The sequence below is a fragment of the Felis catus genome, chromosome C1 (genome assembly GCF_018350175.1).
Source record: "Felis catus isolate Fca126 chromosome C1, F.catus_Fca126_mat1.0, whole genome shotgun sequence".
Taxonomy (NCBI): Eukaryota; Metazoa; Chordata; class Mammalia; order Carnivora; family Felidae; genus Felis; species Felis catus.
Window position 1 is genome coordinate 45,016,286 of NC_058375.1, and position 133,603 is coordinate 45,149,888.

Here is a 133,603-nt window from a genome sequence, read left to right on the forward strand (position 1 = left end):
CTTGCGTTTTAAAATATAAACAAAGGGGGCACCTGGGTGGCGCAGTCGGTTAAGCGTCCGACTTCAGCCAGGTCACGATCTCGCGGTCCGGGAGTTCGAGCCCCGGGTCGGGCTCTGGGCTGATGGCTCAGAGCCTGGAGCCTGTTTCCGATTCTGTGTCTCCCTCTTTCTCTGCCCCTCCCCCGTTCATGCTCTGTCTCTCTCTGTCCCAAAAATAAATAAACGTTGAAAAAAAAAAATTAGAAAAAAAAAATATAAACAAAGATGATGGGAAATGCAAGTCCTTCAACAACAACAACAACAAAACAGGGCTTCCCATTGTGTGAAGCTCCATTTGACTAGTCTGTTCATTCTGGAAAGCTGCCCACTGACGGGAGGAATTCAAGTCATCTTTGTTCACTGCTGCGACACCTGTACGTGGCTTCCCAGTTTCTCGGCTTTCCAAATGGAAAGGCAGACAGGGAAGGACAGTGGGTGGTGAGGCAGTGGGTGGGGGCTCAGGCAGGAACGGTGGGCCTAGGAACAATTTCACTCCGGCTACTTCTCCAGGTATTGGTGACATGACATTAGAAAGACACAGGGCAAGAAGGGAACTCAATTACCAGAGAGTCCAGCTGGGACACTTCACGGTGGAGAACTGGAGGCTCAGAGAAGGAAAGTGGCTTGCCCAAGGTTGCCTAGCAAGTTAGCAACAGGACTGGGGCCAGAAGCCAGGACAGCTGCCTAATAGCGATGTCTCTTTGTACTGTGACAGTCCGTGACATGGTGCTAGATGAAGGCTGAAGGAGAGCCATAGGCCTGGTTTTTGTGGTTCTCCTTGTACATTTTCTTCACCTGTTTCATCTTCTTTTCTACCATCAATGATCTGACCTACGGTTGGCCTTTATTCAGACACAACAGATATTTCTAGAACTCTCCACTGGTATATTTCCATTCAGCTTGAGAGCTGGGTGGGCCACATTGGTGAAAGCAGGCTGGCCTCTGTATTAAAAGACTGGAGGCCAGAGCCAGGTTCTGCGACTCACTCGCTGTGTGACCTTGGGCTCTTGGTTTCCTCATTTAGAGAAGGGGTATAATAACACATGCCTCTCAAGCTGCCTCTTGTAAAAGGTGAACTAGAAATATGTGTAATGGGGCGCCTGGGTGGCTCAGTGGGTTGAGCGTCCAACTTCGGCTCAGGTCATGATCTCACGGTCCGTGAGTTCGAGCCCTGCGTTGGGCTCTGTGCTGACAGCTCAGAGCCTGAAGCCCACTTCAGATTCTGTGTCTTCCTCTCTCTCTCTGCCCCTCCCCTGCTCCTGCTCTGTCTCTGTCTCAAAAATAAATAAAAACAGTTTTTAAAAATGTGTGTAATTACCCAGCACTGAAATTGATAATTCAATTATCAAGTGGTCGCACTTCTACTGAAGTGTTTGCTCACTGCAAGATACCAGGACCAGGAAAACTTTCCAGGGTCAGCCAGCAAGCACCAGCCACAGGGAGCCCCCTGATAACATGTTGGTCTTCTCCACCCACTGATCAATGGGGCAAAGAAGTAAGGTAAGGAAGGAAGGATCAATTCTTTCTAGACAGTCAGAGGAGACCCTCCCGAGGAGGGGATACTGGAGAGTAAATTTTCAAAGATGAGACAGAACTCTCTACGTGAGAAATTTGGATAAAATTATTTGGGAAGACTGAATCCATGGGACTTGGTCAAAACAAACAAAAAAATTAAGATGAGGATAGGAGAGAAAGGAACTCAACTGAAGGTTTTTTGAGGGTAGACTGTCTCGCGATGAGTGTCCCTGGGGTCCTGCCTCGCGCCTGATGTGACACAGAGCCCAGGACTTCTGGAGTACATAAATAAGCGGGTAAAGGATTTCAGAAGGTTCTCGGGTTTCCAGCTTAAAAGGAGGCATAGAGCAGGTATCCAGCATCTCTTCGTTGAATGTGAGCAGCGCATTTCCAATAATAATGAAGTTTTGGCTCCTGGTGGAAACTAAACACCAATCCCTCAAGATCCAGATAGCCCGTGGAAGCCCACTGAAGGAACTCGGCGGGCCTATGAGAAGCATAAATTAGAGGTGCTTGTTAAGGGGGATGTTGTTTGACATTTCCCTCAGGAGGCCTAAGACCACGAAAGTTCGCACACTGAGTTCTTTCGCTTTTGGAGATAAAAGTTAGAAAATGTCCAACTCTGGTGTTGCCAAGACGCTGGGCGCCTTCTCCTTGCCTCGCCCTCTCATCGTTGAAGCAATAACAAAGATATAACCAACAAAATAAATAAGTGCTCTGTGGATTGAAGAGATAATACTTTCATTGGCCAAATATTAAAATATCAAAGGTCCAGGAAAGGATACAGTTATGGGCCTTTGATGTGCCATAAAGGCTCATTTCATGCACCAGTCGGGACTATTTCAGGGCAAAGATGGAATGATATTTTATGTCACCTCTGAGGCATAAAGGACACTTTATGAGTCAAAGGAAGCCAAGTTCTCAAACGGCCGGAGACTGGCAGGTTACTAGTTTAAAATCTAAACAGCAACCCAGATTCCAAAACAAAATTACTCCCAGCACCCCTTGCCCAGGAGAAGTTTGCTCAGGTTGTCAGAGGCAGCGGAGCGGGAGGTGTGTCCCCGGGCTGGGCGGATGGAATCCCAATTACTCCAGTCACCATGGGGACCAGGGCCCCAAAGCACAATATTAGCAGATGGGCCCATGCTCACTGAGCCCTGGGGGCCCGGAAAGGACCCTGGAAGATCGGGAAAAATAGATGAAGTATTAGATTCTCAGGAAATGCCTGTTGGGCAAACAATGAACAAAACAGCAAAAGTCTTTTTGTTTCATTCCCATCTGTACCCCTATGTTTCTTCCTCAGGAAGCCATCACACTGTCCTCTCGCGGGCTTTGATTTTTCTTCACAGATATGTACAAGTGACGCGTGCCATTTGGTTCTTCGTGGTCTCTTTCACTTTTCGATGGTAAGATCCATGTGGACACGCGCTGCGCATATGCAGCAATAGAACACTGTCTGACACAAAGAAGGGCCATGTCAGAGACTGGCCAATGAATGAATGAAGGCCTCTTCATTGTGCGGAGTCCCGTGCTAGGTGATGTAGATCGGGTCCCTCCCTTTCTCGTGCTCACGGTCTAGCGGGAGAGACAGCCACCATGTTGTTCTGAAACCCCTAGCATCGATGTAGAGGGATGTGCAGGATGCTCTGGTTCCAGGTAAACACCTAAGCAAGCTTGTTGGAGAAGGACAGGGAAACCACCGGGAAAGTGAGGTTTCAGCCAACATCCGAAGGATGCAGCCAGAAAGGGATGTAGGGAGAGTTTGTTTCTACAGCAAAAGCAATGACGGGTGCCAAGTCACGGCACAGCCCATGATGTGGCTGAGCAAAGATGTGTTGAATGAATCAATACATGCATGAAGTCTTTAAAATTTACCACAACTTATTTTTCTAATCATTCGTTCAAAGAGACGGTCAAAAAAAGTGCCTTCCACTAATGGGTCATTTTACCGAATTGTGCACTGGCCTACTTTGTTTTTCTCTAGGAAAATATAAACATTCCCAGGAGCATGAGCAGGTTGACATAGGAACTTGGAAAAAACAGAACAAAACAAAACCAAAAACAGACAATATATAACAGCTTCCTTCGGCAGACACAGAGGCTCTTACAAAAGGAAAGGACTTCAAGGATCACCTAGCGAGGTGTGTTGAAAAGGCCCCAGACTTTGAAATCGGAAGGATGGGATTCAAGCATCACATCAGTATTCTCCAGGCAAGTCATTGTGTGTCTGTCAGTTGTGATTTCTGAGCTGTGAGTACCAACTGAAAGTACTTTGTGCACCGAAGAGTTATGGGTAAATAAGCGTAATTTATTTGTATTCTTCCCACTCAATTTATTATTTGTTTGTTTCAACGACAGAGTCAAATGCCTTCTGTTTTTGATGTACAGTTCTAGGGATCTTTAACACATGCAGAAATTTATGCAACCGCCCCCCCATCGGGATACAGACTAGTTCTTATTACGCCCCCCAAACTCCCTCCTGCCGACGGTTTACAGTCACACCATCCCTGCACCCTGCACTCCTAGCAACCACTGATGTGTTCTGTGTCACTATAGTTCTGTGTTTTGTTTACGAAAACAACGGTAGATGGACTCCTACAGTACACAGCCTTTGAGACCGATTTCTCTCGCTCAGCAGAAAGCCTTGGAAACGTATCCAAGTTCTTGCGTGTATCAAAAAGTCATTCCTTTCTTTGCCAAGCACCGTTCCACGGTACGGATAGGCCACAGTGTGCCGATCCGTGCGCCCACCGAAGGACGTGCGGGTTGTTATACTTTCTGGTGATTATGGAGAGACCAACCAACGGCACATTTGTGCACAGGTGTTTGCGTGAAGGTCAGTTTTCAGTTTCCTAAAGAAAAAAACCCAGGAGTGGGATTGGGGAGTTACGGGCTAAGTACACGACGGACTTGATTACAGATGCTCAACGGTTCTCTAGAGTGGCTGTGCCACGTCGCGTCCCTGGAAGTGTGATTTCGTCTGAGAGAGAGGACATGGAGGTCCGGAGAAGTGACGGGACTCCCTTCTGATCACAAGGCAAATGAGGAACTGTGGGGAGGAGAGCTAGAGAATGGTCAGTTCCCAGTCCTGCGCACTTTCATTAAACAGATTTAATGCTGTTCATTTCAGATTCCTCCAGGCGACTGTTTGAGGGGAGAGGTCTATTTGTTGGCTTCTTTACTTATTTACTGGCCTCATTGTACAGGTGAAGAGACAGGTGGGAGGTGGGTGTAGGGAAGCAAATGACCTCCCCGGGGTCACACGGCTCACCCAAGATGGGTGGAGTTGGACTCCAAGGTCAGGTTCCACCCTTGTGCACAGTTCCCTCCGATTGCTGGAAGTCACAGCCAGAGGTCTATCTTGAATGAATCAACATTTCCACCCTCATGCTTATGCTCTGTTACAGAGAAAACCTTTCCATGCTTTCCTAGCACGAACTGTGTTCATCAACAACTGTTCCTCAATTGCTTCAATTTTCACATTATTAAAAAGCTAAAACCTGGCTCAACACTTGTCGCTTTCTTCTCTCTGCTTGCAATGGGTTTTTCTTTTTTGTAACTGGGGCTGGGACTGAAAAATGCAAGGAGGGTTTGGGTCTGGTGCCCACCTTGCCACCAGGCAACTCCCCGCTCCTTGGTCTCCTTCCTGTTGGCATCTCAGCAGCAGGTGGTCCCCAGCCTCAGCCTGGGTCGGGGACGACCGGAGACGACCAGAGACCCACTCCAGTGCCAGCTCACTTTCAGAATCGGCTTTTATGGGAGCCTCACGTATCTTCTAGGCTAGAGTCCCCGCTCGGGCCCTGAAGGCAAAGAGAAAACAGGAAGGAAGCAACGTAGGGAAGGAAGGAGGATCAAGAGAAAGAAAATAATGAAAGGTGAAAAGAAAGAACAAAGAAATGCAGAAAAGAGGGGAAAACCTGGAGAGAGAGAGAGAGAGAGAGAGAGAGAGAGAGAGAGAGAGAGAGAGAAGGAAAGATGGATAACACCAAGGAACAGGAAAAAAGACATGAAACAGGATGGTTTGTTTTTCTTTCTTGCTGTTTGTGATAGATTACCCTGGACTAGCTGGAAGGGAACGGAGTAATTGGACCAAGCTAATTAGATCTTCATTTGATTTTGTGTTTGTTTGTTTGACTACTTAGTTTATAACTTGGCAGGGAATTTTATCACATATACTCTGCTAACTGGTTTATCTAAACGGAGATTGAGCATGAACAGAATTGACATTGGATTTGCTGCTTCAGACCACACAGGAGAGGGGAGAAAACCTTTTCAAGCAAACGCGGACGTCTAGGTGCAGTAGCAGACCTAACAGGGGGACCTCAACAGCCTCTCGGAGTCCCAGGGACGGCAGAGTTGTTGGTAAGCAGGAGTCGGCTGAGCAAACACAGAGTGAGCAGTGTGGTACCCACTTACGAACTTGGAATTCACAGGCAGATCTGAGTTTAGTTCCTGGCTTGACTACTATCTTTTTTGTCCTCTCTGAGCCTCAGTGTTCCCGCCTGTGGAACGGGATACTAATGCTACCCAACTGGGCAGAGGCAAGGATTCAATAGCAGCAAGAAGTAGCAAATGGATTCTTTGCAGCAAGTACAGCTTTTAGGAAGGGCTTGGTTCTCTATTCCTCCTTGCTACATTGTTGACCAAGACGAACACCAAGGCTCTAGGCTACGCCCCAATCCTTTACAACCTGGTTCCCATTAGAACCAAATTCTGGGACCGCAGCAACATACCTTTTCGGTTTCCCAATTAGCAAATTATATTGGATTCCAGTTTCCCTATTGGCAAATTACAGTGGATTTCATTTTCCCCATTGGCAAATTATGTTGGATTTCAGTTTCCCTATTGGTAAATCCTGTTCCAAGCAATGACTTATAGGGCTGGGCATTTGCAGTCCCTGGAACGTACACTCTCTCACTTTTGGGTTTCCCTTGCACTTTGGCCTCTGTGACCATTCTTACAGGGCCCCTAACTTCAGGTCAGGCATCTTACTCTCTGGGTTTCTTCTTCCCTGGCTGAGCTCTGTGACTCTCCTTGGGGCTCACTTGGCAACGTCTCCTATCCTACTCAGAGACTGTGACGTGCTGTGTCGTCTATGTTGGTTTATGTGCCTGTCAGAATGCCTTGAATTTAGGAGTGTGCTTCTGTCTCTGATCTCCAGTTCCTAATGGGATACGTGGTTGTGGCCAGCTTTTCATTAAAAAGCTTCGGTCCTAGGGACACCTGGGTGGCTCAGTCGGTTGAGCATCCAACTTCGGCTGAGGTCATGATCTTGCTGTTTGTGAGTTCGAGCCCCGCGTCAGGCTTGCTGCTGTCAGCAGAGAGCCCACTTTGGATCCTCTGTCCCACCCCCCGCCCCTCCCCGACTTACGCTCTCCCCAAGTATTTTTAAAAAAAGACCTGTGTTCCTAGCAGTAAGAGATTATCCAAGGAATTTTGAACGAGGCCATGGTTGGTATTATGGGAGGGATCATTCTTTATTGATAAGACTGTCCCACATACTGGAGGGCATGGAGCTTTGCTGGCCTCTACCTGCTAAACGTCAATTGTGTCCTCAAGTCACTGTGACCGTCAAAAAATGCCTCTATACTTTTACAGATGCTCCTAAGGGGGCAGAGCTACCCCAGCCAGGAACCGCTGAAGTCACCCATTTGGTTTCAAGGAAAAGGATGTCAAGATTCAGACCAATAGTGCAAAGCCACGCCCCAAACACCACTTTTCTTGACTGTGGTTTGATTTCTGTCAGTGTTCTATTTCTCAGTGTTTTCTTTTTAAAAATTCTGTTGATTTTATTATTTCTACCCTATACTGAAACAAACCCACCCTTTGGCTTTGAAGATCCTGCTTTAATTTCCCAATGTGTAAACCATTATCTTGTACGGGGAGACGGTGGGGGGGGGGGGAAATGACCAATTATCCCACGGGCAGAAACCAGAGGGCCTCAGTGCTCTTGGCTGCATAGAGTTCTGAGTGAGGAGTCAGAATGCCCGATTTCCCCCACGGAGGCTGTGCCAACATACTTTCCTGAGACTTCCCAGACCAAGCAATTTGACTCCCGGATTCCAAGAATTCAGACAGGAAAGCCCTCGCTCTTCTTTCCCGGGCTGCATTTATGTGGTGATTCTGATGGAAGCAAATGGAGGAGCGGAGGAGTGTCTCCATCCGTGCAATCATTACCATAGCTCAGTGCTGAGAAACTCCTCGCAGATGCTCTGATAGGTAAGGAGGGGCCCCATGTGATCTGGTTCTTTGTCAGTCTGAGGATCGGCTGAGACCTACGATTTAGAGGGAAGACACTTGGATTTATGGCTGAAACCCGACCTGAGGTTTTCTGCCTCTGCAGCTCAAGTCTTTGTGACCTGGATCAAATGCAATTCTCCTTTCGGAGCTTCACCCTGGCAGGAGTGAACTCACATAGTTATTGGTGGTAATCTCATCAGATAATAATAATGAGAGAGCTGTTTGCCTTTTCCAGACAGCATACCATGGCAGAGAATGCCAGCACCCACCAGCGACCAAGGTTTCTTTCTTTATCCTGGATGCATGGCTGAACCTCATCTTAGCCCCCTTGCACTTGGAGAGGGGGAGCCAATGGAAGGTGGGGGTGTGGAGTATCTCCCTTGCAGGGCACTGCCCTCTCTCCTTCTGTGGCAGCCCTGGAGGTCCCATGTTGGAGATGGCAGTGCCACAAGATGGGAGGAGTCTTGGCCCTAAATCACTGTGAAGAAGGCTGCCCCCTGAACACTTGGTTAGACTTTGGAGTGGGCAAGAAGACGGTCTCAAACTCAGTGGCTTAGCAATAAAGCTGGACTTGTTACAGATGTGGGTGGTAGCCTACCCTGATGACACTGACCTTGCCTTCTCCTTGCCTCCCATTCCTTTGCTCTTAGCAGAGATTCTGAAGACAATGCTCAGAACTGATGTGCTCCGTTACCCAATATAGTTTGATTCCCAAATCCACCCCACCCCCATTGGAACACCATTGCTATTTGAGAGACGAACCTATGGTTGGGCTCTGTTTCTGGAACTTTCTGTGGCCTCAGGAAGGTCATGGTACAGCTGAGGAAACTGAACTCAGAGAAGGGAAGTGGGACTAACAGAACCAGGGGTAGTGGATTATTGTGGAGATCAAATGGGACCAGGGGTGGGAAGCATCTGGCACATAGAACGTGCTCAATAAAGGTCCATCACAACATTTTTCCATCTCGCTGAAGAGTGAAGAGCTTTATTTCTTGTCGAGGGAATCACAGAGCACAGGGAATAGTTAAGAAATTGTGGGAGAGGTATGTAGGCATTTCCTGATTCCCTCATCCCAATTCCCTCACCCCATTTAAGAACTCATCTTTTGGGGGTACCCTGGACTGGAAGAAGGGTTGTTGTTGTTTTAGTCTTGGTTCCTTGGACAAGTAACTGCTCTTCTCTGGACTTGAGTTTCTCTTTAGAATGGCGGGGTTGGACTAAATGACCTCCAAGAGCCCTCCAGCTCTGCCAGAGTGAAATTCCACGTTAATGTCAGAAGACTGAAGGACTGTGGAGAGAAAGGCATCAAGGATGGGGAGTAGGCTGGAACGGAGGCTTAGCGGTATCATATAACATGTCCCAAAGGACATAAGCCATGCTCCAAGGTCATACAGAAAAGATTTACAGTCTTGGAGTTCATAAATAATCCCTGGATAGTGGAGTCTTTTAAATATCCGATGACACTGGATGCCACAGTAGGGGAGAAAGCCCATTCTTCTTACAAACTCTAGTGTTATTGTGAACTTTTGCAAGAATGGATTCAGGCTTGCTTTCTTTTCCTTCTCTGGTCTTTTTCTTCTTCCCTCCTCTCTCCCCTCTTTCTCTCTAGGTTCCTCCCCACCCCCTTCTCCTCTCCCTGTCCTTCTTTGCTAGTGACAACTACTTTCCCATTTTTCAAGAACTTTTCTTCTTTCACCGGTCTTTGATGCATGCATTTTATTAGCTAGTTTTCAACCCAACTTATTTAACTCAGGTACATTTTTTTTTCTACCTCTTACTTAGACTTAGCCATTTCTCCAGATACTGTGGGGAGAGAATCAGGTCACTTTTTGATTAAACAATCTTGGTGACTTAATCACAACACTAATAACAGACTGACTCGTTTATACATTCAAGAGAGTGTCAGGCGCCATGATTTTAACTACTATTTCAGGCAGCTGAGATTGTTGCAGAAAGAGATTATGGTGGGGGGGGGGGAGGCAATTCTGGAAAAAAACAAGTTGAAGACAAATCGGCTCTTTCCAACACTGTTTATAGTCTGTAAGGATAATTGTGAATTCCAAGTTTTCGGGGACAAAATCATTAACTCTGACATTCCAATCAACCTTGAAATTAACTCCAATCTGAAACTTCAGCCACTGGGCAGGCATTTTTTGATGTGCAATCATGTGCTTTTTTTTTCTTTGGAGTAGAAAATTAAGAGCACAATTTGGAATCATAGAGACAGTGTTACCATAGCATTTTATTCCCAAGGTGGCCTTAATCACAATTACAGGGACACAATTGCAGGGAAATAGAGATTTCACCTGTATTAGGCCTCCTTCCTTCCCTTCGTCCTTAATACATACAGGTTGCATATTTTGACTAGAAACCACAACGTCCCCAATTCTTAGCACAGTGCCCAGGATTTGTCAAAATGTCAAATGATTTCATTTTCTCAGCCACCCTGCAACCGAAGTATCACTATCACCATTTAGAAATGAGATTGCGGTAACTTTTGGACTTCAAAGTGGTAGAACCAAGATTTGATTCCTAGTCTGATTCCAAAACTTCTCTTTCCACTTTTGTGCCCAGAAAGCCCTTCCAGTAAGACCTCAGTCAATTGAATGTAGTTGGGGAGAGAAGATTAAAACTGGGAACGAAACGTTAACGATGGAAGACAGGACCAAGGGACCAATGAGTATTTGGGCTCAAATGTCAAGGCCTCCGAGCTTTCCTCTTTTGTGATGGGAAATGTATGAAGGGGACCGTGCCGTTCCTGTTTGTCCTCCGTATCTACTCTCTTCTGATTCACTCCGTGCCCAGAGAGTCTATAACCTCTATGGAATTTATCACCCTGGCTCTTTTTCCTGTTTTCCAGTTGAGTCGGGCCATAAAGCACAGCAGGATAGTCAAGGGCAGAAAAGAGAGAGGGTGAGGACTTAGACTTTCTACTCCTTCTCTGTCTTGCCATGGGTAGGACAATGGCTGCATCCCTGTACAACAGCAACGCCTGTTGGGCAGTCCCTGTCTCCCAGCTTCCTGTATCACTGGGCTCCAGTAATGCTGGTCCCTTTCCTTGCCCTTTTAGCTGGTGGGGTAGCAGTAGCTTTTTGCAATCCTGAGTCTCTGGCTATGTTGCTATCCCACATTGGTTCCCTTCACGCTGTCCACACCTCTGTAAATAATCTCTTCTGTAAGTTTTCTTCAGTTAAACACATTGTTCTGTTCCTTGCCAGGACACTGATTGACACAGGGAATGTTGGGCTGTATAATTGCAGATTACGTGTTAACACGGGCTGGTCAAGCAAAGCCTCTCTCCTGAAGCCAGGGACACATCTGCTTAAGTGATGGGAAGTATGTGAACAGAGGCTAATAGTTTCGATAGCTCTATTTAGGCATTATAGCTATAATGCCTTCACTCTACCGTCCATTCATTTATGTTTGTTCAATAAGTCAATAATGTTTTGGGGGGTGGCCACTGTGTGCCAGGCAGTCTTCCAAGCTCTGAAATTTAGATCGGAAAGAAAACTGACAAACCAGCTGGGGGAGTGGAGTTTTCCTACCAGCTCAAGAAGAGTCATTCTCTCTCTTTTCTCAGATGGGGAAGTAGAAGAGGATAGAGAGTAGGGCTGTATGGCTGTATGTTTGCTTAAAAAATTAACCCCCCCCCCCAGCAAATATTTCCTACGAGTATTTGGGTCACCAAATCTCAACTCTTCTGAGGGTGAGGTATTTCTTGCTACTTGAAACCATATTGGTTCCTTAGTCTGCTGATACTAATCCCAACAAATTTAACCTGGGTCAAAGACTAATGATGTAGGCTTCTTTCCATGAGCAAAATAAACTTTCCATACGATCATGGACTGAATTTGACATGGGCTATTGCTCAGCTGAAGAGATGGACTCATTTTTATATTCACAATGTCAGATCCAGAAAACACCTAATGCATGGGAAGTTCCTGATACAGCATTTAGCACATAATACAGATCCAACAGGTATTGTTATTTAATCCTCATTATCAACCTACAAGTTAGGGGAGAATTATTATTTTCTAAAGAGTTTGTTAGATTCTTTCGTATTTGACATTTTTTTTTTTAATGGTTCTTTATTTTGAGAGAGAGAGAGCAAGTACGAGCTGGGGGTGGGGGAGGAGGGGCAGAGAGGGAGACACGGTGTCCGAAGCAGGCTCCAGGCTCTAAGCTGTCTGCACAGAGCCCCATGTGGGGCTTGAACTCACGATCTGTGAGCTCATGACCTGAGCCAAAGGCAGACGCTCAACCGACTGAGCCACCCAGGTGCCCCTGTATTTGACACATTTCTGAAAGCTATCATAAATGCTTTTAAAGTTCATTTTTTAATTGTATATTGAACTTGTGAATTTAGTGGTCTTATTAAATTCACATGTTAACTCTAACAGTTTGCTCATAGATTCTTTCAGATTTTCTACATATACCATTAATGTCATCTGGGTGTAATGTTATTCTTATTAATTCCTTTCCCACTCTTGTGGTCTTTTTATTTCCTCTCAACTTATTGCACTGGCTAAAACCTCCAGTGTTTTGCTGAATAGAAATGGTGATAGTGCAAACATCAGATTTCACTCCATTGGACCAGGGACACATGGTTTCCTCAGCTAAACCTTTCGGCTGAGAAATATGGCAGACGTAACGTATATGTAATTTCAGTTATATAAATGTAAATGTTATGCATTGATAAAAATTTGGCATCACACCTGTGCAAGGTATGCAACATACCTATTGTCACTTGAGAAGCACTCACTCGGTGTGTTTACCAATTAGCTTCTTTCTCATCCTCTTTACCAGTCAGTATGATTCTCAGGGATTAGAGGGGAGGCTTTCTAGTTGTCCAATCTTGATAATATTACATTCAAGGTTTAACGTTCTTGTCTGGCTAATCTATCTCACTTTCTCCACAATGTTCTCAAGAGACCTACACACTAACACGATGAGAAGCAAAGAATTTTCGTTATGAGTTGCCTAAGTATTCTACTCGCTAACATAGGACCACAAGGAGTCCTTCGTGAAACGGCTCGGATGAACTCAGCAGCGGAGGGACCTATAAGTTGAGCCTCATACTACTTATTACACGTGTGTTTTGTCACTATTTGTTCAGTGATATTCCCAGGAGCTGACAGACCAAAGATCACGCACGCCTTATCTGTTCATTGCTCTATCCTAAGATCCCAGCAAGTACCTGGCATAGATCTACTATTTGTTGACTTTTAACTAGTATGGGAGGTGTCAAAAATGTTACTCCACCTATGTGACACAAAGCCCCAGTTCATTCATTCATTGTTTAGTCATTCAATAACTATTTGAGGACATGCTATGTGCCAGGATCTATGTTACCCCTTTTCTATCCAATCTATCATTTAGTTCTCTCAACATCCCTTCAACGTAGACATTATTACCCCCATTTGATAGATGAGTAAACTGGGGCTCGGTTTTAACAGAGTTCGCATCCAAATCAACACGATTTGAATCGAGAAGCAATGTTTTGCAAAAGAAAAAAAATGCCAACCGACACAAATAAACAATATGGTGGGGTGAAGGTGTAGTAAGGCATGGTCACAGCTTTGGAGGATGTGAATGGGTGTGATGTGGCACCAGCAGGGACTATTATATTTGAAAGCCAGAGTGATACGTGTCAGTCAGAAGCTCTAGACTTGAAGAAAAAAAAAGAATTGTGGTGAGAAAAACGGTCCAACGGGAGAACGGTCAGCTTAGTGCCGCGAGCTCCCGCGTTGTCATTCTGGGACGGACCCTCTACTAAGGTATGAATCCCATGATGCCAACCTTGCCTTTCAGGGGCTCGTAGTCTTGATGTGGGAGCAGCACAAGTCATTTACTTGTTTACTGCTGGAGAGGGCAGCCCAAGGTACTATGGAGGCACAGACACAGGAGTGCATGACAACTCCTTCTCTACCAAGCCTTCCTTGAGAAATCTGGATGTAGTTAGAGAAAGGCCTTGTGAGAAAAGTAGGCGAGGTCTAGGTGAAGAAGAGAAAGGTATTCCAGGAAGAGGGGTTGGCACATGAAAGAGGCCCGATGCCTCAAGTGCCTGTAGAGTAGATCTGGAGAAAAATGCTAGTAACTCTGTTGGGTAAAAGCTTAGGATCACACGCTGGGGCAATGGCCTGGACAAACAAGCCTCAGATCTTGAAAGGCCTTGAAAGACCTCCCAAGGAGGTCGGATTTCTCCTTGTGACCCACAGGGCAGAGTTCTAAGCCGAGGCCTGCCCATAGCTGACAGCCCGTCTCCTCCATGCATCCCAGTGTCTCTTAGCTAGCCTTGCTTCTGGCCTCAGTGTGGAAAATGTGCTAATTAGTGATGAAAACCATTGTGTTCTCCAGGCCTGTAAAGGCTTCCTGGGAGCACTTTGCAGAAAGAAGTCCTGGCTGTTGCTGTCAACATTTCATGCGACTCCTGTAACAACAGTATCCTGGGTCCCCAGGCAGTTTTCTCTTCTCCTGGGTGTGCCTGCCTCAGTGTCACTCAGAGAATCACATCACTGTGGCCTGGTGCTCCAGTGTGCACAGATCCATTCAGGCCTGGAACCCGTCAGAGACACAGGGAATTAGATGTGTCAGGAAGAGAGGGGCAGGGCCATATAGCCCGGACAGTTTCCATACAGCTTTTTGGCTCCTCGTGGTGTTCGTGGAAAAAGAACATTTTTTGCTAAGGAGTGACGTGCTCTTTGCTACCACCATTTTTTTTTTTTGGCCCCCAGAGGTTGTTCTTGTATTTATCTGTTCATGACTTTGAAAATATGTAATAAACCCATTTGTATTTTAGCTGTAGTACCAACGAAATGATGCTAAGCTAGTGCCAATCCTCTTCTGGCAAACCTTTCTAAGCATTCAGCAACAGGCAACATTTGTTGGGTGGAAAGAAAAAAAGATCCAGACGTTGAGGGCGCATGTTGAGGGGTATGTGAAAACTCAAGTGTGATTCACTTGGAGAGGCATCTCAATCCCCATTTCACAGATGTGTAATTGGGCAAATCGCCTTAGCAGGGAACCTCGGGAGTTAGGACAAATTCCTCTCCCCTCCCCACCCACCATCGCCAACTAGTCTCCACTCGCATCTAACTGGTTACTGTGAAACCTATTCATCAATGCACCCTGCCTCTAGATCCATTTTTCACCCTTCTCTTACTTGCTATTGACCCAAGAAGGCTGACGTCTACAGATCACAGGACCCAGGCTCTCCTGACCTCTAGCTTCCAGTTGGCCTTGGCCAGTGAGAGGTGCTGGCTCAAGATCAAAGAGTGGAGGGATAGAGAGGCTGGGGATGCTATTCCCTACCCGGCCTCCCCCAGTTTAGCCATGTTCTGTAGAAGCGGTGTTCCCGGCACAGCTCCCTTTGGATCGGCCATCTTCCCTGGCTTCTGATATCTCTGGGCTCTTATAATACCATTCCCTTCCCTTGTCCCCTCAGGTCTGGGGGTGGCGATCCCTTCTTTCTCTTGGTTGGGCCTCATTCCCTTAGCCCTGCCCATACCACTCGGGATGAACTTATCATTAAGTAAAATCCTTCTGAGTGTGCCTGTGCCCTGCCAGACCCACAGTGACAAAGTCGCCAAGCCTCTTCCTTTTATTTCCCCAGGATCTCTCTCTTCTCTTCCCCACTAATGACTCTCTTCATTTCTGGGTTAGATTTATTAGACAGCGTCCTCCCCGTCTCCAGTCTGGCCGGCTCCTTGCATCTTCATGCCACAGTCAGATAGTTTCCTAGAGCACGCATGCAAGCATGCCATGTTCCAAATTAAGATCTTTCCATGGCTCTTCGCTTCTCTTCAGGTCAAAGCCAAACTCTGCCTGTCCACGAAGCCCTCCATGGCATGGCCTCAGCCAGCCTCTCCTTCCTGGCTGCTCCTCTTTAGGGGTTCCATGCTACAGCTAGGAGGAAGCACTAGCCGCCTTCCAGGCCCATCCAGCATGCGTATGCTCTCCCAAGAAAATGGCTGCACGACTGGTATTTATTGAGCACTTACTATGCACCAGGCACAAACACAGGAATTTTTTAATGGGCAATTCAATTTAATGCTCACATCAACCCAACATGGCATCTGATTTATGGTCTCCATTTTACAGATGGGGAATCTGGGGACAGCTCTGTGAGGGAAACTGCCATCATCATTCAGCTGAGAAGCAGTAGAGACAGGTTTTAAATCCAGGCATCCCAGCTCAGAGGGTCACAAACTGTAGTCAATGGGAGCTCAAAAACCAACTATTCTTTTAGATCCAGCTCAGAGCTCACCTCTACTGAGGCATTTCTCCTGAGGCCCTCCAATGGAAGAAGTCATTCCCTCATCTGGGTTTCTACACGTGTTTCCTCAACTCAAGCCAATGTATTGCGATCCGCAGTTTCCGTTCCTGTGGATGGAGTCCCACGAACTGAGAGAGAACTTCCTAAGGAAAGGCCATCAGCTTTCTGTGCAAGGCAGGCACCAGGTTAGGCTCTGAGCACACTGTAGGAGTTTAGGAATTGGGGACTGAATGGGTGGATGAGTACATTTGAAAACATGGCCACCTAGCTCAAGCCAGTATCTGTGTATATCAGAAAAGGGGAAGTCAGTTCCAAAGGCCCCAGAGACTTTATTCAAATATTAAAAGTCACTCAAATGTACTGAGAACCTAGCGAGTCCCAGGCATTGTGTTAGACCCAGGGTGAGAGCAATGGACAAGATAAAGGCATCTCCCTCACAGAGATGACATTTGTGTTAATCACTACGTTAATAAAGTGAATGAAGGAATGGAGTGAGGGAGGAAGGCATATCTTTTGCTGAGATGATATTTTGTAAGGGCTCTAAAGAGCCATAAAGCACCAGGACAGAGAGAAAATAGTGGAGGGGGGGGGGCTTTCCTAGAGAGGATATTTGAGCACAGGCTTAAGGAGGCAGAACAGAAAGTTCTAGGAGGATGTGGGGAGTGAAGCTCAGGCAGAGAAAAAGGCAGGTACAAAGGTCTTGAGCGGGAACAAGTCTGTCATGTCTAAGCAGGAGCAGGACCTTCAGTATGGCCAGGGCACGGGTGCTGAGAAGGACGTTTCAGAACATCAGATACTGGAGGGCATCAGAGGTGGTGATTTAAATTTACTCTGTGTGAGGGAAGATGTTGGTATTTTTGATTAGGACAAAGTCACGATCTGCCTTTCATAACAAAAGATACCTCCCTGGTACCTTTCTGGCTGCTCTGTGGAGAGAACAGGATTTCAGTTCTCAGTCTCTTGACCTCCCACTATGCTTAAGGTACATCCTTATAACTGACGAGTTAGTAGTAATAAAATAATGATAAAGTCATTGACCATCCTGAAAGCAATTAGATACTAATAATTTCAACTATGTCTTTTTTGTGTCAATATGATTTCAATTTCTAGTTGTTGAACATGTGCTATTACCAGGCGCTGATGTACTTAATATATTTAACTTGTAGGGATGTGAAGAGAATTTAAGTTAATGATCGCCATCCCCCCCCCCCCCGGAAAAAAAAAAAAAAAGACAATGAGACCTGGAGAGGCAGAATGATCACATTCAGATCATGTAGCCGGAAAGTAGAACTGAAATTCAAGACCCAGTCTGTCTGCCCGTCTGCCTGGGTTCCTCCCATTCAGCCCTGCCACTTTTCATGGTATAAAAACTAGCTTCTGGGTCTGCCTGTTATCTTTACCAACCTGTGGAGGCATCAGAGCAGAGCGACTGCTCATATTTGTTTCTTTAATGTTTATTAGTATTCTCACTTCTCTCAACAATCCTGGGAAAGGGGCACCGATAAAATGATCGATCCTCACTTTACAAACATGGGTACCGAGGCGTAGAGAGGCGAGCTGGTTTGCATGAACCAGAGGAAGGATTGGAACCCGGTTCTGTCGGACTCCAGAGCCCACACTCCCTTCTCTGTGTCCGTGTTGTCCAACAGAGTGTTCTACAACGATGGAAATGTGGAGCGATACAGCAGCCACCTGTGTGGCTACTGGGCGCTTGAAATGGGGCCAGCGCAACAAAGGAACTGAATTTTAAGTTTTGTGTAATTTTAATTCGCTTTAAATCATCGCATGTGGCCAGTAGCTACCACAGAAGATGGCTTACCTTATACCACACAAATTAAGGCAAGGACCAATGACCTCCTTCCCCACCTGTCTTTGTCCCTTCCCATCCCCGTCCCCTTTACTTTCACTGATGACGGAGGACTGAGCATACATAGGGCAGCGTGTGGATGGGGGTGGGTGGAGGAAGGACAATCAAACCCTGTGCCTGCTCTGGCTTCTGTTCAAGGTAGGGAGATTAGATGTGTGCATAAATAACCGAAATGCAAAGTTGAAGGTTTAATGTTCTAAGTGCCGTGAGAGTGGGGCTGATAAGAGGTGAGGGGGTATCGGGTCTCCAGGCCCACTCTCTTTCCTTATAGGGCAGTCCACAGCAGGGGGCGGGGGGGGGGCAGAGATAACTGGTGTGAATGTGCCTTAACAATAACGCGCTCCATAAATTGTCAGGCGCCCTGTAGATGGAGCCATCAGCGACGACACTGTCTCCACCTTGAGGGTTGATGATGGTAACATTCCAAAGACCTGCATTTTGTAATCTTATTTGCTCTTCGCAAGCTCACTGTGAGGCGTACGAGGTTTCATCCCCGCTCGGAGATGTGGCAAGAGGCACTCGGGGTAAGCACCTGCCCAGTGACAAACATCTGGTTGGGGCAGAACTTTGGGTGCAGCCCTGGGTTTCCCGACTCCAGAACCGGGAATCCCTGAGACCCTCTTGCCGCCCTTGGCCGATTTTATGAGTTACTGCTATCCACCCACCCTTATTCCTGGCACAGGCAGACCTCCTAGGGAAATAATTTCTGAGGTTTAGGCAATTCTACAGCAAGCTGGGATGTGGTACAGCTACACCCTTGACCCAGGGCAGGTCTTTTGGATGCACCAAGGTCTTTGTCATTAACAGAGGATGTGCCAGAGAATGAGGTCAGTGGTGAGGCCATCCTGATGTGGCCACAAACAGACCCAGATTCCACAGCCCTGAAGGTTGTCCAAGAGGGCAGGCTTTTTGAGGGACCCGTCAGCATTCCTGGCATCTATTCCCGAAGGATCTCACCCCAGGAGAATCATAAAACTTTGGTGATCTGAGAGGCCCAGAGAGGATTTCCCATCTTCCGCCCAGCTTCCTCTGTGTATAGAAGGAAAGATCGAGGCCCAGAAAAGGGGAGACAATGTGTACAGCCGAGGGCCAGTTTACTTCCACCGATGTTGTATTAACTCTGTATTTCTTGACCCCCCCCCCCCCAAACAGGTCTCCAGTCCTGTCACTTTCGGTCTTTCTTTGGGATTTGTGTAGAAATTCTAATACAAGAGCTCACCACATGCAAATGATCGCCTAACAGCATTTGTTGATGTATTTACGAGATGGCTGCCTGATGTCTGCTCAAGGACTTGAGTGTCAGAGACACGAGAGCCCATGGTGCTCATCTATCAAACCCCCTATCTTACAGACGGTTGACCAAAATTCAGCTCCTTTAGTGACTTGCTCAGTTCACATAGCAAGCTGGTGGCTTAACTAAGAGGTCCGTGTCAGTTTCTGGTGCCAGGAGCTCACAACTTCAAAAGCTTTGAGGGGAAGGCACATCTCACTGGCACAAGGTCTTGGCCTTGACGGTTCTGGGTCCTGGGGAGCCCAGCAGCTGACACACACAGATACCCACTGTCCCTAGCTCACCGCGAACGTGGAGTCCATCTCCGTGGTTCTGACGCAAACACAGCTCAGCGCCCTCCTCCGAGGCCCAGTTTCATCCACTGCCTCCAGGAAGATGCCCCTATATTTCCTAGTACGCCCCAGTTCCTCTCTTCATTTCCCTCTTTACATTTTTATTGTCTATCCCACTCCACTTTGACCTTCTGCTGGATATAGGACACCGAGGAAAGGGAATTCGCTGTTTTGAACGCCCACTCCAGGCCAGGATTTGCATGAGTATCTCATTTAAGCCTCTCAACAGCCCATGAAAAAGAGGACGTCATTATGCCTTTCTGGGAAGGTAGGGCGCTAAGTCTCAGAGAGGAGCACTAGCTTGCCCAAGGCCACACAGCACACACTTCATTAATCTAGTCTACCGCATTAATCTAGTCTACCGCAATGTTATTGCGCACCTGCTGCGTACCGGGCACTGCTTTAGGTGGAACAAAGCTCTTTATCTCACGGAAAGCTAATGCACTGATGGGAGAGGCAGAAGCAAGTCGACAAGTTTACTTCAAGCTCCGAGAGAGGACTGCTTACTGTCCCATAATTTCCCTAGTTTTGCTCCCACTGCTAATTCCATCGGGAAATCTCTTTTCCTCACTCTAGGTGTTCAAAGTCCACACACCCTCATGTCTCTTCTCCTCCAGGAACCTTCCTCCAGTCTCTCCAACTGGATCATAAAAGCTAACATATACTGAGCACTTACATGTGTCAGAGAGTAGTCTAAGCTTATCGCATGGTTTAACTCTTTTTATCCTTACAACAACTTCTCAAGGTCAGCACTCTTAATGTCCACATTTACCGACCCGGAGACTGGGGCTCAGGAAGCTGGCCCTGTCCCGTGTTGTCCCCTTACTAGCTGTGTCTAGTAAAGGGTAGAACTAGAATTAGAATGCGGGCAGGCTGTCTCCAAAGCCCACGCATTCAAGTATTATTCTGACTCTGGTGAAAACTTTCGTTCTGAGCCATGTTGAAGGATGCTGGATGAGGCAGCCTGGTGTCAGGGGGAGATCGTTGGAAGAGTAGACAGTGGTCCAAGCCTGAGCTCAAACTCAGGCAATTTTGGCGTCTCTTTGGACCTGGGGTGTTCAAGGCTTAGTGGGAGATTCAAATATTCCTCATACAGGATCATCTGTACATACATATCCTCTGGCATAGCCCCTGAGACTCAGAGTAGATGCTCAATGCATGCTTGCTGAAACTCAGTTTGGATAAAGCAGATGGGGGTGTCATTTTCTCACTGGCCTCACCCCAACTCTCCAACAAATTAGGTTCCCTTGGTAGTCTGTACTGAGACACGCTACCTTAGGAAAAGGTGGTACATTTTCCTTGTTCGTTATCTGATTCCTCTACATAGACTTCATGCTAGCTGGACCAGGTCTTAGTCACCACTGTGAACACTCTAACTCACACAAGCCGTGGGATAATTTCTTAACGGATGAAAAGATCCCAAGTGGAAAAGCCTTTTAAATGTGAACACTTGCCTTTCTGGTCACGTGGCCACAGCTGGTTGGCCTAATCTCAGGCAGGTGTCCACCCTGGTACAATCGATTTCTGCAAGGAGTTTGGAACTGGGACTTCAAGGTGGAGTTGGCTGGCTGGGGGAAAGAAGTCACTTCAGTGGTATACGATAACCGTCCATTATGCTCATCGATTCTGAGAGCCTGGGACTCTCATAGGGCACAGCGAGAACTATATCTAACCACCATGTCTGGGGTCTTAGAAGATTCAAAGGTTGGGGGCTGGAATCGTCTCAGGCTTCTTTCATTCCCACCTCTGACTGTTGTTCCTGGGGCTATCAGCTGGAGGCCTTGGTTTCTTTCCATGTTGTCTCACCACGTGGGCTAGTTTGGGCTCCCTCACAGCATGGTGACTAGGTTCCAAGAGTCACCAAGCATGACTAAAGGGAGAACCTAGGTGGAAGCCATATTGCCTTTATGACTTAGCCTTAGAGGTCACGCAATGTCAGTCATGATATGCATTCTCTTTACCAAGGCAGTCGTAAAGTCCTGCCCAGCTGCATCAGAGGGACCAACAGACTTCCTCTTGATGGGAAGTGGCAACTTTCTGGAAGGACATGTAGGACTGAAAATACTTGGGCAGTTAATTTGAAAAACATGGTCTGCCACAGGTGCTAAAACAGTCATTTGGGGTGCAGCCATGATGGGTTATGTGCACGAAGAAAAGTCAAACTTGGTTTTAGAGGGAAAGGGGCTGTTGAATAGAGCAGATAAACCAGGGATTGAAGAAAATACCATTTGGCCAGAGAGTCAGGGTGTTGCAGGTTGGGTTCTCCAAGGGAGATCCTTAGAGTTTGGGGTACAAGATGTTTATGAAGGAACAGCATCTGTGAAAGGAAGTAACGTGAGGAGAAGATGACCTGTGATAGGGGTCCAACCAAGCTTTAGCCAACACAATGGGTACTGTGTTTACCACTCAGTGTTGGCCTTGTCAGTCTGAGTGACTGGGCCTTTTTGTGCTGCCTAGCTTAGTCGTGGAATGCGGGCCACTGCAGCAAGGGCATGACCTTGGAGGAGGCTGACCTCTATAGCTATGGCAGACCCCCTGAGGAGTGGAGAGCTGGAAGCTGCCTGCTGATGGCACTCTCCTAGGTTATGTGGCAAGTTTTTTCTAGAAGGAAGGGGGGGATCTGTGCCCTGCATCTCTCTGTTTGCCACAAGGGGGAGGACTTTCCGGTTCTTGTGATCTGGTTTGTCTGTCCTACAAGTGGGTTTAATAAAACACCCTTCCATATTTATGATACACCACTCTTCATTGAGTTGAATTAATTTACACATCCTGCAACCCAATATACCAGCCTAAGGCTCTGGGTCTCGGTATCTCTACCTATAAAGCAAGGGGGTTGGATGGGTCTTCCTGTTTTGAAATCTGGTGATTCTTATCCACATGTCCACTGCCTTTTACAGGGCCAGCTCTGTAGCAAGTGGAACACAGCTCACTTGTTGAGAGCCTCTTATCAGATACAGACCCAGACAGACACAGTCTGGCTTAGCTGTTCATGTGATTTATTCACCCCATTCTGAAAAAAGCACCAGGTGATATCTGAGCTACGGCAACAGCCAGCTGGCTCCCAACACATTCCAGGTATAAAAATAGTTCATAAGGAGCACCAAGTTCCAATAATTTTGACTTCAGTCCTTAGAAACCCCATAATGGCCCGGAAAATGATGGCAAACCCAGGTTCTGCCATGAGCCTCCAGGGTCTCTCTTTGCAAGGTACAGCAACGCTACTTCAAGCAGATTGCTGAGGGCACTGAGGGCGCTGAGGACGTGGATTCTGGGCAGTTCCAGCAATCAGACACTTGGCCCTAATGCTCTTCTTCCAAAAAGCAGAGTAGCATAAATTTGGATGACACACAATACTGGGGTTATACAAATCTGGATTTCATTTCTGTATCTGCCACGTACTGACCATTAACTTTAGTCTCACTTTGTAGGTTTCCCTACCCTAAAAGTGTTTCCAAAATCTATCTCACAGGCTTATTTTGAACACCGAAAAGATAATATAAAGCATTTATCAACACCAGGCGTATCCTTAATGAATATGGTTGATGTCAAAGAACAACATAAACTTTCAATTATCAAGCCTCTGCTCTGCTCCAGGCGCTGTGATAACTTAACGAAACTATCAACGTGTATTTCTGACCTCAAGGAATTTTGGTATAGTGGGAAAAAAAATTACTGTTCTAATATAAACCTTCATACCGCAACTAAATGACCTTGGACAAGTAATTTCACTTTGTGGGTCTCCACTTCCTCTAAAGATAATTCCACTTAACTTACAGACTTACAGGGCACCTGGGTGGCTCAGTCGGTTAAGCGTCCGACTTTGGCTCAGGTCATGATCTCGTGGTCCGTGAGTTTGAGCCCGCGTTGGGCTCTGTGCTGACCGTTCAGAGCCTGGAGCCTGTTTCAGATTCTGTGTCTCCCTCTCTCTCTGACCCTCCCCCATTCATGCTCTGTCTCTCTCTGTCTCAAAAATAAATAAACGTTAAAAAAAATTAAAAAAAAAAAAAACTTATAGACTTGCGTTGAGGACTGGAGAGGATGATGTATGATAAAGTGTAGATGATGCCCATAGATGATGACATATGGTAAGGTGCCCAGTACATAATAAGAGATACACTATGACCGCCGATCTGGACTACTGACCTTCACCATTCCGTGGGCTGCTGCTCACCAAAGGTGATGCCCAAACACTCTGAAGGCTCAGGGAATTTGCTAGCCTCTTTCGCCATCTGACCTGCTTCAGACTTTACGGGACATATTAAGGCAGAAGTTTAAAATAATAGTGGCCCAGGAGCCAGGAAACTCCAGGCTCAAGACTGTGCTTTGCCACCGTGGGTTTCACCGTTCTGGTGTCCCCCATTTACCGGGAGGACAAGGAGATCTGGAGTTAGGCAGCTGACGCTTATGGTACTGGCTGTGCTCTTTCCGTGTGAAATCTGACAGATGAGCCTCAGTTGGAAGCCTCGGCTTCTTCATTTGGGTCAAGGATCTAGGCTCTCCCTCCTTGCTAGGGCGTTATTCTATTCAATGAGGTAGCGTATGTAACAGATTTAATTCCATGTCTAGCTCAGGGATTCATAAATGTTTCCTGTTACTATTAAATATTTTTATAACTCAACACTTAGGCAGCACGTCTTCAAGACAGAGCTAGGAGATGCAGAAATTAGCGCTCATAGAGTGAATTTACGCTGATGTTTTATGTTTGCAATCTCACTGCCTGACACATGGGAAACACTCCATATCTATTTGTACTATGCTCTTCCAGACAAATGTCACTTTCAATCCAGGTATCATTTGTGAAGAGCATTTCTGTTTTCACATTTTTTTAATCTTTTTTTTTTTTAATGCCAAGGAGCTGGAATCTTTTCCCTGCGGATGAAAATTATTTTTCCTGACCTGGAAACTTCAGGCAAGGCGTCCCCTGGGGAAAGTCATGAGGGAAGCGAGGCGCGCACTTATTTGCAGATATTGTTGATGGTTGAGTCAGGCCTGGGGTCCCCGGGCTCGTTGCTCACTTGGCATCATTCCTCCGGACTGCGCGTGACTTTGTGATCACCTTTGGTGATTCTCGTCGAAGGAACGAGTGAGTCCCCGGTGCGGACACACACACACATACATGCACATGTGCCAGTTGCTCATGACTCATGTCCTCTCCTAATGACAGCTGGTTTCCATGGAAAGCTGGATGGCTCCAGTACGTCTATCTCTCAGTTCCCAAACCGACTATATAGATGCAGTGACTCACTGCTCCAAATGCAGCAAGTGGGGAAGCCACGGTCAGCTTGGCTACTACGTAGGATCTTGGAAGCTATGAGCCTGAAGACAAATCACATTGCTGGACTTTTGAGAGAACTATGACACCCTCTAAATTTAGATTGGGCTCTCTTCTGGGATCAGTCAGCTCGGCAAGAGATAGGATTTCAGTTCAGGTTTTTATAACGAAATGACAAGAGCCCATCACGGCCTATGCATTCGTGTGCTCCTGGCCAACAGAGATCACCTGACAGAGGCCTCCAGTTCGGTTGTAGAATTATTTCCTAGCCCAGGCTCCTCCCAGTTGTCAACCTGCTTGAAATCATCCCCAGACATGCTTGGAAAGGTGCTAATAACTCCCAAGTGTCTCTCAGGACCTCTCTGGGCATTGTATACATTCTCTTAGTTAACCTCTTCCTCCTTTGCCTGAGACATTCATGGCGGACCCTGTGGTAGCAGAGCCAGAAACTGAACCCCAGTGCATCTGACTCCAGAATCTACACTCTTCCTACTACACCAGGGTGAGATGCTCCACTAACCTTGGTTTCTCATAACCAAACCCAGTTCTTTCCACACCGTGAGCACCCAAATACACCTCATTGAAATGAAAGGACATGGGGTGAGGCAATTGACATTGGGCAAAACTCAGGGTTTTTTTTTTTTACTCGTATGATGAGATTGGTTAGACAATCTCTTGGCTTTACTCTTACTTGAATGGTTTAGAACCCTCGTTTTCAACACAGGCTACCCATCCAAATCCCTTGGGGAGCTTTTCGAAAACACCAATATCCAGGCTTCTGTCTAGAGCTCTTGATTTAATTGGTCTGGAGAAGAGCCCTGACAGAATTATTTTCTAAAAGCTTTCTGGTGATTCTAATGGGCAGGCAGGAGTGAGGCCAACTACAGACCCCTGACCCTTCTACTGTTGCACCTTACTGATCCACATCATGGCTTGCACATGCCAGAAACTTGAGGGGTGACCCTTCGCTCTGCCCTACCACTCTCACACCTGATATACCAAGTCCCTGTACCTCCAACATTTGCTCCAATCTGCTCTGTGCTTTCTGCCCTGGCCTCCCCTGAGGAGAAGTCACTGTCACCTTTCTACACAAGGGGAGAAGCCACGGAGGTAGGCCTGCTGGTTATCCAACCACCCATATCCCTCTCTCCTTGTTCTTATCTGAAACTTGATTTTGTGTAAGCATTCATCTCTCTCCCACACAGCTCAGGGACATTGCTACCCTCTCCAGTTTAGAGGTTGGTCCTAATAGAGCTCGTCTGGGCATGAAACACCACCCGACATTAGAGCAGATTTCTTCTTCCCTGTTGGATGTGAGCAATCAAGCGTATAGACCAGATTGTCCCTGGCAGTCATTCTGTGCCTAAGAAGGGAAACAGCCTTGGGATGATATATATATATCTCAACGCCTGGATATATATGTCATCCTAAGACTGTTTCCCTTCATAGTATAAATTACTAGGTTATATTACATAGTATATGTTACTATGTTATATATCATATAGAGAGTATCTGGAACGCATTAGACATAACAGTGAGTATGTGATTATGAATGAGTGACCTCATTATCTGACTGGAATGAAGGCATCAGTGTACCCTAGAACAAAGATTGGCAAACTTTTTCTATAAACGGACAGTTGGAATATATTTGAGGCTTTCTGAACCACATGGTCTCGGTGGCAGAAACTCAGTTCTGTGGTTGTAGCACAAAGGCCGCTGTAGATAATAGGCAAATAAATGAGTAGAGCCGTGTTCCAATAAAACTTTATTTATAAACCCAGGCAGTGGGCCTAACCTGGCAGCATTTGGCTGATCTATGATGTGGGGGGGGGGGGGGGGGGGGGAGGAAAAGTTGGACAGGTAAGGAATGACAAATAGTTGGCCTCTCTCCAGAACCTCGGTCTCTCGTGACAGATGTCACCGGTCAATTATGACCCTCTTTCATGCTGAACCTTCACTTGCTCTCACGCTCAACCAAGCACTGTCAGTCAGTCAGTCAGAGTCTGTATGCTGAGCACAACCTCTTTGCGATCGCTGCCCAGACAGGGCTCTACGGTTCCTCATAGAAGCCCTCTGGTTGGGAGCTCACAGACCGGGGGTTTAGACCTGGGTTTTCCACTTGTGCTGCGTGTGATGGTATTCCAGACTTTTTCTCTCTCTGGGTCTCGGATATACCTAACGTTGGGAGTTTTGCTGACAGGAGCTTGGGAGATTAAGTAGGAAAAGATTTCCTTAAAAGAGAAAAAAAAAAAGAAAAAAAGAAAGCTGCCTGCTTTTGCTCTGTGTGTGCTATGTGGTCAATTAAGCAAGGAAAAATAATTTAAGCCAGTTGTGTTAACAGAGCACCAGAACCTGGGCTCCTACTTTTTTTTTTTTTTTCCTTTTCACCTTGCTGAGTTATTGAGGGCCGAGCGTGGCTGTAGTGGCCACGACGTCCCATTCCAGATGCCACCTCTCCTCCCATTGTGCCACTTGTCAAGTTTTCCAAATATGCCCCCTTCACCTTCCATTTCTGTGTTATTTTCATTCTGAGGCTCCTGACATGTTTAATTCCTCGGCTAAGCCCTCTCCCCGTCCAAACGTCGCCACCCTTGTCATACAATTTATTTTCCACACACATTGAAAATCAAGCTCCAACGTTTTTCTCTACGGCGAACTCTTGAGAAATAGCCTTTGGAGCAGCCATCCATCATGGTGGCAATACTACGGAGAGTAAATTCTTTTTTATTTGTGTAGCACTTCCCATTCTAGATCAGATTTCGTCAAGGGCAGCCTGTGTCAGCAGAAAAATGCCCTTTCGTGGGGTATGGATGTATCCTATCAATCAAGCAAAAGGGAAAAGGAAACCATCTGAAGCACCTACTATGTGCCAGCCACGGTGCTGAGTGGCTTGATATATCCAGTTAATCCTCAAAGTCATTTTGGGAGGGGGGAGGTGGTTAGTCCCCTTTATGCTGATGAGGCAAGGGACTCAGAGAAGTTATGTAAGAGAGAGCAGTTTGGAGTGTCTCCCCCGAATCCTGGTTGTGGGTCAGGTTTCCAGAGAATACAGAAGCGATAGCACAAGTGTGCACGTCTGTGGACGTATGTGTACGTGCATTCTCCTCTGTCATCCATCTTTCTATATATAGCTGAGAGATTAACTTTAAGGAACCGGCTCATTCATTACAGAAACTGGCAAGTCAAATCTGCAGGGCAGACTGGCAGCTGGGAAATTCAGGGAAGGCTTGATCTGCAGTCTTGAGTCTCAAATCCTTAGGGCAGGGCAACAGACTCAGGCAGGGTTTGTGTGTCACAGTCTTGAGGCAGAATTCTCCCTTCTCTGGGAAATTCAAGTTTTGCCCTCGAGGCCTTTAACTAACTCGTTGGATGAGGCCCACTCCCATTATGGAGGATAACCTGCTTTACTCAAAATCAACTGGCTCTAATTGTTAATCATTCCTACACAACGTCTTCATGGCAACATCTAGATTAGTATTGCACCCAACACTTGTGCAGCCTAGCCTAGCCCATTGCCACATAAAATTAACCACACTAGTCCATTACTGTGTCTATTTCTCCTACTTCCTCAGGCTTGGACAAGGGCTGAAAGAAATCTTTTTTAAGCTTTCTTACATTCTGTTGGCAATTTAGAGTGTGCACAGGGCCACTGTGGATCTGGAAATTGGGAGGCTCTCACTAAGTGAATGTGGCAGGTAGGTCCTCTACAGTGGACTTTTGGGTGAAATTTGCGGTCAGAACCTTGCTTTACTGGCTCTTTTGTGCTCTTAAGATCTGGATGTCCCAGGATGGCTTTTATGTCCCTCCACTGTGGAGTCTCTGCCTACTTCCGCACACTCAGTGCTCCAGCCACAGTGACCTGGCCTTTTACGTAACCAGTGCTCTGTTTACCTGTGCTTTCTCACACACCATCTGCTCTGACAAGAGCATACTCTTGCTTCCTCTACCTTCTGCCTGTTATCCTACGAGTAACTCTGAGACGATCCCTTAGAATCCAGCTTAATTACCATGTTCCTGGGAACCTTCCCAAGCCTGCAGTGGGGCTCTGATCCGCAAGGGGATGTAGCTGACCACAGTGCTTATCACACTGCCTGCCTGGTTGGCTATGAGCGTCACGTGGGCACAGTAGATGCCTCATTTCCCTGGACCTCCAGTGCTCAGAGGAACGTCTGACACATGGTGGACACTTCGTAAATATTTGTTCAATATCAAGTGAAAGAGGAGAATGCAATCTTTGATATTCTTGGTCGTCTTAGCGTTGGTGAGAGTTTTTTTTTTTCTTTCCCCTCAAATTACTGTCTGAATGTGAGTTCCTCCAAACACCCATCATTCTATCATAAATGTTCCTGATGAGCAACAATGAAAGCAGCCAAGAGGTGACCATCTCTTCTCAGTGGAATTCATGTCAGCCATACATTTTGCTCTCTTCTTAGAAGGAGCTGGTGAGCTGGCCTGGACCCAGGTCACGAAGGAGGAGCGTAGTGATCAGATGGAAACAGAGAGTCATTGCCCCGTGGACTGGTGCTGAGACCGCTCCAGAGAGAGTGACAGGATGACAGGTCCACAGGTCCAAAGTTCCTTTGAGGTGGTTTCAGTCCCATTTACTGTCCCCAGGAGCCTTCTCCTGAGTTTGATGCGGACACATTAGAAGCACGCATGGAGACAGTGATGTATATGTGTTTAGTCTGACTTTGTCCAGCATCACTGAGGAGTGCAGCCGCCTCGAAACTAGAAGAAAGATGGGGTGTTAATCACGATGGCAGGCCAGTCCTTCTTCCTTCAGTCTATCCGCCAGGGCTCCAGGGCTGGTTACCATGTTATTTCATTTTACTCTTCTCAAAAAAATGACACAGATGGCTTCTGCATTCAAAAACCTTAAGGAGTTCCATTCAACTCCATTTATTCCATTTCCAGGGTATTTGTTTTTAATTTATTTACAAATTATTTAAGGCGTGGAGCTCTGCACTGGGGATGCGATCTTGAGCAAAGGGATACAGGCCCTGCCCTCAGGGAGCTTACAGTCCAATAAGAGAGATACCTATGCTGTGCCCAATCTGTGCTCCGAGAATGCCCAAAAGGACACTGCCCTGCATGAACCCCAACAATGAGCGCAGTATGGACTCCACGCTTGGCGCTCTGCTTATATCTATCACCCGATTTCGTCTTCACAACAATCCTTTGATGATCCTTTGATTGTTCTGATCTCACAGATAAGGAAACAGCGTCAGAGTCCCTGGGAGACTTTGTAGAACAGCTTCAAGCCAGGAAACGGTGCACTAGATTCAAACTAAGGCCGACTGGCTGTGAAGCCAAGCCAGTCGCCCGTCAATAGCGCTTTAAGTGTTGTGCCAGAGGTGCACGCAAGACAGTGAGGGGGGCATTTGGGCCGGGCTTCCAAGACTTTGTAGGAATTCATCGTGAGGAACACGTGGGGAGGTGCCGCACCTGGAGGGTAGGATGCTGCTGGGGTCATGAGGTGGAGGGACGGGGGGAGGGGCAGGCAATGAGGCTGCTAAGCAGGAGTTAGAGCAGCAGTGGAGTCCTGACTGTGTCCTTAGGGGGAAGGAAGCCATTGGTTTTAAGCGATAGGGTGATATAACTAGAGGCCAGTAAGCAGGGACCATGGAGGCAGTACACAGCATCGGCCAGTAGGGGATGACAGAGAGTACACGGCCGGAAGATCATGTAAATCACGATGCTTTGTTGTGGGCCCATTGGATCAGTCTGACGTGTTCCGTTGAGAAGTTGCTGATCAGTGGTTACTTGCTGGCTGGTTAGGTAGAGATTTTCCCCATTTCTAATTACAGGCTCTTTAGCCAATATCAGAGTTTTTTCAGCCACATGAAGAAACAAAACAAATCCCTATATTTATGTAATAATGATGATGATGCCGGGGACACTGGGATACATGACCCAGACCTTGCCTCTACACTTAAGGAATTATTCCTCCAGCTGCTGGGAGGGCTGCCAGCAGACAGCCCTCAATTCTTACTCCCCTTTGAGGATTGCATCAGCTACCTCTCCTGAGATTCCCCGGTCTTCCTCAGGCATCCCACACATCCAGTGACCGAACTCTGGGGGTGGGGCATAAGTGCCTGACTTCCTTCCCCCCACCTGGGGGTAAATGAAAGGCCTTCCCCACTTTAGAGCTTTCTGTAATGGTGACTGAGACCTCTCTTGAGGCTGCACTGTGGCCCACGTCTTCCTCTGACCACTGCCACCCTCCCTTTTCTTTCGGGTGGCAGAGAACCCTGAGAGCATTCCCTGACAGTCTGTGCATGCACATCCCAAACTCCACCTGCTACTTGGGGGACCTGTCTAGTGTCAAGTCATCATTGCAGCTAATGTTTATTTGTGCCCAACAGCATGTGAAGGAGTTTGTGTACATATCTTGTTTCATTCTTACCATGACCATGGGTCATAGGTAGCCCATAATATTACAATAGTATTGCATCGCATTGCACCCAGTATTTTCCCATCTACGATCGTAGGTAAGCTTCAGTCCTTCTTAGGAGAGGGCAAGACGAGGATTCCTAACCCCTTTAGGCTTATTAGAAACTGAGGCCCACAGAAAAAGAATTTTCTCAAGATGACAAGTCTAGGAATGTTGAAGTTGTCTACTTTTCTGGTCCATTCTGTTGCATACGGATAGTCCCATTTCTGACCAGCTTTTTTTTTTTTTTAATTTTTTTTTTCAACGTTTATTTATTTTTGGGACAGAGAGAGACAGAGCATGAACGGGGCAGGGGCAGAGAGAGAGGGAGACACAGAATCAGAAACAGGCTCCAGGCTCTGAGCCATCAGCCCAGAGCCTGACACGGGGCTCGAACTCACGGACCGCGAGATCATGACCTGGCTGAAGTCGGACGCTTAACCGACTGCGCCACCCAGGCGCCCCGGACCAGCTTTTTAATATATTAATATTCCAGGCAGGCAGGGCCCCAGGACGTCTATCCCCTGGTTTGAAAGCTGGACGTTTATCAACCTGTCTTATAACGTCTACTGAAAATGGGTGGCCTAAGACAAAATGGAGAAGAATGGTTCTTCTGCACGATCAGTGCCAAGGAGGCCCTTAGCAGGTAACCCGGGGATGTCCCACTGCTTTCTCCAGAGCTGCCGCCTCAGGGGCTGCCCGCAGAAAAACACAGGGAAAGACAAAGAAGGCAAGAAAAGAGGATGGGGAATAGGGCCCTGACAAGGAAAGAAAGGAGGGCAAGAGAGAAGGAGGGAGGTGAGAGAGCGAGCGAGCGAGCCAGAGGCTGGCCGCTGCTCTAGGAAATAAACAACCACAACTTTGCTGCCCATGAGGCAGCCCTGTTATTTGGGGGCTTTGAACTCCTCAGGACAGTATGCTTTATCATCTGGAATAATAAACGCAGACCTGGTGGCCCCGAGGAGCAGGGAGGCAGCGGGCTGGGCAACAACAGGCAGCCTGCTGTCTGTGTCGGCACAAAGGAGCCCGGGAAGGCGTCCTCCGGGAGGCATGGGGGCCAAGAGGGCTCTCAGCTGGTGCTGAGTGAGCTTTTCAAAGTAAACAAGGGCTCCAGGGCCAGTGGGACCCTCCTGTTGGTGGTAACTCTGACACGATAAGGGCCCTGGAAGCTCGGTATTTTTAGCTCTCCAGTTGCTTTGAAAGCAAGAGGGAAAGACACAGAGCCACAGCGTGCAATTTATTATTTTTTAGGACATAATCGCTAACAGCTCCAAAAACATTCTGGATGTGCTCCACAGCTCATCGACAAGCACATCCCCGCAGAAGGAGGGAAGGATAAACACCACGTGTGTTGGCGTGATGGCTGGTGTGGTGCTAGGCGCCGGGGCAGCAGCTCAGTGCGCGCCCCTCCCCGCTGGGGCCTGGAAGGTCATTCACCTGTCGGCTCCTTGAGCCTAGAATGTAAAGCGTTCTGGTTTGAGGCGAGCTAAGTTCAAGTCCTAATCTCCCAGGCCGCTAAGAGGTCAGGGAGGTCCCGTGGGTTGGGAGTCGGTGCAAACACCTGACCTGACAACTCACCTCGCTGTGGCCTCGGGCGAGTCTCATGGTTACCTCGAGCCTCGGTGAATTCAAAACTCTCTTTAGAACTTGAACATTAAAGAAGCCTTCAAAGATAAAGTGAGGAGGGGTCCTGAGAGGCCAGTGTTCAGCGTCAAAGAAATATTTGTTGAACGCCTGGACAGAGGTAACTCAGTAGGGGGTGAGGGCTCACCTTAAGCCTCGAGGTAGAGGAAACAGTGCAGTCTCCTGGGACCGACTGCTCAGCTCCCCCAGGGGGGAAGGAAACTTTAATTTGGTGGTGGCAAACAAAGGCAGATAGGCCTAGGGCCAGGAGCAGGTGGCTGAGCAGAGAGGGTGGATAGCTGGGGGCTCGGAAAATGCAGGCCACAACGGCAGGGGTGTGTATGAGCCAGCGGAGCTCCCCCTGCGGGCCAAGAATGCAGACCCAGGAGACAGAAGCCCTAGGTTGTCCCCTACTTGCTGTGGGGACCCTGGGCAAAGTGAGGTCCTCCCAGAAGCAAGGCCCGCTCTGACCTTGACTGCCAGAGCCTCCCCTTACTTCCTGCCCTTTGTGGCCATGCCCCGCCATGTCCCGGGGCAGTCTCCATTCTCTCTCCCCAGGATGCTCCTTCCAGCCTCCTAACCGGTTTTGCTGCCCTCAGGCTTGCTCTGCTCGGGTCCACCCTCCACATTGCCTCCCCTCAAGTCCTCCCCTAACATGACGGTCAGGCGGGGCCACACTCTGGTATAGAGCTGTCCGTGGCTGCTCTGTCTCCAGGCTGACATCCAAGGATTCAAGGCCTCCCCGAGGTCTGGTCCCTTTCCCTGTGCACCCACGTCCGGCTTCAGCACCCAGATCTGCTCTCGTACACGCATCTCAGTTTCCAGCCACGTGAGTCCCGGAAGGCGCCGCACTTTCTCAGAGGCGTGTACCTCGCCCATGCTCTTTGTTGTGCACGTGCTATTCCAAAACTCATCTCAAGCCTCCATCTGGGGAACAGAGCTCGGGACGGCCTCACAGAGGAAATCCCTTCCTCTTGTGCAGAACCCTACTACAGCCTTGTGTTGCCAGGGACAGTATTTAAAGACCCAGGTGAAGAAAGAACCATTGGAGGAGCAGGTATGGTCACTGCTGCAGCCATGGCCTTCAGTTATTAATACTTGGTAGTTCTCGGGAGAGGATCACGTCCTGAGTGCATCTATAAAATAGAGGTAAAGATTCCTTCTTTGTCCACTTTTACAAGGCCACTGGGAGGATCCAGAGAAAGCAAAAACATTGGTAAAGATAAATGCTGTGTACCTTTGAGGGTTTGTCATTAGTTCGATCTCATTCTCGATCTCCGTCCCTGCCTCCCTTCCTTCCTGAGCGTTTGGCATGGCCCAAGGCCTAAAGAAATACGAAAGAATCGGACAGATAAGATCCCCCTGCCCCCATGAAGCGTATTTTCCATTAAAGAAACAGAGCGAATACATAGATAGGATGGTTTTTATTTTCTGAATGACAGATAAACAAGAAGCAGGTGCAGCAGGGTAGGGTGGGAAGAGAAGAGAAGGTCTTCAGAAACTGGAGCACGCTGCCTCCTATCAGGACAGGGTAGCTTTGAGCTGTGTGATTTAGAGCCTCAGGGCCACTTGGCACTATTCGAGCTCCCTCTCTGCCAAGGAGATGATACCCATCTCTATGGATACTGGTGAGGACTCAACAGGCCTGGCTCATGGCTTCCTAGGAACTGATTTTCTGGACGAAGAAGCTATTAAGGCCCCCTGCCCCTCAATGATAAAGGGGACTTCTGTGGTATCCTAAGGGGAAGGGACAAGCACGGAGGCCTTGTGTGGCAAAAGAGCAGAGTCTTCTCTCCCAGCGAAGGAGCCATACAGACCAAAGAAACACGTTTTCTTTGAAGCCCTCTGCACAGATCCCCAGACGTTTCCCAGTCCTTGCATCATGGCTTGCTCTGGTCAACTGTGTTCTCATCAGACATTGTCCATATAACTGGACCTGGGGCTAGTCGCGTCCCCTTTCTGGGCCTTTTTTTTTTCCATCTGTAAAAAGAGGGCATTGAACAAGAAAATCATTTTCTCGCGTCTTCCAGGGCAGGCGTCCCCTGATTTTTGTTTTGGGAAGAATTTTACAACACAAAGGCTTTGCACAACTACTGAGCTCCAATTAGTTTTACTGGTATCTATTAACTGAAGGTCCTAAGGCAAAGCAGTGTGGCCTTGCATGTCTATTTCCTTTCAGAGAAGACAGGGCACTCGTTACCCTCAAGGTTATGGAACCAAGGTGCGCCCACTGTAAGGGCTTGGCCGAGGTCAACTGCAGGCAGACAGACGTGGTTCAGGCACACCCACAGGTGGGTGTGTTCTATTTTGCAGCAAGCAGGGAGACTAATCAGATACAAGTGTGTCTATGCACATTTACCCCAGAATCTGGATGCAAGTTCAAAGCTTCAAACGACTCTTTGCTACCCCATCATTCCACTCCATGCCTTGCAGGGTTGAAAGTTTTATTGTTTTGCTCATTTTTCTTTTACCGCGTATCCACTAACTGCTTTTATGCACCCAAAACCGCATAGAAGTTCTCAGTAATCTTCATAACTACCTTAAGAAACGGGTAACCTTCTTCTAATTCTATATATTGAGGAAACTGATGTTCGGAAAGGTGAGGTACCCAGCTTAAGGTTGTAGAGCTGGGGGATGGTTGAGCTGTGACCCTAGCTCAGCTGGGTCTCATGCCAAGGTCCAGAGGCCTTTACTAGTGGCCTCCTCATACAGAATCGGATTCTCAAGAGTGAAGGAGTAGACTTATAGGAATTTATTCTCATTCGTTTATTCAGATCGCTAGGACATAGTTTCCAAATTTTAACTTTTCATATTTAGGATATAGGTGGGTCTAGAACTTCATGCTGGGAAGTGAAACACCCTTAGGCCTTGGAGAAGAGTTTAGTGCTTGAATCCCTAAAGTTATCCTTCCTGTCTCCCAGAGTACCCAACATCCAAATCCGTGAGGACACAGAAAATGAGATATTGTACTGATGCCTGGGCAAGCACTGAAATGCTGCACTGCAAAGCACTGGTAAGGCTGTGTTGGAGAAGGCAGCCCAGACCTAAGCATGTGCTGAACTCACACCCTCGACCTGGTCTGGTGTTATGGCCTCAGGTCTGCCGAGTGATATGTCTGGGTTGGTGAAGCCAACCACAAGATCGTTTACCCGAACCACCATCTGAACGAGGATTGCTTGGCTGACCTTCTCATCTTATTGCGAGTTACACACCGCAACAGTTGGCTGATGCCTACCGGGCAGACGCTTACCTCAGGCAGATAGGAGGCAGGCAACAGCGGGTAGGCATGAGCCCAGAGCCAGAGAGGGAGCAGAGCACTGTTCCTCATGCTTCAGGAAGAATAGGGTGCATTTACAACTAGGTGGTGCCTTTCCACTCACAGTTCAGGGTTCAGGACCGTCAGGGTGTACCCAACCATGTGGACAATCCCCCAAAGGTAGAAACTGTGAGTATGAGGAAGAAAGTAGCTGCTCCCTCTCTCTCATGGACCAGGACTTAAGGGTCTCTTTCATCAATACTACACGAACTGAGCACCAGCTCTGTACCGGATCCTCGACTAAACAAGGAGCCCCCCCCCCCCATCTCCTGCAGGAGGCATCATCCACTCCATCAGTATCTGAGGCCTGGATTTCACCAAGGTACAGGCTGGTGAACAAAACAGACACGGCCCTGTCCTCACAAAGACAGCCTTGCAGCTGGGGAGACTGCCAGCACCCCTACCAAGTAAGCAGAGATACAAAGACAATAGTGCTCAATTGTGATGGGGTTTACGAAGTAACCACCATGGGGCAAGACAGAGGATTTGGTGGAAGCGGCAGCTCTACGTGGGAGGATTGGGGAGAGAATCCCTGAAGAGGTGACCTGTAGACCAGCAATACATACATTACAAAACCCAAGTGATAATACGGTGTTGAAAATATGTTGGGAGCAGAGGGGAGGAAATGATGAACTCTCTGCCTGGGAAACTCAAGAGAATTGAAGTGTCTTGCCCAAGGTCATGAGGTGGGTCACAGGCAAGCCCCGACTAGAATCTGGGGCCAGAAATGTTTCTTTTACTCAAAGCCTTTATCTGACTCCTTTTATTCTTCTGTCTTGGATCTCTTCCTGTGGATTAGATCGCCTGGTGGGCGAGAGTGGTCTTCAAAGAAGTCCAGTCTTGAGGTCTTGAAAGCAGAATCAAAGGTCATCGAAAAGAAAATATGTGCCATGCTCAAAGTGCCTTTAAAAGAGACAATGAAAAATTTGCATTACGCCACGAGTTCAAGCTTCCTGCTCTTCAATGGGGTTATCTCCTTCACAGGCTTGCTGGAGACGGAGAACAGATGGGAAACGCTATCGAGTGGAAAACACTAGACACATGCTGGGAATGATCAGATCCTTGACACACATGGAGCGAAGACTTTGTCTCTTCTACCTCTAGAAAAATCGCTACAACCATCCCTTCTTTGCTGTGAGAATTAGAAACAAAAGTGGCTTAGTTCCGAAATGGCGAGCACTCCTACAGAATGCTGCCTTCTCGTCCTCCCTTTCATCTTTTCCAGGGACAGCCAGCTGCCAGAAATGTGTCACTTCAAGCAGGCCTTCACATCTTACTTGGCTGAAACTTAAATTATTACCACACCAGTCTGTGCACACTTTTTTCCCCTTCTCTTTTCCAAGAACGGTCGTAACCAAGCTTGACGAACTACTGATTTCTACCAAAGCGCTTTCAACGCCTTTGAAACATCAGAGACAAAAGGGAGGAGAAGGACTGAGAGCAATGAGGAAACTCAGAAGTTGTTCTTGATCCCAGACCCATGGCTCCCTCCAGGCAGTCCTCTAGGTTTGCTAGCAGCAAAGGAGGGTTTACTCAATACCCACCACCTGAGCAGCGGAATCATACTGCTCTTTTCTGCTTTGTCTCCTCAATGACAAGACTCCATTCTGGGTAATGGGGCTATAGTGATGAGCCCTGGGGCCCAACAAGCTTTCAAGGCATAGGAGATATCAACAAGGAATTAAGGAATAATAGCATATGGCAAAAAGCGGTGTGCAATGAAATGCAGGAGCACATCCTAAGTAGGGAGAGAAGACTTCCTGGCAGAGAGGAAGAAAGAACAGACCTTAACTTTGGATCTTGGAGGGAGTGATGTTTCAGCTGGTCCGTTAAAGACAGTAGGTTGCTGGGGCGCCTGGGTGGTGCAGTCGGTTAAGCGTCCGACTTCAGCCAGGTCACGATCTCGCGGTCCGTGAGTTCGAGCCCCGCGTCAGGCTCTGGGCTGATGGCTCAGAGCCTGGAGCCTGTTTCCGATTCTGTGTCTCCCTCTCTCTCTGCCCCTCCCCCGTTCATGCTCTGTCTCTCTCTGTCCCAAAAATAAATAAACGTTGGGGAAAAAAAAAAAAAAGACAGTAGGTTGGGGCACCTGGGTGGTTCAGGGGTTGAGCTTCCAATTCTTGATTTTGGCTCAAGTCATGATCCCAGGGTCATGGGAATGAGCCCCCACATCCGGCTCCACACTGGGCATGGGATCTGCTTAAGCTTCTTTCTCTCCCTCTGCCTTTCTCCCCCACTCACATGCTGTCTCTAAAAATAAAGATTAAAAAGCCTTTAAAAATGGTAGGGTTCTCACAGGTAGAATAGCAGGTGCAGGGGGAGACGGAGAAATGTCACATCACCAAAAAAGTGACTGCTGGCCCATTCCTTGTGGAGGGAAAGTAGGAAGGAAATATAAGGAAGAGTCTTCTGGGTGAGAAAAAGAGCCCAGTTTGCCTGCTGCATACAATGCGTGACAAGGGAATCCTGTAGTTATCAATACCCAAGATGACACTTGGACTTGATGAGAGCCTTAATGCAAATGGAGGTCCATGTTGCTCCATTTACTATGTCATCTTGAACACATCTCCTCACTTCTGAGGCTACTATTCCTGGTTATTAGGATAGTAATAGTCATTTGGAGTGGTGGCGATTTTTGCACTAATTTATATGAAGGTGCTTGCACCAAAACAGCTTCCTAGTTCATTGGAGAGCCTTGCTGGACTCACTCAGTAAAGAGCTAGAAGCAATCGAGGATCAGAACCTGAATGAGGCTGATCTTAGTGCCTTGGTATTAAAATTTGAGCAGAACACCGTATCATTTTTAGTGTGTGTTCTTGGGCATTTATCCTAATTTCTCTGAACCTCTGAACCTATTTCCCTGTCTGCATTTGGGGACTGTTGATCCAAAAGGGACCCTCTCTTCTACCCCCATTCCCACCTTGACCCACGGAGAAGAGAATGTGCATTCTATTCCCCTCTCAGTGCTGAGTGGAACCCCTATGGACTCTTCCACTCACATACCCCTTTCTCTCTGCCAAGGAGTGTCTAAGGAGTGTAGGTACTACTCCTTTGACCTACCAGTGTAGGCTAAACTCTTACCCCTGGCTAGTGGGTGGGGTCACTGCCTTGGACAAAAATCTCCATCTTCTGTTCTGTGTTCCCAATACTCTACCTGTAAGTGGGCTTATCTCAGAGAGTGTGTGCTTTCATATAGAAACCGAAACCATGCTAAAGGGGTAACCCATGGCTTTGAGTTAAAGGGTATGGTAGACAACAAAAAAGGGGCCACAAGGTTTGGAACCTTCTCCCTTTGAGAGATGGAGTCAGTTTCTCTACCTCTGTAGTTGGACTGGGTTCCAAGTGGAGAATTGATTACTAAGGCCTGGGTCTTGGCCTCAAGAGGTATTACCCGCTCCCCTTCACTCTCTTAAATCCCTGTGCCCTCCATGCATAGTCCAGGCTAACTTTCTGAATGAAGGGAGACAAATGGAGGGAAGTCCCAGTCATCTGAGCCAGCTTAGCCGAGGCCATCATAGACTAGCCATCCTCAAGAGACCCATTGGTTGATGTGTGTATATCAATAAGCTCAACCAAGATCAGCCAAGCCCAGATCAGAACTGGCCAGCTGACCTACAGATTTGTGAGTCATAACAAATGGTTGTCTTAAACCCTTGAAGTGTTGGGGTGACTCATTATGTAGCAAGAGCTGCTTGATACATATGGTCATCACACAAACTCATTTCCCATTTGGCTGGTAATCTTTGTGTGATGAGCCATTCATGCTCCAGATGAAAAGGGGCTGTTGAAGTCATATCCTGAACCACTACAAGAATAACAGCTTTCTCCTAAGGTTGTCATCAGTTGTAAGAGGGCCACAAGGAATGGCCACAAAAGTTACAAACAGCACTATTCCAGAAGTTCCGTGAGCATCCTGTAAATGTAACATATACTCAGCCTACTGATGACTCCTGTGCATATACAGTGCAGTGACCCTTAGAATAATCCAGGTGATGTACATAAGGTCTCTGGATATAGTTGATGCCAAATAAGCATCTATTTTTATAATAACTTCTTGGTATTGAAGTGTTTTACTGGGTTGGACTTTATGATTCTTAATACTTAATTATCAAATAAGCCTCCATTTTCCCATCAGAAAAGTGTCTGGGGAGTGATGATAATGGAGGCAGTAAACTAGATTATCTTTAAGGTTCTTTCCAGCATGGCTACTCTGTGATTCATGGGCTAACACAAATCTTCTCGTAAGAAGCCGCCAAAACACATGCCCTGAGTGGGCTCCTTTGGTGAAATTGGGGGCACAGCCCCAGCAGCATAGTGTGGCAGGCCATCCGTCAGGCGGCTGTGTCAGCAGCCTGAGAGGCAGCCCATAAAGCTGCCAAAGCCTCCCTTTGCTCTGCCCCAAAGAGGCAGAGGCCAGGCCTCTGTGCCAGGAAGGCTGCACTTGGCAGGAAAGAGGCTGTGTTCTGAGTAGGATGTGTGCGAGGAGCCCAAAGAGTTAAGGCACCATCGAAGCCACAAATAAATCCTTTGGTTCGTGATCAAAAGCAAGCAGCATAGGAACTGAAAAACTTATGAGATGGCCGTTCCCCTGTCTGCTGCCTGCTCTGCCTCCCCCTGCCCCCAGCTCCTGTTTATACCCTGGACTGAAAACTCCTAGGGATGGTTCTAGAGGCCGAGTCTCAGTCCTGGGTTTTCCACACACCAGCCAGGTCACCTTGTACTGATGTCCGAGTCTCACCCCAGAAACTGATTGGAACAGCCTAGGCTAATGGTCATCAGAATCGCGTAAGTTCCAACTGACTTCCCACAACAGCCAGGGTTGAGAACCATGGGTTTAAACATGTTAGGTGTTGGGTCCTTTATCTGTCACCTGGGGATGGGTAAGACCTACTCAGCAGTGTCCTTGTATAATACAGATGGACACTAGACGTGAAAGGACAGTGATTACCATCCAGCACAGTTCCTTGTCTGGAAGGATCCTATGCCTAGGGCCTTGAGCCAAGTACATGCCAGTCTCAAGAAACCCAATGTGTCCATTCTTTAGTCAGCCACATTCGGTATCAGATCTGTCTTGGCTCACAGGGTGTGGGCAGAACTGAGGAATGATGTGGCATGCATTCATGGTGTCCTGGTCCTAGGATATAGCACATCTCACAGTTACCCAGCCAACTGATTACGTTTCCTGTTTGAGTGGGAACCAAGTGGCACTTAAACGTAATGAATATCGTACGACCGACGAATGAATAAAGAAACCACTTTGCCCTATTTACCCAGCCAGCGTTAGGACCGGGAAGGGGGGACAGGGAAGGAGAGTAGGTGGGTGGGGCACACAGCTGCATCCTATTTCCTTTCATTCACCGATTTATTCAGACACCTCAGCCTGCAGTCACTCAAATGCTCCCACGGGATTGACTCTTGGCCGCATGCTAGAGAGAGAGAGGCCATTCAGATCCCATTCTTGCCCAGGGGCGGCGAATCTACAGTTGGTAGTGTTGTTAGAGGTCCAGTGAACAGGACTCATGTTAGCGGTAGGGTGTTCAGACAAGGGTGATGTGGGTGCAGATGGGAAAGCCTGGGGAAAGCCCTTTGGTAGAACTCAATCTAGAGCACTCACAAGGCCCTCCTTTGTGTCCTTTTAGCGTTTTAGCTGGGCACACACTTGAACCATTCCATTTCCCATCTCTTACTTTCCCATCCATTTTCCCCCAAAAGCACGGTTCTAATGAATGGTGTCAACCCCACTCAGAGACACTGTTGGTGGCCCCCCATTAGTTACCTGCTGAATACAAGCCAGACTCCTCTGGGGGGTACTTGTAGCCCTCCTGGGCCATCCCCTTCTCTAGCCATGGCTCCCTCTCCATTTCTTCTGGCACTTAGACTCACCCCACATGGAACCGTTTCTGATGCTCGGGTTCCCCTACACCTGAATGCCCTTGCAAAAGCCTGGAATGTTTTTCTTTCTCCACACCCTCAATCTCCTCGTTTTCTTGCTACACTGAACCACTTGCTGTCCACCCAAGAGTCTCTTTTATGTCTGTGCAGAAATTATTTCCTCTGCTGGAACACATTTCTGTCTTTTGTCTGAAAAAGGGCCTTTTCATCTTTCAAAAACTCATTCCAATGTGGTCTCCCGGGGAGCCCTCCGGTCCCACCGTTTGCACTTTGGGTATCCATCTCACCACAACACTGGTGTGTAACAAAACAGAAATGAGCAATGGGTCTTTGCCACCACGGAAGAATCCGGTATGTATTAGACATTGTTTTCCACTCCCTCATTTAGGTCCCTGTTAAGAGAAAGGAGGTATGTCGGCCAGTGTCTGGTAGTGTGGCTGGATTTATCTTCATATGGGTTTTGCCTTTCCCTGGATTTGGTGTCTAGCTTTCCTGGAATCAGATTGTATTTCCTGGCTAAGTCTGCAAAACGGAAAATCTATTACAAATATTTGCTTGACTTTGCTATGTTTTGTGCAATTTATGGGTTAAAAGTCTTACAGACCAAGGGATCAAACATGCATGAAATCGACCTGCAGAAGTCGGGGATAAGAGCCCAGGGCGACCCACGGTCAAGTCCTTGGACTCTGCAAATTTAGGTCAGAAAATTGGCTTTGAGTTTAATTATTCAGTCCCACTCCCAGGACAGTTTTCGGATTCTTTTCCCCCCACTTATGTCTATAACCAACAATGTCAACATTTGGAGAACTCGATTGTTCTTCTTTTAACTTTGAAATCTCCAAGTACCACAGACTGGAGTGGGCACTGTTTTCGTTTCTGCACAGAAGACTAGGAGTTCCACTCTGTAGGCTGGTCTCCTTAGCTGTAAAATCAGGAAATTACTGGGTCTCCAAGATGTCATGTAGCTTGAATATTGCCATTCATTCCTTAGCTGTGTGGGAGCCTGCAGCACTAGTCCGCGGATGATTCATTCCTCCCCCGACCAAACACCTACCACGAGCCTTGTGTTGTCTTCTCTATCTTCTACCAGTTAAAATCGTCCAGACTTGTTGACCCCACACAGTAAACTCTAGGCTCTTGGACATTCAAGATCTTCTGTAACCTGCCCCCCAACTGACATTTTCTAAGTGTTAGCTTTCTTCAATTCAAGGCCCAAACTACTATTTGCTATTCCGCTCAAATGCTGTGTACATCCAACATTTACATTGGGTGCACTCTGGTGTCCTTTCGGATGTCAGCTTTTGGCAAAATCCTATACGTGTTGTCCCCAGACACGGGACCATAGGGGTCCTTGTTGGAGATACCATAGAATTTCTGCATCAAGTTACCGGTTCTGCTCATCCTGCCCCTGCATTTGAATTCTGTTCATGTTTTTACAATTAGACTCAGGTCTTGTCCCCATACCATGTATTGGTAACTTTTTGGGAAATCCTATGAAATCCAAGCCTGGAACTCTTTGCTTGCTCCTTCCCTCAATCTTAAAAATGTAGCCTGAACTACTCCCCATCCCCATCCCTTTAACTCATCTCCCTCTAACTAATTGAGAGAATTTAGCTAAAGGTCTACTTGGGCTCCCTTTTCCTACTGCTGGACCCCTCAGAGGTGTTTCCTTCCTACTGGACTTTCTCTTCGTTCCACTTCCTGCACCCACCCTTTGCCATCTGTCCTTCCCTTCCAGTTCTGGAAATGGCCGATCCTAGAAAGAACACGTCTGACTGCTGTCACTACACCCACACCCACTGAGGCCTGTGACCATCTCACCTGATGAAATAATGAAGGAAATTCAGAGCTCTAAAGATTTTACAGAGCTGTACCCTCCAAGAGCAGTCTTGTATTAAGGGCCAGAGACTTGAAATGTCAAGTTCCTAGTATTTCTTGAGCCATCTTCTGTTTTAAAATTTTATAAACATTTTATATCCTTAAGAAATAAAGCTTTATACTATGTACATTCTTTAAAAATAAGTTTTGTGGTCCTACGTATATGACTCCAGATACTGGTGCCACATGCTTATTACCATGGGTACCATACTAGACCTCTCTGAGCACCAGTGTCCTCATTTATAAAACAGCCATGGTCTTCCCCCATCACTGGGACATCGTGAGCAATAAATAGGGCCAGTTATATACCAAAGTCTAGCACAAGGCCCCCTACACCCGGGCTCCTTTCTTTCAATAACAGAGCCTTTTCCTGGAACGAAGACACAAATTCCATTTTGAGAGAAGGCTTCTAAGTTTGAGGACTGCCTGTTGGTTAGTAGGAGCCAGACCCAAGTGCGTCCTTGCATGTCTATCAGAGGAACTCACATCATTGAAACTCCCGGTCCTTTCCTATGGCTCTTATAAGCCACAGATCCACCTTTAACATGCTCTCGCTGAAACTTTTAACCACAGGGGTCTTGGGAGACCTCTGCCTGAACTTTTGTGGGTCGAAAAGGGAGGCGGAGCTCAGGGAGAGGTTGTTTAGGATACTCTTGAAGTAGAATAGTCCATGGTAAGAAGATTCCCAAGTGATTTTATATACATTATCCCATCTAGTTTTTTTTTTTTTAGTTTTTTTTCAACGTTTATTTTGGGGACAGAGAGAGACAGAGCATGAACGGGGGAGGGGCAGAGAGAGAGAGAGACACAGAATCGGAAACAGGCTCCAGGCTCTGAGCCATCAGCCCAGAGCCTGACGCGGGGCTCGAACTCACGGACCGCGAGATCGTGACCTGGCTGAAGTCGGCCGCTTAACCGACTGCGCCACCCAGGCGCCCCCATCCCATCTAGTTTTTAATCGACTATGTAGGTAGTGTGTGTGTGTGGTTCCTGTGATTGCAGCTGCTGCTATTATTATATGATTATTACTGTTACTGCTACTACTATTTAATATTCAAGAGAGTTGAGAAGTGTCCCAACAAAGCAGTTAAGGTGATGACTATTGAAACCAGACTGCCTGCTTCCGAGTGGAACTCAGTTTTGCATTATGGAATTGGAATGAGGATATTAACAGCACCCACTACATGGTATGGTTCTGGAAATTAAATGCACTGATATACATGAAGAGCTCAGAGAAGAATTTGGACAGAGAAAACACTGTATAGGAGTTGTAGCCGCTGGTATTGCGCTCATAGTATTATTGTGCGCAGTCATGACTTAGCTTAGTATCAATTCCTTAGCCTGAGACCAGAGAATACACTAACCCTGCAAATGCCCAGGGCTGGTTACTATTTATAATTTATGATGATATGCGTATCATCCTAGCATAGTGTGAAATTTCCTACATTAGATTCTGAGTTCCTGAGGCACAGAACCATGCCAACGAGATAGCAGAAGTATGAAAAAAGCGTGAGAGGGACCATGGGTCCAAATCTGGGAATACTTACATGGAAGAGGCATGATGGCACGTCAGTGCTGTATATAAAGGGCTACAGGAAGTGCATTTGCATGTAAGAGCAAATTTAACAGGGAGCTGTAACTTAAGTAACATTAAAACATCCAGAAATATTATAGACTGGAAGGCCAAGTTGGTCTAATTCTTAGGGGAGCCATTAGTCCTTAAAGGACTCCTGCAGAGGAGGCTTTGGGCTCTGATCAGATGTCCCTGAGGGCCCTAGAGGTGCAAGAGACTGGAGGCAGGGGGACAAGTTTGGAGGCCTCCGTAGTCACCTGCGAGGAGACGATGGTGTCAGCTGATGGTAGAATACTCCTCACAAGGCATAGGTACAGGCTGGAGAGAGAAAGTAACCATGGCCATTTGGACCATTTCACGGAACTTCCTTGTGCCTTCAGGGCTTATTTGAGCCCAGTCTCGAATAAACCACTGCCATTGGATGATAGAGTGCTGCTGTCTGTGCCTAACTTTATGGCTTGGTCCTAGTCAACGTGAAACACATCCAGTTCATTATGAGCAGCTTGGGTTGCATGGTAACTCGGTTAAGTGTTCAGCCTCCACTAAGGCCCAGTAGCAGGCCAGGGAAGTGGCTATGGGGATAGAAAGAAGGAAAACAATAGGAGAACAAAGTAAAGGGAGGTAGGAATGGTACCCCAAGGTAGTAATAAGCCAATATGCTCCTGCCCTGAGACAGAGGATATCAAAAGTCATGGGGGCTGCTGGGGGCAGAGCATATAATATCGGGAATATACTTCAGAGCATAAAATATTGGGAAGGACGTGGTGGTTGAAACATAATTTGTGTTTTTCTTTTTATTTTTTTTTCCTGCTTAAAATATGCAGGGTAGAGCCACCTGGGTGGCTCAGTCAGTTAAGCAACTGATTTCAGCTCAGATCAGGATCTCGCATTCTCTGAGTTCAAGTCCTGTGCTAGGCTCTATGTTGACAGTTCAGAGCCTGGAGCCTGCTTCGGATTCTGGGTCTCCTCCACTCTCTGCCCCTCCCCTGATCGCTCTCTCTCTCTCTCAAAAATAAACATATAATAAATAAAATATGCTGGGCATGGAATGGGTAGTAGAGATGGAATGTTAGGAGTTCAGAAAAGGCAACAGTAACTATGCATTGAATATGGTAGAGAGGTGGGGAGTAGAGGCAGCATTTTAAGTCAATGGCACTTGGCCTGAGCCTCAAAGACTTGGTAGGACTTTGCAGGGAATCGAAGACCATTCCAGACAGGGAAAAGGCATCAAGCTTGAAGTCCTTACAATAATACAACTTGGCTCCTCACTTTGATTCACGGGGGAAGAATTCACCCAAGGCCATCAGCCAAGTGGAGGAGCTCAGAGGTCAAGGACTGTACATTTTTTTGGAGCAGTTCTCATTTGTTTGAGCTTAAATGAAGCTGAACCCTGCAGGGAAATGAGCACATGTTACACATCCCCAAAGCCAGGAGGCTTCGTGGCCAGGAAACTATGCTGGTCAGATAGTAACACAAATGAGTAATACTCCCTTTCTAGGTCTCATGTGGTTTGAGACCCTGGGAATCTGGGCCAGGCAGGAGACAAATAGGCCCGGCTCCAAGGAAGGGTGGTAAAGAGCATTGTTTTGGGAATTAGAAGAGGAGTTTTCAGTCCATTGGCCCTGAACAAGCCAGGTTCCTTCTCTGGACTTTATTTTCCTCATTCACATCTTGATCTGATACTCTAGAGGGTCATGAATTGCCAACAGGTGTACACACCTTCCATCAGGGCTGCATCCTAATGACAGATGCTAAAATCCAACCACACAGGGCCCAGACTTAGGGACAAGTCATTTCACACATATTCCTACTCATCCTTTAAGATTCAGTTCAATGCCTCTTCACTGGGAAGCTCCGACTCCCACGGAGAGAGCTGTCTGTGCTGTCCTGTGTTCCCACGGCACTTAGGAATACATCATCATCACAATCGGGACTGTGAAAGGCCATGTCCAAAGAGCCATCTCTCCTCTCTTTCCCCTGTGGGTATTTCAAATTTATTCAAGTCTTTCAACTAGGCTTTTTGGATCAGAATTCTCAGCCTCTAACACTCTGTGTGCCTGGCAAAGGTGAATAAATAAGACATTGAATTCTCAGAGATAGGAAATTTCTCCTAATGAAGGCCGAGAGACTTATCTGTTACTTGGTCTGTGCGAGTGGGCAACCTCTTCATCTGCATCAACCAAGGTGTGTTTATCATGAGGCTCGGATATTCCAGAACCTAACTAAATTGACTTTTCTTCCCCAGCCCTTACATTATAGGTGCAATATTAGAAAGAGCACAGGGCACAGAGTTAGACAGTCGTTGGTCAAACCCAAAGTCTACCACTTGCTTGCTATGCTTTCTTAGAAAGCCCACCTCCCTTCTGAGCCTTCATTTCTCCATCAACAAGATCCACTAGTATTAAATCCAAAGGGTTATTGTAAAGATTAACTAAAGCAGTATGCAAAAAAACTAGCACAGTTGAAGGTTTTAAAAAGATCCAAGTTGAAAACCTACTGCATGCCAGTCTGACACCAAAACATACTTGGGCTTCCCTGTAAGTTTGTTGCAAAGTCAGAGAAAGTAGAGTTTTCCTTCAGGCAGAGCCTGGAGGTCAATTTCCTTCCTTCCTAATCAGGCTGGAGCAGAAGAGGGTTGCCGATGGGTCGGCAAGGCTAGGCCTGCTTTGTGCCTGGCAAACACCCAGCCGGGCTTAGCTGGGTCCATCCTGATGCCAAAGAGGCTCAACCACGGAGCAAAGCTTCACCCCTTGGAAACCACAGGAGAGCTGCCCCCAGCAATGCTGGTCAAACGTGACTTGACCGAGATGAGCCATGTGCGTGACCTACACCTCCTGACTAGGTCCTCTCCTCCCGGTACTGATGGTGGCTCTTTGCAGAGCACGGCTCTCCATGCAATGGGGATTCAGGTGACAGTCACTGAACTCCCAAATCGGCACCAGGCTGTGTGATTGGTGTCTGCTCACAGGCTCTTCACCAGCCCAAGCAACAGCACCTTTTAACACGTGGGAAAACTGGAGTCAGCAAATCTGATACTAGAACTCTTTCGAGCTTTAAAAGCTAAATTTCTCTCTGTGATACCACAGAAGGGAAAGCAATCTGTAGGTCCTCTTCAGAGGAAGCAGTCAATAATTACAATAGTGAAATTCACAGTAATAGGACATTCATCAGATAGGTAGCAGACGTTATTGTGATATAGTTCTTAACGGGGAGTGATGTTGAGCCCCAGGGCCATTTGGGAACTCGAGAGCCCCACATCAAGACACCAGCAGATTTGGTGTCTGGTGAGGGGCCACTTCCTGGTTCAAAGATCTTATCTGCATGTCTTCATGTGGCAGGAGAGGCAAGGGAACTCTCTGGGGTCTCTTTCATAAGGGAACAAATCCCATTCATGAGGGCTCTGCCATCAGAACCCAAGCATTTCCCAAAGGCCTCAACTCCAAATACTATCACACTGGAGGTCAGGATTCCACATACACATTTCAGGGCTGAAACATTCAGTCTGTAGCATTCCTAGTGCCTAATAGATTCCCTGATGCTTATGGAGATGGAGGTGCCAGCCTGCGAGGAGATGGTCTGCAAGTTGCTCTGGCCGCAGATGAGCTGGTGTGGACTAAGAAATGGTTTCAGACTTCAGAGGGCTGGAAAGCGCCCAGAAGCAGCAGAGCATTCTGAAGGTCAAGGGAGTCCTAGGAGTCAGAGAGAAGTTCTCTGGAAAGGAATTCCGGACTAAAATCAGGCTTTTCCAAGGTCCCACATGCCAAGTGGATGGCAGGGCCTAGACTCTAAGCACCCTCTATACCCTTCAGCCAGGACCCTTGCCACGGTTACAGGACATTTACATTTGAGAGTGTCAATGTCAAATGCCTAAGGAAGACCGCTGATGTAGAAATGTGAGGGATGAATAGGTAACATGGGCTTTTTGTGAAAGGAGAATGCCCCAAAACCTTTAAAAATGCACGTATCTCCAGAACGTACCTAATAGAAGGGTTTTGGATGCAGGTGGTAGGGAGTCTTGCATGGGAACACCACACGCAAGTCACTATCTGCGGCTTCGTGCTCATGGTTGACTGCAAAACTGTGATCTCATTTAGTGGCCCTAATGCACTTGCTAACTGGTTTTCTACACTACTTTTTTTTAAATTTTCTTATTGGAATATTAATCAAGTTTGTTAAGTTGACAATTAGCACTTGATTTGACAATCCCTCTTAGTTTTCAGTTTATATTGCAATCGTCTCAGCCAAAGGGTCTCCCTTGTGTTTCTTACACCATGGCCCCTCACTTTCTGTACTTAAAATTCTCATGATTCTTTAGTAATAGACCTTGGAGGGACCTAGAAATTATTTGGTGAAACCCAAACATTTTATGGATGTGGTAATTGGGGTTCAGAGGAAAAGGAAATGACTCTGCTATTATAATAATCACAATCATAATAAGCAGGGATTACGATCATGATTAATATCTCTGCATATGTGTATAAAGATTAAGTTTATAAATCATTTTTACTCAACTGATGGTGCTTGAATACCATAGCAACATCATCAGGCAAACAGGACAGAGAGTATCCTCATGTGAATTGCTCAAAAATCACACTTAAGAGAATATATCCAAGTCTCTATACCAACAGCCAGGCCTCGTGGTAAGTTATTGTGTATCCTTGACATTATAGGTCTCTCCACATCGCTCCTTATGGAGTCAAGACAATCTCCTAGATTTGTTTATTGCTTTGAAGGACATAATGAGGCCAAGTTCAATGAGTCAGATTTGGATTCAAGTTCTGTTTCTACCCCAGAAGTATGGCCTTAGACAAGTTATTCAACTTGTCTGGACCACAGTACCTTCATTTGAGATATAGATTTCAATATAATTATAAATATTTATAAAATGATAGTTATTAGAGTCCTCTGACTCTTTGACCTCAGCTGGCCACGAGTGAGGTTACTATATGGTTATCTGCTGCTCTTGGAGACATAAGGGATCGTTCTTGCTTAGGTCTCATTCCTATGCCAAATAAAGGCCCATACTCCTCCCTGAATGGGTGACCTCCCAGTCATGGGCAATGAAAAGTAAAGTGTAAGTTAAGAAGGGTTACAGCAACTGGAGGCATCCATCATGATTAAAGGATAAACAAATCTTTGAAGCAAAGTAGAATGTTTCTTTACAACAATAAAAACAACCTTCTACAGTCACTTACAATGGTTGTTTTGAAGCTGTTTTCCCACTCTAAGGTCAGACAAAGGGCAAGACTTCATTCTTGCATCTGCAGAATTTACTTCTTTTGTAGCTTGGTAAGAGCCAACCATGCCCTGTGGCCACCAAGGAAGCGGATACTATACCAGGCTGCTTTACCGATGTGCAGCTTCCAGGGGTCTATCTCCCCTAGTCCCTTGCCTCTGTATTGGCTGTGGATTCCTTCAATCTCATTGAAAATGGCACTCACCGTCTTAGGCTCCCAAGGTCCCACATCCTGTTCCTCTGTGTTAGTCTTAGTTATACCAGCATCTCTTGTTAATTAAAGCTGAAATCTGTTTCGTTTCTTTACCATTTCAAGATAACTGCCAACCATATTCTTTTGGGTTTACCTTTGAGGCTTCTTCTAAATTCAGCCTGGTTTTTTTTTAAATTTGAGACAGAGCACAAGTGCAGGAGGGGCAGAGAGAGAGAGGGAGGGAGAGGGAGGGAGGGAGAGAATCCCAAACAGGCCCCACGTGGTTAGTATACAGAGCCCCACACCAGGCTTGAACCCACAAAACCCTGAGATCACGACCTGAGCTGAAATCTACAATCAGACATGTAACCAACTGAGCCACCCAGGCGATCCCCCAATCCCTGTTTTTAGTTTCTAATCCCATGTCCTCATTATGACCACTCTCCTTACCTACTTCAGTTGTTAAAAGAGCTTTCCCAACCTTCCTTCAAGGGGTCGCTATCCAATATTATTGGATAGTAATGGTGAGACACATCAGAGGTCCTATCATGAAGATCTTCAAATGCTATGCTAAGAAGTTTAGAATTCATTTGCTAAGTAATGGGGAGCCAAGTGATGGTATCAGATTTGCATTTTAGAAAAATTCTAGGAGTATAGATGATGAGTTAAAAGGTGTCAGAGTGAAGGACAGAGGCCAGGCTAAAGAGGTGATTGCAATCATCTAGCCGCAAGGTGACCAGAAACTTCAACGGAGCAGTGGCAATATAGATGGGTCAGAGGTGATGGTTGGAGAAATAGCAATGTAACAGAACTAAAGGAATTGGTACTTAATAGAGTCTAGGGGATGAGGGAGACCAGACTCTAGGGTGATGACAAGATGGTCTTGGGATGGATGGAAACATTTACAACGGAAAAGGGAAAACACAGTGAGAGAGGATCTTTCCTCAAATACCTCAAAAGCTGTCATGGTAAAAAGAAATTAAAAAACAAAGCAAGCCTTGGTTGATTCATGTTCTGAAGGTCTTCTGAAGGCAAACCAAAGGCTGAGGTTGGGAGAGACAGATTTGAGTTTTGCAAAAATAGGGCTTTCTAAATGGTTGCCCCCAAATGGGCTCTGATTAGGAGTTCATTGGTTCATAGATGGGTCCAGTCCAGTCCCCAGTTGTATAATATACGGCACATCACTGATGAACAAAAAGATTCCCTCAAACATGGTAATTCTAGGATTGAGCCCCAGAAAAATCACACTTATGAAGACACACAGCTATGCTGGGACTGACGACAATGTTCGCCTGACAATTTGGTGGCCAGCGTTCTGGTCCCACCTCTGTACCTTCCAAACTTACAGGTGACATTTAGTTGCTTTCCCCTAGGCTCTATTTTCCATCTACGTAAAAGATGAGGAGTTGGAGTAAATCATAAGACAAAAATAGAGAGCACCCCTTAACACTAGCTTCTCTTACTACACCCACACGTCATGTCCTGGATTTCATGTGTATTATGTTCCTTAATCCTCACAATCGCTCTGTAGTAATTTTTTATTTTATAGCTGAGTCTCTGGGGATCACAGAGATGTTGTCTGTCATTTTTACACTTTGTGATTCTACTGTTCTAATGCCAATGAGAGTTGGAGCTGAGTCTTGTTATTATAGCATCTGAGAGAAAAGTCCACAAACTGCTGCTGAGGTCCCTGCCTTTCTGTGGTTTGATTATCCTACCTTCCCTGGCTTCTGGAACAGACCACAAGATTCTGCTTGTTGCTCAAACTAGCCAGTATTTCAACTCAAAGGACAATAACAATACACTAGTTATCAAGGAACGTAAGGCCAAGTGAAGGATCTGATTATATACACGATATGCATGCAAGTGGGCACAAATGATTTGTCTGTCTCTCCCTCGAGGTCAGGTACCATGTCTGGCTCATTTTTGTTTACTCAGTTTAGCCCAGGGTCCAGCACCTCTTAGGCACTCTGCCAGTATTTGTTCAAGGCAAGTTTTAAAACACTTCATAATGATTTTGGAAATGTTATAATATTCATTAAAGTATCGGTACATTCCACATGTATGGGCACAGAACTAAGCTTTGAAAATGGGAAAGCAATAGATTTGTAAAAGAAAAAAATTTAAACTTCTGACATATTTGAGATGCCCACGAGCATCCAACTGGAGCTCTCCCACAGTCACATGGATATACCAAACGCAGCACAGAAGGGGCGGAGTGGTGTTGAACTTGGAAATTCCAAATTGATCATCTGGATAGGTGGCATTTAAGTCCATGGGACCAGATGAGAGCAGCCAAGGAGTCAAAGAGAAAATAGGAAGCAACCAAAGAAAGAATCCTGAAACACTTCAACATGGGTGAGAAAATGGGGGAGAAACCAGCAAAAGGGACTAAAAAAAAATGCGGCAAATGATACAGGAGAAAAACCAGAAGCCAGGAGAAGAAAACACTTGAAGAAGGAAGTGATGCATAAGGAGTTCCAGTGCTATTGAGAGTTAAATGAGAATTTAGCATAGTATTTGGCAAAGTCCAAGTCATGGGGAATACTGAGGAGAGCAGTTCTGAGGTGTAGGGGTGCACATCTGCCTAGAATCATGTGCGATCATTCGCCTTTTTGATCTTCCATTCCATCCCTTTTCCTCATTCTGTTCTGCATTGCGGAGGAATGCAGTTTCTAACATGCCTTGCCAACTGCCAAACTTCAGACCAGATTGAGTTTGTGAAAGATCTTGGCAGGAGACTGAAGGACAGAGGACAAGCCAGGTTATTTCTTCCACCTATTCTCTGCTTTGAGTAGCATCTCCAGCAGGGACTGTTATCTCCCCTGCGGTCCCACGTAGCAGTGGATAGTCATTTCTCTTTGCGATCCAAGCTTCCCAGTGGGCAGACCCATTGAGGTTTCAGCTTCCAGAGAGGTCTGGAAACAGTGTCTCCTACCTCTGTCTCCCCAGTCTACAGGCAGTCGAAGCTTCCTGAAACAGCTAATATCGGAGTTGCTTTGCCTCACCTTCCCCTTGCCACTCTTTCGTCTCCTCCTTAGGCATAGCCTACTCCTCGGGACGAGTTTGATCATATTCATCCATTTTTGGTCAGAATCTTGGGCCTTACGTTCCACACATTCTGGGCCACTATCCAGACATCCCTGTGGTTTCCAAGCACATTTTTGAGAAGGACATGGGGACCCAAGCCCCAAGAACAATAGTTCTTTGGGTGTTTCTGGAATGGTTCATGGGGGTGGCTGATAGCCTCTTTCTACTTAGCTGAGGTAAAAGCATTCTGCCCAAGGCATAAATCTTTCCTCGGATGTGGTGGGAGGGCTCATCTACAGGAAAGCTGTAGGCAAATAAACGTGCCACCAGTTCCCAAGGTCCCATCTGATCAAGGCTGAAATGGAGGCAACGCACAAAAATTAACTCAGCATGCTTGGCATAAATGAATGGGAAGCAATCACTGGGCCACAGAAACAGGAAGGAAGCCTCAATTTCACCCAATTTTTTTTCAGGTTAACAACGAGTTTCTATGTTTCACAGTTTGAAGATTCTGAGATTCTTAGATTTTGAGTTTCTCGGTGTAGTAGTTCTTGTGTCTCCAGGCTTCACCAGTTTATGGACATACACTGTGACCTCTTAATAATAATTACAATTTGCTGGCAGTGTTGCCCCATCTGTGGGCTTGTTAGCCTATCCCAAATATCTTACCTCTGGGCTGGCTCTTTTCTTGCCCCCACACACTTGTAAGATGGGGTCCCTTCCGTGGCTCTGGTTCTCACCAGGCTCTGACAACACTGTTGTCTTCTCTTCTCCTTTCAGACCCAGGGGTGGAAAAAGCTTCCCGCAGTTAAGTGGTTCCTGTCTCTGTAGTGTCCCTTTGTTAAGTTCTTAATCAGTTAAACTCTGCTGAGTTTGTGGTCTCTTTCTTGCCAAGGCCAAGATGATATACTCAGGTACTTCTTGGAGTCCCGGCAGCAGGGCTTAGGGGGGAACTTGAGCAAATTCAGGAAACTTTCCATCATGCTATTTAACATCGTGTGCCTGCTCTGGGCCAGGTCCAGGGCTTCCACTCTTATTCTAACTGCCTTCGCTGAGATGTGTAGCTTGGAAGCCACTGGAAGACCTTTCCCCACTGCTGAGTCCCACTGGACATGCCATGGTGCTGTCTAGCTCCTGATGCCCACAAGACTGCAGGCTCTCACTATGCCAATGTCTAGTCAGGGCTCCTGGAGTCTCCACCATGCTGAGGCCTTTCTGGTTCTGCTCAGAGTTGAGAACAAACCTCTCTCTTACCATGAGGTCACTGAGCCCAGGTGTCCCCAGTGCCTTACAGAATACCCTCCTTCCCCAGCAAAGTACTGCCATGTAACTTCTCCCTGGAGACCCCCCCATAGTCTCTGGCACAGGTTTGTGCAACTGGGCCAGGGGCTGTAATGGTATTCAGATGAAAGCTATTCTATGGCTATATCAGTCTGGGCAACACCGGATTGAAAAAGAGGGAGGCCCCCCACCCCCAACTATGCAGAGCCTTTAGCAGACTGTCAGTCTCCAAAAGGAGGACATAGATATCACATCTGTCCACGTTATTGGACCAGGGAATACTTCTATTAAGAAGTACTTGATGGACTGTACTTTTGGGAGTTGCCGGCCTACAGTGTTACTGCTTTTTAGTAACAGTGCATTACTTGGTATCTTTGTCAGTTCCTAATAAAAATGAAGCTTTTTTAGGTTTTTAAATTTTCACCCTATGCGGACAGAATGGACTCACCAATGAGAGGCTACTTTGAGGAGAGGAAGTCTATTGTCATGGAAACTAACTCTGGCTTGGGCTCCGCCAGACTAGAGACTGAATCCTGATTCAGTCACTGAGTAGCATTTGACAAATCACTTAACCTTTCTGGGCCTCAGTCTCCATATCAGTAAAATAGAACCAATAGAGTCTAGTAAATGTGATAATATGATAATGGTTAAGTATCTACCATTGTGTCTGGAATATAGACAGTATCCAGCAAATGATTTTCCCTTGCCTGGAAACAAATGCTCTAGCATATGGGCCAGACATTGCCCACCTCTTATAAGAAGGCTTGTTGCCTATTTCTTTCCAAATTCTTTCTTCTTCTGAACTTCTCCAGTATCTAAAAGATAAATAGGATCTGGAGAGGCAGGGAAATAGATCTCAGTGAATTAGAGAAAGTTAAATCAAGAGAGAAACAAACTGTCATTGCAATCCCAACTCATTAACAATGGCAGCGGCTGGAATAGCTTTGAATTCTTGGACCTGCATCTTGCTAATACCCTCTGAGGCAATATCCACAAGGATTTCTTAATTTCTCATTCCAGATCTGGAAAGAACTATTTTCCCCTCTGGTTACTATTTCTCTTAACACTGTTCCGTAATCCTTACTATGATAACTCACCAAAGCCTGCCACCCAAACACCTCAGATTTTGCCATCTTTGCTGGCGACTTTTGGTTTTTGCAATAGAATATGTTTGTGTACAATCACATTATGGATACAGAATTAAATGATATTCTAGGTTGATGCCTGGTCTTCACAATCATCACTAATCTTTACATGATGCTCAAAGATTATTATGAAGATTAAATTCAGTAATCTTTGAAGGGAAAAAAAAGTCTGTTCTGGTTATATGATTATGACCCCATTGTTGTCAATTTGTTTTGTTTCTAATCTCTTCACCAGGATATTTTGAGATTTTTTTTTTCCCCGTCTCTGTCCATGGCCCCTCACCTGAACTCAGGTCAACTGTTCTTATTCCTGACTAGAGGCAGCCTGGGATTGGGCTAAAAGCACAGCCTTCAGGAAAATTCTTCTCTTCCTGGCTTTTGTTTTCAAAGGCTTGAGGTGGGAGTGTGGGTAGAGGAGGGATGAAAGGAGAGAGCAACCAGGGCATCTGGAGAGAGGCCGAGTGCCTTGGAAAACAGAACAAGAACATGGTTCCTGCTCTCCTTGTTAGGGGGATGGTGGGGAACGTTATCTCCCACACACCCTGGGCTGAGGAAAAGTAGAAAGAGAGAACTACATGACCAAGAACATCAATAAAGCAGGAATCCAAGGTCTTCCTCCCTGACAGAAGAACTAGGAAGGTAGCAAGGTCCTACTATGAGGGTTTAGGCATCATGTGAGACTGTGGAGACACAGTTGGGAACTTTCTCAGGGATCCTTTTGCTCTACACAAGATGCAGAAGCAACAGAGAGGCAGAGCTCTGGGGTTATCCACAGCGGGTAATGGAACACCAACCTCATCCTAGTCCTAGGAATCTTCAGCATTATGGACAATCCTGGAACCCTACCATGACCCTGTATTCAAGAAAACCCCAATAGCAGAACTTCGACTTTCCAAGACTATTAAAGAAATGGGTTTTGGAATTGGAAATTAAGTTATAGAAAACTAGGATACCATTTGTACCCTGTGTAAGCAAGCTATATTTCATACCCATCCTTGAGTTATTTTCGGGGGGGGGGGTATTTTTTACAGATAAATTTCCTGAATAATTTCTGGATCAAGATACATAAATATTTTTCTATCTCATTTCATGGTTCCAGATTATTTTCCAAAAGAATTAGCTTAGTTTACTCTAATACCAAGAATGATCAAAGGTATTTTTACCACATAGTTACTTGCTTTAGTTACTTGTACTTTAAAAGATTGTTGCTAATTGAATCATGAAAGTGTTACTCAATTTAACAAGCACTTAAGTTAGTAGAGGGTTTGATTATTCCATATATTATTTGTGACTTGTATTTCTTGTCATACGTTAAGTTTTTGTTAGTATACAACAGCTTTGAAAGCAAAAATTTAATAGCTAACCCTCCTTGTGCATAGTGCCTCTCCCAGAATATATACGTCTTAAGTCTTCCCAATCCAGACCCAACCCCCAACCTCTGATCACTGAAAAATAGGTCTTTCATCAAGTGAGTTCAGACCTGACCGACCACCTAAAAGGCCAATTTTTCCCTTTCAGCTGAGATGGGCAGGCTCTAATTGAGCAGCATCATGATTATAAGGAAATGATTCACTTTTGAAATACAGAGGAAATGTGATAGGGAGTAAGGGAACCCATTGCATGATATCAAGACTTGCAGACACACGGGAGTTAAGACCTGCTACTATTGGCTGCACATTTTCTAAAGGAAAGGAAAGGAAATTACCCAGATGAGAAATGTGCCTTGGTTACAGACACAATATAAGCCTATGTAAGCAAACCCACGTTTTATTTGTAAAAATGAGTTTAGAAAACTAACAGCCCCACCAAATGTTACTCAGGAGCACTTTCTTCAATCCAGGTAAGTTTGAGAGGCCCCAGTCGTGAAATTGAGAACAGCACTGGATGGGGAATGCCCTATTTTTCTTCATCTACTTCTCTTGCCTGGAGAAATTCACTCATCCTTGATGTAGCTTAATGCAGGGGTTACCTTCTGCAGGTAGCTTTCCTTGACCAACAGATGGAATGATTGGCGATCCTGATCTGGGCCTTGGCAAACATGTTCTTCTGTCGTCTTTGACAGAATCTTCTGTGTCCTTCCCCTGTGTCATTAACTTTTCTCTCTCACCTGGACCCCTTCTGTCAATCATCAAGCAGGCCCCAGTCTCTTCCTATTTATAAAAGACTCTTGGAGCCCACATTCCCCTCCAGGTACTGCTATCTTTCTATCCATTGCCGAATTTCTTGAAAAGATTGCCTACATTCTGTCTTCACTTTATTTTTCCTTCTCTCTCCCATTCCAGTCTGGTTCTGCCCTATAATTCCACCAAATGGTTGTCACCAGAGTTACCTTCATGTTGCTGAATCCAGGCAACCACTTTGAATTCTCATCGTACTAGACTTAAGGGCACCATTTATCACTGCTGACCACCAACCCTCTATCTTGATTTACTCCTGCTTTGGCTCAGGGACACCCCATGTCACTTGACTTTCTTACAACCTTTCCAACTGCCCTCTCGACTATTCTTGATGGATACTCATCTTTGTCCTGATCCCTAAATGCTGGCACTCTTTCCATTTGTTCATTATCTCTACTTCCAGGGTTTCACTCCATCTAAATGTTTGAGTCTCACCTCTACTCATCACTTTTGCATTTTAGCTCTGTTTATCCAAACTACAACATGGCCTCTTTCACAGGCATTTTGAAATCAATGGGCTCCAAGTGAATTCATCACACTCTTTCCCAACTGCTCCTCTTCCAGTGTCCCTCCCTTTAGAACGTTCCCCTGAAAGTTTGGGGTTATATCTTATTTCCGCTTTGTTTTCTCATGAATTTCCTAATTGACCGGATCTAAGATTTATTTTTCTAATAACCAAGAAGAAAGCTTCACACTTCATTATCAGTTAAAAGCATTTCCTGTTTAATCAAGAGTGCCTCCTCAATTCACCTTTCCAATGTGATTCATCAGTATTGTCTATGATCTCATCAATTCTTTGAAAATTTTGAATGTTTTTAAAGATTTTATAGGATATGGATCCTTTAAAACCAGTAACTTTGAAACCACAGTTTACAGTGTTTCTCCAGCACCGATGGAACTAGATTTAAAGCAAATAAAGCAGAGTTCATTAAAAAAAAAAAAAAAAAAAAAGATCTGATGCTTTGAAAGGCTTCCAACTATGTGAAAAGCAATCACAAAAGGCCTATTCTATCCCCTTTGTGGCTATAGCGTGGAGCTGCCATGGAAGAGGCGACTCAGCTGGGACATATCTTAATCATGTTTGTAGCCAAACTCTTGCAAAAACACATCAGCTAAGAAGATCCTGAATAGTAATGACAATCCCTTACGTTTGCATAAGCAAACACAAGCCTAAGGGACTGCTTCACGATTTGCAAAGCACTTTACCATCACGATCTTGCAGCTGCTCTGCCCACTAGGCAGGACTTTTCATATTTCACAGATGAGGAAACTGAGGCCCAGAGAGAAGGAGGGTCATTCAGTTTGTAAAGCCCTGTGGTGTGCAAGTAAGCTGCATTGCAGGTGATTGTATTCAGGTCTCTACGTTTCAAGTCTAGAATTACACCACCCCGTTCCACCCGCCTGTTCCCCCCCCCCCGCCCCCCGCCCCAACTCTGCCCCTTGTTTTACTCAGACTATAGGAATCCCAGTGAGAAAGCTATGCTCCATCATCTCTTCCAGGGAGAAGGGCAGGTTGATTTTTAAAAGAGGGAAAACATGGGAAAGAGATCATTTAGCATACTATCATGGAGAAGCATACAATTAGCGTAGCCTGAAAATTAGGGTTCGAGTTAAAGAATAGCAGGAGAGAAGACTGGAAAAGGTGGATGGAATCGGGGCAAGAGAGCTTCAGACGTTAGGCTAAGTTGTTTCACAGAGCCTGTTCCCACCACTTGGAGTGGATCACATCCCTGAGATCAAGAGTCACAAGCTCTACTGACTGAGCTAACCAGGCACCCCAGGGTCAGCCTTCCTTTGGAATAACCAGATGAAGGACTGTTTTAAAAGGGGCCTCACCCAAGAGGGCTTCAGACTGAGGTTGGAGGAGGGGGGTTTTAAGAGACCAGCTGCCATGTCATGAAGACACTGAAGCTGCTCTAAAGAGAACTTCACAGAGCTAAGAACTGAGGCCTCAAACCAACAGCCATTTCTATTAGGCCATTTTGGAAACATCCAGCCCTAGTCAAGCCTTGAGTGACTTATTCCCTGGGCCCATGGCTCCACTGCAGCCTCCTGAGAAACCCCCAGCCAGCGGTACGCAGCTCAGCTGGTCATAGATTCCCAAACACAGGAACCATGTAAGGTAATGATTCTTGTTTTTAGCTAAGTTTCAGGGTATTTTATGTACACCTCTGTGCTGCTAGATTACAACTCTCTTAACAAGAAGTATTAGTTCTCAAATGTTCCCCAAAGGGGATCACTGAAGGATTCACAGAAGCAGCCCTTTAGAGGAGAAGGTCAGTTGTGGACATTTACCCGTCCCCCAGGACATCCATGGACGACCACCATCGTTCCAATCTAGGAAGGCTTTATCTTCTGGTTCCTCCCGCTGTGACCCCGCACACACCTGCCCATACCTGGGCTAGCCAGCTTGGGAGAGAAAGAGCAGCAAGAGACAGGCCCTAGAAAGACGCTAATCCCCTCCAATCTGTGAAAGATGTTTTGACTTACAATGAAATTTGGCATTTTTGACTATTACATGGAGTTGGGCTCCTTCCTTGCAGAGATGACAAGGAGCGGACAGAAGGGTCAGAGGCAATTGCCCTGGTTTTCACCCAATGAACAGCAAAGACCTCCAAACAGATGGACTCTGAATAGACTCAAGGGAAAAGATTGAAATTCTGTGTCCTGTGGAGGGGTCCTTCAACACCGTCCCTCCATTAGTGTTCAGAATCATCCACAGCTTAGGCTCCACCCGGATTTTCATTAGCTCTTCTTTCGAGAGTCAAAGTTTGACTAGTATTCATAGCATTGTATATTTTTTTAAATTGTTTTGAGAGCGCACGCACACACAGGGGAGGGGCAGAGAGGGAGGGGGAGAGAGAATCCCAAGCAGGTTCTGCCCTGTCAGCACGAAGCCCAATGCAGGCTTGAACTCAGAAGCCACGAGATCATGACCTGAGCTGCAACCAAAAGTCAGACGCTTCACCGATTGAGCCACCCAGGCGCCCCCATAGTATTTTCTAAGTATCATGTGTCCTAAGCAAAGTCTCTTGGATACCGTGTGAGAATTAACCTCTTCTCAGCCCATGCTCTACTGGCTCTCCATATTTGGTTGTCCCTTTCTTCTGCCCTTTGTACACACCTCCCTTGTGGAGGTTTTTTAAATGTACTTCCTCAAGGTAGGTTTACTGCTCTTGCTCTCATACTAGACAGCAAGCTCACTGAAGTTGGGTCCTATGTGATAAATGCTGTAATAGAGCTAAAAGCATTGCTAACGTACAGGTGGATGGTCCCCTTTGTATTTGAGTTACTACAGACCAAGTATGCCTGAAAGACAGCCCATACCTTCCAGACACTATTGAGGGAGGATCAAAGATTAATAAATTCCTCTGAGCCACCAGAGCCCAGAGCCTGTTCAAAGATGAAAACCTGGTATGCACTTGAGGTCAGAGGCTGGGGTCATGGGCAGGTCACCAGCAAGCATGCATAGAATCTACTGAGTAGACACTCTGAGGGGAAGCAAAGACAGGAAGTCCCAGAAGACACAGAATGGAGAGCCAATGCCTGAGAGGCAACAACAGGGTTGATAGGGACTCAAATTTATTCAGCAGGTCTCCATGAAGTGACAGGCAGACATTCTACAGTAGTTACCAAGAGCCAAAGCCATACCCCACCCATTGCTCCTTGGCTTAAAGGCATGGTACCCTGATTCCGGTCCAGATTTTCAAATAGGCGGGGTTTGAGACTGCGGTCTGGATCAAGAGGCAACACTCAAAGTACATTTGGAGAACTTTTTCAAAAAGATTAAGGCTGTGTTGATATTACATTTGACATTGAGGAGGGCCAAGGACTGACTGCCACAGGCATTGCTTATCGGACTGTCCCCAAAAGCTTTGCCAAAAAGAAAAAAAAAAAAAAAAAAGAGAGAGAAGGTGGCTGATGCAAGCCAAATGAGCTCAATTTAGTGCACAGGCTAACTTGGTGATCCCACAGCCTATCTGGACCCTAACTTCTCTCACTTAATGGGCCCATGAACAAAAAAGCCTCATCAAGACCCTCAGGGGTGACTCCATCTTATCTAAATAGGCTCCCTGTCACTGCATAGGGACGCTTCCACCTGACTGGGCCCCTGGGGATGGACACCAAAAAATACTAGTGCAGAGGAAAGGCAGCCTGTGCTCTGCTGACTTCCCTTTGGTCACCCCCACCGTGACACTGTAGGGCCTCGGCTTTGAAGGGGCTCCTCCGCTGCCCCTTTCCCCAGCCTCCCACCCACTCCCTTCCCAAAGTGGGGCGGGGGGGGGGGGTGTCTTGCCTTGAAAGCTCCAAACCCTGGCTTGTTAGCAGCCAGCTGCAACCCATCAACCCCGCTGATTAGGCATTTGAAAGGGTGGAGCATTTTAATGCCATGATTGACAATGGCTCCTATCACACACCTGCTGCTGTAAAATCCCCATAAAATGTCAACAGGGAGTGTAAGTGATATATGGCAGGGGTGCTGCCCAGGGTAGGAATGTTAAGTGCTAGGAGCTGGGAGTGTCAGAACCTCAGCTACCGAAAACAAAATAAAACCAGCACCCAGTTGAATCCATTTCCAAAGACAGCGCCACCGAGGCCTAATTCACCAAGCCCAGCTCTGCCTGCCAGTGCATGAGCCTTAGCACTGGCCATCACTGTTGAAAGCCCTACTGGGTGGGTACTGGGTGACCACCACCAGATTGTTCCTGCCCCATACAGGGGCCTGGCTCCTAGACTCCAGGCAGCTTCCATGTGGGTCAGCAACTTGCCCGTTTGGGCTCGATTGGAGTTTGATGGACTCCGTGTGTTTTCTTGGAGCCCTTACCGGCAGGAGCCGATCAGTCAAGTGGCTCTGAGTGATAGTTTCCTGGGAGGCAGGTTGCCAAATCCAGGTGGCCCAATGCTAAAACCTCACCCTAGAGCCAAAGCACTCTGCCTGGATGGCTGCAGGCAAAATGAGGATGAAAAAGATTCCAGGTGGATCTGAGATCAAGGGCTGAGGAATTAGACACAGAGGTGGGTCCCTCAAGGTGGAAGGTAACCTGAGTACAGTTTGCAAAGGTGGTCTTCAGTCGTGGGGTGAGTTCAGTGGGAGGGAGCCGGGAGCAGCAGACCTGGAATATTGCTCTAGAAGACAGTGGCAAGGGAAGCCCAGTTCATGTTTCCTATCTGGTATGCAGGGAAGGGGCTAATCCCGGGTGGTTACCAGTAAGAGCAGGTAGTGTGAATTGTACGCCGTGGGGTTATTAATGAATTAAGTTCTTTTACTTAATAAGTATCAGGTTCTTGGTTGACGCCTGGGGTTACCAGAGCCCACAGATCCTCTTCTTGCCCTCACTGAGCAAAGCGGGTATTATTAACGCACTTCTAGTCCAGCCTGATGAGTATCTGGTGGGATGGCGAGGTACGGGGGAACTCCGGGGATCCTGGATCTGAGGGAAAATGCAGGGAATCCTGGAAACAGCGGGAATCTCTTATTTTAATTCAACAAGCATTTATGAGCACCTCCTATATACCAAGTACTGACTATAAAGGGAATGGAAAATTCTATCTACTGTCAACAGCTTAAGGACTGAGTTTCCATTTCTTCTAGGTCCACAGAAGCAAGAGGTAGCAAGAGAGTATGTCCAGGTACAGGGCAGCAAAAGGGTACGGGTGATTATTACCGATTTAGGTTTTTCTTTTCATTATAAACTATTCCAAGGGAGCTAACAGTTGCCAAGGAATGTCCATCATGCTGACTGGACAGTCACCAAGCTGCAAAGCATTCTGTGTCTCTCAAGGATTATGTATAGGACTGCAGCCTGTTCCTCTCGGAGAGCAAAAGTCTCCTGAAGCTGCTAGGATTCCCAACATTGTTACAACTGTTACTTTATCTGCATGACAATTGTCCTCTCCCTGTGGAAGACTTGTCTTGCCACCTCAAGTACATTGGTTTTGTTCAGGTATGTTCATTTTTGATCCACTCATTAATCTCTTAGATTTGCTTTTCGTGGTTGGATACAGAAACACTTTCCCTCCCCTGCTGTCATTAGATATTTTGGTGTTGCTTTCTAATAGTTTCAGAGATTTGCTTTGCCTTTTATGGCTAACTCTTTTCCCATCTTGGCTTTTTCATAAATCACAGGCAGCCAATTATCCCAGTGTCATTTGGCAATTAGTCCTTCCTTTTCAACCAACTTTAAATGTCCTTTCTCAGGGCGCCTGGGTGGCGCAGTCGGTTAAGCGCCCGACTTCAGCCAGGTCACGATCTCGCGGTCTGTGAGTTCGAGCCCCGCGTCAGGCTCTGGGCTGATGGCTCAGAGCCTGGAGCCTGTTTCCGATTCTGTGTCTCCCTCTCTCTCTGCCCCTCCCCCGTTCATGCTCTGTCTCTCTCTGTCCCAAAAATAAATAAACGTTGAAAAAAAAATTAAAAAAAAAATAAATGTCCTTTCTCATATTCACGGTTTTCATATATGTGTAGACCATTTCTAAACACACTAATTTTTATGGTTTGTCCCTGTGTCAATACCATGCCATTTTAGGGATCATGCCTCTGTTGGGTTAAGGTTTTTTAAAAAAATTTATTGATTTTGAGGGTGATAGAGGGGAGGAGCAGAGGGCAACAGGGGTGGGTACCAGCGGGCGTGTGCAGGGGAAGGGGAGAGAGAGAGAGAGAGTGCAGGAGAGGGAGAATCCCAAGCAGGCTCCACACAGCGTGGAGCCTGGGGCAAGGCTCACACTCCCAAACCTGAGCAGAAATCAAGGGTCAGATGCTTAATCAACAGAGCCACCTGGGGACCCCTGGATAAATTATTCTTGACCCTTCACTTTTTTTTTTTTTTTGTAAAATTTTGGCATCAACATCTTGACCTGCATAAAAAAATCCGTTGTAGAACTTTAGAATTTGAATTATAGGGATTTGGGTATTAATTTAGGGAAAATATCAATATGACCATCTTCCCAAATTTGAATCCATTTAGATTTTTTTGTTCAGTCAAGTGTTATAATTTCCTCCATAAAGACGTTCGCAAATGCCAACATATGTTTTAAATGAATTATGCCTAAGTGCCCTCTATTTTGGTTGTTATAGTAAAAGGTATTTATAGTTTTTAAATTGCTATAGATTTACAGGTTTACAACTGGATTTTGCTTGATACAGCAAGTTGAAACTTTGGAACTTCATTTTTCTGCGGCTACTCTGCAATTTTTCGAGTAGACAATTTTATCTCTGCACATGATACTGATTTTTTATTCTCCCCAGTCTCGGTATTTTGTATGCTTTGACTTACTGTTATGGCTCGGAACTTCTGTACAATCTGTGTGCTGCATCTGGCATAATTTGTTAGAATTATGGTTTATTCTTCATTTTCATTTTTCTATTTTGTCTGTTATGTTTACAATCTCCTATTTCATTCTTTGATTGACTTGATTCACTTCCACATTGATCTTTCTTTCTATAGTGTCTTAGATTCAATTGTGCTAGGTCATTTGGCAATAACCTCGAACTCTTGGTGGCTTACGATTTAATGGTGTATGCTCAATGCCCTGAAAAAAAAAATTGGTAAAATGCTCCACACAGCCCCCCCACTATAAACGCACACTGATTGTACCATCAACGTCTTGTTTCTGCATCAACAGTAGCAGCCAACCATGGCAGGGGAAGAGAGCCTGTGTTAATGGACTGAATATCTGGGTCTCCCCCACATTCATATGTTAAAGCCCAACCCCCATTGTGATGGTATTTAGGGAACAGGGCCTTTGGGAGTAATAAGAGATGAGATCATGAATGGGGAGCCTGCACGATGGAATCTATGCCCTTATAAAAAGCAACACCAGAGAGGGGGCCATCTTTTTTTTTTTTTGCCACATGAGGGACACAGCAAGAAGGTAGCATTTAGCAAGTCAGGAAGCAGGTTCTGGCCAGTGAACTGCATCTGTCTGCCTACAGGACTTGAGCTTGGACTTTCCAGCCTCTAGAACTGTGAGCAAACACATTTACAAAATTTAACATGTTTTATTTATTATTTATTACATATTTATTATTTATTATTATTCATTTCTTAGGTGGTTTGTTTTCACGTATTTAACACCTTTACTCTTTCCAATTCTAAAACTGTATTTAATCGTCTCTAATTTGGAGGATGGGTTTTATTAACTCTTGTTAACTCTTCTTTTGTAATCATTTCTTGTTTTTACATTTTCTATTATAAGCTGATTTTTTGCTGTCTTCCCGACTTGAGGGAGCCCGTTAGTTCTCGTTTCTCAGAGTGTATTCCCAGAATATTTGTTCACTTCCTTTTGCCATACACTCCAGGTGTATTACTGGTCAAGGATCATTTTATCTGATTTGATTGGTGTAAGGGTTCCTAAGTCCCATGACTAGAATCAGACTCCAAATACCAGAGATCTAGATAGGCCTAGTGTTCCAAAATTTTCAGGGAGAGTATTTGCTAGTCAGAGTCCAGGTAGGGGAAACAAGCTTCCTTGGTCTCTTCCTATCCGGGTAGCCATACTACTTTTACAGCATTTTTTAACCAGTGTTGCATCTTTTGGAGCCTCTGTTTTATGCAGGTGTCTTAGTTTCAACTCTTTCGCCTCCCCCTCCCCCACACCACGGCAAACCCAAGCTCTTGGTGTTAAATGCCCCAAGTTGCATGATCAGTGCTGAGTTTTGTAATTTTCCCTCATTTCCTGACATCTGATTTTTCCCTTTTCTTATCAAACAAAACTTGTCATTCTTATTCCACAGTTTCTAAGAATTTCAGTGTGTGTATATATTCTTGTAGTTCTTCATGTTGCCACAATTAGAGCTTCTATAAAACGAACGAATTAAGCATTTAAGCCTTTATCAATTATCAAGCATCTCTTTATCAGGTGTTGTAGAAGGTTCTGGAAATCCATATATACATGGAATAATCTCTGCTCTTGAATTTGTCCTGGTCTTGTGTGAAGAAAATCAATGCAGTAAAAATGCTGTAATAAAGAAATGAGGTAAAAAAAAAAAATTTCTCAAAAAGATGGATAGAAGCCCAGTTCCTAGGTCTTAGAATGTAATTGAGATTTTTTTCCAACTAGTGATCTTCTCTTTGCATTGATTTTATGTAAATCATTTTTGTGAATTTTTTTTCTGATAAGTTGAGATTCTGAAGAAAAGGAACTAGCACATGTCTTAGGCCTCAAAGGAAGTGTGAGGTTCTTAAGATCACTATCAAGCTGGTAGCAGTTTCCTTGAATTGCAGAAAGGAGTTCAAATATGGAAGCATCGAAAATGTAGGTTGCTTCTAATAGTGGTCCTATGGCTGAAATTGCCCAAGCTGATTATCAGGCACAGGGATTTTATTTTTAATTCTATTTTAACCTTCAAGAATGTAAATAACTTCAAGGGGTCATAAAGTTTGCCATAAAAATTTCAATTATGAATCTTAATCCCTACCTATTTTTTTTAGTTATTCACAATCTAGTATTTCATTTAAAAACGTCCCCCTAACTGTACATGATGGGCATTTTCATTAAAAGTATAATTCAGAACATTTACTAGGTAAGTGCATTTTGTTCTATTTTGTTCCATTTTTATTTCCATAATGTCTGCATAAGCTAACAAATTGAAGTTTTGATCTTGAGTAATTTTTGCAAAATTGAAGATAGGTGCAGTTTGTATTATTCTCATTACTAAATTACTCATGATCAAGTTTTTTTTTTTTTTTTTTAACATTTCAAAGGAGCATTTCCTTTATATCCATTTTGAAAACTTTTCACAGCCATATATCCACTCTCTCGGATACTGAGCAAAGATTCTTGTACTCAATGTTCAGTCGAGTTTGGTGTTAGAAACTCATAGGCAACTTCTCTTTAGTCTTCTTTAGCAGAAACCATCTTTGAATGGACTAATTTATCCAAAAGAAGACATGCAATTTTTTTTCTTTTAGATCTGAATATTATGCCTTCATCCTCAGTGTAGTAAGTCAGTAATCATGAAATATTGGCATAGGTGATCTTATTTCACTCTCAGAAATTGGAGGTATTACTATTGTGCATTCAGAGAAAAGGAAACAGAGGAGGACTTTCAGTAATGGTGGCTGAAGATGTTGGGGTTTCCTTTCCACAACCAATGATGAAACTGGACAAAATTGTCAAAAGCAATCGTTTCAGGTCACAAGGACTGGACTACAGGCAGACAAAAAATTGAGAAGCACTTACTCTTGAAAAGCTATAGAACTTTGGGTAAGAAGGACCGGACTGTGGTCCTTTTGCCTGGGTCTGATCCTTGCTTTCTCCCTCCCTTCCTCTCACCAGATTAGCAGGAAGAACAGTAGCTTTGTCAGCCTCGGATTGACTGCAAAAACCAGCAGCTTTCCTGCCAGAAGCAATTAATTCAAGTAGGGACAGGAAGCAAAACCTTTTGGCTTTGCCAGCTAAAATGGCAGACTTAATTGGAAATGGATGGGGAAAACCCACAGCTGTTCAAGACCAAGGTTGCCATTCCAATTTGGAATGAGTGACAGGCCATTCAGAAACTTTATGGAGAGACTGTGGAACGGAGACAGTCATGTAAAGGTTGAGATAAGCTTTTCCACACTTTTCTTCTGCCTAGAAAACTACATATGCATAGGGGAGACCAAAGAGCCTGGTAAAAATTTAAAGCCAAGGTACACTTGAGAATTGCCTTAAACTTTAAATGCATTCCCCAACCCACATAGAACTGACAGTGGGTGAAGGAATCCAGATGTTAGATTTCCTCGATAAAAACTCCAAAGCAGCCATTATAAATATGTAAGCTATGTTTAATAAATTAAAGGAAAATGTCCTAACAATAAATCAACAAACAGGGAACCTACGAAATGGAAAATGTATTATAGAAAGAACCAAATGGAAATTCTTAACTAGCAAAGGAAAATAATTAAAATGAAACAACTCACCAGATGTGCTCAATAATCAATGAATTTGAAGATGGATATAAGTTATTCTAGTAGAATAACAGAGGGAAAAAACTTGAAGTCAGCATAGTGTCCGATGTTTGTAGAAAATTATGTGTTCCAACGTGTGTGTATGTGTGTATACATACACACACAATGGAGAGTTATGAGGTTAGAGACAGATAGAAAAATCTTTGAGGGGCACGTGGGTGGCTCACTCAATTAAGCATCAGCTTCACCTCAGTCATGGTCTCACAGTTTGTTAGTTCAAGCCCCGCATTGGACTCTGTGCTGACAGTTCAGAGCCTGGGGCCTGCTTCAGATTCTGTGTCTCCCTCTCTTTCTGCCCCTCCTCTGTGCACGTGTGCTCTCTCTCAAAAATAAATAAATATTTAAAAAATATTTGGAGATAATGGCCCATGTTTCTCAAATTTGATGAAAACCATTAACTTACAGATCCAAGGTCAATGAACCCCAAAAAGGAAACACACAAAGATTATCACACATAGACAAATTGCTAACAACCACCACCACCACCACCAAAGCCAAGAGAAATACTGGAAGAAAAACAACTCATCACGAACAGGCAAAAAATAAATAAAAAATCCAGCTGGCAGTGGAATGACCTATTCAAAGTGTTGAAAGAAAAAAAAACTATCAATCAAGAATTCTATACCTAGCAAAATCATCCTTCAAAAATCAAAGTGAAATGAAGACGTTTTCCAAATAAAAACTGAGGGAATACATCACCAGCATACTTTTGCCAAAAGAAATACTAAAAGTCCTTCAGGTTGAAAGGAGATGACACCATCTGTTAACTTGGACCCATAGTCAGGAATGGAGAGTACCAGAATATACACCAGTTTTGTTTTTCTTTCTTTAGATAAGGGATAATTAGGATTTATATTGGATCTATAGCCTATATAGCCATAATAGGGATGATATTACTAGCAACAAAACACTAGGAAGGAAATGGAGCTATATTGGTACAAAGCAACTATCTTGTGCAGGAATCAAGTCAGCATTAACTAGAGCTAGATTGTGATAAATTACAGATAGATATTGAAATTTCTAAACCAGCCTTAAAAATACCTCAAAATTATATTTAAACTATTGCAATAATTTAAATGGTACACTCAATATTTGTATCACACAAGAAAATAAGAGATAGACAAACAAGTCACAAATGAAAAATCTAGCAAACTGGCAAATTCCTATCAATAAGTACATTAAATGTAAATAAATATTTTAATCAAAGGCATATATCATCTGACTAGATAAAGCAAGATCCATCTTTAAATCTTGGATCTAAAGACACAAGTCGAATTTCTTAAAAAGTGCAAACCATATACACAGTAATCATAAGATCATCTATTTTGTTTAAGATTAATAAAAACTCCAACTAAGAAAAATATTAGGGGCAAAAACGGTAATTTCATAATGATAAAAGCATCAATTTGTCAGGAAAATATGTTATAAATGTACCTAAAAACAGAACCAAAAGGTACATTTTAAAATTGACTGAATTGGGGAGTCTGGTGGCTCAGTTAGGCATCTGACTCTTGATTTCAGTTCAGGTTATGATCTCCCCGTTTTCAGATCATGCCCCATGTTGGGCTCTGCACTAATAGAACAAAGCGTGCTTGGGATTCTAATAAACATTTTTAAATGTGGCACCTGGGTGGTTCAGTCGGTTAAGCATCTGATTGTGGCTCAGATCACGATCTCACGGTTCATGAGTTCAAGCCCCACGACAGGCTCTGTGCTGACAGCTCAGAGCCGCAAGCCTGCTTCACATTCTGTGTCTCCCTTTCTCTCTCTCTTTCTGCCCCTCGCCTGCTTGTTCTTTTAACAATGAACGTTAAAAAAAAAAAAAAGTTGAATGAAACAACAAATAGGCAATTGAACAATTATAGTTGGACATTACATTAGGGTCCTCCAGAGAAAGAGAATAGGATGTGTGTGTCTATATATGTGTGTGTGTGTGTGATTATAGATATATTCTTATAATAATGAAGTTTAAGTAGTTATACATTATAAGAAATTTATAAATAATTTATTATAATAAAGGCTTTTATTATAAAGAATTGTCTTGTATGATTATGGAGGCTGAGAAGTCTCAAGGTCTACAGCTGACAGGTTGGAGACTAGGAGAAATAGCTGTGTACTTCCAGCCCAAGTATGAAGGCTGAGAATCGGGAGAGCTAATGGTAGAAGTTGCATTCGTGTCCCAGTCGAATAGTCAGGGAGGCAAAGTTTTCTCTCAGGTTTTTTTGTTCTATTTAGGTCTTCAATTGATTACAAGAGCCCCGCTCGCAGTAGGGAGAGCAATCTACTCATGCTACCAACTCAAATGTTGACCTCATCCAAAAACACTCTTGCAGACACACCCATGACATCTGGCCAAATATCTGGGCACTCCATGGACCAGTCAAGTTCAAGTTCACACATAAAAGTAATCACTGCAGAGATTTCAATACAAATCTCTCAATAATCGGTTTAACAGACAATCAGTAAAGAGACTTTTTCAACAGTATGATCAACCTACTTGACATTTCCTTTTATTAGCTGCCACATGTGTTACATGAGAGGGTCAGTCTGGTCTAAACGTACATAGTGGAGATAAGTAGGGCTACCAGATAGGTTATCTTGTCAGTAACTTGTAGTGCAACCAGACTCAACAATGGGAGCATTAGGAGTGAGAGCTGGGCACAGGCCAGGGTAAGTGGCTTATTTTAGTCATCAGGTCAGATCTTGTGCACTAGCTCTGACTGGCATCAGCAGCTAGGCTGACTTGATACTGAATACCTCAATCACTTACAGTAGATGGTATCATTGTACCCAGTTATTTAGTCCTCTCCTTGTAAGGGATTTACATATCCACCTCAAAGGATTATATAGATCTGTTGCCATGGATATGCAATGCTTCTCTATGGGAGGAGTATAATTCCCTGCAACACAGATGTCCTGCTTGGCCCTGTGGTTTGATCTAGCCAATGGAATCCAAAAGCCAATGGAAAGTATGTCTTAACGGACATACTTAGGTCTGTGCAGCAACTTTAAAAGCTAGTCTGTGGTTCAACCTTTCAAGAGTGGCATGTCACAGACAGGGCCTGCTTCTTCAGCCTGAATTTCAGAATAAAAAAAGACACACTAAAGGAAAGTTTCAGCTGACCCATAACATGACCCAAAATGGAGCCATGGCCTATCTGAAGCTAGCATGTGATGTTAGTGAAAAATAAGCTTTGTATCACTGCGATGTTTGTTGTTGTAGGATAATCTATTAAAAGGTAACTGACACACCTTGATACTGACCATTTCAATTAATGCTACTACCCCAGTGTGGTAGACCTTTATTGGAATGTCTGCCCCACCAGTTTTCTCTACTACTCAAGAGGTTACAGATCCATAGGTTAGGGCCATGGAAGCCAGACTGATATTCTATCTCCTTATCACATTTGGCCACAGCTGGTCAATGTGCCAAATGCTCTCCTTTGAGAATTTTACCCAAGGCCTGGAGCCTAGAAACTGGGAGCCAATTCACATTCACTGAAGAGCTTCCAGAAAAGGTCTATGAAGTCCTGCTTGTCCCTGGAAAAATCCTTGTTCTTAGCCCATTCTGCTATTTTATTAATTTCTCTCAGATTCCATATGATATCCCATAATTCTTAAAAAAAGAAAGTTGCCTTTAAACCTAAGCCAGTGCTAGTTGGTTTGCAACCAAAAGAACCTTAATACCTCACTCACCTAAAACTACTCTGTTATTGCTCACATGTATTCTTTAAATGTTGGCTCAGCAAAAGCCAGTCCCTGCCAACCGGGGGCTGCTCCTCCAGTGGCAGGGGATGTTGAAGGAGCTGCGAGCTAAGGGAATTGGCCACCCCTTTAAGTCCAGCCAGGAACAAAGCAGAGTCTGGTGTTTCCAAATCCCATCCCTGCATCTCAATCTCCGCATCACGTATCCTTTTTTCTCCCTCACCTCCGTAAGTAACATCCAGCTTCCTAGCAGACCTGGTGCATCCTCTCCCTGGATCACTGGGACAGTGGGTGGACCAGAACACGCACAACGCAGAGCCTTCTTGCTGTGTGAATGGGTGGTCCCTGGCACAGTTGTTTTTGGCCAAGTGGGTGCTGTATATTTTCAACTACAGTTGCACATCATTGCCTACACTTTTGGGCAGTATTCCAACTTCATGCATTAAAATATAATTGCCTTTATCAAGAGAAAGAACAGACCTGCATTAGCACATGGTTTTGCCAAGTTAAGGACCGCTAACTAAGGAGTAAAAGCTTGTAAGAACAAGCCTTAGTACTTCTTTTATTGGCACTTTCACATGTTCTTCTCTTCTGGGCATCAGAGGAAAATATCCATCCAGCTACCAAATCTTCTTTAGGATGCCTGTCAGATTTCTGGATGAAAGGCTCTAAGGTTTAGCAGTTGATACAACAGAGGAGGGATTTCTCCTTCCCACACGGCTCTAGCCAGAGGCTCCTGGTCACCCCTATGAGCTTTAGATCCATGGCCCTAAGTATCTGCTGGATAGTTCCAATCTGTAGGTCAGTCCACCAGGTCTAAGCTGAGTTTGGTGCAAACAAAATTCACTCTCCCTCTCCCTCCCCAGAAGCTACATCTCTTTTCCCTCTCCACAGTTAATGTTGTTAACTATTCACCCATGCGAGCCAATTACAAGTTTCTCTATCATCCTGGACTCTACCCTTTCCATGACATGCTGAACCAATTATTCACAATCTTCTATTTGACTTTCCAAATCGTTTTTGAGTCTGTTACTCCAGTGCCTTAATAGAGATGAATAATGCTGAATCATTACAGTGACTTCATCATTAGTTTTCATATTAACCACTTACTGTATTACCTCTTCTCCAATTAGTTATTCCCATTGCTACCAAAGTGATCCTTCTAAAGGATAAATTGGGTGATGCTATTCGTGATGAAATCTTTGAATTCTATAGACAGATCTTTGATACTATAGGCAATACGGAAACACAAACAGTGTAGAAGGGCATTTAAGAACCTCCAATCATGAACCTTATCTACTTTTAAAGTATTAGTGTGTAAAAGTATAGAAAACTTTGGTTGATGCGATGAAAAAGCCAAAGTTCTGAGAATTCAGCTCTTCTAGTGTCACCCCTTCATCTCCTACTCAAGTAAAAAGAGAGGATCAGGGAAAACTTGAGTGCCTTCTTTGAATTTTAGATTTTCTTCAGCATTTCCTGTTTTCTGTCCCAGAAAGAGCCACTTATTGGGATGTTTGACCACTTTATGCCAGTATGTGTCCAGTTGGGGCCACAAGATAGATCACTCTTTTTGGAGGTGACGGGGTAGAGACCAAACATATAGGAATGTTTGTCCTCAAGGGAATAAAAACGTTCTATTTTCAAAGAGCAGTGTTCTCGGTCCATCCTTAAATCAGCCTATGGGATGCCTATAGCACAGTGTGTGCCCAGTATTATCACGTTGCAACCAGATCTTTGTTATGGACTTCCCAGCGCAGGATCAAGTGAAGGTCAGATGTGCACATCCTTGCTCTGGATCTCCCTTTTAAGAATCTGAGAACTGCTCAGACAATACCATGCATGCCAATTATTGATGGTTCTCATGTGTGTTCAGACCTGTCCTAAGAAAAAATGTCTCCACCCAACTCTTGATTTTGGGGGCACCAGCTGTGTGGTGCATTCTCTGCCTTTTCTCCAATCCCATTCTACATACCTGCTCTCCTCTGTGGAAATCCCACAAGCCTCAGTTCAAGGTCACTACAACAGACCCCCCAGCAGAATTAATTGCTGCCTTTTGCTTGCACTGCATTTCACATAATGCTCTAGTTAGCTTTTTCGTTTTGAGTAGTATTAAATCAAACCCCCCACCCCCTGGTCTAGGCAGTGCGAGAGTCCCATCTGGAAGATGCCATGTCTGGCTTCTCAGATTTGTCCCCATCAGAAATGCAGGCCTTTTTGAGAGAGGTCCATTCCTGTAGTGTAACTTTTTAACCTACAGGACAACAGAATTTGGGGAGACTGAATTGTTCACAGAATGGGCCAGATAATTTTATCCTATCCTTACCAGTAGTGACACCATTTATTATCCAAACTGGGATATTTTGAGTACAAGATAAAAAAAAAAATATGTGAATTTAGTTAAGTATTTATTGTTTGCCTAACAACCTATAATTATATCCACACATTTCTAAAACTAAGTTTCTAAAAAAAAAAAAAAAAAGGAGTAACATCTATTAATTGAAGTTCTTTGTATTACTCGTGAACATCAGAAAGTCAAGTAAGGCTATGTACCCACATTCTTTACTCAACTTCTTCGCAGTCCCCCTCTGTGGTACGACATCATTGACATTTTTATGCAGGAAATTTTCAAGGTCATGTTATTTCAGATTTTTTCCATACATTATCAGACATCTTCAAGTTGTATTTTCCGGTTAATGAATTCAACTTGTTTACGGTCATAGTATTTTTGAGAAAAACTAAGTACAGAGGTATCTGGTAAGCTCAGAGGAAATTCCGTTAAGGGGTTTACAGTTTTTGTTTTTGTGTGTATTAAAATGTGTGTAGCCCAAATATTTGTAGGGGTACTATCATTTGCCCTCACTTGGAAAATATTTGAAATCTATTTTTAGAAGGTAGTAGCGACCATATAGGTTCTCCCGAGGAGTCTTTTTACTAAATGTAGGTTTCAAAAGTGTAGGTACTCTCCATGTTATTTTTGGTTCCAATACAGAATACTTATCCAATTACAAATAGGAACTTCGAGCGATTTCTACTTGCAATAGCATACTGCTATCAAACTGTCATTAATTAGCTCTTTGCAAATTTTTTCTTCTGCTTAGGATTAGGTAAGCTCATCCAAGTGGGGTCCCCATGATAAGATTAGTGTCCTTCTTAGATTAGAGGTCTCTCTCCCACTACCACCCCCCACCCTGCTACCCCTGCCACACCCTCCCCCCCCCATAGGAAGACACAGCAAAAAAGGCAGCCATCTGTAAGCCAGGAAGTAGGTTCTCTCCAGGAACAAAATCTGCTAGCACCTTAGACTTCCCAGTCTCCAGAACTAGGAGAAATAAACATCTGTTGTTTGCCACTCTGTCTATAGTATTTGTCACAGCAGCCTGAGCAGGTTTAGACAGTGGCTATTATAAACCAGTTGAGAAAATGGAGGGACAGATCACCTAGAGTGAGACCCAATAACTTAGGCTACATGACCTTCAAACGCCAGACTCCATCACCTTTTGCCCAGTGGTGTGTTTGAAAGGCAATTCTATCACCAGATTGTCTGGGAAAAGACAAGCCATCTATGTGTAGCCATTTTCTTCTTCCACAATGTGGAAAATTTAAACCCTTTCGGCAGACAGCCTGCCTGCACTCTCCGGAGACACAAAGATCCTGGCAAGTTCTGTGCTCCAAAATCACCCTTCTCCAATTACACTCCCCCAGGTTCCTCAGTTAGCGGGGCCCCAGCAGCTCCTCTCCTCTGAGCCAGTTCTGGGGTTGGGGCCTAATGCATCACAGGTGGGTCCTGGCTCCAAACTCATTCCAGATGGCCTCACAGCCTAAGCTTCCCAGCAACCCATTCTATTTTGGCTATCCTGGGATCATTAATGATGCTGAAGGACCATGAGTTCCGGGGATGACAAAGACACATGCTCTGAAGTCAGGACTTTGAGAGACCTTGTATATTGCAGCACCCACCATAATAAATGCACTCACAGAGAGCAAGTGTGTGCTGACCTTGGCACTCAAAGGTCACTGTAAAGGGCCCATGAACTTGATATTGTGAATGGTCTGTCTGCTTGGCTCACAGCACAAGCATAAAGGAATCATCTGTGCTCTTACAGAAAATAACTCCACTGCCCCTAGGCTCTAGAGAGAGTAAGGATATATCCTTGAACCCTACTAATTGCTGTTCCAGTTATTCCTAGGGGGAGGGGGACATGCTGGGGCAATTGCAAGAAAAGTGTAATATTCTGTTAATTGCATCTTTACAGTACTAAATAGCCTTCTCTTCTACAGAAGAATTTCAACTCCCTTTCTAGCTGGAAAACTTCCCAAGGCAGATACTGAAAGTTTAGCAAATATTAGACTATTCAAGGGGCTTTTAAACTTATGATCTGTTTTTGAAATAGGGGAAAAAAATGTTTGGAATCCATGTTTTAGGGTCTTAAGAACTCAGCCAAAAAATCTTAAGAGTCAAGGGCATGACACTTAAAGCCAGGCACTCAGTCATTTTTGGATTTAAGTTTCAATCCCCTCATTTATAAACTTAGAGAATTTGTTGGAGAAAACTGTCCCTTCTCTCATGGTCATTTTCTGTGAAGTTAGGATAACCCCAACATGAAAGGGTATTTGCTGGTTTTGTTTACTTCCTGGCTCATTTTTTTTCCCACCCTCATTCATTTGTTTATTCCCCGAGTACCGGCTTGGCCCCACCCTTAGTGCTAGACAATAGAAGAAATCTAGTTCAGGAGACAAAATGGACCTTTAATTCAACAAATATTTGTTGAGCACTCACTACATGCCATTTGCTGCACTGCAGGGCAGAAAGTGGTGGAAAACAACATGTCAGTCCTCATGGGAGTTGGGAGTTAGTAGATCTTAAGTCAATTAGCCTTCAGTGGAATTACTGCTGCAACTGTGTGTGCCTGCACACTGGAATATGATGGGGTGGAGTAGCCTGTGCTTGTCTGGCTCACCACAGCTCTCTAAGGAGAGGACAGTCACTCTGGGTGGCAAGGAGGAAGTTTATGCAGTGGCTATTCTGGGAGAAGTCCCTATACATGAACACACACCTTCATTCCATAGACAAATTCCTAAAATTCTCCCAAAACTTTTTGTTACCATTCACCTGCTCACTACCAGACATAGCAAGTTTTAGCACACGATGTTTTTTACTCCTGAAAAATTACAAAACACTAAGCACTGTTGAGGAGGTTAAAGTTCCTTTCAACCACTGTGCTAGAAATGGCTAGTTGTTTATCCCGTTTTCCCTTCTACCGGCTGAGAACATGGCTTTCGTGCTAGCTTAAAGACTGCATTTGTTGGCCTCTTTCTGGTTGAGGCAGATGGTTGGCAATGAGGTGGTTATTTTGTTTTTAAGGTGGAAACTTAACATGGGTTAAACAACAGGTTTGGGCAGGGTGGGGGGTTAATGCAGTAGGGAGTTAAAAGGTTATCACTATAGACCATTGGACATAAACCTAGGTAAACGTAATATGACTCTACCATGAGCTTGGGTATGCCACAAGTGTTTGTGTGTGACTCTTTACATGTATTAAATGTTCACCTCCAAGCAAGCTGCTTCCTGTTTCTACCACTCACTCACCCAGGGCCACACAGTTCATTAGTAATGGGACTGACATTCCAACTTCCAACTCCTTCCTCTACAAACTGGGACTTCCAAGTTTAAGAACAGTAGGACTTGAGACAGTACGTCCAAGACACCTAGTGTTATCTTAGAGCAAAGCTGGTACTCAATCCGTGGCCCGTTTTCGCCCCTCCCTTCTCCACCTTTACTTCCTGTATCCTGGACTCCAGCAGGATCACAACAAACGTGTCGAAAACCAGTTTGAGTCTTTAGAATGTGTGTGCGTGTGGTGTGTATTCACACACGCACGGGTGAGGGAGAGAAGTTGTTGAGAGAACACTGTGCAGGCATCACGAAGATGCAGTCCAAGCGCTCGTATTTATTTGTATTGCAAAGGAGCACGTATCAGCATCTCATCGTCTGGACTGGAGACTGGACCCCTTGATTGGGGCCTAGTTTCAATACCCATTAAGAAATCTGGCCTGGCCTGTGAGCCAAGCCTATCTTTTTTCCACGTTCATCTTTGCAGCTCCTATAGCACACCCTCAGGATGTCTAGGCTTCTGTGCAATGTAAGAAACATGATCAAACAAAGGCCCAAGGGTCAGCTACTTTGGGGAGACTCAAGCCATGGATGTGTATGGTTCTCATAGATACGTGCACATGCGCAATAGAAAATTGTTCCCAATAGCAGCTAAAGGAAAGACAACCAGTAGCCAGAGACATTGGGGATCAGTGTTGTGAGAGTAAGTCATTTGGCAGCTGCTGGGTGCAGATCCTGACTCACCACACTTGCGTGCATTGCCTGCCTCCTAGTTTCTATGCACTCTGTCATTTTTCATCTTCCTGCTTGTATTCCTGCTATCCCCTCCTCCCGAGATGCCACGTAACTCCCTCCATCCTCCAAGACTTCGTTAAGGCCAGAAGAGCTCTCAGAGAATTCCCTTCTCTGCAAAATCACTGACTCCTGGATAAAAAGAGATTACATGCTTTAGTACTGTAATCCCCCACACCCAAATAAACTATGGGTATGTAAGGATTTTCTTTTATGGAATGAAAGGCTAGTGTAAACAGTATTTTGTAAGAATGGTCACAATGTACAATTTCAGAACAAATGAAACTACCTTTCAACTCCAGTACCATATTGGCCTTTGTGCAATACACAATGATAGGTAATAGACTTGAGTGATATGCAGTTTGTTCCGAAAATCCGACTTGTTTTTTAGTTTCTTATTTCTGGGTAACAAATGACTTAATACCTGGTGGCATAAAATACGTATTTATCATCTCAAAATTTGAGGATCAGAAACTCAGAAGTGGTTTGGCCACACAGTTTGGTCTCAGGGTTTCTCAGGAGGTTTCAATGAGAAAGTGAGTAGTCATTCTGCTTTCCATGGGATGGAGGGGTTTCCAGGGATGTAAGACTTCCAGGGCTAACTCCAGGAAAGTATCAGGAAAATGGGAAGGGCTGGTTATTCTACTCACTTCATGGCTGGCAAGTTGGCACTGGCTGTCCATGGGAATCTTCTGTTCCTTCACATGTGCATGTCCCCCATTCTGCCTGAGTAACTAAACTATGGGGTGAATGCTTTGTACCAAAGAATAGGTGATTAAAAAGACCGAGGTGGAAGCTGCAATGACCTCATCACCTAGCACGCAAGTCACACAGTCATCGCCATCATAGTCTATTGGTAATACCAATCAGCTCTGATGTAATGTGGATAGAGACCATACACGGGCATTGCTATCAGGACACAAGGATCATTATGGGTTATTTTAGAGACTGCCTACCACAACTTCTTTGGAGGAGGGCCAGAGTGGAGCAAGGAGACTGGTAGGAGACTCTTAAAATCGACTAGTATGGAAACATTAGTGGATTGGACCACAGCCCTGGCATAAGTAATGAAGAAAAGCAAAGACATGTGATGTAAGAGTCGGGTGTATAATTAATAAGACATTTTTATATGCCCAAGAATACATAGCCATACTTTTGCAGTCTTAGATCCAGGTGTCAATGGTTGATCACTGGGTTTTTGGAATAAGCTACCCATAGTAGGTAATAAGCACCTACTATGTGCCAAGTTCTGGACTAGTAGTTCAGGAAGTCACATTTGAGCTTCCCCTTTTGCAGATTGTTTATCAGTTAGGTAAGTTGCCTAAAAATCAATACCGAGTCAGAGTGTTGTAACTGAACTCAAACCCCCGGACTTATTACTACACCAAGTCCATGATCTTGATAGGTTTTCTTAAACAACTAAATATCCTATGGCATTTTTAAAGATCTGGGCTTTTGTTAGTTACCTAACCAGGAAAAGTCAAGCTACTTTCATATCTAAATAAAGTCTAATAATTCTCTTCACATGTTAAAAATATTTTCTCTAGCCTTATTTCAAAATTATCACAAATGTTTACCCATAGGCTTAACATGTATGGGATATCGTTTAATGCCACAACCCTAGATCAATTTTACAGATGAGGAAGCCGAGGATCTAAAATGTGTATGATGTGCCTATGAGCTCAGAGATACTTGGAGTCATTGACAAAAGCTTAGCCTGAGTAATCTCTGTATTATGTAAAAAGCCTTTCCCTTTGGTGGGTGGGGGGGGGGGGGAGGGCATGCAAAGGGCAGGAGGGAAAAGAGGAGACCCTTCTCCCCTCACAGGTAGGGAACAGAAGACATGACCGTGCTCTTCAGAACCAGATAGACTCCAGTCCAAAGTCCTACTTTACCAGTTACCAGCCCTGTGTCCTTGGAAACATTTTAGCTCTTGGAGCCCCTGTTTCCTTTAGCTCTTGGAGCCTCTGTTTCAGTAAAAGATAATTATCTTCAAGTTGTGTAATGTTTAGATGTGTTAGGTTATGTTTAGAAAAACTGACTCCGTGTCTACTTTAAGAATTAAGTTCTTCCTTTTGTCCCCTTGACCACCCCAATTTGAGGCAGATTTGTTTTGTTTCAGTGTTTCAGACATTCAAGGAAAGACCCTTTTTCTCTTGGTGAACCAGAGTTCTGGTCAAAGTGCCTCAGGAGGATTTTAAGATGTACACTTTTCTAGAACACACGACCCAGAACAACCAGGTAGAGCTCTTGAGCTTGGCAGTAAACACACAGCCCTGGGGCGGGAGTATCAGTCTTCACACGTTTTTGGACCACATTTTCCTAGTACACTTATTCCAACTTTTGGATATTGTTGCGTTTTTCCTTACAAGGTTAAGAAAAAACTTGGAATGGATAACTGCGTATGTCCTCAGACTATGAAATCTTCTATTACTTTTGTAGCATTTTTCAATTGACAAGGACTTTTCATACATGTTCCCTTGTTTCCTCTTGAAATACTGTGGGGAATAGGAAGAACATGAGTTAGTTCCATCTTACAGATGGGCTTGGGCCCAGAGAGGCATGAATAGGTCTTGAAGAGGAATCAGAGGTAAAGAAGGTACCGTGAGGGTTGGGGACAACAGAGGAAAGATGTCACAGGTAGAGATTTTACAAGACTATTTTTGCAAAACTTTGACAGAATAAAGGAAGATTGGGCACAGCTGCTGGTTGGGTGTGGGGTTGTGGGAAAGTGTAGATAAGCTAACTGGAGAGCAAATTTTATTATGATTTGTGGTGTGCTGTGAATAGGATCCTACTTGGCATTACTCAGGAGATTACACTGAAGATGTAAATTATCTTTTACATTCTTTTTGGATGTTTATCTGATTATTTTCTGATAATGATGCTATACCAAAGGGGACCACAGAATTTTATGCATCTATGTTCATCAGGCCTATTGGCCTGTAATTTTTTTTATCATGTCTTTGTCCTGCTTTGTTATCAGGGTAATGCTGGCCGTGTAAAGTAAGTTTGGGAGGTATACCATCCCCTAGATTTTAAAAGAGATAAATATTGGTATTAATGGTCCTTGAAATGTTTGGTAGAATTTACTGGTAAAGCCAGCTGATCCTGGACTTCCTTGTTTGGAGAGTTTTAGTTACTGATTCAATCTTCTTACTGGCAGTCTGTTCAGATCTTCTATTTTTATCATGATTCAGGTCTTGGAATGTTATAGGTTTCTCAAAATTCACCCATTTCTTGCAGGTTATGTAATTTATTAGCATGTAATTGTTCACAGTTGGGTGTTTTTTTTTTTTATGATCCTGAGTATGTGTGTCATTAATTCAAATGTTTCTTCTTTCATTTGATTCTGAGTCTTTTTTAGTCTAAAGGTTTGTTAATTTTGCTTATCTTTTCAAAAAGCCAGCTCTAGTTTCATTCTGATTTTTCAGTCTTTTATTTTTGCTCTTTTGTTATTTCCTTCAACTTCACTAGTCATTTGGGAAAGGTGTATCAAAGCTGCAATGAGACACCATCTCACAACCATGGAGGATGGCTGCTACCAAAAAAACAAACCAAACCAAACCATGAGTGTTGGCAAGGATGTGCCCAAGTCAGAATCCTCATGCTCTGTGAGAATGTAAATGTTGCAGCCACTATGGAAAATAGTATGGAGGTTGCTCAAAAGTTAGAAATTACCATACAAACTGGCAGGTCCAGTACTGGGTATGTACCCAAAAGAACTGAAATCTGTGTTTTGAATATGTATTTGTACACCCATGTTTGTAACAGCAGTACTGCCAAATAGCCAAAAGTTAGCAATCTAAGTGTCCATGGACAGATAAATGAAGAAAATATATTATATGCATACAATGGAACAGTCATCAGTCTTAGGAAGGAAAGAAATTCTGACACAGGCTACAACGTAGATAAATCTTGAAGACCATCTGCTAAGTGAAATAAGTCAGTCACCCAGAGATTAATACTGTAGGATTCCACTTACAGGTGTTACCTAAAAGGGTCAAAGACAGAGGGCAAAATGGTGAAAGGCTAGGGGCTGGAGGGAGAAAGGAACAGAGCATAATAGGTACCAAGTTCCTGCTTTGCAAGATGAAAAGAATTTTGTGGGTAGTTGGTTGTAATGGTACACAACCATATAAAGTACTTTGTTTTTCTAAGTAGGCTTCATGCCCAGCCCGGAGCCCAATGCAGAGCTTGAACTTATGATCCCAAGATCAAGAGTCAAATGTTTAACTGACTGAGCCACCCAGGCACCCCTGAATATATGTACTTGAAAATAGTCGACATGGCAAATTTTATGGTAGGTGTATTTCACCACAATTTTTTAAGTTACCTGAAAGGAGGTTCAGGACACTCATCTTACTAAAAAAGTTGTTTTGTGTGTGTACTTATTCACCTTGTCCCAGCATATAGAAAGTGGGAATGAAGCAGAATTTAGCGAGGGGACTCATCTCAGGGAATCTTCAGGATTACAAGAACTGGTGGGTATCATCCACGTACTGTTCTAAATCCACTTTTCACCCATCCCTTACTTGCCCTCATCCGGGTTGTCTCATGTGGACCATATCCATGATCTCCTTTGTCATTTGGCTCTAGTTGGGCTTGGCCAATGCCAAGTATCAGTCCATGATCTTTGCACATTTTTCTATTATGTTACAGGCCTTGGTCATGTTGATTTATAAGAGCTCTTTAGAAAAATAGCCTAGAGAAATACGTTTCTAAGTGTAGGACTTGAGAGGATAGACCAAAGTTGCTGTGGGAGAGGAATAAATATTTATCCTACAAGAAAAGTGCAGTTCCTTTACACTGGGACCCCTCAGTGGGCATCTCCCCTCTCCACACCTTCTAATCCAGATGGATGTACTTGAAACAAATCCCCACACATCCAACTTGGGAACGTTCCTGTGACACTTCATATTTAGAGGCAACATCGAACAGTAGAGGATTCACTTCTCTTTGGCATCAGGGGATTCTGGTTTGATTCGTCATCTTCTAACTGGGTCACATTCCTGTGTTCTCCAGTAAGATGGGCAACAATGCTTACCTTGTGTGATATAGGTAAAACATCTAGCAGAACACCTTGTACGTAGAAGAGACAATAGATGCTTACTAAAAGGCAGAAGAAGGATCAAAGAAGTTATCTAAGGCATACTCCTCTTGAGAATCAAAGAAATTGATCTCCCTTCCTCCAAAAGACTTAGCCAGCAGCTCCCTCTCATCTAGATGCAAGGGCAATAATTCAAAACTACCTTTAAACTTTTTTGGACATTACCTCACCAAATGTTGCCCGTATTAGTGCCATACTAGTTGTATTCTTCTGTGAATAGTGTTTTTCAGTTTGTCCAAACATTTTCAGAGCAAGCATCTCTTGCAAACCGCACATCTGCTCTTTCTGCCTCTCCCAATCGTCAAGGTACTTGGTGAGAACCCCCTTCCCCTCAGTTCTACTACAGTAGGAGTTTATGTTCTTGCCCCACTAGCCAGCTCTGCTGGCTTCCCAATCCCTCCACAGCCTCCAGGAGGAATGGTGCCCTCCTGGCATGGGAGCCCTTTTGCTACAAAAATCCCCATCTGCTGAAACCTTGTAGCCACTATCACTGCTGGGGAATAGGAGTCTTGCCTCATTTCTGCCTTTCAAATCTCACACCAATGCGTCTAATGTAGAATTCTGGCAGCAACAGTTTGAGAAATGTAGTTCCCAGGCTTCTAGCCCCTGTGAATCTACACACCTAGCTTTTTCCCAGGATGCATCCTGGTACATGCTCTTCTCCCCCCTTGAAGACCCTTTCTTCCTGCAAGTGGCCTGGCTAGCTCACTTTCCCTCTTCCTTTAGGCATTAGCTGACACATCCTTTTCTTGTGGAAGCCTTCCTGATTGCCCTTCCTGGTTGGGTGCATTCTGCCCATGCTTCCCCATCACCACACACTCTTGTCCTATTTTATACTCCTCTGTTTACTTGTCTATAGCACAGTGCTTTTTATGTAGTGCTCAATGGTCTACGAGAAAGGAGAAAGACCTTCAGCAAGTATTGACTGGGCACATGCCACAAGCCAAGCATTACCATGGTCTTATTCAAAGACCAAGTGGACAAGAGGAGAACCATTGCACTGTAAAGTCCTTACCTATTAAAAAATTCATCATGATCTTTTGTACCACTAATTACCTCTCCACTTCCAGTGAAGGAGTGGAAGAACCAGCTCTGGAACGATGTTTGTAGTAGTTGCTTCAATGTAATCTTCCTCTTCTAGCAGACAAAAGAGGATGGTTACCTGAGACCTCAGACTTCAGTCTCCTTACAGAGATATGCATTCATAAACCACTTCTGTTCTTAGCCTTGAGTAAGACTGGTAAAGCACGGGACACAACTCCCCTCAGACGGCTAAACTCTCAAGGACACCTCTTGCCTCTGTGAGCTCTTAGGACCTTGGGGTTTCTGACCCTGTCAATGGTCATCAGTGCTGCCAGGACAAATGAAGTCTGTAGTCCATCCTATGTGCAGACAGATGTTGTCAGTGGCAAGTGGGGCCATGGCTTAGAAACTGGTACAGTCTCATTATGGAGACTTTTCCCCCCTCCCCCCATGCTTCAAATCCATCAGTGGTCCTGGGATTGCTCATTAGGAGAGAAATGGCAGTGCATAAAATCTGATCTTTTAAAGATATAGATTGTAGGTTTACACCTGATGTTTAAAACCCCAAGGCATTTGTCTCCATGCCCTGGAGCAGGAGCAAGAGACATTTATTCAGGTACTCTCTACACATCAGCCTGTTTCAGCCCATTTCCTTGCTCTGGGAAGTAAAAAAGCTGATTCCTAACCTTTTGTCACACATTCCTTGGTAATCTAATGATTCCTTGGAAATCTAAGCTGCATATTCAAAGTCTGCAATTCATGTCCTAGTGACCTTAAAACTTAGTTCTTGTTCTCACTGTCCCTGTGTGGTGAAGTAAGAATATTTTTTTCCCCTTCAACCTACATGCAAACTCCAAGAGGTCCATGGTTTTTCTGTTCACTCTTCATATTCTTCTTCCAGTCACTTAGGTCAAAACACGAGTTTAATTCAGGAGCCAGAAGATCTAAAACAAGGTATTAACCCCAACCCCAAACTTGAGAGTCAAGTTTTCCCCTTCAGCTTCGGGCTGCTTTGGGGGTCAGTTCCTGACCTGAAAGTCGGTACCAAGAGAGGGCAGTGAGGGGATAACAAAGTTCTTACTGGAACTGGCCTTGCTGTCTCTGTTGGGGCAGATGTTTGGGGTAGACTTGTCTCTGGGCTCTTCAGTAGGGCTCTGGAGCTACCTGCTGGGCACCACCTTCGACTAGAATTCCCGTGATGTGGGCCAGGCTCATTTTCCTCAGCTGGCAGCTGCTCAGCTTCTCCCTCAGCTCTGGGTTTGGGATTCTTGCTCTTCAGTTCCCTAGACCTCTCCCAGAAGCGCTCTTGGGCAGCAGTCTCTTATTACTGGCCCCAGAAAACACTCCTGTATCTGTAGTCCCAATCAGTCTGGGGTGAAGACTGACCTGGAGGGAGCCCCTCCATCCTGGCACCAAGGCTGCTTTACCTTTCTCAAGTGTGAGGTGTGCCTCAGGCTTGTGCCTCTGAAACTCAGGCAATGCTTATCAAATTCTTCCAATGGTCCCATGCAAGCTTCCATGACATTAGGCTGGAAGTAAAGCAATTAGCCTCCTCATTACCCCTATTCTCCTCTTGGATGGAAGTAGATTCTCCCAGACAGTAAAAACTCCTCACAAAAAAAAAAAATTAAAAAAAAAAAATGGGGCGCCTGGGTGGCGCAGTCGGTTAAGCGTCCGACTTCAGCCAGGTCACGATCTCGCGGTCCGTGAGTTCGAGCCCCGCGTCGGGCTCTGGGCTGATGGCTCAGAGCCTGGAGCCTGTTTCTGATTCTGTGTCTCCCTCTCTCTCTGCCCCTCCCCCGTTCATGCTCTGTCTCTCTCTGTCCCAAAAATAAATAAAAAACGTTGAAAAAACAAAATTAAAAAAAAAACAAACTCACAAATCCTTTGCTTTCCCTACCTCTTTAGTTTTTTTTTTGTTTTTTTTTTTTTAGGCCCCATCTAAAAGTTCTGGAGTCCTGGAACTGGTTGTCTGTCATTTGGTATCATAAGGGTATGGAATCATGAAGAGTAGGAGACAAGCGATTGATAATTCAATAAAAGCGAGAGCAGCAAAATCCCAACATTCTAAGTAACGTATTCAAATGAATCGTTTTGCATATGGTTTCAGGGATTCAAGCCAATAAATGGAAGCCAGGAAAACTTGGGTTGGATTTGTTGATCCCGTTTTTATTAAGCTCTGGTTGGTTACAGGCTGGGCAACACCTATAGTAGTAGGGAGCCATAGGTATTCATCCCTATATCCCTATCTTTAATATGTAAACCAGTTAACAGAGTGTTCTGTGATAAATGCTATAATGGAGCAGAGCAATGGGGCTGGGGGCAGTCAAGCACCTGATTCATTCAAAGGACATGGGAAAGATCTCAGAAACAGGTGACACTTAGAAGGAGACACTTAAAAGGAGACCCAAGGTAGACCTACTGGGTGTAGAGGTGACTGAGGGCATCCGCCGGCAGAAGCAACATGAGCAGGGCTGGAGAATCATGACAGCATGTAGAAAACGGGGCTCACGGAGGCACCTGGAAGATGGGACTAGAAAAGGTAGGTAGGCACATGGGGCCTCGACTGCCTTGTTCAGGAGGTCCTTCGACCTTCTTCTAGCTCTCCATTTTGTTCATTAGGGTAAATCCTGGGTCGGAGATCCACACAGGGAATCCTTTAAGCATCTTGAGTAATTTAGGCATGAGGTTATGACAGACTGGAGGAAAGTACTGGCAGGGAGAGAAAAGCTAGAATGGTAAAAGGCAAGTGTATCTGGGGGAGAAGATGGAAAATCTAATACAACTAATAGGACATACACAGCTAACATCTAATATGTCCAATATGAAAAGAACAACACAGAAAAAGGAGCCAATTAAGGGAGGGTGGTAAACACGGAGGTTGAAGAACCTGTCAGGTTTGGGGCACGCTGATTTTGTAGTGCAGAGGTATAGGGGGCCAGAACATGTGGCTCCTGTAGAGGATAGGTAGATCTACAGGGCTCCAGTCACTGCCTGGTTGCAGCCAGCTGCTCTGGGCTAGTTTTCCCACAGCGCTCAGTATCATAGAGATCAATGAAGTGGAGATAGGTTTTAAGACCATGGGGAGACTTATAAACCAGGGGTAAGGAGGTCTTCGTTCTTTCATTTCACCTTCGTTTTCAGAAGACAAGGAGCTTGGGGGGCACCTGGGTGGCTCAGTAGGTTAAGCTTCCGACTTTGGCTCAGGTCATGACCTCATGGTTCCTGAGCTCAAGCCCCACACTGGGTTCTGTGCTGACAGTTTAGAGCCTGGAGCCTGCCTCAGATTCTAGGTCTCCCTCTCTCTTCCCCTCCCCTACTTATGCTCGCTCTCAAAAAAGAATACGAAAAAAGTTGTTTGTTTTTTTTCCAAAAGACAAGGAGCTGAAATTCACAACCCATTCCAGAAATGATTCCAAGGTGAATTCTCTCTGATGGTAGGTTAAATTCCTTGCTTAATGAAGGTGTACATATCTGGATTCAATCCCAGGTTGGATCAGGCAGTTCCACAAATTGGTCAAGTACAGGGCATGAGGCTACATGATCAGACCTGGGTCTGACTCATAGGAGCAGATGCAGGAGAGGTTACAGAAGTACAGTGGACAACTGCTTTTTGCCCACATGCCAACAACTTAATCTAAGGGGATTGCACAGTGTAGGTAAGAACAGAAGTTAGGATTATTTGTTGGGGCGGGGAGGGGGTGCCGTACCAAGCTTGAGCTTCAAAAAACAAGAACGTGAATTCAGTCAAGAGGTTAGAAACAAGGACTCGCTTTCCTCATTGCCTAAGGCTGGTGGTTTCCTTACCCATCCCACCAAGTTCGTCTCAGCTCCTTGTTTTGTTTGTGGCCCTTTATAAAGGTTTTTGTTTCCACATGTGTTCACTTGTGACTTCTCCTCCAAACTTCAGGGAAACAACTTCATCTTTTCTACTCAACCTCAGAATATGCCCAGGAGAGTGACTGGCATGGAGGAGACAGATGTTGAGACAACAGAATACATAGCAAATGGTTCTGGAGATCATACACCAGATGAAGCGGACTACCAACTCTTTATTAGAGAATCACTGTGTACAAGCAACATGTCAGCACAAGGACCTCGGCCAGACTAAGTCACTCTACGGTTTCTATGCCAGGCAAGTCCCTTCTGCTAACAGCCTTTACGTATTAGAACCAAAGACTTGCCATCTGCTACCTCTACTGGTGTCCAAATGTAATGTTTACATCGTCTCTAAGATATTCTGGCATTGACCGTCTATCCTGTTTGTACAACTAGTTCTAAGGGTAAAAACTTCTGGAGTGAGTTTCCGGAGCCCTTTGCTCTATAGGTAGCTTCGACAACTATGCTTTGTACTGTATTGGAAATAACTGGTATTTATTTTTACTTACCATTCACCGAACAGTACTTCCCTGAAGAAACGCAGCCTATGCTTGTTTTTATGTACACAGAGAAGAGGAACAGATAAACATCTGTAGCTGAGCCGGGAAACAAAGTTTCAAGAGGTATTTTTGATTACTCTTCACTTATTGGAATTGTGGGAAGTGAAAATGCTTGGCTTTTTTTCGGTCTTTCAAAGAAGCCGTGACCCAGTTACTCCATGATTAAAACCAAACAGTGCGGTAACTTCAGGGTGTAGAGAACAAGCCAGGATTTGGGATCAAAGAGGTGAATGAACTTCAAGTATTATCTGGGAGGCAAAATCAGTAGCTAAGGAGGTGAACCCAAGGCCAATTGCCAAGGGTCAGTAGTCTCAGATCATGTCCTAATCAGGAAGCATTAGGTCATAGTTGAAGGACAGACCTTAAAACAGTTACTGAGGTCTTGCTATCTGGCACCTTGGCCTTCAGTGACCTTAATAGTTGTAACATGGGTAGAGGTCAACTTAGGAAGGTTAATTGTGGGGAACTTCAGAGAAGTCTTGCTGTTGGTCAGTGAGGTATCTGACAAAATTTCTCCTCAAGCTCCAGAATCACCTATACAACTGCTGCTTGACTATCTCCCGTGAGTTTTCTCCAAACTGATTTGGCCAAAACCATGGTCCCAGGCATGGAATGAGGGAAGAATGCTGGTACATCAGTGGGGGACGGGGAGAGGGTCTGAGCTATCTGTTCTTTAGCTTGCTTGAACCTTCTGCCTCCATCGGGTCTTTAATGTACATTTTCCATCTTTCGATGGAGTGTGGCTGGGCCCATTTGATCTTATGGCCCAGTGAGCCTGCCCAATTCAGTTCATGACTGATAGCTGTGGGCACATGGTCACTTGGCATCAACATCCCCAAATTCTACCAGGACCCAGTACCATAACAGGAGTTGGTTTTAAAAATCATGCCCAAAACATAACATTTCCACTTTACCTTTTTTCCCAGAAATTTCTAATTGAAAATTCTGATCAGCAACAGATATACAAGGAATATGCCATATTTACTACTGGGTGAGGGTCAAGTACTTGGATGATAGAGTTAAAAAAGCAGAAATACCAAATACCTATTCTCTCTATCAAAAGGCATTTTCAATATATTGTTTTTCCCTTAAGTTTATGTTTATGTCATAAGTTTAAATATAAACTAATTTTTTCTAGGCTAAGAGCACAGCTTAAAGAATATAAAACCTGTAGATTTGATGTGGAAGTGATTTTCGTCATCATAGAGCAATAGAACATAGGACACAGGAATTGAAAATATGCCCCGACTTTCAAGAAGAAAAAAAAGGTAGAATTTTGGAAATTATAGATCAGTGAGTTTAAGGTCAACCTCGAAGGAATGCTAGAAGGGACTACTAAAGGAGTTGAGAAATAATCAAGTAGGTAATAACTACGAAGAACTATTAGGTTTAATACTTTACTATGTAAATACCCTTTAAAAAATGTTCTGAGTCTGTAAAATAAATATAAACATGCATAATTATCCATTGAAGAGGACACGTCCTTCTTTGCTTAAAAAAAAAAAAAAAAATGGCCAGAAGCTGGTGTTGTGATTGTCCCCCTGGGACTTGCCATGAATTCCACAGGCATCTTTTTCCAGTACTGACACTTCCAACATCATCGGGCCTACCAGATCATATGGCCCAAGTAGTCGGGCTGCTTGTAACACACACAAATCCGGCCTTTTAAAAACATACAGAGCCTCTCTGGGCAAGCTTGTTTGGAATTGAGAAGGTTAGCAGAGGTGACTTGAATCTATGTGGGAAGCAAAGACGAGGAGAAAGGAAATCCTGTTCTTGTCCCAGTCCTATAAAGAAAAACACTGGGCAAAGTGCTGAGCCAGCTTCTCTCTCAGAAAACCCTCCCAGACTCATTTCTGTACCACAGGGTATGGATTCATGGGGTCAAGTGTGTTTTGTGGTAGGTTATGTGGTTGCTTTTCCAGGTTGTATGAAGCCGAGCCACGTGAAATCGCCAACACCCTACACTCCGATCTGCTCACGATTTTCACTGTGATTCAACCTTATGACACATCCTCTCGAATTATGGGTGGCCAGGCGCACTAGTAGAGTCAACATGGTGCAAACTTAGAGATAGCCAAGGGCAAAAGGAAAGGGGTTGATTTTTGTTTGCTATTATTTAGGTCAGGAAATATGCCGGGTGCTTTTTACATTCAACACTCAACCCTCCTATGCAACCATCTCACTCAGTCATTAAGCTTGGTTAAACCTTCCACTTTACCTTGAATGTAAAATGAGTTTTAGTGATTTGCTTAAAGTCACACGCAAAGCCCAAAAGATGTACGGGGAGAGTTTGGCCCCAGTTCCTCTAGAACAGCAGCCCAAGTGTAAAAGTTGGTGCTAACATTTTGCTGACAAGCCAAATCCCAGGGAGGCAGCAGAGTTAAGGCAATTGTGCATTCTGAGCTACCACAACATGGCAACAAATCGTTTCCCCACTCTTTTGGGCATTTTCAGAGAGGCTGTATGAAGCGGCTAGATTTTCAAATGGTCTTTCTGGAATAAAGGATTTGTGTATCTACTCCCATCTCACACCCCTCAAAAGGATGGCCCCGTGGAGCATCAACTCTGGAACTACTAGGCTACTCGACTGAAGATGTCAGGAAGTTGGCCCCATGGCAGGTCAGCCACAACCCAAAAGCCCCAGGGCAGAAGGTGATAGGACAGTACTTGGGCTTGAGGCAGGCACCAGCAGGGCAAGCCCTCAAGGGACCCAAGTGACGAGGGGCAATTGCACATTCTCCTGATGGTCTCTGCAAGCCACCCCTTCCCTCCCATTTGCAGGAACAGCTGAAGCTTCAGAAATTCGAATCTAAGATCATGAGAACCAAGTAAGTCTCCTGTAGGTCCACACAGGTCAGAAGGCAAGATGAGGGCACACATCACGGCTGGTGTACAGTCTGAAGCCCCTAGGGATCGCGTGTGTGGACTTGCTTTCTCTTAACCTTTGAGCTATTCCTAAAAATGCTTCAACTCATAGGAGCACTGAAACCAAGTGAAAATTCCAGTACTATAGACATCTTTTAGGTTCATGAAGGTCAAGTGCTCTTTTTCACACCTAGTGCTCTCCTTTAAACGATTTAAATTCTCCACGGATTTTTCTTGTTGTAGAAACACTAGAAAAACTTTATTTTTTCCACTTGTAGATATTTTTCCAAGTCACTCATCTCAGCAATGCCTCGAAGTAACCCTCGGTAGTCTCATGTGTGTGTGAGCCCCTAAGAAATATAGGCAGGTATTACATAAACGGGAGGCAGAAAGGAACCAAAATGGCACGTAAGCAGTGTGTTGGGTATACATGTTTTTCAACATCTTATCGTGTGTGGTAACGTGTCTATAACAAAATATGCCCCTTGAGCCGTTTTTTTTTAAAGGTGTATCATTCAATGGCAGTAATGCTCCTGTTCTCTCCTAGCCCACTGTTGCGAGACACGCACGGCTCTTAGATTCTATGCCCGGGAACTGCCAAAGGGCATCAGCAACAGCCTACTGAGAGCGAAATGACTAAGGCTCCAAGACGCAAAAGGGGAACCTGCTGAGGTACATGGGGACGTTCAAGGTTGTGCACATGACACCAAGAGCATCCGCTGTACTTCTGTGGGGTCCCTGAGGGGTCAGGAAAGGACCTCTCCCACTCAAACCCCAGCCCAGAAGGAAGGCTCCAGTTGAGAGCCATTCCACGGTGGGTCTTCTAGGTCAAAATCATCTCCAGTGTGCAAACATTCACAAGAGACACCGATCACCTTCTGAGGCAGGCCTGGGTCTTCCAGTGATGAAGGTGCGGGTCACTAGACTAGGTGAGTGCCCTTGGCATGAAGTGCAGGCTGAGTGCGGGAGAATTGGGTAATGGAGGAGGGAGGTGGTGATGATCAGCCACACCCTGGAGGCTACCTGTAGTACAAGTGGAGTTTGTTCCATCCCCCACCCACATTAACCCTGGCAGAGACCCCAGTGAGGCATGCCAATAGAAGTACACTGCACTGAGCAACCTTGCAATGGAGGCAGAGACAGCGATCGGGCAGAGACAGCGATCGGGCAGAGACAGCGATCGGGCAGAGACAGCGATCGGGCAGAGACAGCGATCGGGCAGAGACAGCGATCGGGCAGAGACAGCGATCGGGCAGAGACAGCGATCGGGCATGACGGGGGTCAAGGATGGCCTGTCTCTGGCACCTGTGCCTCTCTGCCACCCGTTTTCCAGCCCTCCTGTCCTTTCCCCCGTTGCCGCAGCACCAGCCTCACCCAGGCATAGGCTTTCAACACCTCCCATATCTTTCTCCTTGGCCCAGGTGTTCCCAGACACCCCAGAACATGATGTCCACGGGAAGTCACTCAACACTCACACATGTGCTGCCCTAGACAGAGGGTAGCCCCTGTTTGGGTAAGCCTTGACCGGTGAGAAATGGAGTCGGTGAACATAACCTTCCCTTCCTGTTCTTTCTGCAAACGATTCCAAAGCACATTCTACACAGTTCCTCAGAGGGTCCCAGTGGACTGAGCCCCCGCCTTGCACACAGGGGAGACAAGCTCCATAATGCATCCTTGTACTGGCTTTCCCACATTTCCTGTGGGACACCTCCCATTCCCCTACCCCTCTTTCCCAAAACAACTTCCCCCAATCAATTACATGCTAGCAAGCCCTTATCCTAGGCTATGCTTTCTAGGAGAACCCAGGCTCAGACTCAGTGTGTGTGTCCAACTCTATGTCAACCACATAAGCCTGTCTCCCTATCATTATAAAGTATGTTAACATTTTTAATGGGTGTAACATAAGGCAGACTCTAGACGCTGCCTGTTAAGTAACCTTGGACGAGTTAACTTTTTGGTGTTGGTTTTCTTCTACATCAGGTGGTGAAAACAGTATTACCCTCCTAAGGTTGAGAGAATTATTATGTTAATTCAGAGTAAGGGTTTTGAACTTTGCCTGGCTCAGAATAACTAACACCTTGTGCTTTCTGTTATTTTTATTGTAGTTGGCTAATTACAATTTTCTCACTGTTTCCACACTTACCCCACTGTTAAAAGTAATTCACTGCGTGAACCCTATCAGCGTGAACAGTCTGCCGATAAAACGGTCTACCGTGCGAATCATCTCTATCAGCCATTTCTACATTTCAGACCATTTCTTGAGGCTAGATTACTCCAAGCAGGATTTATGGGTCGAAATAGCCCATGCCCATTGCAATGGCAGCACTTACCCGGTTAGTGCCTGTTGACCCCAAGATAGAAGTCCTTGGGGATAGGAGGCAGGGTTTTTTGATCCCTACTGTATCCCCAGCACCTGACAAATTGAGCCCCCTCCTGCGTGCCAGCCTCCATGTTCAATAAACACAAACTACAGTATCGATGTGTATTTCTGAAGTGTTCTCCAGAATAGGTAATAGGTCTTCAATATGTTTTTAGCTTGTGGAGTGTGAAGATCTAAAATGGATCAGGACATACGGTTAGAAACTCACGAGACAGACATGCAGTCAGGGTTGACAGAGCGGATGCTCAGAACGTATGACTGTCAACTTACCCATTCACCCCCATGTAAAAAAAAAAGTAAACATGTTTCATATTCCAACTGTGTCAATAACCAAGGGGGAGAAACGGATCCCGTAAGAAAACAAACACTTGGCCTTCGTAATGAAAAGTCAATATTAGACCAAGACCCCAAATAGGCCAGGCAATTACCTGCCTCCCCTTAGCTCATGCCTTGAGGATTCCTCCCTACAGACCACGGGAGGAACAGCTGGCTTCACCAAGGCTCACCTGGTTAGAATTTTTCATGGAGCGTGACTTCAAGGGGGGGAAAAAAAAAAGCCCACTCAAGCAAAACTGTGCAAATTAATTTGGGTTGACGTTACCCAGTGTGTATCTCAACTGGGTGTCTGCAAAAGGGTCTCAAGGAAAAATGAAACCTAAAATGCTATACACACAGAAAAATAATTCACTACTTTGGAAGCAATAAAATTAGTACCTTCTGGAAAAGTAAACTCCGTTACAAAGGAATACTCAGCATCAACAAAACTGATGGAAATGACAACACACACCGCTATGAACTCAGAGAGGGTGGGATGTTAAGAATTTTGACCCATCACGGTGCATCTTTGTGCCTGTCACGACACGTACTAGAGGCGTGGGACTGAGGGTACACACTCTTCCACCAGGATTATATAGTCACAGAACAAAGCAGGTTATAACAAAGTATAGTGGGAACGCAGATGCTGCATTAGCTTTGCTTGTCATATGGAGACCTTTTCTTATACATGTTTCCAGGAATAATGAAGACCCAAGATGAATTGCCCTGCTCTTTGAGATACACAAGCATTTTCACTCGATCCTGTGTCTCACTGCCCTTTTAATCTCCTTGGAATTCTAGGGGGGGGGGTGTTCTGGAAAAGTTTCTGTTTCTCCTGGTCATGATGGCTATGGCAAGGAGGTCCTAATTCTAACGAATTAGACCATTTTATCAATACCTGGCTGTCCATATATGTGGTCCCTTTTCTACGCTGCACCGTCCCTTGTCTTACCCCTCAAATACCACCAAGACCAACCGTGTAGCACCAGACTTTGATGGAGTGGTTGAATGATATGGGGGGGGGGGTCTCACATTATAGCATCAGTAGTAACTCGAGTATTCCGCAAAGGGCACAGCATGGGGAATATAGTCAGTGACACTGTAATAGCATTGTATGGTGACAGATGGCAGCTACACTTGTGAGCACAGCCTAATGTATACAGAAGCTGAGTCCCTGTTGTCCACCTAATATGGCATTCTATGTCAACTACAACGATTTACAAAAACATCTTTGTATAATAAAAAAGTTTCTTCAATAAGTCATTTATCCACTGGGAGTTTCTATCCTATTTCTTAGTCCCTTCCTCCCTTAGACTGATTTACTTATTCAGAGAAAGAGTGCAAGAGCATGTGCATGTGAGCAGGTGAGGCGCTGAGGGAGAGAGGGAGGGGGGAAAGAGTCCCCAGCATGGGATTCCCAAGCCCCTGATGCAGAGCTCGATCTCAGCATCATCAACTGGGAGATCATGATCTGAGGTGGGGGGGGGGGGGGGAAATCAATCAAGAGTCAGACACTTAACCAATTGAATCATCCAGGCACCTTGACTCATGCTTTTCACCCCAAGTACCCGATTTTTATACCCAAGTTATTACTATTTTTATTTTACTTCTTATATAGATTTCTGTTTTGGTTCTATCATGGTACTTTCTCAAATGGGGTGGGATGCATTATTAGGTGTTTCAGGGGATAATGGTAGAAGAGGAAAAAATGACAGCGACATGGGGGTCTGAACACATTTTTCCAAACCTGGATCTCTTCTGAGTCACTTAAACGTTGCGCCCTGATTGAAAAGGACAACTACCAGCTCTCAAGTGTTGCAAGAGTTGATGAAATGGTAGACGGGGGACATCCATGGACCGACTGGATAAACCATGGAGAATTTAGGAAAAGATCAAAGGAATCCGGCAATACGATCAAAGGATCAAAGGAATACGGCCCAATGAGCCTATAGACAAGTGAGTATGGGTTCTACCATACTCATTCTTTTTCAGGCCAGGTTAGTTGTGAGGGATTTTTGCATTAATAAGCTGTTTCACATGAAGCTCTTGTGTTCAGCATTGAGAAGTCTGAAAGATTTTAAAACTCGGGCCTGCCTTCTCCCTGGCAATGACTGGTTAGGGGCTTTAGTAGTAACTGCCCCATCACAGCGGGCTGGCTTCAATCATTTCCACTAGCTGCTGGCCTCCATCAACCTCAGGGTCTGCAACGCCCATCCCACGAGTGATTCCAGGACCCTGCTGAAGACAAAAATACAACAGCTGGTCTGACAAGGATATGGGCAGTCACGAACATCAGGACAATAACAGATGAAGTGGAGATTCTCCTGGAACGTCTGAAATGCAGTTTCTAGAATAACAGGGTGGCAGAGGATAAAGGGTAACAAGAGGCAGGAACGGGATGGAGGTGAAGAACTAAGGTTAGGCCCAAGCTCGGCAGTGCTACAAGTCACCCAGACCCAGCGGACCTCCTTGGTGCGGTTTTTACAGCAACATGAGCTTCAGTTTTCAGTTTCTAGGAGTCTGAGTTCTTTCTCGCCCTGTTTCCTCTTATCTTATCAAAACACAATTTCAGCAGCAAGAGAATGCAGGTAGGTAGGGGCCCCTCTGTCTCCTGATTTCTTCCATATGTGGGTTATTTCATTTTCCAAGAGGCCCTAGGTTTGGGGAAAACTACTTGTCCACTGTAATCACCTATGAGCTAGTATAAACTCTGGCTTTGCTGCAATTTATTAGTCACTGACATGCCAAAAGGAAAAAAAAAAAAAAGAGTTTAAAGGAAGAAAACAGCCATTCGAGATTTTTATCTGAGGTTCATTTGAGTATGTTCGGGGTTTAAAAGAAAGATCCATTTCTATCAGCATCCAGGCAACATCCTGCACAGATTTAATTTTTTTTTTTTTTTATTTTTGAGAGAGAGTGCAATGGGGGAGGGGTAGAGACAGACACACACACAGAATCGGAAGCAGGCTCCAGGTTCCGAGCTACCAGCTCAGAGCCCGACATGGGGCTCGAACCCATGAACCATGAGATCATGACCTGAAGTGGGACACTCAACTGACTGAGCCACCCAGGCGCCCCAAGCTGCACAGACATTTTAAAGCCCAAGTGGCTTGTGTGAGCCCGCATTTCCAAAACAGCCCTAAGAATTGGACATTAGGGGAAAGCCACCGAAACCCAGACTATTGGTGTTTGAAATCCTCTCATGAGAAATCAAAGCTTGGGTCTGTAGTACTCCTGCTCCATATAAATTCCCGATTGCCCCCAACTTCAAGGGGCAAAGTTGGTATGCCCTAGGGCCAGTGAAGGTCTTTCCTGTTTTAAGTAGTTCTTTTACAAGTCTCTGAAAACCCTCCTTCAAAAAGGTAGAGAATTAAGGCCCAAAGAAGAAATTGATCCAGCAAGCCCATGAGCCTTTACTCATCATGGCACTAGTATATAATCAGAGATTGAACACCTGCCCTCACAGGGCTTCCATACTAGCAGAGGAAACAAATCCATACACAACGGGGGCTGGGCTAAGTATCCTAGAGAAGTTTATGCACAGACATGTCTAATCTGGGCTGCTGCAAGGTCTCCAAGGAAGTGCTGACCAACGAGAAGAAACCTCAAGGATAAGTAGGCATTAACGGGGCAGACCTGGTCAAGTCACGGGGTGGTAGATATCCTGCCAAGAGGGTGAAGGCTTCAGAGATTCAGATTATGGGCAGCAGCAGAGGGAATGTTCTGTGCACCGTTCCTTATCTCCAGTTTCCGCCCCAACACCGCCCTCCCAAGCAGTTTTAAAATGTTGCCACTCCTACTCTAATTGTTTCAAACACTTCTGTGCCGTGTACTTCCTCGATATTGGGAATAAAAATAACCAAGGATTTCCAAGCCCAGGGACCGTTACAGAATCTAGGAGTGCTGAGATGTCCGCCTGGTCTGCCTTATTTGCTCATGTGCTGGTGCGAGTGTTAATTGACAGAAATCTTCTAAACCCGCAAAAAAAAAAAAAAAAAAAAAAAAAAAAAAAAAAAAAAAAAAAAAAAAAAAAAAAAAAAAAAAAAAAACTCCCGGACTAATTGGCCTTTAAGTCAAAAATTTCTCCCTCCGAATTGGTTGTCAGGACAACTCCCTGACCAGCGAAATGATGTGCAGATTGCTCCCACATTCAAGCCTCGCCTGTTCATGTTGCTGTCCGGGATTAGAGTCAACGGCAAATGTCAACAATCAGACCTGTGATGAGGGGCACCTGGATATCTTGGCCCCGTTTTGTAGTAATGATCATTGGATGGTTCATTAGCGAGAATGTTAACAAGATTAAGCAAATGTTTCTGCTGAATCAGCTCCAGTTCAAATTATATTGCTTTTGGCCCAAGACATCACAAGACACGTGGAGCAAAGGGCAGTTAGAGTGTATTCTAATAATCATTGAAACAGTCACATCAAAAAGTCCTAGGAACCTTGTTTCAATTAGATCCACCAAAAAACATTACTCCTTCATGGTCTCAGTGCACGTGGTCATTCCAAATATAGTGCTAAAAAATGACTCGAGCTGATTTTAGAGAAAACTGACGTAAAGAACGTGCGTCGACAGGTACCTGTCATTATTTTATAGGTTTTCTGGAGATGGTGAATCCTTGTTAAAATCACCTCGAGAGAACTGTGGTTCTGTTTCCAAATTCCCTGGAGAGGATTAACATGTAGTATACACCAAACCAAATTAACACGTCTAGTGGTCCAGCCTTAGAATAAGGTCCCATTGAAAGAAAATGATTTTTTTAAAAAAAAATAAAGACAAAGAAAATGGATTTTTCAAGTTTTTAGAATGGTTTCAAAAAGGCAAGAGCGAGATGTTGCCACATCTTCTAAGTTCTTTTCTCGTTTCTCCCCCATGCAAAGCCGTTGCCCAGCAGCCTGCTTTCCCTTCCCAGACTTTCTAAATTCTCCAACCTAGACTTCAGTATCTCCCATTTTTGTAACTTATCATCTGAATATGTTAGTTTCTCTTCCGCCACAAAATGCCTGCCCTCTCTAATGCAAATTTCTACTCAGGTCCTCTAACAGCTCTCCCTTCTTCCCCTTACTAATTACCCTAATTTTGCAAAATAAATATCCAGGAACCAAGCTGGCATAGACAGTTTTCCTGGGAAGTGTACATGTGTGAGTGAAGGCTAGAAGTCTGTGACAGGGGTGAAAGGTTAATGCATAGATATCCACAACCCCTTTGCTTGTCTGATGGGCTGACCTCTGCCAGTGTGTTGTAAATCCTTCCAAGGAAAGGAGTAAGCCTTACCGTGCATATAATCGTCCCCTGGAAATTTGAGTGACCACTGTGCTAGCAATTGGGTGTATAGATAAGCCTATTGGAAACAGTTTTAAAATTGGGTTAGTCTTTGCGAGTTAATTCTAATCATTCAGGATCTAACATGGGTTTTGGCGATTTTGAAATCAGATGACCCATGTACTTGGGGGAGTTTTCACTTCATTACAGCCCATTAAAACATCACCTTTCTTGGAGGCAATGAGCATTGATGGGCCCCTGTGTAACCTCCTGCAGGAGAGAAGGTGCTCCAAAGTCGGAATAGGATTGTCTGGGAACCCTTTGCTCTGCCACCTTATAAGGGCAGCATTAATCTCTATGGAACCACACACAACGTCTCCCTTGGGGCCTCGCTTGGCTGATGCTCTGAGCCACCCAATCATTCCCATCTCAGAACCTGTTCGTTTCACCCTACACAGGAACCAGCTGCCCTAGGGAAATGAACCTCTTCCAGCTCTCTAACGTGGCAGACTAAGTTTCCAGGAGCTAGCAAGACGACTAACTGGTCGTATTCTTTTCATGCTTTCCCCACATTTATTCTAGAAATCGTTTCTGAGACCTGAGCTATGACATACAAAATTTCCTGCCAACAAAACACACAGGAAATTAAGTTTTTATGACTAGAGACAAGCTGATGGGTGAATGGGGTTAGAAGATTTCGTTTTTTATTAGATGCAAAAGCTGATAAACATTAAGTGCTGGGAGATACGAAAATCCGAAGTTCTGGCATACAGAGGGGTGGCTGGCTCAGGAGGCAGGGGAGAAGGTAGCATCGTTGTCAACACGGCCTTCATGGAAGACACTCCATCAAGCAGTGACAAACGATCAGCGGGAAATATCAAGGACTCAAAAGTGAGCCAGTGTTCTCCAGAAAGCAGATCCTGAGAAAAGGATTAAAGTGCTAATGATGTATTTAAGGGATACCCAGCCCAATTAGCAAGGATGAGGAAAAAGGGAAGTGAGGCAACAAAGAAGGGAAGCAACGTGAAGGGGTACAATATCATACCAGCACCCACCTGGTGATAAACTGAAGCGACGTAGCGTATTGCTTGGCACATGCATTTGGACAACGTGCGAGACTTCTCCAGAGAGGCATGAGGACAAACCGAACCAGAGTAGTTCATCACAGGGAAGACGTTTTTCTTTTTTCTTTTTTCTTTTTTTTTTTTTTTTAATCTCCCCAGCCATCTCCCATGTCTCATTTCCTTCTGGTCAAAATTTGCTTTGACCAGAGGGAGGGAGTTTTATCACCTGCCCCTCCCCCCCTTTCGGCTGCTTGGGGTGCAAGAGCCTATGCCCTGAGGTCTGAGGTCTCACTCTTGACTAGAAGTGGCAGAAGGAGCCCACAACTCCAAGCATGCAGGTGGTCAGCCTGGCTCGGGAATGGCAACCCTGACGGTTCCAGGGCAAGGAACTAGCTGGCTTCCGGTGGGTCTCATGGTTGTTGGTCAAGACGAGGAGAACAAACAAGCTGAAATGAATCCAGGGCATCGCAGAAGGGTCGTGCCATTTCTGTCTGGTATAACAAATCTCTGACTGGAGAGCAGAAAACATCCTTAAATCCTTTCTTGACACTCACTGCCAAACTGATCTTTTAAGTGTTGATTATTTTTTTGTTTGAGAGACCAAGACTGAGGGTGAGTGGGGAGGGGCAGAGACAGAGGGAGACACAGAATCCAAAGCAGGCTCCAGGCTCCGAGCTGTCAGCACAGGGCCCGACATGGGGCTCAAATGCACACAGACCAAGAGCTCATGACCTGAGCCCAAGTCAGACACTTAACCGACTGAGCCACCCAGGTGCCCCCAAACTGATCTTTTAAATACCTTCTCGTGTGCCTCAAGTCTTTTCATTAGGTCTGCCAGGCCTAGAATAGCTCATGCACATCAAGTCCAGTCCGTTTGACTTTGAAACCTGACCTATGTGGCTTAAGAGCTGGCCTGGCCATTGAACTTGTGGAATAGAGTGGACATCAGCACACAGGCTTACTGCAGAATTGCTCAAGTGAGGAACCACCTTTCTCATCAGTACTTGCTCCATCTATTCAATACTTCCCTCACTCTCAAAGTCCATTTCATTTAATATTTTGAAAGAGCATGAGTGGTGGAGGGGCAGAGAGGGGGAGAGAGAGAATCCCAAGCAGAGTCAGCACTGTGAGTACAAAGCCCAATGCAAGGCTTGATCCCATGAACCTTGAGATCACGACCCGAGCCCAAAGTCAAGAGTTGGATGCTTAACCGACCGAGTCACCCAGGTGCCCTTTAGAGTCCCTTTCAGAAGGCTGGAACAAAGTATATCCATAGATTTGGTACTTCAAGAGATATAAATAAGCTCACTTGACTAGCTCTAGAGCTATGGCTGCTAAGAGGATTGACTTCAATGAAGTGAAACCAAATCAACTTCCTGAAGAAATGATCGATGTGTGTGATGAAAAATGCTCCAGAGCATCTTTGGAACTGGGCGACAGCTAGAAATACCTGAGCACCTGCCTGACAGGTCTAGCTCTAAGAAGAAACACTAGGTCATAGCTGTGGACAGTCTAGGGCTGAAAGGACCTTTCTAGAGGAACAGTTCTAGCTTCCTGTGACCCATCCAAGACACCACTGGTGATTGTCATATGCTATCTTCCCTGACCAGCCAGACCAGGAGGGAGAAGCTAAAAGGTGGTGAGACCCTGCAGGAAATTATTGAGTCCTTAAGTGTTAACAGATAGCCTGAGCAGCCAGCAGGAAATGCTGCAGCAGGAAGTAAAGACACCTCTAGAGTCGGCTGCAGGTTCAGGGTCAGCTTTGCTTCTAGGTAATTATGGATAACTTGCTCTCTCACAGCATCTCTACTTCCTTAACTGGCTAATCAAGGGTCAGAGTCTTCTAGGTCTATAAATGGTGGACAGACTTTGAAATCATCTCTGTATTCTTTGGATTTAGAGGTCTTGTTTTAACCCTGAGATAAATTCTTTAGAAGCAGATCCAGACAGATCTGTCAAAGTGGATCCAGATCCTCATCAAAGCGAGGGAACCGCCCTAAAAGAGAACCATGCATAGAAGGGGAGGGAAGGAAGACAAGACCCAAGTTCAAAGATGTGATTTTACCTGAAGGTGTAGCTCAGACTTCATTCTATCAAGAGCATGGGGGGTATGAAGGGATCAAAGTCATCCCACCTTGAAAAGCATCCCTACTTACCCCGTCTTGGCTCCCAGAGCCATGTGAAGTGTTTTACTAGTGGGAGGCCAGCAACACGTAGTAGCCATTGGTTTAAGGTAAATTCTGCATCCAAAAGGATAGTCCCCCCTCCTTGTAGGTAACTCCAGCTGGCACTTGAGTTATGCCTTCAAGAGGTTGTTTAGCCACTTTACAAAGCCAGCAGCTTCTGGACAAGGACATCCACACATGTAGATTTTGAGCCTCATTCCTGGTGCCAAGGGTTTAAGTCGGGTTTCCTAAGCTCTGGGATTCTTGTAGGAGTAACTTGAAGGAGTACTTTCAGTAGCAATCACTAAGGAGGGAAGAGAGATGGGGTTTCAGCTCAAGTCTATTTCAGCACGCTAAGGGAGTTCTAGAACATCAATGCACCCTAGAACTGTCTTACCCTGAGGCAAGTGATCTGTGCTTTTGTATCCCAGCATCAGTCAGTTGTTGGTCTTGGGCCACCCCTGGGGACATTTCTACAGGAAGTGGTGCTCATCAGCTAAGGGCAACTTTCTGGAGAAACATACATCTGAACTCTTAGCATCCCACATGTGATTGATAGACCTGCTGACCCAGGAAAGAAGATCTGAGTGAGTCTAAGGCAGCTGACTGCACTTTATCTTCTAACTCTCACGAAGGTTTGGATGAGCTTGAGAAGATTGTCAGAGTCACTATGCTTGTAGGTGCCCCATTCCAATTGCCTAGTCCAGGCCATCTACCCAACTGTCCCATTAGAAAAGTTCGTTCACAGGGCACCTGTGTGGCTCAGTTGCTTAAGTGTCAACTCCAGCTCAGGGCATGATCTTGTGGTCCATGGGTTAGAGCCCCGTGTCAGGCTTTGTGATGACAGCTCAGCCTGCCTTGGATTCTAGGTCTGCCTCTCTCTGCCCCTTCACCACTTATGCTCTCTCTTGCTCTTAGAAACAAACATTTAAAAAAAATAAAAAAAAAGAAAAGAAAAGCTCTTTCACTGCAACTTCAGTCCATGTAGTCAACATTTGTTAAATCCTGTGACTAACACGAGGCTGTGCTTTGAGAATACGGAAATAAATCCAACAAGCTTGCTGTGATAAACGCCCTATTCCCAGCATTTTATAGACAGCATTAACTAAGATTTTATACAGTAACTGAAGTCCCACAGTCTACTGTAGTCACAAAACCATTCATCAGGACAGGGCATTAAAGCTTATAGCCACCAAATGTCTCCATATCCCAGCCTACAACGTCCACCTCTATCAACTTCCCAATCTGGTTATATTCTGAACGATCTGACTTCTCTGCCAAGGCTGGTTCTACTGATGAAATCAGCACACGTAGTCATGATAGCAGCTTCTATTTGGAGTCACTTAAAGCATATTACATATCTAAAACGATCAACAGTTTTTACCAGTTCTAGAAACCATTGTGTAATGAAGATTCTCCAAGTAGGGTTGGGGAATCAGAGAGACAGACAGACTCTGAAGCGGGCTCCAGGCTCCCAGCTGTCAGCACAGAGCCCAATGTGGGACTTGAACCTAGGAACTGCAAGATCATGACCTGAACCAAAGTCAGACTAAGCCACCCAGGTGCTCCAAGACCCACGTATTAAGAATTCATACCTCTCCTTTTTGTGAGAGAGGACCAGAGGGACTTTGGGCTCCCTAATAATACTCTCAGTAGGTAGGAGGACCAGAACCCGTGCCTTTAACCTTTAGGGAAAGCTTTCTCAACCTTACACATTACTGACGTTTTGGCCAGATAATTCTTTATTGAAGGCACTCTCCTGTTCATTGTGCAGGATTAGGCAGCATCCCCGGCCTCTACTCACCAGATGCCAGTAATGGCCAAGTTGTGATAACAGAACTATCTCCAGTCATTGCCAAATGTTTCCTGGGGAGCACAGCTGTCATCCCTACCATGGTTGGGAACCACTGCCGTAGGGGATGGTGTTTCATGTACAATAATCATACCACGGGTTTTAATAGCAGATGGACTGGTGTTTGAAACTTCGCTTCACCACTTACCAGTTACATGATCTTAAGGGAGAAATTCGCAAGAGCCATATGAACTAGTGGGAACACAAAGTCCTAGCTTCAAGGGAGTAGGTTGTACCTCCCCCATTGTAGGCTCAGACTGCTCCCTCCCATGGGCTTTACCAAAGCAGACCACCAGAGAAGGTTGCTTGCCATACCAACACTTCAAGTCCTCTTGGTCCCGCCCCCCACTTGAAGCTAGGTTTCACTGCCCGTATGACCCTCAAGTACAAATCTTGTCATAGTAGTAGTATTGATTGATATTTCCTCTAAAAGAAATGGGAACAGACTAAGGCAGACATCATCAGTACAGCCTTTATCACTCAGAGTTTACAGTTTTATTGTGTTCCAGTCAGCTCCCAGCATCCTCTAGGCACACTTCCAGAAGGCTGCTTTGCTGCCGCACACGTGGTAGGTTAGCTGTTAAGGACCAGCACCCGGCAGCAGAGCTTAATCAAGGCTGCCTGAGAATGTGGACATAAATGCCTCAGCTCTCTTGACTCAGTGGGGAGAATCCTGAGGGATGTATACTAGATCATTCAGAGAGTAAGCTCCAGCCACCAATGGTGGTAGCTAGCTTAATACGTTCACTTACTACCCATATTCCCTCTGTCTCTTCTTCATTCCCCTGTGTTTGCTGCTCCTCCCAAATAAACCTCTTGTATCAAGTCTTTGTCTCCGGGTCTGTATCTGGGGGACCCCAAACGAAGTCTCGGAAAAAGTTAACATTTGTGAAGTGTGAGAAGGGAGAGGAGTCATTTTCAGAAATAGATAAAAAGCTGTGCTGTCCACTTAGCGGGAGATCTACAACCTACTAGAAATAGGTGCAAACCACCGTCCCCCTGCCCACAAAGGAGTCCCAAGCCTTTTGACACTTCACTTGCTGGTTCTTCTTTCCCTCTCAGTCAGGGCTTGTTTTCATGGGCTTTGCAGTGAGCATGCACCATAGAATACAAGGAGGAGGGACTGAAAGTCTCCGCCTCACCTCAGAGAATAGATGTTTGTTCTCATCAGACTACTTTTTGCCTTATACGGGCATAGGTGACACGTTGGGGGGGGGTGGGGGGAGAGGCTGGTAAGGCTGCAACCTCTAATCCTCAGCCAATGAGGAACGAGGAGAAGGACCTGCATGCTAGGAAAAAAAAAATCACCTGCTCTGACTGCCCAGATTGTGCCCGTCCATCAGACACCTGCTCTTGCAAAACCTTGATGAAAGCCTTGTTTCACTGTGCTCCAAGTCTCTTGTATCCTCCTCTGACTGCAGCAGCAGGCTCATTTCTCACATAAAGTACCTATAGTTCATGGGCTTTGAGCTCACCCCCATCATAAAGTCAACCTCTCACGGTAGAAAGGCTCTTCAACGTGCTTTGAGTCACTATCAACACCGTGCCAAGTTTAACCGTAAGGCAGGAACTAGCAACGGAGGGAGGAGAACATGTACTTTCAATACTTTGCATTGCTCTTGACCTTGCGTTGGTGTCCGTTCCTAGCAGGAAGGTAGATTAGGAAAGGCAGTTGAGCCTGGATAGTGTTGCCATCTCCCCCTCCCACAGAATTCGTCAGAGCCCAGCAAGGCTTGGACACCTTTCACCATCAACTGCCATTGTGCAGACTAGAAAGAACATGACACTCTCCCCCAAAATCAAGATCCATGGGTTTTGTTAAGTCTTCAACTGTTTTATGTTTTTATCAGCCTAAATACAGAAAAGCCTTTTCAACAGATGGATTGCATCACATTCGGTAAACATTGTAATTGTTTGGCAGAATTACTGCTTACACTGAAAAATGTAATTTGCAAGGATACACACAGACGACACATTCCGCCAATACGCACACTGACACCATTTGCCGTAGATGAGGCCCCATCATATGCCTTCGGTACGGTTCTGACACAACAGATCTAGAATTAAACAGCAATTATTGCCAACATCTCAGACTGCTGTTTCTGCCCTTTTGCTGTTTCACGGGAGCTTGAGCAATGCAATAAAGCACATCTTCCATTCCCTTCTTCCCAGAATGTTCAGAGACCCTGGAGGGCAGCCAAATGACACAGCCTTATAATGAAATCAGCTCTTTGGTTAGGTGTGGGCGGAGCAGATCTTTTATAAGATCAGTATCCCTTAGCTGAAGCATTTCACAGTCCTGCCCCAGGACATTTACAAAGCCCCTGGTCTAGTTTACAAAGCTCTTCTCAAACGATTGTTCTGGGAATGAATCAGAGGGCTTGGGGAAGGAACCCTCTTAACTTACATAATTTCATCAACCTCCCATTTTTATGGAGTATTTTATTGCTAAAAAATCAAGAAAGGAAGAAATTGCAAGTAAATTAATCCCCGGCATGCTGCCATGCATGCAAACCTAGGTCCATGGAAAGTTTAAGGCTAGAGAAAGAATCCTTCTCTCAAGACTCCATTAGGGCAATAGTGCCTACATCAGGATAATTGAGGGCTTTCTCTGTGTTAGGTACTAGGTCTAACATAGTCACTCCTTAGGCTGAGTCAGGGACGATTCTTAAGATGACAGTTTGGGGGCTTTAGTAACTTGCTCAAGGTGATGGCTGTCAGACCTGGAGTCAAACTTGAGCAAAACAAAGTTCCAGCCTCTCTCAAGCTGCACTGGGACCGGTTATTCATGTTTCTAAACCCATTTTTGACAAATCTTCCAAGAGATCCTTGCCATTTTGAACACTTATGTAGCCCACCAGGAAGAAATGTCCCCCACCCCACCCCCCAATACTCAAAATTGAGTCATGGATGAGGAGGGGGCTTAAAAGCAAGCTGAGGGCCAAGCACAAACTAGCATTACCCAACCCCCCTCCCCCAGGGTGGAATATAGGACATTCCTCAGGCCTTCCTGGCTGTCCAAAGACAAGGACAGAAAACAAATGGCTAAATTGGTAGAGTCTTCATCAGTTCATAAATACCTTATTAAGCTACATAAAAAAGGCAATCCTACCAACAGCCTGAAGTCCAGCAACTCCCTACCATATTAATGTTAATGCTTTGCTAGAGGGAAAAACAACCTTAGCTTGACAATAGCTAGGTCTCCAATAAGTCTTTACCATATGGAGGTCTCTTTGTAAATTTCCTTGACTTTATCTCTGGACTCCATCCAACAGTCACCACCACCCCCACCCCCACCCACTTGCCATGCACCTCTTCCTGCACATGGATCCTGCCCCCATGCTTTAGTAAAACCACTTTTTGCACCAATGAGGTCTTCAAGAATTCTTTCTTGGTCGTTGGCTCTAGACCCCCCCCCCCATCACCCAAAACTTCAATGGAGAAGAGGCAAGCTCCTCAGTGGTGGGGATTGGGAGAGAAAAAAGAACAGGTTGGTTAATAATGAGATCATCTTCATATGGACATTCTCTCCTCTAATTCTGAAAGTTCACAGCCAACCTTCGGGGCAAAGTTTTTTGTCCATCCAAAGAGAAACGCAGCATACAACGTTGCCTCAGCATTTTCTGGTTACTGAAGAGTCCAATTCTCAGATTCTAAATGAAAGAGCAGACCTAGGCCAGCTGACTCCATGTTGTTCTGTGTCCTCCATCTTGAGTGACTATGTCCCCGACATGGCCACAGAAAGAAATTCCCGCTCAAACTGCAGACCACGCCTCCTCCCCTTGAGTAAATTCCCACTCACCTATTCAAACTTCCCGTTCAAACCACACCTGGCAACGGGACTCTGACCCAATCGGCTAAGGCCATGACCATTACCTCACCAACCGCACCTAGATCCCTATAAAACCTTTGTGCTTTTAAAACCCACTCTCTCTCTGGCATCTCACCACTTCGTCGGTACACGTAGAGGATTGAGCTCGAGCTACCTTAAATAAGACTCTTTGCTCCTGCATTGGACTCGGCTCCCTGGTGGACTTTGGGGATCACGAATTCTGGGCATAACATTTGGGGGCTCATCCGGGATCCTCAAGACCCCCAAGGGACCCCCGACCCGGAGAGCCTGACTGGCCACCATTAGTGTCTGTTCATTCCCTGTCTCTTCTGTGTGAGCTCATTTCTGAAATTCTGGTAGTGCCGGCATGGTCTAAGTGGGCACACTGGAAGACCACAGGCCGGGAGTTTCAGAAGACATTCCGATCCTCCCTTCTGGAGAGATGTGGAATCCCCTGAAAGGTCTGAGACAAGGTGGGTCGCTCCCGCTGGTCAGCATGAGGCCGTCGTCTAGCTTTCAGTTTTGCTTCCACAGAGTTGGAAGACTGTTTCTAGGGGCCCTTTGTTTCTGTGTTTCTCTGTTTTGTTCTGTGGACTTACTGGACAGATGTTATGGGACAGACTCAGACTACTCCAGTAAGTATTATGATTGATCACTTTAAGGATGTCAGGGTAAGAGCTAACAACCTCAGTGTTGAAGTCTGAAAGGGTCGGTGGCAGGTTTTTTGTTCTAGCAAGTGGCCAGCTTTCAATGTTGGATGGCCGCCAGAGGGAACTTTCGACCTGCCTACCATCCACCAAGTCAGGGGTATCATCTCTCGGCCTAAGACAGGCCATCCTGATCAGCTCCCTTACATTATCACTTGGCAGGACCTTGTAGAAGACCCATCCTCTTGGCTTAAGCCCTTCCTAGCCCCACACCCTCTGGAGCCAAAACCCATTCTTGCTTTGCAGGGGACAGAGAAGACAGACAAGAAAAGACTTACCCAGCCTTCAGCAACCCTCTACCCTGTCCTACAAGGGGGGACTGAAGAAGAATTAATTTTTCCTCCCCTGTATAACCCCCCTAGGATGCTGGAAGAACACCATCCTCCCCCTCTGGGGGAGGCAGACCCTGTTCCAAGAGCAGGAGGCAGAAACGCTCCAGTGGGAAGCCTGCCCTTGACCAGACAAAGGGCTCAGAGGGAGCAATCCGCCTCCGCTGCCAACTCCACTATTCTGCCCCTGCGAGCCACTGGACCCCCAGACACGGAGGGGAATCAGCCCTATCACTATTGGTCTTTCGCCACTAGTGACCTCTACAATTGGAAAGCTCAGAAGCCTAAGTTTTCCGAGAAACTGGCAGGGCTTATTGATTTATTAGACTCTCTTCTTTTTACCCATCAGCCCACATGGGACAATTGCCAGCAGTTTTTGTAGGTCATTTTCACGACTGAAGAAAGAGAATCCTCAATAAGGCCCGAAAACTAGTTCCGGGCGCAGACAAGAATCCCACCACCAACCAGGCTCAGATAGATGCCTCCTTCCCCTTAACTTGGCCCAAGTGGGATTTCAACATGGCGGAAGGTAAGGAGAGCCTCCGCGTCTACCACCAGACTCTAATGGGGGGGGGGTGTCTCCAAATGGCTGCTAGAAAGCCAACCAATTTGGCCAAGGTAGGAAATGTACAACAGGGAAAAGATGAATCTCTGGCTGCCTTTTTAGAATGGATCATGGAGGCATTCCATACCTATACCCCCATGGATCCAGAGGCTCCGGAAAGCAGAGCAGCTGTTGTCATGGCCTTTGTAAACCAATTGGCCATAGACATTAGGAAAAAATTACAGAAAATAGGCTAGGAGAAAAAAGTCTGCAGGACTTACTGGTGGTAGCCGAAAAGGTATACAATAACTGGGAGCCTCCTGAGGACAAGCAGTCTCGCGCCATGGCAGCAGCCAGCAGTAAGCAGACTCAAGACCCAGCCAGAATACTACTAGCTACCACTGCTGACTCCCCTGAGGAACGAGACTGCCGTCTCCGGCAGCTGGCGGACGACTCAAGAGGAGATAAAGAAACCACCAAGGGGGGGAAGCAGAGGCTACAGAAAAATCAGTGTGCATACTGCAAGGAGATAGGGCATGGGGCCTGAGATTGTCTGAAAAAGGCCGGCGGGAAGGGAAGCAAGACTGATCGAGTAAAAGTCTTAGAGCTAGATGAACTGAATGATTAGGGGAGTCAGGGTTCAGACCCTCTCCCCGAGCCCAGAGTAACTCTTAAAGTGGAGGGGACCCCTGGTGACTTCCTTGTCGACACCGGAGCACAATATTCGGTCCTCCACACCCCACAAGGAAAACTAGCCAGCAACAAGTCCTGGGTATAAGGGGAAACTGGTATGAACCAGTATTCATGGACTAGCCGAAGAACAGTAGATTTGGGGATGGGCTGGGTATCCCACTCCTTTATGGTAATACCGGAATGCCCCTACCCGCTGTTAGGATGGGGCTTACTGACCAAGATTGGAGCTCAGATAACTTTCAGACAAGGGGGGGCCTCAGGTCACCGATGGCAAGGGCCACCCCATCCAGGTCCTGACCATGAAACTAGAGGATGAATACCGCCTCCACCAGGAGGCACTCCCGAGAGAGGATAATATAGACAGATGGCTACAAGAATTCCCCTCGGTCTGGGCAGAGATGGGGGGGATAGGACTAGCTGCTCACAGGACCCCCATCCTGGTAGAACTCAAGCCAGGAGAAGGTCCGGTAAGCATCAAACACCCCTCCCAGGTCTCAGGAGGCCCGGAAGGGGATCCAGCCACACATCCGGAGACTACGAAGCCTAGGGGTACTAGTTCCTTGCCAGTCTGCCTGAAACACCCCCCTACTGCGGGTCAAAAAGCCTCACACAAATGACTATCAACTGGTACAAGACCTCCGGGAAGTAAATAAGAGGGTCACGGACATACACCCAATTCTTCCCAACCCATATACTCTCTTGAGCTCCTTGGCGCCCTCCAGGGTCTGGTATACTGTACTAGATTTAAAGGATGCCTTCTTCAGTCTGCCACTGGCACCCCAAAGCCAACCCTTGCTCGCCTTCGAGTGGTGTGATCCGGAGGAGGGCTACAGCGGACAACTCACCTGGACACGGCTGCCTCAGGGATTCAAAAATTCGCCCACCATCTTCGGCAAGGCACTACATGACGGCCTGGGTGAGTACAGAAAGGAGCACCCTGGCCTCACCCTCCTACAGTACGTAGATGACATCCTGATTGCTGACAACATGGCCAAGGACTGCAAGTGAGGGACCCAGGACCTGCTGGCCTTGGGGTACCGGGCATCCGCGAAGAAGGCTCAGATATGCAAGGAGAGAGTAAGTTACCTGGGATATATCCTGGAGGGTGGACAGCAGCGCTTATCAGATGCCAGAAAAGAAACTATCCCAAAGATCCCTACTCCCACCTCCTGAAGGGAAGTAAGGGAATTCCCAGGATCGGCCAGCTACTGCCACCTCTGCGTTCCGGGTTTTGCTGAGATCGCCAGGCCCCTATATGAACCTACCAAAGAGGGGAAAACGTTTAAATGGACTGAAAAAGAAGAAACTGCCTTTAGTCAGTTAAAAAAGGCCCTCCTAAGTGCCCCAGCCCTGGGCCTACCAGACATTATGAAGCCCTTCCACCTCTTTGTAGATGAACACAAGGGAATAGCAAAAGGGGTTCTAACTCAAGCCTTAGGCCTCTGGAACTGCCCGGTGGCTTACCTGTCCAGAAGCTAGACCCAGTAGCTGCCGGCTGGCCGCCATGGCTAAGAATTATTGCGGCGATGGCACTCCTAGTCAAGGACACAGACAAACTGACCCTAGGACAGGAGATCTGGATCACGACCCCACACACCATTGAAGGGGTCCTGAAACAGCCTCCTGAGAGATGGATGAGCAACACACGTATGACTCATTACCAGAGCCTCCTACTCAACCCTCCACGGGTGCGGTTCCACCCCAGTGTGGCCCTCAATCCTGCAACCCTGCTGCCCGACCCTGACTTAGATGCTCCACTACATGACTGTGTGGGGATCCTGGAGCAAGTACATGGATTCCAGATGGATCTGACCGACTGGCCCCTCCCTGATGCCAAGGCTACTTGGTTCACTGATGGCAGCAGCTTTGTGCGGGACAGACACAGGTATGTGGGTGCAGCGGTAGTCACCGAAACGGACACTGTATGGGCAGAGGCTCTACCATCTGGAACGTCAGCCCAGCAAGCAGAGCTTGTTGCCCTTACCAACGCACTAACGCTGGGAGCTGGAAAACGCTTAACATCTACACGGACAGCCATTATGCATTTGCCACAGCTCATATTCATGGGGCAATTTATCAGGAGAGGGGGTTACTGACAGCAGAAGGACAGACTATAAAAAATAAGCAGGAGATACTTGACCTGCTTACAGCCTTATGGCTTCCTGCCAAGCTGGCCATTATCCACTGCCAAGGGCACCAGAAAACTGATAACCCGGTAGCTAGACATAATCGAAAGGCTGACCAGGCAGCCAAGGCAGTAACCCTTACTTCAGTCCCCACCATCACCATACAACCACCAGAACCAGGAGACCCAGTTTTGCCAGCCCAGCCCAAATACTCCCAGGAGGAGTTAAAGCTGATCAAGAAACTCCCCATGGCACAGGAGATAAAGGGATGGTGGTATACACCTAACAAGGAGCTCGTGCTGCCAGACCGGCTCGGAGTCTCAATATTAGAGCACATGCATCGGTCTACTCACATGGGGGGCCCAAAAATTAAAAGACTTAATCTGACATGCTGGAATCAAGATTCACCAACAGGACACCAAAATAGAGCAAGTTGTATCTGCCTGCAAGACCGGCCAACTCACCAACGCGAGAGCCACATCAAACAAAAAAGGAACCAGGCTCAGTGGCACCAGACCGGGAGCCCAATGGGAAGTCGACTTCACTGAAGTTAAACCAGCAAAGTATGGTTATAAATATCTTTTAGTGTTTACAGACACCTTCTCTGGCTGGGTGGAGGCATACCCAACCAAGCATGAGATGGCTCAGACAGTGGTTAAGAAGCTACTAAAAGACATCTTACCCAGGTATGGTTTTCCTGCCATGGTAGGATCAGACAATGGACCAGCTTTTATCTCACTGGTAACGCAGGCATTAGCCAAGGCTATGGGGGCAAACTGGAAATTACTTATAGGCCTCAGAGCTCAGGGCAGGTAGAAAGAATGAAAAGAACCCTAAAAGAGACCCTTACCAAATTAACCATGGAGACTGGCGGGGACTGGGTGACTCTCCTACTGTACACTTTACCAGGTTAGGAACATTCCTTACACCCTGGGTTTTACTCCCTATAAGATCATGTTTGGCAGGCCACCCCCCATTACTCCCAACCTTTGAGCTGAACTTCTTCCTGAGTTTAAAGATCCAGAACTTTTTCTTTCCTTGAGAGGGCTCCAGAAAGCACATGAGGACATTTGGCCGCGCCTCCATGCCATCTACAAGGCTGGCCCGACCCTGATACCTCATCAGTACAGGCCAGGAGACTGGGTCTACATCAAGAGGCACCACCGAGAGACCCTCGAGCCATGCTGGAAGGGACCCTACATTGTGGTGCTGACAAACCCCCACCACTCTCAACATTTATTTTTGAGACAGAGAGACAGAGCATGAACAGGGGAGGGGCAGAGAGAGAGGAAGATACAGAATCTGAAACAGGCTCCAGGCTCTGAGCGGTCAGCACAGAGCCCGATGCGGGGCTCGAACTCACAGACCATGAGATCATGACCTGAGCCGAAGTCGGACGCTTAACCAACCAAGCCACCCAGGTGCCCCCCCCCCCCACTCTCAAAGTAGATGGCATCAAGACCTGGGTCCATCACACCCACGTTTGGCCAGCAGACCCCTCCTCGATCCGGAAGGACTTTGCAACACAATGGGCCATCAATTGGGACCAACTCAACCCGCTCAAGGTCAAGTTACAGCGCATTCGACCCACCTGATATTGGTAACTCTGTTAACTCTGCTTGTCATTGGTCATGCTGCCGGGAGTCCCCACGCCCACCAAAACATTATCTGGCAGATCATAGACACCAGCTCAGGGACCGCATGGGGGCCATCCAACTAATGGTCCTCTGTGCTCAGTACAAGCCCCTAATAACAGAAGAGGACAAAATAGAAATGCAGCTAGTCCCATGATAGGGTCTGCAAGCTACATGACAAGTGGGGAATGAAAGAGCAGACCTAGGCTGGCTGACTCCATCTTGTTCTGTGTCCTCCATCTTGAGTATGTCCCCGACATGGCACCAGAAATTCCCGCTCAAACCTCAGACCACGCCTCCTCCCCGAGTAACTTCCTGATCAAACCATGCCCGGCAACCTGCATAACAGGACTCTGACCCTTCCCCAGCCAATTGGCTAAGGCCACAACCATTACCTCCCTGACTACCCCTAGACCCCTATAAAACCTTTGTGCTTTTGAAACTCGCTCTGTCTCTCCGGCATCTCACCGCTGTGTCGGTGCAGGTAGGGGATGGAGCTCGAGCTAGCTTGAATAAAGGCTCTTTGCTTTTGCATCGGACTCGGCTCCCTGGTGGTCTTTGGGGATCACGAATTCTGGGCGTAACAAGTAAATTAAAGCAACGTCAAAGTCTGAACACTCCCCAACCCCACTCCACCCCCATAGTTCGAGACATTAGCAGTCTAGAAGATTCCCTCTCAGCGACCCCTCTTAGATCACTAGCATCTTCTTCCCCACCTTCTAACCACTATCTTGATTTCCTCAACTATTGTTGAGCTCCGCCTGAGTTTAAGTTTTGTGTAGAGATATTTTTGCTCAACATTGAGTAGTTCATATTGATCATGTGGCTAGAGTTCATTGATTTTAATTGTTGTATAGTATTCCAGTATGTTCAGATTCAGCAAATGAATGTGTGTGATATCCAGTTAGATTTGAACTTCAGATCAAGTTTTTAGTATGTCCCATGCACTATTTGCAGTGTTTATACACAAAAATAGGATTGCTTGTAAGGGGTGACTGGGTGGCTCAGTTGGTTAAGCGTCCAACTTTGGCTCAGGTCAGGATCTCATGGTTCATGAGTTCGAGCTCCACGTTGGGCTCCGTGCTGACAGCTCAGAGCCTGGAGCCTGCTTCCAATTCTGTGTCTCCCTCTCTGTTGCTCCACTGCTCACATTCTGTCTTGCTGTCTCAAAAATAAAGATTGAAAAAATTTTCACACACAAAAAAATCTACCTGAAAACTTAACTGGGCATCCTGTATTTTGTCTGGCACTACTGGTTTTAGGACCTACAAGATTTATTACTTTACTTTTGGATTGTTTCTGCTTTTGGCTATTGTATACACGTGTTGCTGAAAGCAATCTTGTACACATCTTTAAGATTATCAAGCAAACCATTTCTGGTTTTCATCTGAAAACCATCTGTTTTCAACATATGAATATATCCAATAAAAATGCAAAATTTTGGTGCTATAATTTGATCACATGTTCTAAACCTTAAGTATTTTTATTACACAATATTCCTTTGAGTGATTGAAATTGTTGTTATAGTAAAATTATGGTACATTTTGTTGCCTTTTTAGAAACTCCATTCATGGTTCTAGAGAACTATGTAGACTTTGAAGACCACTAGGTGAGTCAACAAAAAACGAAGACACTGCAGAATAAGCAAATAGGAGCACTTAAGATTTGCCTCAGGATCTTTTCTAGAGAGCATAAGCTAACCCATCACTGGTAGAACAATCCCAAGACTGGAAAGAAAGAAAGCAGCTGGAAAAAGGAAAAAAAGCAATTATAGGTGGGGTATTACTGAGCTGGCATGTCTTCAAGGAAGCTTTACAGGTTGCTTAATCTTGAGAGGTCCTAAGAGAGGCATATGGATCCAGTGAGTTTGAAGCATTGTGGGAGAGAAATAGAAATGATTCATCTTTAAAGTGTGCCTGTGAGGTACTAACTCTTGTCATATTTCCAAGTCTGGATAATCTAACCTCTCCGTTAAGACACTGGGGAAACCACATTCTGTGTGGTCACCATCTAGTCAGACATAGGCATTCTGCAACCCGCACCCCACCGCCCGCCACCCTTGAAGGTGATCAAAGTCTTGCAGAAGACCTGCCATTCCTTGCTTGGGCAGAAAAGGAACACACCAATGATGGAAGGTGAGGCAATGGCTGTGCCGGCCAGAGTGTTGCAATCATAGACAGGCAAAGCTGTCACTATTACTGTCCCTGGAGACAAATTCCAGGACTCGGGGGACAGATGATTGAACCCATCTGGAGTAGCACCTATATCTGATCAAGTCCAGGAAGGGGGTGCAACATGGATTTTCAATAACACAGAATGGATAGAAACACGGTAAGCCAAAACCCAACTGTGGCCCTATGAACAGTCACAGATAAGAAATCCAGGCTTTTAGTTCTTTGGTTTCATTAGAATTTTCCCCAACATTTTATTGTAAGATTGATAAACAAAGACAAGCTGAAAGAAAGACACTGCAAACACTCCTGTCCACGACTTAAAATTCTAGTTATTTTCATTTATCTACTGTTAATTCAACATTTTTAATGCCCTCAACTTTCAGAATCAGATGTTTTACCCATGAATACCTTATGTAAGTTTAGTATTTTCAGTTAAAATTTACATATAGTGCAAGGCACTGGAAATACATACAGTGAAAAACCCTGAAGACCTGTCTCCGACTTCGTTTCCATGGTGACAGATTTTTTTTTAATGTGCTCATTGGCTATTCTTGTGGTTTTATTTGTCAAGTGTCTATTAGAATGTTTTTGAGTTTTTATGGAGTCTTAGGGAGTTTGGAAATTCTTTTTTATAATTTTCTTTAATATTTATTTTTGAGAGTGACAGAGGATAGAATGGGTTAAGGGGCAGAGAGAAAGGGAGACCCAGAATCCAAAGCAGGCTCCAGGCTCTGAGCTGTCACAGCACAGAGCCCAAGGCAGGGCTTGAACTCACAAACTGTGAGATCATGACCCGAGGTGAAACTGGATGCTTAACCAACTGAGCCACCCAGGCGCCCCGAGTTTGGGAATTCTTTATTCCAGACACTCGGAAAACCTGTCTGACAAAGGACTCAAGTAAGGAATAAGCTAGAAGAAATGGTTTTCTTAAAAACATTTTCCTCAAAAGATATTAGTGTTGACGTATTCTCATTTATTCATTTTTTATGATCCTTCTTAAAAACAGGACCACAGAATGCAGTAAGAACTATCCTTAAGTGCTTACCTCCAAAACAATATAGTGTCTTAGGTCTTCTAGAAGGCTTATAGTTTTAGTCAAGTTTAGTGGTGTAAATCGATCTGAAGTTTTCTTTATGGTAGGAGATAGGGGGAACAACACAAACCCTGAGCCTCCATTTCTAAGTGAATGTCTAGCAATTCTAGCACCATTTGTTGAAAAGATGGTCTTTTCCACCATGGGGGCTTTGTCAAAAGTTACTATTAAGCGTGGGTTTATTTCTGCCATCTATTTCATTTTCATGGACCTATTTGTTGATCCTTATGCCTGTACTATGCTGTCTTGATTACGTATCTTTGTAGTAAGCCTTGAACTCTGGGTCCTCCAACTTTGTCCTTCAAGATTGGATAGTTTAGGTCCTGTGCATTTTCATATGCATTTTAGAATCTTAGTACCAACAACAACGAAAAAATCCTGGTGGATTTAGGATTAGGATTTCATGGAATCTATAGATTTGTGGAGAACTCAAACAAGGAGTCTTTCAATTCACGAACATAGGATAGATCTCCATTTATTTGGGTCTTTTCAAATTTCCCAGGAGAGCAGCATCAGAACAGTGAAGACCTCTGAAAATCTGCTCTTCCACAAAAGTAACAAGAATGCTAGTAGAAACACTGTAAAAACAAACAAAATGAAAACAAGAGTCAATGCTTTAAGAACTCTGAAAGGTAGCCAAAGGCTTGCAATAGTTTGTGGAGACTTTTTTCAAGAACAGAATTTGGGGAAGAATGGCACTTAGTGGTGTTTTAACTTGCCTTCTACCAATACCCCTCCCCCCAGATCATGGTAGTCTTAAAAAGCAACAGCCTCACAATCATGGTAGTTATCAGGAATAGAAGCCCAGCACTTGGAGGCCAGAAAGGAGTTCGGTGCTACGCTAAAAGCTGGACTTGCAGAGAACAGTCCTTATCTTGCCTGCCAATTCCCTGGGAATCTTCAGAGACCTTGTCTTCAGCTGACCTGATGCAGGGCTCACTCTCCACCAAACTGCCCTTTCCCTAAGGCGTTTGTTGAGTAATTCTCAGCAGCAATCATTTAACACCACATGGCTCGAAGTGATATTAACACAGCTGGGGTAAACAAAAAGCTGACCAACAAACATAAAAGGACAAGCTAGGGAATGACGGGTCCAGAAGGGGTTTGGAAAAACTCCAACCTATTCCTGGGACTCTAGAAGGCCACACACATGTAGAGCTGTGTATGGTCCCAGAGTTGTGTGCTTGCTCAGCAAAGACCTGAGAAGGTCTGAGAATCTCTTGCTTCTGGCTGACCTTGAGATGCTGTAGAAGAGTGAAAGCAAAAGGTAGAGCTTTAAACGGTCTCCCAGAGCGTTGAAGACACGCCTCAAAGTATACACACAGCTCCTTAGCAAAGGATAGCAGACTTGTTGGTTTAGGGCATTTAAGGAAACCTCAGTTCAAGCATTAGTTGACCACAAAGCTAATCGACAGAGACTTCAGTAGCCACGTTTAAAGTGATAGTTCTTGGATCTCATGTGCACACACACAAAAACGTGAGGAACTTCAACTTGAATCTTGGACTCAACCCTCAGATTCTCAATCAGTACATCTGGATAGAGGCCAGGAATCTGTCATCTTGACTCATCAGGACTTGGATTACCTCTTCAATACAACAAACTCTGCACATTCATAATACACAGAAGCTTACAGAAAGTATTTTTCTAAATGGAACTAAGTCTGTTACCGTTTCTTAATCTATGGAAAAGGGCCAAGAGATGGGATAAGAGAGGGGGCTGATGAGAATAAGGAGTCTCACGTCTGTGGGGAGTGCATGGAAGCGTCTATAGCATTTGTGCTGAAATTGGTAGCACAGAGGCAAGATAAGGCCATGTCTGAGTCCCCAGATTTGCATGGGCAATCTGGTAGGAAAAAATGTCGAAAGGGACGGTAGAAATTAAGGCGAGCGTACTGAGCCACATGATGCACTGCTTCTTAGAAGGCAATTCGAGGGTACCCTGAGACGGTACTTTAGTGAAAATGAAGTGCCCTTACAGGCCTTGGTTTTCAGCATCAGGAGCCCCTGTATGTTCTATTTCTGGTTTGCCCTCAAAGTTTATCATTGCATGCTACCCATTTCTGAAATGGTTGGGAGTTGGAGGTTATAGAATTTCATTTTAACCTTTGTTAGAAATGGCCACTTAAAGGATTATTTCCTCATATGTGACAGAGCAAAAGTCACGGTTACCTACATGAAAAGTTACCTACAGGAAAAACACGTTTGTACTGACACTTGAGCTTAAGGGGTTTCTTAAGTATCAGAGGACATATAGGAGCATACAAAACAGAACACACTTGTTGCAGGTCAGTTTCTCAAGAAAGCAGGTTGAGATGCATATTTGCACACACAAAGTTTCTTGGGGAGTGCTCTCTAGAACAACACTCTTGGGGAGGAGAAGGAGGCAGGATTGAGCCAAGGGGGCATCTGAGCTACGATGTAGTCACAGTGAAAGCCTTAGCCAATCCTATAGCCAGTCATAGCAAACACTGTACCTGGGATAGCCTTTCAAAGTCATCCTGAGGTAGAACAAAAGTCCTCGTATTCCCCTCCCCGACTCCAGAGAGCATGAAGGGGGGGTGGGGGGGAGGGCGGTGGCAGAGGGAAGAAGAACAGAGAGAGGGAAAGTGTCAAGCAGGCTTCATGCTCAGCTTGGAGCCCAGTGCAAGGCTCCATCCCCCAACCCTGGGCTCACGACCGGAGCTGAAATCAAGAATCAGATGCTCAACCGACTGAGCCTCCTAGACACCCCCTTTCCCTGATACCAAGCCATCACTGAATCCAGGCTGGGTCTGGCAGTGAGCATGACCTTGGGCTAACAGTTCTCTTCAACCAAGCGCAAGATGAAGACTCAGCTGAGTACTGTTAGCTGCCAACACTTTGAGTAGCTAAGAATAACGAGTGCTTAATCCTGAAGTGGGGGTAGGGACGGGAAGGATCTAAATGGCACAAGAGCATCCACCGCTGTTCAACCACTGTACTCCTCAGGTGAACTTGCCTCATGCCTTCTGGAAGAAGTCCTTGCTGCCTTCTAAGGGGAACAGGAGAGTTAGAATGAGTTACAGTCACGGCCAGTCTCAAGGCCGTAAATGATATTTGTCATTACCCTCCCCTTAGAGGATTTCCCTTGCCCTTAACTCCTCTGCTGACCTTGACTTACAATAGGGTAACCGTGCAAGCCAACGCCCTGATGGTAGGAAAGACATGACAGACCTCTACCTCTGGTCACATGCTCTTTTCCGGTCAGGGTTGCTACACCCCTTCTTTTACAGTCACTACTTGTCAAAGGAATGCTCACAGGTGCCCAAGTGGCCAACTAGGTTCCAAACATATGGTGTCTCCACTTTTTTTCAATATATGAAGTTTATTGTCAAATTGGTTTCCATACAACACCCAGTGCTCATCCCAAAAGGTGCCCTCCTCAATACCCATCACCCACCCTCCCACCCCCCCCCATCAACCCTCAGTTTGTTCTCAGTTTTTAAGAGTCTCTTATGCTTTGACTCTCTCCCACTCTAACCTCTTGATGGTGTCTCCACTTTTGAACAGCAGCACTACTTGCTAATGATCACGTCCAGGTTGGTCACTGCTTTTCCACTCATCTCTTAGTGAGACGGCATAGAAGCCAAGAGGCACTAGCCATAGCTTGAGCTATCATGGGGTTCCTGTATTCCCTCATGGCAACATTACCATTTGGATAACCAGGCTTTGCAGAACTAAAGATCCCCAAGTTGCAAGGACTAGAATTACACGTTACCAAGTTTGGTCATTAGGAGTGATAGAGTTGGGCCACTTTTGCTTTACCCGTTGGTTCCTGAGCCCAAGTACTTTCCCTGTTAGTGATAAAACACCATACAATGGTTGATTTAGTTAGTACCCCACCATCCCAGAGTCTTCCAGGATGATCCCTCGTAAACTGGAATGTCAGCTATACTTTTAGCAGGCTGTTCCATCATTTCAAGCCTGGAGCTCTGGGTGTTACAGTATGGTATACAACTAGTAAATCCCAAGGTCATGTGCTCACTGCTATCCTACTTTGCTCAAAGTGGCTCTCCTGCTCCCGGTAACATGAAAGATTCTCTTCCATTGGATCTAATGCCTTGTTGGCCTTACAATAGTACTGGTTTACAAAGGCAAACCCATGCCTGGAGGATTATTCTATTCTGGTCAAGATGAATGGCCAAATGACCAATTGGTCTCCAAAGATGGTGCCACATTCTGAGGCTCAAGCCTGCTGGCATTTTGTGTCTGGTAGCAGTAACTAGCCCAGCTTTGCTGAGTGAGAGTCAAAGCTTTGGGGTACATGCATAGCTTTCCATCTCTATAACCATGGCCACTCTACTCATACACTTACTGGGAAAGCATGGAGGTCACTAATGACAGACTGGTTGATGACAACTGGAAGGATCATTCTGTCTCCCTCATTATAGGGTCTATTCTGGTGTAAAAATTTAGTGCCTCTCAACCCAAAGGTCCTAAGTTATGCCCATTCCCACATGTATACCTACATACCTCCTCCCCTTACCTCTTTGCCCCTCATCTTTCAACCTTTTTGCTTCCAGACCCCCTATTTGCAATTTAGGTTATTTCCCACTCTTTGTGATTCCCTATGTACTCTTACATCCTTTTCCAAAGTGTTTATCTAAGAACACCCCTCGAACCTCTGCCCATTTGGAAGATTTTTTTTCTCTCCAGTATTCTAGTTGAGCTGCATATAGTAGCAGTCCTTTATAGCTACATTTGGGAGGACCTATTTGGGCCCAAACTTGACTTTTACTTCCATCAGCTGGACAGAAGAAATCCCCTATACAGCTATGGGTGTGAGTTGAAGGAGGGACCCATGAAACATGCATGTATGGCATGGCAGTCTGGGTCACCTAACTGTACAGCTTGTGTTTGATCCTGGATATACAACTTCCATTTCACGATGGATTACTGCAGACTTAAATTTATGACTCGGTGAATGCAACAGAACCCAACTCAGGATCGATAGTTCTGGCCACATATTCCCTCTGTGTCCTAGGATAAGGTGCTCTCTACTGGGTCCAAAAGAATACTCAGAGCCATTTTTCCAAAAGGTAGATAGTTGAGACAGAAGGCATGCCCCTGTTCTAACACCAAAGACTGACATAATTTTGTTAGAATAGGCCACTAGTTCTACAGGTTTTTCTTCTATCACAGACACCTCCAACACTGTAGGATATGCCATATTGTATGGCCTCAGCAGCAGGGTCTTTCCCAACTCTGGAACCGTTCAAAGCTGGCAGCCTTTTGTGTCATCAGGTATATAAATCAGGTTATTCCCAAGGATAGCCCATTTTGCCTCTAGAATCTGAAAAGGCCTATCAGGCACCCATTATGCTTCTTGCTTCATAATAAGGAGTATCTTCTACTTTGAGGCTGTGTTTTAATATACACCACTAGACTCAAAATGTTAACTGAAATGACAGGCCCTTGAGTCTTCAGTTAACTCTTAACCTCTGGTGTGCCTCCAATCTATTTGCCACTTATTCATCTGGACCAATTATGTCATCAATGTAGCAAACCAATGCAGTGTCCTGTAAGATGTCCAGATGGACCAGTCCTTTCAGATTACCTTGATATAGTTTGAACATAGCATTGGGAAGACAATCACAAGTAGAACCTTGTCTCCAGGCTGTGTACCTGAGGCTCTTTTAACTGGCTATACAGCATGGTATCTCATCTACTGAATCGGATTTATGGAAGTACTTTCTCCAAAACCTTCTTCTAGAGCTTGGCTTTCATAGGGGCCAGTCTGATGGTTTAAGGAAGGGAAGCATTGTGAAAGGACGCTATTTTTAAATGGTGGCACTCGTGTTTTCCATTTCTTTCAATGACATGCTAGAATTTGTCCTGACCAAAGGCCAGTTTCTAAAACTCGCCCTCTAATGGCCATCTCCATAACGATGGTTCCTACCCCACCAGGTAAGAAAGCTGTATTTGAGTTCAGCTAATGAACAAGCATTTCCATTCCTCTTAGGCAGTCAGGTACTAACAAATGGACCATTAAGTAGGTCTGTGGACACAGCTCGTGTGAGAAGTCAATTACCTGGTTCAATGTGTAACCTAACAGGCGATTCTGCTTTCAGTCTTTAGCTATCAGTGTAATCTTGGAATCTAAGTGTTTGAGGAGAGACATACCCAGTGTTGGTGATCCCAGTTATTACATTTAGACCCCATTGGGAACTAAGAAAGAAATTACCACTATGAATACTTGCCATGGTGTTATAGAATCTTTCTTCCTGGGGATGCAGCTTCTTTCTGACCTTGGTTTCCAAGTCTGAAAAAGAGGCTCAAGGTCTAGAAACTTGGCAAGATAGGACTTCGATCACTGCTACCTTTAGCCTCATTGTTCACGATTTCTACTGGTTTCATAGATCAAGATATGTCATTATTTCCTGTTCATCCGTCCATCTTATCTCTAAGGACACCTTGATCGTAACAATTAACTCTCCATAGGTCTTCTCTATCGATCTTGCCTCACTGTAATAATTGGGTGATGGTTAAGCATGGACACTAGTTTATGTGGTTTCTGTATTCAGTCATCCTCACCGATTTTTCAAAGTCTAGATTTGCAATATCCTGTTTTCAGCCATGGACTACAGACAACAGCCACCAGTGAGTTTCTCAGTTATGCTAGTTTCCCCTCAACAATGCATTGCTTGTTGTTTGGCAAACAGTGACCACTGGACCTTTCCATGGGACACAGTCATCTGGTGTGTTTTTCATCCTGATATTCCAACGTTCCCAACTTTTAAAGCCTACATGCCAAAGTTTTTCTGTTGATACGGTTTTAAACTGTCTCTAGATCTGTTTTGTCATCCTGTGATTGTGATGATACCAAGACCAAGAGGTAGTCTGGATTCAAGATCTGCAAGCTAATCGCAGAAGCTGTTGCTAGCCACTGAAATGAGATAGTCAACGATCAATCAACAGCGCTATTAAGTTGGATACACTAACCTCTGCAGGAATATTCTAGAAAAACAGACGCACCATTAATCCAGCTCCCTTGGAATTGTAAATTCCTATAGCAGCAAGTCTGGCATCTATGCCTAGTCCTACAGGATGATTAATAGTAAGCTAGATGACATCACGGCCTGTCTTGATTCTAAAATCTCTTCTAGTTTCCTCGACTAGACTTACCTGTAACATGTCATTTCATTCTCTTAGAGTCCAAGTTTTGTGCTTTGTGAGAATTAAGTTATCTAAGACAATCATACACTCCCTCCTTTATACATTTTTCATGGCAGAAGATGTAGGAGCACTTGGCTCTGTGGTGGCAAAGCCATCAAGACAAAGTCCTAGGGGGAGGATACAGTCTCCAATAGTCACATCTCCATAATCCTTGAACTATCTGTACAAGAGCCACTTTTCCCACCAGGCTGGTCATAGCTAATAATTAAGCATGACTGGTTACTCAATCTGGGTCTTGCTTAATATGTTAATCTCCTATAGTTTTTCCCTGGAAATGATTATGTTCTGGCTGAAGTTTTTCCAGAGCTGTCCTTGAAATCACATCTCCTTATACTCAGTACTCTTCTCGCTCATAGGTATTAGACCATCACTGCACCCCACCCAATTCTGCTCATTCTTCTCAGGCATTGCCCCCCATAAATCTTAGATATCTGATTCCATCTGGACACACACTTGTCTCAAGACTTGGACAGATAGTAATGGGAGTAGTCCAAAGTATTATGATGGGGTCAAGGTCGCAAGTGGACTGTAGGATATGTAGAAAGTCCCAGGGACACAGTGGCTGCCTAAGAGATTTTACTGCTGGTGATCTGCAAATATCTTAGGGGATATGGTTATTGGAAATGCAAAAATACAAGCATTTACTGGTATGTGGGGTAACAGGATCTTTGACAGCAAAGATGGCTAGCTGTTCCTAAGTGGAATCAATACTCTGTAGATGTTTAGTGAATAACTGAGAGTTTTTAACAAGTAAAAGTTAAGTGAGGGCCAGAAGGCAGCTCTAGTAGCTTACAAAGAGGCCCTTGCCTTACATTGGAGGTACCTGAATGGGTCCTTCATGATTTTAGCTCTTCAAATCTCCTTGAGTCCATGGGGACCAAGGAGGAATTGCTTCTCTAACATGTACCTCACAAATGTATTTGTCCACAAAAGTTGTAATCCCTGGTGCCACATAGATGTACTGCTCAGATTTCCCTTCAAGACAATCACGTGTAAACAAAATAGAAGGTGGGGGGAAAGGGGGTGTTCTTTGGCTGCTGTCCCTCCAAACTGCTATGGGGTCCACAGAGACCACATTCTTGGAACAGTCCTAGCTAGTGACGGAGCACAGCATGGTTACAGGAATGTGTGGCCATTCCTGTCTGATGCAGGACTCTTCTAGGCAGTTTCTGAGAAAGTTTTGGTCAACTAATGGAAAAACCCAGTCAGAACTACACTGTCGTCTAGGTCTTCTATCCAATCCTTCCTTTTCCCTGGTTTCCGGAGTCAGAACTGCATCGCACTTCATAGTCTCTCCCTTCCATCCTTATACAATCCCTCTAATCTTATGGATGCTAACTTTGACAGATCACTGACCAAGTTAAGTCCTCTGAGAAGATATATTGTTACACCTGGTTCTTAGGTCAAGCACAGACTCTCTAACCTGGAAGCATTGTGGTCAATTCACACATTCACCACATTTCATTCCTCAGGGCTTCTGTGTCATCACATCTAAGCCTCATCTACATGGGAGGTGAAAAGTGATTAAGAGCTATACTAGCAGCATGTCCTAAGCCACCGTTACTCTCAAACAGCCCCAAAGACATACTCAGGGAAAATTTTTCTTACGATTTTTTTCACTCAGTAATTGGAGTCAGAACAGCACAGGAAATAGGTCTACCCAAAGAGAGTGGACAAATTCAAGTGATGCCAGAGTCACACTTAGAAGTTGATACAAAGCCATAGATGAGGCTGTTCAAGGGTGAAAGTTTGGTGATTTATCTGGGGTCTATGGGAACGAACCAACTACTTTCCTCAAGCCCAAGGATTTGATAAGGTCTTAATTTTTTCCCCCAAAGTCCTTATGTTCATGCCTACATCATCAATAAATAGGTGTGTGGGATTGAAGGGAATCGGGTGCAAAGAGATCTTGTGTCCCACACTTCTATTTCAGAGAGAAAATTGACCAAGGGTCCAGTTGCTGCTTTGTGAAATCCAGCTGTACATTTGCATCAAGATCATACATCCAAAGGGCTGCTGCCCAGTGACAACATGGCTAGGGCACTGATGTCCACTTTCTTAGGAGACAGGGGACCCTACTAAGAAGGGTGGAAAACTCCATGCCCTTTATGACAGGAATTTGGAATTGATCAGTTGCCAAATGGCTGGCAATGAGGTCCTCAATACGTTTGGCAGGTGGACAAAAGATAGCCCCCTGCACAAGAAGTTCCTACTCTTGAAATATTCACTGGAAACTTGAGAGGGTATATGAGAGGAGAGTAGATTAACCAGTATTTTACATCAGCCAAGGAATTTTGCATGGAGTCCTATCTAGACCTGCTATCACTACCCAAAGTCCTGATGGCTTCTCTAAGGTTTGTGTGTCCCCAGAATGATACTACTACTCTGGTTCCATTAAGAACTAATCATCAGGGTGCCTGGGTGGCTCAGGCCATGATCTTGTGGTTCATTAGTTCAAGCCCCGCATCAGGCTCTGTGGTGACAGTTCAGAGCCTGGAGCCAAGCTCAGTTTCTGTGTCTCCCCCTCCCCTGTTCATGTTCTCACTCTCAAACGTTAAACAAACTTAAAGATTTAGTGATGAACTCTAGGACTCAGTGCTTCTAATACTATCTAGGATGCACTATAGTGTTCCACAAGCTCAGTCTTCCCAGCCTGAATTTGGATGGAGCTGATGTCTCCCTTCATTCAGCTTACAACTTTGCCACTAACAGATCAAGACAAGGGATATTAAACTTTAGTCCAAGACCAATATAAGCCTTAGTTCAGGTTTTTCCTTTAAGGCCACTCTGGATACTTCCATTTCTCAAAATCTTTGACAGCCTCAGGCTTTATAGCCATAAGGCTAGGTTCCAAATAGAATGAGCTCTCTTTAGATAAAGTATGTATAAAGTATGTATAGCATGACAGGTACAATTTGTTTGATAGCTTGGAGTATGATCAACATTGAAGCTTAAAGTGCATGATGCTGCAATGTAGTTTAAAGAAAATTGTTGTTTAGAAATACTAATGGGGTCAGTTCCAATGAAACATTTTTAAAGGTGGAACCTCAAAGGCTATACTCAATTTCTCAATAATCCTTCCTGCAGATACAAATTCCGTGGAGGAATCCTCTATAGGTAACTTTTCCCCTGCTTACCACTGGCCTGACAGTTTCTCAGAGCAGTCTTGAGATGGAGTCTTCCTTACACCCAGTATTTCTTCCCCCTTCTTCTAGGGCCAGCAATGAACCCCATTTATTCCTGCTCACCCTTCTCTCCATGCTTCACAAGAATTTCTGTCAATAGACCTTACGTGTGGGTTTCTGTCTTGAAGCTTATACCTTAGAAGACCTAGATGGATACAGTAATGGGAGTGGTTCAAGAGAATAAGCCATAGGATGGGGTTTGAGGATCTCAACAAAATGTAGGGCATGGAGAAAATCTCAGGAATATAGTGGGTGCTCAATTACTGGCGATCCCACTCTAGGGACCTGAGAAAGTGTATGCCATTAGCAATGCGATGACACAAGCAATGAACGGTACAGATGACAATGTCTAGAAGGACAGAAGAGGTGGCTAGTTCGTCCTAAATGGAATCCATGTTCTACACAGGGAGACAGTAAATGAGAATGGTTAACAGATAGCTAAAGGGTATGCAGTAAAAGCATCTTTATTAACACCAAAAGGCCCTGATCTCCTTCATAAAAGCAGAAGGCTGAGGAGCCAAGTTTGAAACCAGTATTGAGACATGGCATGGTCAGCTAGAGAGCTGAGATCACGATGAAGATCAAGGCTCTGCCTGGAAAAACACGGGACCCCAAAAAGTGGACCGAGACATTTGGGTGGGTCCTCAACAGTTTTAGCTCTTCATGCTTCCCTAAGCCCATGACACCAAGGAGGCATTACTTCTGAAAAGACATACCTAACCGATTTCTTCACTCAAGAGGTAATCCTGGTGCCAGGGATTTGTGCTGTTCAATTCTGCCTTTAAGAGAATCATCTTCAAGGAGTAGTTTATGAAGACAGTGCTTCAACTGCTACCTTTTCAAGTCGGGTACAGCAATGAGTTCCTATTCTCTCTCCACAGTCTTGCCAGCCAAGAACAGAACAGCAGTGTCCCAGCAGCCTGGTCACTCCTAGCTGTCTCAGTCCTCCTTTGTAGGCATTCATTGACTGCAATGTAGATCTGAGAAAGTTCTGTTCAGCTAACAGACTGCACGGAAGACTCCTGTTGAATAATTCATCTTTTAGGTGTCAGACCTGTAATATACTCCCAAGTCTTTCCCCACCCACTCTTCTCCCTTCTCCCTTTTATCCGTTACAGATATGGCTGATACAATCATAAGTTAAACATTCAAGAGCTGTCTTCTTTCTTTGACAACATGCCCCAACTAGCTTTATAGTTAATATCTGAAGTGTGTCAGCCATGGCTCCAAGGAGGCTCCAGGAAACCAACTCAAGCAAGGGCAGGACAACGGTAGAAGTGCACTGTGTCAGAAGTTCAACACCACACCCTCACGTTTGGGTTCCTTCCCTTCACACTACCCACTCTTTCCTTAAGCATCTAAATCCTTGTTGCAGGCTCTACTTCTGTCTGGGTGAGAACCCAAAGTAAGGCATTCACAAATTGGAGCACTAAATAGCATCATTGGCCTTGGATGGGATTATAGATAAACAGGCTAGTAGTAGTGGCCTATTCTGTCCAAATAGGCAGATTCACATTCCTCCACATGGATTTTGTGGCTTTAAGGCCAGAATCCACTAGGTATGTTCCTCAAACACGAGAACCATTGCTGTCAATGGCTTGGACCTGGTCTTGAAAACAGCTCTCAGACTCATCTGGGATGAGTCATGGAATAGGAAGCTATAGCCGTTAAAGGCTTATCATTGGTGCACATGGTGTCAAAACCTCAGCTTCCAAAGGCCTAGATTTGAAGGGAGGTGTTCTAGGCTCCACTTATAGCAGATTACAACTGTACCACTAACAGGATTTGAGAAGCGACTATTGAACTTGAGTTCATGACCAATCCAAGCCTCAGTCCAGGATTTGTCTCTTCCTTAAGGCCACCTTCAATACTTCTGCTCACAGCCTTGAAGGGCATCAGGCTTTAGAGACAAGAGTATAGGTCACCATCACCTAGAATGACCTTCGTGTGCCCCCTTAGGCCAAACATTTCTAACATTTTTAGGATTAAGATCTATATGGACTGTATCACCTCTGCCATAAAGACTTTATAGATTAATATGGTCAACTTTTTAAAATCTTCAAGTACCTGGTATTCTACAACTTTTGAGTTTAGATGTGACTTATTCAAATTCCTAAGGAATATTCTGAAAATGACACCCTCAAGACATGACATTTTCTACTGTTCAAACCACAAAAGTGTTCAATCTTTCTACAGATGCTAAACATCTATTCTTCCATTCTTTCACTTGCACTGGAACATCTTTTTTTGCTCACAAAAGGCTCCAAGTTTTAAAAACCAGGAATGTTATGTTAGTCCCTGAACTATCCTATGGTGCCATAGATAAGCATGAAAAGGTCCACATGTGTGCAATTATTTTATGCCTCGGTTGAACAAGGTTGTGGCCTATCCACTCCTATGCTCTTTTGCAATGGTGAAAAGAATGAGATTTCTTCCACATAAAAGGTTTTTAGGAAGCCAGAATAGAAACATGCTTGCTAATTTTAGAGCAAGTCAGGTCTTTCCCAATACCATGTGGGGCTATCCCAATATTTTGAATTTTTTTTTTTTTTTTGTAATTGAAGTAACACGGGTTTAAGTTCTTTCAAAATTGACACATTAAACAATCCTATCAGTGTAATTATCCGAATAGGAATTGATTTCCCAGCAGTCACAATAGTAAAGGAATCTGACCTCATAACTATTATCAACACCCGTCAGAAAGGATTCATATTGGTTTAAATGTAGGCAGTATTGAAGCAATACCCAATTGCTTACAAAACCATGTAAAAAACAACAAAAAAAATCTCTATTATGAACTCAACACCATCCTTACAGGTATTTCCCCAAACATGTTCCATTTTGTTATTTCTTGGAGACTTGCATGGACATAATCCCTGTAATTTATGTTAACTTTGACACAAGTTGACCACAAAGTTTAAAAGTCCTCTGGAAAGAGATCTTGTTACCTCCTTCAGTCAAACCCAGACCAGCTGACATGGCAACACTGGTCAAAACATACTTTAACCATACTTCATTCTTTGGGGCCTCAGACACAGGAGGTGTAATCTGATTAAGGACCATCCAAGCATGTTCAAAGACTGTCACTCTCAAATGGCCCCAAAGACCAATGACTTTTTTTCTACACATGCTTTTACTCCGCGATAGGAAATGGGTGTTCCTATAGAAGGTCAAATGAATTCAAGGTAATTCCAGTGTGCTACCTAGAAGCTTATACGTAATCAGAAGTTGAGCTGTTCAAAGGTGAAATGTCAGTAATTTGTACCTAGAGTCCATGAGAATGAACCAACCCCTTTGCCCAGATCCAAGGCTTTGATAATTGGGACTTGACAAGCACATAAAGGTTTTGTGTATTTTCTTGTAATATTCATTGGAGTTTGGGGATCCGGGGTGTTGGACTGCACAGACCTTCAAGAAGGAATGAATGGAGGGTCCAACTCTAAATCGGCACTGAGGACACACCTGTGAGGGCTGCTGTCCAGTCACAACATGGTAGAGGTACTAAGGCAAACTTTACCTGGGAAACAGGGGACCCTTTGACAATTCAAAGACTTGTCAAGTGAACTTGAACTGTGTGTGGCTGAGTTGGATGCTTCCCAACTTTTCTTTTCTTGAGGTCACACTTCAACTGATGGCTTTCCCAGTCTTCCTAAACTTCCTCCCTTTTGTACCTCCCGGCAAGCCTTTTTACTCATCATCATCTCTGCAGGTTTCATTGCATCGTGGCATATGAATACTACACAAAGCAAAAGTCTACCATGTAGTGTAGGTTACAGGGTTAATCCAGGTTACAATGAGCTGCTGGTTAGTTGCCAGCTAAGTTATACAAGCCCCGCTGACATGATATCCCCCCCCCCCCCACTTTTTTTGCCTGCTTCTGTTTAATCCATAGATTTTCTCCTTTAGACAGGGGATTTTACGATGCCCTGGTAGTGATGCTATAAGGCCCTTCAG

At 45.2% G+C, this 133,603-nt stretch overlaps 3 long non-coding RNA genes across 3 annotated transcripts; 1 reads left to right on the top strand and 2 right to left on the bottom strand.

Moving 5' to 3' along the window:
• Positions 1 to 19,292: 19,292 nt before the first annotated feature.
• On the bottom strand, positions 19,293 to 23,458 carry LOC123379620. Its single transcript, XR_006584302.1, has 2 exons — positions 21,304 to 23,458; positions 19,293 to 21,127 (listed from the first exon to the last, which is right to left on the bottom strand). It is a non-coding gene; the product is annotated as an uncharacterized LOC123379620 (long non-coding RNA).
• Positions 23,459 to 61,543: 38,085 nt separating this feature from the next.
• Positions 61,544 to 96,023, top strand: LOC123379621. The gene is made up of 2 exons (XR_006584303.1): positions 61,544 to 64,550; positions 89,703 to 96,023. It is a non-coding gene; the product is annotated as an uncharacterized LOC123379621 (long non-coding RNA).
• A 5,712-nt stretch (positions 96,024 to 101,735) lies between these two features.
• LOC123379623 lies at positions 101,736 to 110,920 on the bottom strand. Its single transcript, XR_006584304.1, has 2 exons — positions 104,684 to 110,920; positions 101,736 to 104,590 (listed from the first exon to the last, which is right to left on the bottom strand). It is a non-coding gene; the product is annotated as an uncharacterized LOC123379623 (long non-coding RNA).
• Positions 110,921 to 133,603: the final 22,683 nt, after the last annotated feature.